General features: G+C 45.8%; 5 protein-coding genes, 2 long non-coding RNA genes and 2 pseudogenes across 17 annotated transcripts; 4 read left to right on the top strand and 5 right to left on the bottom strand.

The window, feature by feature from the left end:
- The first annotated feature begins 7,002 nt into the window (after positions 1 to 7,002).
- On the top strand, positions 7,003 to 10,445 carry Pcsk1n (proprotein convertase subtilisin/kexin type 1 inhibitor). Its single transcript, NM_019279.1, is given in 3 exon segments — positions 7,003 to 7,137; positions 9,234 to 9,706; positions 10,113 to 10,445. Coding segments are annotated over 3 exon segments (783 nt in total). The 5' UTR covers positions 7,003 to 7,023; the 3' UTR covers positions 10,309 to 10,445.
- A 1,661-nt stretch (positions 10,446 to 12,106) lies between these two features.
- On the bottom strand, positions 12,107 to 16,493 carry Eras (ES cell expressed Ras). Of its 2 annotated transcripts, none has more exons than NM_001109375.1 (2): positions 16,355 to 16,493; positions 12,107 to 13,033 (listed from the first exon to the last, which is right to left on the bottom strand). In NM_001109375.1, exon 2 carries the CDS (start codon positions 12,993 to 12,995, stop codon positions 12,312 to 12,314), a length of 684 nt encoding a protein of 227 aa, NP_001102845.1. In that variant the 5' UTR covers positions 12,996 to 13,033; positions 16,355 to 16,493; the 3' UTR covers positions 12,107 to 12,311. The 2 variants fall into 2 exon arrangements, with proteins under 2 accessions (NP_001102845.1, XP_017457644.1); XM_017602155.3 differs by having other exon boundaries at positions 12,114 to 13,067; positions 16,355 to 16,487.
- A 1,541-nt stretch (positions 16,494 to 18,034) lies between these two features.
- Positions 18,035 to 39,870, bottom strand: Hdac6 (histone deacetylase 6). 6 transcript variants are annotated; one of them, NM_001427029.1, is made up of 29 exons: positions 38,988 to 39,233; positions 38,537 to 38,656; positions 38,318 to 38,446; positions 38,108 to 38,196; positions 36,041 to 36,125; positions 35,907 to 35,947; positions 34,983 to 35,079; positions 34,732 to 34,829; positions 33,438 to 33,542; positions 33,258 to 33,326; positions 27,691 to 27,817; positions 27,532 to 27,597; positions 27,380 to 27,439; positions 27,213 to 27,302; positions 25,992 to 26,098; positions 25,835 to 25,902; positions 25,473 to 25,641; positions 25,257 to 25,385; positions 24,926 to 25,094; positions 24,578 to 24,711; positions 23,939 to 24,007; positions 23,631 to 23,823; positions 21,883 to 22,032; positions 19,975 to 20,149; positions 19,373 to 19,875; positions 19,187 to 19,288; positions 18,922 to 19,068; positions 18,698 to 18,826; positions 18,035 to 18,443 (listed from the first exon to the last, which is right to left on the bottom strand). In NM_001427029.1, the coding sequence occupies exons 2-29, from the start codon at positions 38,624 to 38,626 to the stop codon at positions 18,375 to 18,377; spliced, it is 3,459 nt and encodes a 1,152-aa protein (NP_001413958.1). In that variant the 5' UTR covers positions 38,627 to 38,656; positions 38,988 to 39,233; the 3' UTR covers positions 18,035 to 18,374. The 6 variants fall into 6 exon arrangements, with proteins under 6 accessions (NP_001413958.1, NP_001413957.1, XP_038956396.1 ...); NM_001427028.1 differs by having other exon boundaries at positions 39,063 to 39,233; XM_039100468.2 differs by lacking the exon at positions 38,988 to 39,233 and adding an exon at positions 39,724 to 39,870 and having other exon boundaries at positions 18,041 to 18,443.
- Positions 38,693 to 39,894, top strand: LOC134484178 (uncharacterized). The gene is made up of 2 exons (XR_010061646.1): positions 38,693 to 38,900; positions 39,484 to 39,894. It is a non-coding gene; the product is annotated as an uncharacterized LOC134484178 (long non-coding RNA).
- Positions 39,895 to 52,230: 12,336 nt separating this feature from the next.
- Positions 52,231 to 52,432, top strand: LOC120099530 (U2 spliceosomal RNA; annotated as a pseudogene).
- A 513-nt stretch (positions 52,433 to 52,945) lies between these two features.
- Gata1 (GATA binding protein 1) lies at positions 52,946 to 69,117 on the bottom strand. 2 transcript variants are annotated; one of them, XM_063279819.1, is made up of 6 exons: positions 68,931 to 69,117; positions 56,513 to 56,751; positions 55,672 to 56,049; positions 55,429 to 55,574; positions 54,271 to 54,396; positions 52,946 to 53,826 (listed from the first exon to the last, which is right to left on the bottom strand). In XM_063279819.1, exons 2-6 carry the CDS (start codon positions 56,730 to 56,732, stop codon positions 53,455 to 53,457), a joined length of 1,242 nt encoding a protein of 413 aa, XP_063135889.1. In that variant the 5' UTR covers positions 56,733 to 56,751; positions 68,931 to 69,117; the 3' UTR covers positions 52,946 to 53,454. The 2 variants fall into 2 exon arrangements, with proteins under 2 accessions (XP_063135889.1, NP_036896.1); NM_012764.2 differs by lacking the exon at positions 68,931 to 69,117 and adding an exon at positions 60,679 to 60,771 and having other exon boundaries at positions 52,949 to 53,826.
- On the top strand, positions 58,057 to 74,833 carry LOC102554502 (uncharacterized). Of its 2 annotated transcripts, XR_005498388.2 has the most exons (4): positions 58,057 to 59,500; positions 66,883 to 66,951; positions 73,592 to 73,731; positions 74,232 to 74,833. It is a non-coding gene; the product is annotated as an uncharacterized LOC102554502 (long non-coding RNA). The 2 variants fall into 2 exon arrangements; XR_362382.5 differs by having other exon boundaries at positions 73,592 to 74,833.
- A 4,500-nt stretch (positions 74,834 to 79,333) lies between these two features.
- Anxa7-ps3 (Annexin A7, pseudogene 3) lies at positions 79,334 to 83,754 on the bottom strand (annotated as a pseudogene).
- Positions 83,755 to 101,674: 17,920 nt separating this feature from the next.
- Positions 101,675 to 116,472, bottom strand: Glod5 (glyoxalase domain containing 5). 3 transcript variants are annotated; one of them, XM_039099630.2, is made up of 4 exons: positions 115,937 to 116,167; positions 113,753 to 113,890; positions 104,129 to 104,284; positions 101,675 to 102,104 (listed from the first exon to the last, which is right to left on the bottom strand). In XM_039099630.2, the coding sequence occupies exons 1-4, from the start codon at positions 115,958 to 115,960 to the stop codon at positions 101,979 to 101,981; spliced, it is 444 nt and encodes a 147-aa protein (XP_038955558.1). In that variant the 5' UTR covers positions 115,961 to 116,167; the 3' UTR covers positions 101,675 to 101,978. The 3 variants fall into 3 exon arrangements, with proteins under 3 accessions (XP_038955558.1, XP_006256768.2, NP_001100427.1); NM_001106957.1 differs by lacking the exon at positions 115,937 to 116,167 and adding an exon at positions 116,384 to 116,472 and having other exon boundaries at positions 101,789 to 102,104; XM_006256706.4 differs by lacking the exons at positions 113,753 to 113,890; positions 115,937 to 116,167 and adding an exon at positions 104,543 to 105,772.
- Between the last annotated feature and the right edge of the window lie 10,785 nt (positions 116,473 to 127,257).

Genomic DNA, 127,257 nt, shown 5'->3' with positions numbered 1-127,257 from the left:
ATTCTGGGAAACAGAGACCAAGACCAAAAATATATTTTACAAAATCACAACCATAGAGTGTGATTTTAAAGCCTAGAGTTGAGCTAAAGTTCACACTGTTAAAAGCAACCAACACCACCATTGCCCGGTGTGTACGGTTCAAAACAGACCTCCTGTAGTGCAGGCTGACCTCTCCCTCTATGCAGCTGTTGATGATCCTCCTGCCTCTACCTCCTGGGGATCACAACACACCCCCCTCGGGAGCCATTTGTGTGGTACGACTGCAGAAGAGTTCCGGAGTGTTGGGCAAGCAGTCTATCAACTGCGCTATATCCCAAGCCCCCGAAACTTATTTTAAATCATTTTTGTTGCAGTGTTGGAGCCCAGGGCCTTAAGAGTACTACACAAGCTCTACCTCTAAGTTAAATCCCCAAACTTAATTTTATCTACTTTAAGTCTGAACCTTATCTACCCATGGACATACTTCCTTTCGTGAGCTATTTATAATGCTAATATGAATAGTCAAGTATATTTTATAAGAATTCATACATTAATTATACATTTATTGATTTTTTTTTCTTAAAATATTCAGCTAGTGGTTTGGAGGTGTAACTCAGTGGTAGGGTGCTTATCTTACAGGCATGAGACCCCAGGTTTGGATTCCCACAATAAAAAAAATAACCAACTGATCTTTGGGACTGTATTCTAATTGTATAACAGTGCTGAGGTCTTGCCTAGTAAATGTGAGGCCTAGGTTGGATCCCCTAGCACCCCAAAATAATGTGTATCAGTTTGGAAAGGAAGCAGCAGTTTCCTAGCCCGGGTTGGCCTGGAACTCTGTTGCCCTGGCCGGCCTACTAAAGAAAGGCACTTTCTGCCTCTATTTCTCAAGTTCCAGAATCACAGGTGTGAATCACTATTTCAGGCTGAGGATATAAAACGAGACACAGCTCAGTGATAGAGTGCTTCTTTAATATCCTCAAGAATATGAGTCTGATCCCAGGGTGCTTACTCTTACATGCACAAACTTAGTATTGTGGTCTGGTCTGGTGTGTTGCTAACTTAGAGTTCCAACTCTTTAGGCTCAGAAGGAGCACTCCTCGAGTTTGGTAATTTAAGGCCAACCTGGGCAGAATAGCAAGAACACTTTTCATTATTTAAGGGATTTAAAAATGTTTTATTCGGGGAAGTAGCTGGAGAGACAGAGCAGTGTTTTATGTTTGTTTTATTAACTTTACATCCCACTCACTGCCCCCCTCCTGGTCAGCTCACTGCCCACCTTGGGTCACCCCCTGCTACAATCCTCCCCTTCTCCTCTGAGTGGGTGGAGGCTCCCCTGGGTATCCTCACACCTGGCTCATTAAGTCTCTGGGAGACTAGGTACATCCTCCCACACCGAGGCCCAGACAAGTCAGCCCAGCTAGAACACGTCCCACATGCAGGCAACAGCTTTTGGGATAGCCCTCTCTCCAGTTGTTCAGGACCCACATGAAGACCAAGCTGCACATTTGCTACATATGAGCAGGGAAGCCTAGGTCCAGCCTGTGTGTGTTCTTTGGTTGGTGGTTCACACTCTGAGAGCCCCAACAGTCCAGGTTACTTGACTCTGTTGGTCTTCCTGTGGAGTTCTTATCCCCTTGGGGTCTGCAATCCTTCCTCCCATAAGAGTTCCCACTGCTTGGCTGTGGCTGTCTGTATCTGAATCAGCTGCTGGGTAGAGCCTCTCAGAGGACGGCCATGATAAAGCATAACAGTATCATTAATAGTGTCAGGGATTGGTGTAGGGCTAACATAGTGAAAATGGCCATTTTATCAAAAGCAATCTACAGATTCAATGTAATCCCATCAAAATTGCAGCACAATTTTTATAGACCTTGAAAGAGCAATTGTCAATTTCATATGGAAAAACAAAAAACCCAGAACACCCCAAACAGTCCTGAACAATAAAAGAACTTTGAGAGGAATCCATCCCTGACCTCAAGCTGTACTACGGAGCAGTAGTGATAAAAACTGCATGGTATTGGTACAGAAACAGACACATTGATCAATGGAATAGAAGTGAAGACCCAGAAATAATCTCAATTTAAAAATGGAGTACAGAACTAAACAGAATTCTCAACAGAGGACACTCAACCTACAGACACTTGGTTTTGATAAACCAAAAACCATACAATAAAAAAAGAGAAAGCATCTTCAATAAGCTGAAAAGCTTCTGTAAGGCAAAGAACACTGTCAATAGGTAAACAGCAGCCTACAGATTGGGAAAGGATGTTTATCAACCCTATATCTGACAGAGGGCTAATATCCAAAATTTATAAACAACTCAAGAAGTTAGATACCAATAACCCAATTTTAAAAATGGGGTACAGAGCTAAACAGAATTCTCAACAGAGGAATCTCAAATGGTTGAGAAGCACTTAAAGAATGTTCAAAGTCCTCAGTCCTCAGGGAAATGCCAATCAAAACAACCCTGAGATTCCATACACCGCTCAGAATGGGATCAGTGTTTACGAGTCCTTGTTCTTGCAGAGGACCTGGTTTCTGTTCCCAGCACCCACATGGATACCTCACAACTTCCTGTCTCTGCAGTTCCAGAGGATCTGACCCTCTTTTGACTTTTGCAAGCACTAGGCACGACTGTGGCACCCAGACAGACTACATGAACACTCAGACATACTTTTAAAATATTTTGTAGGGGCTGGGGATTTAGCTCAGTGGTAGAGCGCTTACCTAGGAAGCGCAAGGCCCTGGGTTCCGTCCCCAGCTCCAAAAAAAAAGAACCAAAAAAAAATATTTTGTAGTGTGTGGGGGAGGTGTATGTCTACAGAGGCCAGAAGAGGACGTTGAATTTCTTGGAGCTGGAGTTACAGGCTGTCATTGAGAGCCTCCTGGCATAGGAACTGAGCTTGGGTCCTGTGCACGAGCAGTGAGTGCTGCCAATCAGCCACTGCGCCATCTCTCCGGTTCCTTTGAAGAGATTTTATAAGCGTGTATTAGTTGTGGGAAGAGAAGAACTTATTCTGACATTTCCTTATTCAGTAACTTCCTAGTTCCACCTACTACTTCCTGTCCCACCCTCAATTCTTCCTTTACTCTCATCTACGTCTCCACATCCATAGTAGAATTCCTTTTTTGTAAGAACCCTTTCGAAACAATTTTCATAATATGTAATTGTTTCATCAAGTTTCAATGAAATGTCTGTGTTCAAAGCATTTTTAAATATTTCAATGAAGTAAAAAAAAAAAAAACTAGCCAACCAGAAATCCAGTCTATAGATTTCCTTTAGCCTAGACATTTTATATAAGTGCAATATGTCGATTTTAAAGATGCTCATTTTTATTTTATGTGTATGAGTGTTTTGCCTGCATGTATGTGTATATGTGTACAACATGCATTCAGCCCCTGTGGGGCCAGAAGAGGGCACCATCTTCCCTAGAATTGGAGAGACAAATGTCTGAGCCCCCATGTGAGTCCAGTACAAGAGCTGCACGAGCTCTTACTGGTGGAGTCATCTCTCTAGCTCCCATATGTAAATTTTGGGGGGTTTTGTTTTGCTTTGGTTTTTGAGACAAGGTTTGTAGTCCTGACTGTCCTGGAATTCCTTTTGTAGACCAGGTTGGCCTCTTAACTCGAGATCTGCCTGCCTCTGCCTCCTGAGTGCTTGGATTAAACGCCAGCACCACTAGTTTTCTATTACTACAAATCTCAAACTGTAGTCAGGTCAGAAGAAATCTTGAGTTCCAACCCCAACACTAAAAGTAAATGGACAGGTTTCTTTGGTCAGGAGTAAGGGCTTGGGGCTGGGATGGAAAATTGGGGCTCAATAGGGAAGCATTTGCTTAATTTGTGCGAAGCTTTGGCTCCCATTCCCATCCATCCAGCGAGGGTGGGGATAGGAAGAAAGAGAAGACAGGGCTGCTTTAGTTCTGTTTCCTACTAAGATTCTCTCAAAGGGAGGAAGTCAGTGTTCGCTGCAACTGCAGTGTCATCTGAGGCATGACCAGGGAAGGAGTTATTTCTAAGGTCTTTACAGTTATAAAACATAGAATGGAGAGCTCCAGTTTCCTACTGGATGCCCACTGAAGGGTACCTCTTAGCTCCTATAGTCCATCCAGTGAGCTTCTAACCTTTGCCGTTTAAACTACAAGTCGCCAGGCCTGTGATGCTACACGGTCCCAGCACAGGCAGAGGCAGGTGGATCTCTGACTTTGAGGCCAGCCTAGTCTACAGAGCAAGTTCCAGGACAGCCAGGGCTACACAGAGAAACCAGTCTCCAAAAAAAAAAAAAAGAACTATACGTTTTTGCATGTGATTTGAGGCAGAGTCTCCCTGTGCAGCTCTGATTGGCCTTGTTCTTATGGAGTCCTAACCAGCCATAGACTTGCAATAGCAGCAGTCCTCCTGCCTCCGGCCTTCCCAGTGCTGGGGTGACAGATGTGCACCACCAAGCCAGACTCGCAGAAAAGTAGCCAGGAAAGGATTTGCATTGTGCTGTCATGTGTGATCTTGGGAATGTACAAGTGGATTAGATATGCCCTCGGCCACAGAGGTGCGTCTTTCTTTTGCCCACTTTTTTTTCCTTTTAGACAGGATCTTGTACACATTCTAGGCTAGGCTGAAACTCACTATCCTCCAGCCTCAGCTTCCTAAGTGCTGGAATTATAGGAGTATACCAATGGGACTGGCTCTTTTAGTATTTTATTTGTTTTTAATTTTTTTGAGATAGGGTCTCTCTGACCTGAAACTCTCTATATAGACCAGGCTGGCTTTGAACTAACAGAACTCTTTCTGCTTCTGCCTCCCGAGTACTAGGATAAAAGGGTTTGCCACCATGCCTGGCTTTCCTTCACATTTGATCTATGTCATGTCATCATACTTTGTTTTAATTTCATTTTAATTTTTTCTTTTGTTTCAATTCTAAATGAGAATATAGAGTTTCCCTCTGATTATTGCAGCAGTGTGTATTAATTGTAACTTTACCAGACAATATGGCAGCCACTGGCTCTGTATCCAGAAAGAAGCAGTCGTCATTGCTTTCTCCCATTTCCCCCTGCTGGGAAACACATGCTGATTCTATCCGAATCTTCTGTGTTTTCTTCTTTTACGTGGTGCTGGTGTTCAAATCCAGCTGTAGACATGCCCCACCAGTGAGCCACATTCCCAGCCTCTGATGGGTCATTGCAGGGCTTGGTGGTTTTGTGGTTGTCCTTTAAGACGTAGTTTCTCTTTGTAACCTAGACTGCTTTGGAGCTCTCTGTGTAGACTAGATTGACCAGGAACGCAATAGGGATCTGCCCGCTTCTGCCTTCTGCGTGCTGGGGTTAAAGGTCTGTGATAGCATGCTGAGCTGTGATACATTTTTTTTCTTTTGTTTTTTCAGAGCTGGGGACCGAACCCAGGGCCTTGCGCTTGCTAGGCAAGCGCTCTACCACTGAGCCAAATCCCCAACCCCCGTGATACATTTTACTTCTTTGTTTTATTTTTGTTTCTCTGGTTACGGGGTGAACTCCAGGGCTCCAGGCATGAATGTGCTCTACAAGTTATCTATATACCTCTACTTCTCCTAATTTGTTTGAGACAATATCTAAGTGCTATATATCCTTGGCTGCCCTCAAACTCCCTGTGTGGCCCAAGCTGGCCTTAAACTCATGATCCTCCTGCCTCTGCCTTCCAGGTCCATGGATACAGGACTGTGCCAACCATACTTGGGTTGGGGACATTTTGTGTCTTTCCGTGGTGGTGGCATGGAACATTTGTTTGTGTTGTACAAGTTCCCCCTTCCCTCTTGTCACACTGGGGATGCACACTAGGCAAGAACCCTAGGACGGAGCTACATGCTCAAATCCCCCTTTTTCCTTTTTTATTTTTCTTTTTTCCTTTTTACTTTTCATTTTGAGATAGGATCTCATATTATACAGGCTGGCCTTAAACTACTTGTGTGTTTTTGCTGGTTTAGAACTTGCTTTGTGTGTGGCATAGTGTTCTATGCCTTTAATCCCAGCCCTCAGGAGGCAGAGACCTGCAAATCTCTGTGAGTTCGAGGCCAGCCTGAACTACATAGTAAGTTCCTGGACAGCCAGGGCTCTGTAGTGAAACCCTGTCAAAAGAAAAAAGAAAAGAAAATGAAAAAGGAAAGAAAAGAAGAAAGAAACCTACATCATAGATAAGGTTAGCACTGCCACACCCAGTTAATGGGGTGGCCAGAATCAAACCTAGGACTTTGCACATGCTAGGCAAAAACTGTACCAGGTGAGCTACATCCCTAGACTGTTGAACTAGATGTAGTCCAGACAGGCCTTGAACTTGAGATCCTTCTCCCTTAGCCTCCCAAGTGGTTGGGGATGGCTGACCTGAGCCACCAGGCCTGGTCCTCGCACCCTTTTGTTGCATCACTTTTTAAAAACACATTTACGTCTTTGTCGTATGTGAGTGGGGTACACAATTGCCAAGGCATAGCGGTGGCAAGCGAGCACACAGGGAGGGAATGGAACGGAGCATTTAGTGAACTATGGAGCAGCACGCCTATAGATCTGTGAGTATCGTCTCGAGGGTGCAGTCGCTAGTAATAGCTAATCGGCAATATGAACTGAGCTAGCTGTCCACGGCCATGTCATCTGGATTCATTTCTGTCTGTGAACACCGTGGTCCAAGGCCTGCAGCCTGTAATTGTTTATCCATCAAACAGAACATAGTCTGTTGTCTCCCCAAGGACAGAAACCAGAGCCTTATTTCAGCCCACTGAGTCAATTTCCCTTGTCTGTCTGGTAATTCAACAGCAAGGTCTATTTCCCTAGCAACTGCCCTTATTACTGCCATGGCAACCGCCAGTGCAGACTTCTGTTCTCCACTTTGCCCCTTGGACATCTCCATGGCGATGCGCAGAAGGCCAGAGCCCAAATTCTGCGCCTGCGTAGAGTAGGAAAACAGGAGGGGGCCAGTCTCCTTGATGTGCGCAGCCGCAGAGCGCCTTGGCTGTGCCTAATACCCATCGCTGCGCACTTGACAGCCAGTCCGCCCGTCCGGAGCCCGGCTCGTTGGGGCAGCATGGCGGGGTCGCCGCTGCTCTGCGGGCCGAGGGCCGGGGGCGTAGGCCTTTTGGTGCTGCTGCTCTTGGGTCTTCTGAGGCTGCCCCCCACCCTGTCAGCGAGGCCCGTGAAGGTGCGACCCCAGTCAGCAGGGGGTGGAGGTGGGGGTGGGGTGGAGTGGGGAGGAAGATGGGGAAAGTGTTGGTGAGGGATTTTTGCAGGTTTACATATAGAACTTGGTAAGGGTGGTCTGGGCTGCAGTTGAAAGCCCCCGCGCAGGTCAGGCACAGTTTCAGGGTGTGAGGATGATGTTGCTCAGGGCATGGCCAGCAGACGCACCCTGCCCATCCCTCAGCATCCGGGGCCTGGTCTGATGTCAATCTGCCGGTGGCCTGTGGAGCTGTCGGTGGCACAGGGGTATATTCAGAAAAGCTATCTAAGCCTGTGAAGTGACGACCGAGGTGTATAGACATTGTGTTCTTTCCGTGTGTCCTTTGCTTTGACTGCTCCCGAACGCCCTACAATACTGCAGATGCTTCTGTTTTACTTTTTGCGGGCCTGGTTGCTTTCTCAGTGGTACCATGTGTATATTTGTGAATTCTTATGGGTGATGACGTAGTATATGGGCGTATCTTTCTGTGTACTTATGTGTTTCTGTGTTCGTTTGTTTGCATTTTGGGAGGAGTGGTCCTTCTACCTTGGGGTACATATTTCATGGCGGCTTGGGTAGACTGAATGCTCGGGTTCTTCTATGTGCATCCACAGGACAGTTTCCTCTTTGCTTCTTTATGGAGCTGTGTCATTGCAGGGAAAGGAGCCATGATGTCTCTGCATTGTGTTTGTAAAGATGATGCGTGTCCTTGCACCTGGGTGGCTCAGAGTGTAACTGAAGATCATTTCACCAACGGGAACGAGTACACAGGCATGAAAAAGACCGTCTATGCCGTTCCTTGCAGCGGATATAGCAGTGTTGTGTGTGTGTGTGTGTGTGTGTGTGTGTGTGTGTGTGTGTGTTACTGGTGAGTGATTTCCCCTGGCACTGAGGGTGGTGGATACTGATCAAGGACACATGCAGCTTGCTTCTCTATGCAGCTTGCTTCTCTACCTCTTCAAAGCTGTCTAAAGCACAGAGGAGGATTTTAGCCTCACCCCCTCCATAGACATTACCTTCTATTTTCTGCCCACTGAGTCCAGACTTGTATTTGCAGCTTATCTTTAAACGATCCATTGTTTCATTCCTCCTGCTTTTGGAACATCCGAGAAATGAATTCAAGCTAGGCACCTGCTTTCTGGTGGTCACTAGGGGTCACTAAGAAGTCCTTGGCTTTGACAGATTTAGGCCATCTGCAGTGGGATTCTAGAATTTGCCTTTGTGTGTGTGTGTATGTGTGTGTGTGTGTTGGGGGTGCATGTGGTTTTGAATCGAGGCCTTTCTGCGTGTCAGTCTTTAGAACCTCCCTTGGTTTTGCTTCAGTGGGAGATTCGTTTATACTGAAGTGTATGGCTGTACGTTTATTTATTGGTACACAATAGCATCTCCTATGTGTGTGTATAAGTATCCTAGTATGTCATTGTTTATTTCCATGATGTTCTTTCCTTCATCCCCCTACTTTTATGCTATTATAAAATGCTGCTCTGATGGATGGTTCAGGGATTTACGTCCTACAGGCTGAGTGGAAAACCCTAGGAGTTGGTCATACAACCCATTCTTCTTTCGAGATACAGGCAATTTCCCTTTCAAAATGATTTTTGCAAAAAAAATTTTTGTTTTGTTTCTCGAGGTAGGATTTCTGTGTTGTCCAGGCTGTTCTAGAACTTGCTTTGTAGACTAGACTGGGATTAAGGGTGAAACACCCCCCCACACACACACCTGGTTTATTTTTGCAAGTTTAATATCCAACAGCGAAATGTTACAGTGTTATTCCAAACCTGGCATCCGCCCTACCCCCAAAAAAAGATGGAGAAAAGAAACTAACAACGTGACATCCAGAGGACTCAGGACAAATTCTGAGATTGTGTGAATCCTAGAGGTGTTCTAGCGTCTGAAGTGCCCTTGGAGATATTTAGGGTTTTCTCGGGACCTTAGACATGATAGGAGCTTTGAAGGGGTCCAGTGAATGAGGTGGTCATCCATGAGGTGAAAATCCTTGGAGCCCCACCCCTAGTTGAGCATCTCTGGCCAGAGGGACAATGACGATTATTTTTTTCCTCCATCTCATCTCCTCGCAGGAACCCCGCAGTCTGAGCGCAGCATCCGCGCCCTTGGCTGAGACGAGCACTCCCCTCCGCTTGCGTCGGGCCGTGCCCCGAGGAGAGGCGGCGGGTGCGGTGCAGGAGCTGGCGCGGGCGCTGGCGCACCTGCTGGAGGCCGAGAGACAGGAGCGCGAGCGTGCTGAGGCGCAGGAGGCGGAGGATCAGCAGGCACGGGTCCTGGCACAGCTGCTGCGCGCCTGGGGCTCCCCGCGTGCCTCGGACCCGCCCTTGGCCCCGGATGACGACCCGGACGCTCCCGCTGCACAGCTCGCCCGTGCTCTGCTCCGAGCTCGCCTAGACCCGGCCGCCCTGGCGGCTCAGCTTGTCCCCGCCCCTGCCCCTGCCGCTGCGCTGCGACCCCGGCCCCCAGTGTATGACGATGGCCCCACCGGCCCAGACGTCGAGGATGCCGCTGACGAGACTCCTGATGTGGACCCTGAGCTGCTGAGGTGCGGGGACCCAGGGGGAGGGGGGGACCCAGGGGGAGGGAGGGCAAGGGCGGAGGGCTGCAGGACCTGCTTCACGCACTGGGAGTAAGATAACCAAAACGCTGCGCTGGAGCCTGAGAAGTGAGGTCGTGGGTCCTGAGAACAGGGGACCCCCATGGACCCCTGACTGGTGGGACAATGCAGGAGTAGGGCTCCCCAGGTAGGTAGGTTTCTGCAGGGAGTGGTCGCTGTGGCAGGCAGTTTGTGGAATGGAAGGCCAGGGCTTCTGACTTCCTCGGAAAGTAGTGGTGAGATCCTCAGGCTCCAGTAAGGAAGAGTTGCAAGCCATCCGGGCTTACAAAGTCGCGTTGTCCGGCTTCTGTACCACAACGGTGACAACGCCTCCTCACTAGGCCTCTCTTTGCAGGTACTTGCTAGGGCGGATCCTCACCGGAAGTTCGGAGCCAGAGGCTGCTCCGGCCCCGCGCCGCCTCCGCCGAGCTGTGGACCAGGATTTGGGTCCCGAGGTGCCTCCTGAGAACGTACTGGGGGCTCTGCTACGCGTCAAACGTCTCGAGAACTCCTCGCCCCAGGCACCGGCACGCCGCCTCCTGCCTCCCTGAGCGCTACTACATTCTGCACGCCCTGGAACCCAGGAGCGCCCCAGCAACCCTGACTCCCTGCCAGCACGTCCACGGCTGCTTACCCCGGCAACCTCCCATCCCCTGAGCCCTCCCTCAATAAATGCAATCTGTAGCAACAGTTTGTCTGATCGGCGAGCACTAGGGGCCGGTGGACTGGGTTACAACGATAGTGGCTATCCTCGGAGCACAGTAGCTGTTTGGGTCCTGTACTGACAAGGAGCACAGGCCTGCCTATTCTGTGCAGGACTCACCAGGTGCCTGGGCTACCCTTCTAGGTTTCACTGAGGTGGGTTTCCTGGGAGGCTCTGAGGTCACTTTCAGCGTCTGCCGGGGGTCTAGGGCACCAAAAAGGCCAAGGGGCTATGAACTACACTTGTTCCCCACTAGGACCAGGCTTGTTGTGAGGGCGGATCACAGACAGCTTAGACCAGACATCCAGCACTGACTGCATCAGTAACTGCCAAGTACTTCTCACACAAGGCTTTGAATATTCACTCCAACCATGGGCTTTGCCCTGGCTACTTGTTCTGTCCTCAATGTGTGCACGTTTTTGCACAAATGTCACTTCAGTCTTAACCTTCCTGTCACTGTCTTCTGTCGCACAGGGATGGAGGTTGTTTTGTTTTTAGGTGTCTTCTTTTACACTCCATGTATCCAAAACGTGGTTGGGCAGTTTCTCAAGGTTTTTCTTTTCCTTTCTATTTTTTTAAAAAAAATTTTGATACCCAGTGTTACTATATAATCCTGGCTGTCCCTAAACTCACTCTGTAGACCAGGCTAGCCTCAAAATCAGAGATCCACCTGCCTGCTTCCCTGAGAGCTGAGATTAAAGGTGACTGCCACACCCGGTTCTTTCTTTTTAAAATATCCTTAACTGTTGCTGGGCGTGGTGGCACAGGCCTTGGGCCTTTTTAATCCCAGCACTAGGGGAGGCAGTGGCAAATGACTCTCTCTCTGCACTGAAGGCCAGACTGGTCTACAAGGTGAGTTCCAGGAGAGTTACACAGAGAAATCCTGTTTCAAAAAAACCCTAAGTGCCGAGGCTTCAACTTCGTTCTCCCTTTGGAGACAGTTTTCACTATGTAGCTCTGGTTATCCTGAGACTCACTCTATAGACCAGGCTGACACTGAACTCCTGTTTGATCTTCCGGTCTCCACCTCTCTGGTGCTGCTATTAAAGCTGTGTGCGGCTAATATGCTCAGCCCCCCCCCCCCAACTCCTGAAATGAAAGAATTCTCAAAACGTCCTCCCACCCACACAGCAATATGAAAGCTGTGTGTAGCGCACACACCTGTAGTATCAGGTAGACAGAGGCTCAATCAGGTAGGAGGAGTTCAGTGTCAGCCTGGGCTAAGGGAGAGCCTGTGTCAAAGCAAACCAAACTTGGCAGTGGCGGCACATGCTTTTTATTCCAGGACTTAGGAGACAGGGGCAGGCAGATCTCGACTTCCAGGCAGGGCTACATCAGTACCTAGTAAGAACCTGTCTCAAAAAAGGAATGGGGGCTGGAGAGATGGCCCAGCGGTTAAGAGCGCTGACTGCTCTTCCAGAGGTCCTGAGTTCAAATCCCAGCAACCACATGGTGGCTCACAACCATCTGTAATGGGATCTGACGCCCTCTTCTGGTGTGTCTGAAGACACTGACAGTGTACTTATATATAATAAATGAATAAATCTTAAAAAAAAAAAAAAGAGCTTGCCTAGCAAGCCCAAGGCCCCGGGTTTGGTCCCCAGCTCTGAAAAAAAAGAAAAAAAGAAAAAAGAAAGAAAGACTTACTATAGAGGAAGCTTTGAATCCTGAGAACATTTATTTAATTTTGCATAGAGTTTCACTGAACACAGCCAACAAGGGACACCCCATGTTACCACCTAACTCCTCACACCAAATGGCAATAAAAAGGTATTGGTCGGGGAGGGGAATCGTGACAAGAGAGAACTGTCACCTTGACATGAGACGGGTCAGTTTGCTAGACTAAGGTCTTCAGGCTACAGAGCAGCCACAGCTACACACGGCCTTGTGGTGTCGGGTCTTCTTGCTTGACTCAGCAACAGCCTCCTGGGCCCTCTGAATCTCATGGACGAGCAGAGCAAAAGCTTCCTCTACACCTTGCCGTGTCTTGGCGGAAGTCTTCACTAAGGGGGCTCCCAACTTGTGAGCAAGGACAGCTGCAGCGGTGTGGGCGTCTCCAGCACTGCTCACCAGGTCAGACTTGTTGCCCACGAGTACCAGAGGTTGCTTGTGGTGAGGGTTCCAGGTGGAGCATATCTGCTGCAGTTGGTCCAGAGACGACGGGTCATCAAGAGCAAAGACACCCAGCACACCATCACCAGCTGCCAAACACTGGTCACGCAGGGCCCGGTGACTATCCTGGCCAGCTGTATCTAGCACATTTAGAATGTAGCCTCCGTTGTCCAGGGCCACTTCCTTCCAGTAGGAATCCTGGATAGTGGGGTCATGGTCTTTCACAAAGCAGTGGTGGGTCATCTGGATCGTGAGAGCACTTTTACCCACACCGCTCGCACCCACCACCACTGCCTTGTACTCCGGTAGCTGCCTGCCAGCATCTTTGCATTGTGCCCAAGCCTCGTGGCTCTCCTCTGGCGATCTGCTGCACTGTGTGCCGGGGCTCAGGTCCAAGATGCTAGACTTTGTTGGCAAGGCCATTCCCAAGCAGCTCAAGGAAGAGGTGTGAACAGCAGGTGCTGAGTCAGCCGGATGGGGATCAGGTGTGACTGGCTGGAAGAAAGGAGACCCCAGGTGTCATTGAATCAACATGGTTAAGTAAATACGGTTTTGTCCTTATTTTGGTGTGGGGGAAGACAAGGTCTTAACCCATAGCTCTGGCTTGTTTGGAATTTGTCCTGCAGTTCAGGCTGACCTTAAAGTTTCAGCAATCCCCCTGCTCCTGCCTTCCCAATGCTAGAATTGCAGGTGTGTGCTACCCATGCCCCACTACCCTGTTCTTAGAGGGACAGAAGGCAGGGTTTTTCTTTTGACAAAAATCCACAGCCTCGATCACTAAGTTCCTCCTTCGACACCAAGCAGGGCTATTTTTTTTTCACGGATGCACACAATGTTTTAAATTACAAATAACTTTTAAATTGCATTTATTTTGCACATGGAAGGGTTAGATTTGGGTTGATGGAGGCACCTTAACCCTTCCAGGGGTGGGGCTGTGCATGTTTGCCATGGCATCTGTATGGAGGTCAAAGGACAGCCTATGGGAATAGGCTCTCTTCTACGGTAGTAAGAAAGCCAGGTTTGGTGGCAAGCACCTTTCTCTCTGAGCCGTCCTGCCTGTCCCGAGACTTTTCAAGTGTTCCTATTGGTATTAACATGTACCATGAAGTCCACCCCGTTAAAATGTGTGATTCAGTGGACTTTGGAATGTCCATAAATTGTGTAACCATCACTATAGTTGAGCTTGAGGAAGTTTTTAAAATTTTGAACATCTTTATCTCCTGGAAAAGGATTTCTATGTCCCTTTTTTTTTTCCGGAGCTGGGGACCGAACCCAGGGCCTTGTGCTTGCTAGGCAAGCGCTCTACCACTGAACTAAATCCCCAACCCCGATTTCTATGTCCCTTAACAGTCTCTCTCTCTCCACTGCACAAGGATGGTGGGATTTGGTTTTTGAACTCCAGCTTGGCACAGTAGTGCCTGTCTGATGATTGGCTGCCTGGAACGCTCCCGCCCAAGGGGTCCTAAATGACACAGCGGTGTAGCAAACTACTAGGTCAAGGCTGAAGATCTATAGCTCAATTGGTATCTTGCTTAGCATGCATGGAACCCCAAGTTCAGTCCTCGGCACCTCAGAAACATCGCATGGTTCACATCTATAGTTCCAGGAGTCAGGTGGGGGAGGAGAGATCAGAAGTTCAAGGTCACCCTTGGTTACATAAACAAGTCAGAAGCCAGAAACAGCAACCAAATCAGATGGTCTAGTAACCACCTATTACGAGGAGCGTGGAGAGACACCAAAGGTAAAGCAAAACTGGAGATGTGAAGCAGTAGGTAGAATGCTTCTCTAGCATGGGTGAAGTTTCGGTTTCAATACTCAGTACCATATAAAATCTGGCACAGGACCAGCAAGAGGGCTCAATGGGTAATAATGATAAATAAAAATAAATTAATTAAATATTAAATATAATAGTAATACATAACGATTATAAGAACCTGAGTTCTTTTGCTAGATTCCATGGTCATACACAGGTTTACTCCAGCACTTACGGAGCGGAGGTAGGCGAATCACTGCGAGTTGTAGGCTAACCAGGGCGACTATTGAGACCTTTACTCAAAACAAAACAAAACAAAACAAAACAAAAAAACCACCAAAACCAACAACAGCAACTAAAACCTCAAAAACAACCCCATCCCCAACAAAACCAATCTTATCTGCCCTGAATCGAACATCACTTTCTAAGTTTTATGGTCTACTCCACACTCTATAATCTCACACTGTTTGGTACCAGATAACAAGTTCTTAATGTTAGGAATTTTACTATTTAATCTTAGCTAACTTTCTTACAACTCTCCCAGTATGCCAAGCACTGTGATGTGGCTCAGAAGAAAACAGACTCAACTCCAGGGGCTTTCAAGAGACTCCGGCTGCAACCAGAGACAATAAATATGATAAGTAAGCAACTTATCTTGCATAGTAGAAGAGGGTTAGGCACACAGCAGGTGCTCAATTTGTGTTAGCTATTAATAGCAAGTCATTAAGTCACTGAATGCACCTCCATATCCTGTTTTCGCCAGAAACGGGAAGGAATGGCGGGAGGAGCCACAGCTCAGAGGCAGGTAGTGGGTCCCAGGGATCCTGAGGCGATTCTGCAGTTTTAGATAGTGAGAGGCGTGGTGGGGGTTGGGGGAAGGTCTCAGGTAGCGGGATCCTCGGGAAGAACCACAGAAAAGTGCTTGCCCACAAAGGGGTAAGGGGTGAGGAGAGAAGTGGGCAGAGAATATTACTTTGGAGTACCTCAGTGTTTGGCGACACAGAGAGGGAAAAGGCTGTGGAGGCCCGGTCAGAGAAAAGACCAAGATGACCTCAGGGAGGAGGCCTGGGGAGTGGAAGGATCCAGGGGTGGGTGGGGGATGGAAAGGAGAAAGAGGTCAGGTTCGGATAAACACTGAAAGTGGGACCGAACAGCTTCCTTTCAAGATAGAAAGAAGGACTCTTACATTTGGGACTGGAGCAGCTGCAAATCTTGGGGTACTATGATCGGAGATGGGAAAAAATATGAGGTCACCTCCCTAAGGTGCTGGCGGTTACAGTAGCCTGGGAGAGGCGGTTACAGTAGCCTGGGAGAGGCCGAGTAAGCCCTCAATATGGCCACGCTAAACCTCATCTTTGTAACACCCGAGGAAGGCTGGGGCTCTAGTCTGTCTCATGTCCTTTATTTCACAAGGAATAGAGAAAAGAGAGAGGAGACTGGTTCCGTGCGGGCTCGATACAGACACAAGACGGTACCTCAGCTTTCTGCTCAACTTCAAGAGCCCCTATGTGGAGTACAGCTGGAGCGACCCCAAAGAGCTCAGGGAACCTTGTGGTTTTGAGCGGCTTTTGGCTTGAATCAGTCTTCTGGACTTACATCTCCGACCCAGGAAGGCAGGAGCCCCAGGAAGGCAGGCAGAAACAGGCTGTGCATATAGGGTAGAAGAGAGAGGGAAGGGCCCGGAGTCTCTCCAAGTTAAGAGACCGGTAGCCTCCTTTTTGAGGTTAGTTTGGACAACTCACCTTGTCTCTGTGCTTTTCCGTGTCAGAGTCAGGTGAGGTGTAAAGCTCAGGATTGGAGAAGGGGAAAGGTAACCCTAATTTGTTCCCGTGTTCGGACTCAAGTGACATCGGTGGTCCGGGTGCTCCTTTCTCCTCTTCCCACCTCGTGAAAGTCTGCTTCTTACTCAGCGCTAGCACTCTACTACGTGTGAAGCTCACTCTCCGCCCAAGGCAAGGATGGGGAAGAAGGCCCTGGAATCCCACGCTGAGAAAGATGTCTGGCCTAGGAATGCCAGAGCCCTGCTTACCTGTGTTCCCGGAGTAGCAGTCGGCTGAGGGGCAGCAGGCGGATCTGACCGGACAGTTGGGGGTTAGGATGCTCCCTACCCCCAGCGGCAGCAAGGGGCGGAGATGTGGGCTTGCCCCCTCCCACCTGCCCGACCCCTGACCCCCAACCCCCACCCTCTCGCCTTTCCCCTCACCCATCTCACAATGTAAGGGCAAATGTGGGCGGGACCTCCACCTGCCCCTCTCTACACAGCACACCCTCCTCTGCCCCGCCCCTCCTTCCCCTGAACTGCTGTAGGGTTGGTTCAGTTTGGGCCATTTATATGTAAGGCATTGTGTCAGGATTTGACCTGGAAGACTCCAGTATGGAGTGTATAGTACTGTGTCAGGATTTGACCCGGAAGACCACATTTTGGAAACCATTTCGTGAGGGTTTTTTGATCCGAGGAGTTTATAAAACTTCAGCTGGGTTTCTGGGTATCTATGGGGTAGGCTGGGTTGGGTGCATCCTGAAGGAAAACAGTTGCAAAGGAAGGGCTACTTTATTAGGACAGAAAGTACTTATCTGAGACAGAAGAGCAAATTATAAGTCCCTGACTCTCTTGCAGCTATAACAATCACAGGCTAGAATTCTGAGCAATGACATGTAAGGTGGAGCATCTGTAATGATTCCCCAAAGGGACTGGACTGGGTTTAGACATTGGTAGTGCTTGCTAGGCCCACAGGCACTGCCTAAAATATATGAAGTAGCACCCTCCTGCAATCCCCGCAATAGGGAAGTGGATCAAAAGTGCAAGGTCAGGGATGGAGAGGAAAGATGGTCCAATGGTCAAGAGCACTTGCTTATTTATCCACAGGACCCAGGTTAGATTTCTACTCCAGTTCAAGAGATCTGTCATTCTCTTCTGGCCTCTGTGTCATTAGACATGTATATGGTGCAAATACATACATGCAGACAAAACACAAATTGTCTTGTGTAAAAAAAAAGAGGTACAAGGTCAGAGTTTGAGGTTGGCCTGATTTATATGAGACCATATCTAAAAGAGTGGGGGGGGGGGGGAGATGCCCTCCTTTTGATTAAGTGAGTCTGTGGGATGAGAAAGTGGTAATCAACAAAATCCCTAATCAGCCAAGGCAATTTTCATGATGTGGACTAAATTCCAGAAAAGCCCTCCAATTATCCAACTCTGGTTATTGGTACTTTCCCTCAGGATGCCACCCGTAACCACTATACCTTGAAGTTAAAATTGAACCCATCTTCCCCTCCCGAAACAAATCAACGAGGTCCATGGGGAAACAGGCCCAGGGAGCCCACTTCCTGACAGTTTTCATTTCTTGCCCAGTACTTCTGACTGGCCTAGAACTCTACTATGTAGACTAGGCCCGCTAGAACTCAAGAATTCTGATGGCCTTTGCCTTCCAAGTTTGGGGATAAAAGGCATGCACCACCCACCATGCCTAGTGAGACTCCTATTTCTTTGGTGGGCACTCCTTTTCCTCATTTTCTCACAAATTCTATTTAATCTCCAGCACAGCCAATCTGGCTGCTTGCTTCAATTTTAGTTAATTTTTTGTTGGGCGGGGGGAGAAGGCATGGATAGCCAGAGAGTTCAGTTGATGAAGACCTCTGCTTTCTTCTCTCCTGCCCTCCCTCCCCCAGTTGTGCTGGAATGACAGGGTTTTCAAAATAAAAGGCTTTCTTCAGGTTTTGTAACAACTTCAACTTTATTAAATATGCAGGCCTGCCACCACTGCCACTTGTCTCCTTCAACATCATCCTTGTGATCTCAGCTCCTTCCTAGGGCTACTAAGTTGTCCCTCTTCCCATCTGGGTAGAACGGTCATGCAGGCAGTGGGCAGGGGCACATCTAAAACCAAACATTAGAGTCCTCTGAAAAGGATTTGCACTTAAATAAGCACCTTGCAAAGGATATTCAAGACGGGTCAAAGTGAGGCCACCCCATCCAAGGTACAGACTGCAGTGAGCTAAGCTGCTCTGTGTGGGGCCTCAGAAGGTAAACAGGCAGCATGGTCTGGGATTTACTGCAAGTGCGGCATGCCCTCCCCAAACTTGTTCTGGTGGGCAGCGTTCTTCACATCTTGGAGATCCTGAGGGAAGAAGCAAGGACAAGGTAGGTCAAAGTGAGGATGGCTCTATTTCAGCCACAAAGAGGCTGTCACTATGGTGGTAGCAGTAGCTTTCTACTACTGCTTCTCCTAGACCACCCTATCCCCTCCTACAAATATCCACGGGGCAGCCGAGCAAAGGATTCTGTGTTCTCCTCTCACCAAATAATAGAAGGGATATGGACGGAGGAGGCCAGGCTCACTGTGCATGGCTTAAAAACCTGGCCCAGGCTCACCTCGTGGTGGACATAGGCCTGACAGAGGTAACACCAGGTAGACAGGTCAACACAGCTGAGGACCAGAGGGTGTTCAGAGGCTTCATGGTGGCAGACCATATGGGCATTGACATAGCGACTGCAGTACACCTGAGGTTGGAAAGGGATTGTCACAGGTTGCTTGGTACCAGCTGAAGTTTGCTGCTGGGCCAACCTCTACCCAATACCCTTCTTTTGTTCCATACCTGATAACAAGTCAGACACACCCAGTTCTCCTGAACCGATCCACAGGTCTTACAAGGTTGGGACACATCTAGGCCTGCTGCAGGAATGGGGCACACCGCCATCAAGTGGGGACACCAGGATAGTGGAGTCACGGCATAAAATACATCCTAGAGTAGGTAGGGAGATGAGTAAGGCAAGGAGTCTCCCTCCCCATTACATATATACTCACTCCTATGTGGAGGCATGAATGGACGAGCAGTAGTAGCAGGCTCTCCCTGAGCTCACCTGGGTATTAAAGTCCCCAAATCCTTGTGTCAGCATCAAGCTGTTCATGTCCTGACCTCCAGCTGCTTCTCCTAGTAGGCCCTCCTCGGATTCTTGGACTTCCTGGAAACACAGAAGGAAAAGATGTATCTGAGAAAGCTCAGTGCTCAGCCCTTCTAGCAGCTTCCCAGGTTTGGTGGGCTTTACCTGAGCTTCACTGCTTAGCTCCAAAGTGCTGGAAAGCCCAAGCTCGGGGGACTGCTGGGCTGCGGCTCCGTGCAGAGGTGAAGCTCCTGTGGTCTGCTTGCTGGCATTTGAGGATGGAGAAGTTCCGAATGACTCAGTTTCTCCTGAAGCCTCCTCCCCTGACGTGGTCTGGTTAGCTGAGTTTTCTGTAGCTGCTACTGAAGCACACTGGTCAGTTGTGGCACCTCCCACAGTGTCCTTTGAGGTGGCCAGATCCAGTGTAGTTCCCTTAGCAGCTTGTTCTGAGGACTGGCCCTGGGCGAGCAATGCCTTAGCTGTCTTTGCTTTAGCCTGGCCTAGAGTCGACTCTTTTGTAGGTAATGCCGCTGTGGGCTTCCTCATGCCTGCTTCGAGAACCTTTCCTTTTGGTGTGGTCATTCCCTTAGCGGACACAGGACTAGCTGACTGGGGCAGCTTCTTGATGACAAGCCTAGAACTAGAGCGTTCTTCCTTGTCTTCCATCTCTGAAACAATGGAGAGGACACATAAGTGTGGCTGCCACTCCCTTCTGACCGCTACTCTTCCCCTGCTCTTTGAGTTCCCTCGTTCTCAGGTCCACTTACTCATTAACCGCAAACTGCGCCAGTATTTGCGATGCACTTGGATGACCTCACTGATTGAAGCCAGGGCTCCTGACTGGGGAGGTCGGAGCGAAGTAAGCTGGGGTGGTGGGTCTCCAAGGAGGGAATGGGTGCAGGCAGCCATAGATTCAGAGATGGATGTCAAGTTGTAGCCACCCTTTGTAAAGTAGAGCAAAGGGTTCCATGATGGCTCATCAGGGAACTTGGAGGGTTAGATATCCTGACTCTTCAATTAGCTCTCTTCCTGTTTCTAGAATGTAGGCTAGTACCAGGAACACATGAGTGTAACGCATTTGTAGAAGGGCAGAATTTACTGTGTGAGGTGGCTTGCGGGGGATGTAAATGGTGGCTGTCATGTGCAAGATGACAATGAGATCAGAGTATTGATAGATAAGAGCTCACATTTATTGTTTGCTCTGAGCTAGACCCTATTTTAAGTCCTTTATGCATGGTAACCCAGTCCTCACAGTGCCGGTGATCAATGTGTGTGGCTGTCCTCCCATGTCCAAGAACTGCTGGCCTCACAGCATAGAAAGCACATAATTGACCCACACCAAAGCTAAGGGCAGATCTCAAAAAGGCCCTGTTGTGACCTGGGATAAAACAACTAATCTTCTCTCTTTATGATCCCCTATCTTGAATTTCTTTGTACTCATTAGAAACCTGTTTCTACTCATTTTACACGTAAGGAAATCAAGGCTCGGGCTGGAGAGATGGCTCAGCGGTTAAGAGCTCTGTGTTCTTCCCGAGGTCCTGAGTTCAACTCCCAGCAACCACATGGTGGCTCACAACCATCTGTAATGGGATCTGATGCCCTCTTCTGGTGTGTAAGTGTATATGCAGGCAGAACTCTATACATAATAAATAAAGAAATCTTTTTAAAAAAAAAAAAAGAAACCAAGGCTCAGTCAGAGAAGGGAGATGACTTGCATGAAGGTCACAACAGTTGAGGAAGCAGTGCTGGGCTGACAAAATAGTCCATGTTGTTGCTAGCATCACCATGGAACTGATCCTAGGCCCTTGGTACATGCCATACAAGTTCCACCACTGAATGACTGGTTCCTCACACTAGCTGAACTTCTCAACCACCACCTGAGCCTTTCATAAGCAGTCCTGGGCAAACTGGAAGTAGGACTTCTTGTAAGCCACTGAGCTGCTCTGTGACTTACTGTCCTCATCTATGAAAACAGCACCCAAGCTTGCTGAGTGTTAAGTTGATGTCTGAAAGATGTAACGGTGGAAGATAGGGCGTCTTTACAGGAATGGCGCCACCATTAGCTAGTGCCATCTGTAGGATCAGGAACCATGCATAAGGGGAGGGGTACCCGTCACAAAAGCTCACTGAATTTACTTGGTCTCTCTAACATGTTAGGAACAATTCGGATGATGGTGAAAACCAGAGCACCAGAGACAGATGTTCAAGTCTCAGCTCTGCCATTACAAATGGGTGACCTCAGGCTAGTTACTGATTTGTCTTGATGGGGAAGGCTTTTTGAAACAGGGTTTCATGTAGCCCAGGCTGATCTCAAACTTGATAGGTAGCTGAGGATGACCCTGATCCTCCTGCCTCTTCCTCTTCCTCTTCCTCCTCCCAAGTGCTGGAATGATAGGTATGTGTCACTGCAACCAGCTAGTTGATGATGAGAGGAAGAAGAGTTAAACAGACTTCACCTCGCAGTGCTGTTTTGTCAAGCACACTTGTAAGACACAAAGTCCAGAGAAGCCTACTTTGCATATAGGTGGATGCTCAGCCAAGTTCCTAATTAAAATCTCATTTGGGACAACCATCCCAGCTACATCTGTATTCAAAGGAGATGTTAAGAAACTGTCTGAGTGACAAACTCTTCCAAACTGCCCTCCCGCCATGGGAAGGGACCTCAAGAGAGTTACCTCCAGAATAAGAATAATACGGCCACCAGCAAGGCCCATCAGCAGGTGGGTGAGGTGGGCATAACCCTCAGGTGTCACTTGGCAGCCTCCCAGTGGGTCCCCTTGGGCAGCATCAAAGCCAGCTGATATCAGCACCAGCTCTGGGTTAAACTGCAGTAAGGAAAAAAGAGAAGATGGCCTGAAGGCTTGGGGAAGCAATAAGTGATGAGAACAAAGGCACATGACACATTGACACATCGGAATGCAAGACAAAACCCAGAGGGTTCGAGACCAGAGATCTGAAAAGCAGCTGCAGAAGACAAGGTCACAAGGAGAAACAGACATCGCCAGCCTGGGAAGAGACAAGAGTATACCTGCCAGAAACTCAAGACCCTGGGAGAGGCTGGAGAGATGGCTCGGTGGTTAAGAGCACTGGCTGGTCTTCCAGAGGTCCTGAGTTCAACTCCCAGCACCCACATGGTAGTTGACAACTGTCTTACTCCAGTCTCCAGGGGATCAGATGCCCTTTTCTGGCTTTTCTTTTTTTTTTTCCCGGAGCTAGGGACCGAACCCAGGGCCTTGCACTTGCTAGGCAAGCGCTCTACCACTGAGCTAAATCCCCAACCCCTTTTCTGGCTTTTCTGGCTTCCATAGGCATGAAGCACACATGTGATACAAATATATATGCAGGCAAAACATGCATACATATAACATAAATAAATGTTAAAATCTCTTGGGAGACACTATAAATTGACAGAAGAGGGCATGATACAGAATCATGAGATAGATATGGCTCACAGAGAGAAAGAGACATGGAGACTCAGAAGGCAGGAGATAGTGCCAAGAGAAACAGAGACAGAGACATAACCTCTCTCACATACAAGAGTAAATATGGGACACACATGCACATGATACAGGCTTTTATACACACAGACTATAGACTAATAAAAGTGTCGTATACCTCCACTCCCAACCACACAGTTCCATACTGACAGGGCTGCAAATCCCACCACTTACACATATGTGCACTTGGTTTCTCACGGGGACAATAATACACAGCCACCCCTGCACAGGGCAATGATACACTTACTATGACCACAGTGCCAATGGTTACAGACACGCTGTTCACACCCACAGGAGGGCATGCCCAATCACTTATAAGCAGTTACACTGACACAGAAAGGGTGGACAGAGTTGTGTCCTCACTGCAGTATCAGTCACACACATGCCATTGCCTTGTCCTCAGGTCACACCAGGTCACCCCTGAGTCAAAGCAGCCAGAGAGACCCATATACAGACATGCAGACCTGGTTAGACGGAGACAGATGAAGATGACACCTACTTCCCACATTCAGAGAATCTTTCTCAGGCTATCACAAGACAGATGCATTCAATGACAGAGAATATCACACACAGAAAGGAGATGACAGCAACTATGTAACATTGTACACGTGTATGTCTTTGACACGGTTCCACAAGGGCATCTTTTAGGGATACTCTTACAGCCATGCACTCAGGATAGCAGACAGATTCAGAAGGCACACACATGCATATATACACATAGCCAAGACAGTTGGTCACATATAAAATGTCAGAGAAAGGCCATTTACAAGCATGTGCATGGGCAGACATATACATAAGGCCATCACCCCTGTCCCCTGTCTCAACAGCCATCATATGATTAGTCACCTGGTAGTCAAACACAAATGTCAAGGAGGCAGATGTGTGCTGCCACTTACAGCCTTGTCATATAATGAGCCGAGCCTTACCTCATAGGCGATGGGAAGTACCAGCCGATGCCACGTAGCCAGGTAATCAGCATCCCCCATGCGGGGCCCATTCCAGGGCACATTGACAGTGAAGCCTGTACCTGCAGCTCGCCCTACTTGGCTACTGGCACCCTCATCCCCCATGGGGAAGAAAGTACCACGGTCATACCGGTGCAGGGACACGTATAATACACTGCCAGGGAGAGGGTGGGAGGAGAAAGGGGCCACAGCAGGTTAGGGCTATGAGCATGGTCGCAGGATGCCTCACCCTCTGGTACCATCCTCTTGCCCACAGCTCCATCACTCACCTGGGGTCTTCCTCAAATATGTGCTGAGTTCCATTCCCATGGTGAACATCCCAATCCACGATTAGGATCCTGGGGAGGGAGAGAGCTCTTTTAGCAGCTTGGGACACTTAGGCCTAGGAGTGGACCACTGCTGGCTAGGGTCCTCAGAAGCATTTGTTGCTGGGTAACAGGACCATGGAGATAATGAGAAAGCATTGCTATTATTGTAAGAATGAAGGTCCAACCTTGGTTTCCTGAACCTATGGGGCTGAACAAGAATTGAGGTTAGGCCCTAGATTTTTCTAGGGACTGAATAGGGAATAGGGTCCCAGGCCTGGTTGGCTAAGGGTCACATGGCAAATCCTAGGCCTTTTGGAGTAAGTACTAGGAGCCCAGGCCTGGGTTCTGTTGGGATAACCTGTTAGGGAACAGGAATGCTGGTGTGATAGCCTGGATCCCAGTTTATTAAGCACCTAGATGCCATGATTGATGCCTTAACACACCCATCCTGGCTCTTTTGTAGTCAAGCGCTGCTGAGTGGACCCTTGCTTGCTTCTGTCTAAGTTCCCAGGGGTGACCATAGGTCTACCAAGGAAGACTAAGGAGTAGCCAGGTCACTGTAAAGATCAGGTTTTAGGGTGTCTGGGGGGCGGGCCTTACCTCAGGGCACGTCCAGCAATGACTTGGGCATGGCGAGCAGCTACAGCTACAGAATTGAAAAAGCAGAAACCACAAGCAGCATCTGGCTCCGCATGGTGTCCTGGAGGGCGCACTATTGCAATGCCATTCAAAACCTGTAGAGAGGAGCAGGGAGACTGTATCTCTGGCCCTCACTCTCTTCTTCTCTTTCTCCTGACTACCAGTCACTAGGCCATTCACCCTCTCAGCAGACTCTCCTACTGCCTGTGCTCTCCTAAGTGGCAGCAGGTGGTCCCTCTTTCTATTGTCTCAGGACCTCATTTCCTCAACTAAACTGCACCGGCAGGCAGAGAAGACAGATGGACGCACCTCTCCTGAAAGCACGGCTTCCACCAGGCGGCAGGCAGCGCCTGTGGCAAGCTGTGCGCAGGCAAAGGTGCTGGGGCAGATGTAGATGGACTCAAAGTTGGCACCTTCACGGTGCAGATCCCGAGTTTTCATCTTTTCTGTGGCCCGAAGACGTTCCACATACTCCGCACTGAAGATAGAGGAACAAGAGTTACTGGCTCGTCCCCACAGAAGAACGGTGGGGACCCTGTTACCTAGGTAACAGGGTCTCCCATCTTGGAGAGTCCTAGGCTCTACTCCTAGCACTTCCCTCGAGTCCTACAGCTGGCCCGCTGCTAGCATGGGGTCTGACCTGTGGCACGTAAGGAGTTCAGAATCCAGGGCAGGCCGAGCAGGTAGGATGAGACAGCGTGCTGCAAGGCCCACCTCCTCCAGGTGACACATGATGCGTAGGATGCGCTGAGGTGTCTCAGGATGATGACTAGTAGTGGGAGAAAGCAGAACCAAGGGTTTAGGGACTGAGGAGAGCGAGTCAAGCACCACTTAACCCAGCCTTCTGAGCACATACTTGTCCCACAGGTTGCAGTGACTCATCATTCTTTCGTCATAGACCAGCCCAGTGCGGTTCTGGAGCAGTGGCCATGTATCCATTGGTAGAGCAGTGGCCTCCCAGTGGCCTTCCTCCTCTTCATCCTCTAGCATGTCTCCTTCCACTTCATCTTCATCCTGGGGCTCAACTATAAAGAGGGGACTCAGATCACCCTACTTCCTGAACCTGGATCCCGGCACCACACTCTGAGACAAAAAGTGGCCAGGACAAAAGCCCTGAAATTCACACAGCCCTTTCCAACAAGGCAACAAGAGGAGATCTGAAAGACAATACCCTCCAATAGCTCATTCTAATGGTGATCACGGCCATCCACCACTTACCTGATCTCTCAAGGACTTCCCAGAAGGGTTCAAGGGCTTCTAGAGTGCAGGAGATAGAAGTCTGGGCGCTGGGGATGAAGGAAGCAGAAATATGACTAAACTACCCCTCCCAGCAGGCAGAAAGGGCTTCCCTTTCCCCTGCTCCCCCGAGGCTCACCTTGCACAAGGTGCAACAGGGGACTCCAACATGGGGCAAGGATCTCCAAGAAGGGTGTGGAGTGAGCCACTGACGCCCTTAGCCAAGGCATGGAGGTTATAGCCACCCTAGGGAAGGAGTTGTTGGGGGAGGCAAGCAGAGGGCCAGATATTACCAGGGAGAGATACTGAGAATAGTAACAATATTTGGGTGCATCCTATGTCAATCAATAAGAAATTTAGAGAATGACTTCATTTAATTCATGATAAATGAATGGAAAGTGATTATTACTATTATCATGTTGCTGACTTGACATAAGGGGAGCAGAGGCACAAAGAGTTTATGAAGTGGTAAGGCTGAACCAAGAAATCAGTTTTAAAAAAAAAATCCCAGGCTGGAGCTGGAGAGATGGTTCAGTGGTTAAGAGCACTGACTGCTCTTCCAGAGGTCCTGAGTTCAATTCCCAGCAACCACATGGTGGCTCACAGCCATCTGTAATGAGATCTGATGCCCTCTTCTGATGTGTCTGAAGACAGTTATAGTGTACTCACATACATAAATAAATAAATCCTAAAAAAAAATCACGTTAATTATTTACTTTATGAAGTTTTTACCTCCATGTAATATATATGTATATGTGTATATATGTTTGAGCCTGAGGGATCTCCTGGCACTGGAGTTATGGGTAGCTGTGAGCCACCATGCTAGGAAACAAACCCAGGTCCTCTGCAAGAGCAAGTGCTGTCAACAAGTGAGCTATCTTTTCAGTCCTGAGGAACTCCTTACATACATGAAAGCTCTTGTTTTTAGTGGTCCCGAGAATGGAACCCTTATAATATAGTAGCTAAGTATTCTACCTTTTAACTCCATCCCCTAGGCCCCAAAGATCTGTTCTTAAGCCTTCATGTGGGGGTTGGGGATTTAGCTCAGCGGTAGAGCACTTGCCTAGCGAGCACAAGGCCCTGGGTTCGGTCCCCAGCTCCGGAAAAAAAAAAGCAAAAAAAAAAAAAAAAGCCTTCATGTGGGCCAGTGAGATGAATCAGAGGATCAGAGGGCTTGCCACCAAGCCTGAGTTCAATCCCCCAAAAGAATCTACATGGTAAAAGGAGAGAACCAACCCCTCCATGTTGTCTTCTGACCACACCAGAGTGTGCCCACGCACACATATATACAAGAAATAAACAAATACAAAAGCCCCAAGCTCTTTGGTATCTCGGGGTTAGATAAAGGTGAGTTACTCACCTCCAGAGACAGAATCAACTTGCCTCCTGCCAAACCCATAAGGAAATGGGTCAGGTGGGCAAATCCTGCTGGAGTGGCAGACATCTCTCCCTAAGGGGACATAAGAATGACATGAAGCTCAGTGTACCCCCCTTTGTCTGCCTAACACCCCAGAGAACCTGCCTTACCTTGGGGTCTCCATGGAGGGCATCAAATCCAGCGGCCACCAGGACCAGTTGAGGCTGAAACTGAGGAAGGGGTCAAACTAAGTGAGAACAGCTGCCTTCATGGATCAACCCTCAGTGTTACCCCTACCCCAAATCCCCCAAATCTCCCGGACCTCAAAGGCAACTGGCAGCAGGATGTGCAGGAAAGCAGCAATGTAGTCGGCATCCCGCATCCCCACCTGCAGACACAGAAACGCGATGTAATAGTCAGTCATCTCTCTGGAGCCTCTGGGAAAGCAGGCTAGGCTCAGTTTATGGGAGCAGAAACTTACTTGGTTCCAAGGTACATTGATGGTATATCCTTGGCCTTGGCCAAAGCCTGTAGTGGACCAGTTAGAAGCCTTAAGGTGGGGCCAGAACCGACCATGCTCATAGCGGTGGATGGAGAAATAGAGTACACTAGAGGCAGAGAAAAGAAACATTGAGGGATCAACTAGCTTGTGTTAACCCAATCCCCAGCACAGAAAAGAACATGAAAATTGAAGGGTCAAGTGTAGGACTCTTGACCTACAGCTGCAGGGACTGGTTCAACAAGTTGCTTTTACAGCTACTCAATTCATTCTCTTATAAGTTTTTCTTTTTTTAAAAGGAATTATTTATTTTATTTATATGAGTACACTGTAGCTGTCTTCAGACACACCAGAAGAGGGCATCAGATCCCATTACAGATGGTTGTGGTTGCCTGGAATTGAACTCAGGACCTCTGGAAGAGCAGTCAGTCTTCTTTTTTTTTTCTTTTTTTGGAGCTGGGGACCCAGGGCCTTGCGCTTGCTAGGCAAGCGCTCTACCACTGAGCTAAATCCCCAACCCCGCAGTCAGTCTTCTTAACCACTGAGCCATCTCTCCAGCCCCATCGCATACATTTTTTCTAATTCTCAATCTATACTCATAATTTTTCCATTAGTTTACCCTTCCATTCACTTACCAACTTCTTCATTTTCTCATTAATTCTCCCATTTTTTCTACATTTTCACTGATCTCCCACCAGAGCCCTTCTGTTAGTATCTACCCAATTTCAGACTCAAGTCTAAGGTCTCAAGAGCTACTGAGTCCACCCAAGGACTTGGGCAATGCTGACCTTGTGAAAAACTCTTAGGTAATGTCTTCTCATATCCACCCCCCAAGTGCTATTATCCCAGGGTAATAACAATATTGGCTCCTGGGCGTCCACAGAGGTCCTGGGAGAACGTAAATGCAGAAGCCAGTGAGAGCTGTAAGAGTCTCGAGGCCATGATAGGGAACCTAGTGATTCCACTGAAAGAAATGGACAGATGCAGAGGCTAGAAGTGAGGAAAGATAGGACTCAGTTTTGTGTGTGGTGCTAAAGGAAAGGATCTTGTCTAAGGCTGCTATGACTCAGTTATGACAGTCCTTCTTCCTTAATACGTCACAAAGCCACCTCTACTACTTCTATTTCATAGATGAGAAAATGTCCACAGCAGTGAGAGGGACCAACATACGAAACTGAAATTGAAATGACATAATGGGCAGGTTCTGGCAGGTTCAAACTGAGAGGAGATACACAGACACACAGACACACAGACACACAGACACACACACACACACACATCGTTCTGGGTAAAGAGTCATGATGAATAGGTCCTAGCTAAGAAGGCGTGGTCTTCATATTGAGTCTAAAAGGCAAGATGTACAGACTCCAACAGAAAGCACAGGAGAGGGGCTGGGGATTTAGCTCAGTGGTAGAGCGCTTACCTAGGAAGCACAAGGCCCTGGGTTCGGTCCCCAGCTCCGAAAAAAAGAACCAAAAAAAAAAAAAAAAAAAGAAAGCACAGGAGACAGTTTTGGGCAGTGGTAGGTAATTCTGTTTTGAGTGAAAAAAAATCTTTCACTTGTTTGTCCATCTATCTATCCAGTTAACATCTTGCTGATCAACTATACCCTGCTTGTTCCAATACTCTAAGGATCCCCTCTCCTTTCTGTGGGAAATGAAAAAGTAGTCGTAAGCAGAGACTCTAGACTAATTCAACAGAGACATCTTCATATATGTTGATAATATACCTGTGAAATTTAAAAGATACAAAAAAGATTCTTAAAAGTCTTGGAATTGGGGCTAGAGAGGTGGCTCAGTGGTTAAGAGCACTGACTGCTCTTCCAGAGGTCCTGAGTTCAAATCCCAGCAACCACATGGTGGCTCATAACCATCTGTAATGGGATCCGATGCCCTCTTCTGGTGTGTCTGAAGACAGCTACAGTGTACTTATATACATAAAATAAATATTAAAAGTCTTGGAATTGGGGAATGAAATTCCTGTACAAAGCTCGAGTCTTGAATGGATAAAGTCTGATTTTTCTGTTTTGGTTTTGATATGGGGTCTCTCTATTATGTAGCTCTGCCTGTTCTGGAACTTTCTATGTAGACTAGGCTGGCCTTGAACTCGTAAAGAACCACCATAGCCAGTCTGCAATTTTCTTGAGGGAATAACTAAGCAAAGACTTGAAGAAACCCAATCCCACAAGAGCTCTCAGTCAGAAACAGAAAAGCTAGCACTTTAATGGCATGCATTTGAGAGGCAGAGGCAGGTGGATGGATCTCTGTGAGTTTGAAGCCAGCTTGGTCTACAGAGCAAGTTCCAGGACAGCTTGGGCTACACAAAAACCCTTGTCTTAAAAACAAACAAACAAACAAACAAACAACAAACACCTAGCTCCCAAGGAAACTAGGTCTATAGAGCCCACAGAAGAGGATTTTACTTTTATTGATAATTTTTTGTAGTGCTATGTACTGAATTGAGGGCCTTACACAGATTAATAGATGTATAGGTATGCCCTAAGCATAGCCCTTCAGTTTGAGGTATAACCAGCCAAAGGAAGACATTTGAGGAAAAGCACCAGTATAAAATGAAGACCGAAGAAGACAATCAGCCTCAGAATGAAGAGACTTTAATGTGGAACTTTTTTTTCCCTAGACAGGGTTTCTTTGTGGAGACTTGGCTGTTCTAGAACTTACTGAGTAGAACAGGCTAGCCTTAAACTCAGAAAGATACACCTGTCTCTGCCTCCAGAGTGCTGCGATTAAAGGCTTGAATCATCGCCACCAGGATAAGGTGCTTCTAATTCTTACTCTATAAAAGCAAGGTCAGGAATGAGAGCGAATATAAAAACAAAAATGAAGATGCTTGTGCTGATAAAAAAAATAATGTCAGCTAGGGAAGGTGCCTAAGGGAAGAGGATCTCAAGTTAGAGGCGAACCTGGACTACAGAGAGGACTATCAGAGCCAGCTTACTCTATACCAGTAAGGCTGTATCTCAAACAAACAAACAAAAAATGTCAGAGTACAGAATTCAAACAGAATTATAGCCACCTCTCGGGAAACTGAGCACATGTAAAAACGTGATACAAAATATAAAATAAGCCACGGGCAGGTACCTGGAGAGATATCAACAGTTAAGAGGATAGTTTAGTTCTCCAGAGGACCTGAGTTTGATTCTCAGGACATACAGGACAGCTCGAAATTGTCTGTTAAGTCAAGTTCTAAGGAATCTGATGCCCGTTTTTGGTTCCCGAGGACACTAATCATGCACATGATGCAGACATATAGGCAAGCAAAATAGTATAGACTTTTTTTTTAAAATAAAGACTTATTTGTAAAAAGGCACGCAGGGGGTTGGGGATTTAGCTCAGTGGTACAGCGCTTGCCTAGCAAGCGCAAGGCCCTGGGTTCGGTCCCCAGCTCTGGAAAAAAAAAGTCATGCAGGGCTGGGGATGTAGCTCAGTTGGTAGAATGCATGTGGCCCTAGGTTTTATCTCTAGTGTCCTAAAAAGAAGGTCTGGTGACATGTGGGCTAATCCCAGAACATAGAAGGTAGAGTCAGTAGGAGCAGGAAGAAGTTCACAGTAAAAAACAAACAACCAGAAAACCTAGACCAGCCCTTTGGACTGAGGGTTTAGAGCAGAATGTCAGAACTGAAAAGAGAGAAGGGAAATAAAAATTAACTTAAAACTGTAAGAATAAAGTGGACTAGATGAGTGTTCACCTTACAAAATGTGTAGCAAAGAAACAAAAGGCCCATTTAGAGGAGGCAGACGTGGAAAAGCTCTTAGGCTCCCTGGCACCCAAGTGGGAGAGGCAGAGTTGAGACCCTATTGACTGAACCTCCAGCATGTAGACTCCATGGGCAGAAGGGAAGGAACTGTCATCCCAGACAGTTGTATACATTTCCTGGCCCTGGAGTGTCAAAGAGAAATACCTCCTGTCCCCCACTTAAAAACAATAGGTCACCAGAGTTAGAGGGTAGCCGGAGCCAGAGAGTCTCAAAAAAAAAAATCATAAAAGATCAACCTAGGAAGTGTAACATTTAACAGGAGTCCAAGAGAGCAGAGAAAATAACTATCAAAGCTCTAACATAAGGACTTCTGCAAAGACCGAAGAGAGGTATAAGGCAGCAGATATAAAATGTCACGCCACTGCTAAAGAGAAGCTAACCGAATCTAGAGTTGACATGGGATAGCAAATAGGAGAAAAAGAACTGACAGCCTTTCAGAGAGCAAGACAGACAACCCTGACACAAGGAGAAAAGACAAGTGTCATGTACCAAGGGCTGGAAAATACGGCCACAAGAGTGGAAAGATCTACTGGGGAAAAGGAGAGTCTACCTAATCAATTGGGTGAAAGGCCAAATACAACAACTACTCCTTATGACAGAAGGCCGCCTAGTGGCAAGGCCTCTTCTTCTGGAGGAAGGGTACACTGGTGCCCTTCTGGAGTAAAATTGGGCAGCATGTACCAGCCCTTATAGTATGTTGATCTGTCCGACTCAGCAAGCTCCGATTAGAAATTCATTGTAGATGCGGGCGGAGGTGGAACACGCTCTTAATCCCAGGACTCAAGAGGCAGAGGCAGGCAGAGCTCTGTGAGTTCTAGGTCAGCCTGGTCTACAGAGCAAATTCCAGTAGAGCCAAGGCTACATAGAGAAAACTCTTATCTCAGAAAAAAACAAATACAACAACAAAGAAATTCATTGCACAGACATAACCAGAGATGAAAATTATATATACTTACTTATATCAATATTTACAGTAGAATTGTCTATAATAGCAAAAACTAGGAGGTATCTTAAGTATTCCAGGAATAGTAATGAAATACTCTATAACCCTTTTTATTTGCTTGGTTTTTGAGATAGGGTTTCTCTGTGTAGCCTTGGCTGCCCCTGAACTCTCTCTGTAGCCCACGCTGGCCTCATCACAGGAATCCACCTGCCTCTGCCTCTCAAGTTCTGGGATGAAAGGTGTGTACCTCTCTTCACAGGGTTTACAAAGGATAAAATGCTTTTCTAGCACCAACGTAGTAACTGTGTCTCCAGTACACTGTTCTATGAGCTAGTTGCCAGTGAACATGTGAAAGAATATCCTATTGGTAGTATGTTATTAATAATAATAATGAGTATTTATATATGCATACCAACTGAGTCTATAACCTAAACTGTTGTTGGGGGTATGTTCATATGTCAATATGTATATTGACTAATTTTTAAGAATAGTTTGAAGTGTTGTCATAATTGAAAAAACAAAGCACTAATCTGAGGTCCCCTCCAGCTCAGGGGTAAATTGCTGAACAAGATATCCGAATATTAAGTCAAACCCCATGTCGTTCACTGCCTGACACTGTAACTTGTAAAGTTCAGTTTGACCATCTGTGAAATGGGAACACCACAGTTCCTGCTTCAGAGTGAAATTAATAGACAGCAGATGACAAGGAAATAGTACACTTCCAGGTTCCAGGACAACTGAGTATGAATGGCTTCCTAGCCCCTATGGCTGGGCCTGATGGTTAGCAGTACTTAAGAATCCAGTACTTAGGGTGGGACATGGGATATATACCTGGGGTCCTGGTCGAAGATGAACTGTGTTCCTTGACCATGGTGCACATCCCAGTCCACGATGAGAATCCTGTGAGCCGGCGAGAGGAGCAGGGGACTGAGTAAAATACAGAGGAACACCCTAACCCCAGCACCTCCCCATTCGATGCTACCCACATTCCATGTGTCGTTTGCTACTGACCTCTGAATGCGGTGCTTCTTTTGTGCATAGCGGGCAGCCACAGCCAGGTGGTTGAACATGCAATACCCATCCATAAGACTGCGCTGAGCATGGTGTCCAGGAGGCCTAGGCAGGAAACGGAAGGCTACAGACTCGGGAGGCTTCCTCCACAGAGACGGACTCTCCCATGTTCCCAATTCTTCTAGTAGAGAGTCTCTAAGACTGCTAGCAACTGAGTAACAACGCTCTCTCATCAAAGGAGAGCTAAACAGAACCACCAAAAGGTGCCTGCACACCCATTTGGCATTGTGACATATGCCTGTAATACTAACACTCAAAGAAAGAATTTGAAGTAGGAGGATCTATAGTTCAAGGCCTGCCTAGAATGTATAGCAAGCTCCAGTCTCAAAAATTAAAAAAAAAAAAAGAAGCTATCTGTGCATACTCTTTCATAGCCAGTCATTTTGCTACATAGGCTTAGCTGAGACCTATATAATAAAAAGTGCTATCCTTAGAAATGTGCCACTGGTATTTGCTATGGTATTTGAAGCAGCAAAGATAGAAGAAAACCAAACTCCCCACCAGCATGGGAGTGACTAACTTAAAAGTATGCACGATGGCATCTTACTCAGGTATAAGCCAAGTACTGTTAAGAGACAGCTTTCAAAGATGTCCAAATGGGTGTTTTTTTTTTTACTGCCCGTGGTGGTTAAAAAGGGACTGCAGGGGACAAAGGCTATCTTCTACGTTTTTATCAGTTCTAGGAAGTCAGCTGCAGCAAGATGTTCTGACCTTCCATGGGCAACAACGAAACAGAAAATGCCACCGGCTGAAGCTTCAGATGTCATGCAATGCTGGGTGCATCTGGATTTCAAGATGTTCCAGATATAGCCCCCTGAATCAATGAACTGTGGGACTTATTACTTACTAATTGAGTAAAACTACTGCTGAGAGGACACAGAAGTTACTGGTGACAATGGGCACCTTTCAGGAATCCACCAACACAGAGGAAAGAGAGTTTTATTGAACCCCCTTCGTGTCACTTGACTCTTCAACCACAGGAAGACACAGTACCCGAGTTAATACATTTTACATTTGGAAGACTTTTTTTTTAATATAGCCCAGGCTGGCCTCAAATTTATATAACTGACGCTAGCCCTGAACTCCCAAGCCTTCCTTTGACATCCACCTCCAAAATCCGGGTATTACAGATATGCACCTCTATATACCACTATGTGGAAATACTTTTTTTTTAATCCCTGCCCCGGATATACTTTTGAAAACATGTAAGAAGCCAAATGCTTAAGAGTCCTACCTGATGACGGCCATGCCATTCCGAATCTCAGCCCCCATAACTGCATCTACCAGCCTGAGGACAGAGCCTGTAGCTAGGCAGGCACATGAATATGAGTTCTGGAGACCATGGGAAACCAGAGAGAAAGAGTTAGAGAGAGGGAAAGCATTGCCCTATTCATTTAGCTTCTCATTCCCACAGTGAGGTTGGCATGGATACGGGAGATACCCCAGAGATGCTGCCACGCCCTGACCCCACAGTTCTCTCCATACCGGATGCAGATAAACGGAATCATAGGTGCCTGCAAGAACTCGAAGTTCTCCTTCATTCATGTACTGGGTTGTCTCCATCAGATCAATGTATTCCAGGCTGGAGACACAAGATAGAGGTTTTACAGCCCTGGTCCCTTTCCAGCCATACCTTCTACAACCAGAACTCTTGTCAAATCAGGCTTCCAGTCAGCCGAGGGGTTCAGCTGGGATTTAGGCTGCAGTCCCTGCTTCCTTTCTAGCCTCCCCCATCCCCAGTTATGTATTTAGTTCCCTGTTGAAAGACATCAACTTGTACTTCAAGGCCTCTGGCTATATAGTTACAGTTCTGTTGAATCTTCCTTTCCTCAGTCCTTCTCTTCCCTAGACTCACCCACTTTTTTGCCTCTTGGATCTCAGCTCATATATTCTCTCTGCCAAACTGGTTCTTCTGTGAGCCACACTGTACCAGGCTCCTTCCTTTGAGCTTCTTTAGTCCCCAGGACCCTCCTGGTCACTTTGACAAGTATCTAGCATCAGCCAATGAACCAGATTATAATGACACCAGCCCTTCACAGGTTTAAGATGCTGTCAGGTACCTGATACACACTGATCCCCCTGAAGGACTTAGATTTCTTTTCTTTAGGGGCTAGGAGGCTTTTTTTAGACAGGGTCTCATAAACCCAAGTTAAACCTGCTATGTAGCTGAGGCTATCTTGATTTCCTGATTCTCTTGTCTTCACATCCCAAGTGATGGATTGATTATAGGCATGTATCAACACACTTGGCTGGAACTTGGGTATTTTAGCCATGACGCAGATTCAGAGAGGCTCAGGGACTTGCTCAAGGCTGGCCACAGAGTCTATGGGATTCTCTCCTAAGCATTCAGTCTATCCAGGTTGGGCACGGGGATCCTCCTCCCTGTTCTATCAACTCCTATGTTTTCACCTGTGAACCAACATCAGTTCCTCCTTCTCGGCGAACCGGGCCTGGGGAGACACAAGGCAAACAGGCTAAAGTGCAGGCCATGCGTAGGTCCTGCCAGTTCCCCACCCACCCTTTGAAGGCTGTGGAGGAGTCACCTGAAAGGACACACAGCGGCCCAGGAGGCCCTCCAGGATCAGCTGCTCTTTGATGGCATGGAGCCGCTCAGGGTTTTCAGGGAAGCTGGGGAGGTGGAGAGGGGGATCACACAGATACACAGACAAAATGCTAGGGAGCACGTCTGCTCTTGTCCCATCTCCTACCCACCCTCCCATAGCTGCTCACCTCTTACCTGCAACATTAGCATTTCCTTACGTCTTCCACTACTTTCCTCCCTGCTAGCATTCATGCGGGTAGTGGGAAACTGCAGTCTGAGCTGTCTGCTCCATCACCTTTACCCGAACCGCCCCCTGCTTCTACACGGATTCCCCCAATAGCCCCTCCTTTACACTGCAGCCAGCCAGTGGTTAGGATTTTTACTCCTCAACACCCTTTTGTAGCTCTGACTCTGTTCCCAGTAAAGCCAAACTTTGCATCACACCTAGAAGGCCCTAAAAAATAAAGCTAGCCCCATCCCTATTCTGGTTCTTTCTAACCACACCCCTCCTCTTTCACCTTGTTTCCTGGGCTATGGTCCTTGGTCTGCAATTAAATCACATTCCCTTCAGCTAGACCTGAGGACTTCAACTGTCTTACATGTCTGGAATACTCTTTTCAGCGATGACTCATGGCTCAGTCCCTTAGCCTCCCCCCTCCGCCCCTTGTATCTTTACTCAAATGTTAGCACTACCTCCCCTAGCTATTGTATTCCAAAGGGAAGCACCCCTTCTACTCAAACTTTCCTCTCCCTCCCACCTGAATTCCTCTGCTCTAACACTGTAGAGGTCACCTCTTGACTACTTCTGAAGGCAACTTTGTTTACGGCTGTATCCTCAACAAATGTACCATAAAGAGAGCCTCTTGACATCGTGAGTTAGTTTCAGGTTAGGATAGGGGAGACGGCTACTATATTTGTAAATATCAGTGTAATGATTAACAAACGATGACGGAGGCTAGTAAAACAGCTAAGATCAGATGTGAGAAAGGTAGTGGCCAGTCAAAGGCTTCTGCGAGTCTCCATAGCTGTGAAAGTTGAAAGAGGAATCAGTCAAGGGTAAAGACCCAAGGCTAGAGGGCGCCTGGCATATTGAAAGAAGAGAAGGCGGCCAGTGTGAGTGAAGTGAACTGAAGCACACAAGGAAAGGCCTGGCTGAACAGGTCACAAAAGGTGACAGGGAGCCAAATCACGTGGAACCTTAGAGGCCAAGATAAAGAATTCCAATTTTACCTTAAGAGCAATGCTCTGGCCTTGAAGTATTTTAAGAAAGGAAATATCTCAAATGTATTTTTTTTTAGGTTTCAATGTGGAGGCTAGAAGCAGGGAACAAGTGGAAAGAAATCAGATAGTGAATATATTTTGAAGACAGAGCCAAAAAGAATAAATAGATTCTTTCGAGAAGTGTATTTCAGCATAAATGTCTCATTCTTTTTTTTTTTTTTGGTTTTTTTTTTTTTCGGAGCTGGGGACCGAACCCAGGGCCTTGCGCTTCCTAGGTAAGCGCTCTACCACTGAGCTAAATCCCCAGCCCCAAATGTCTCATTCTTAAAGAAGGCTCATGCTAGCTAGAGGCCAGGGCCCTCTAACAATCATTTCTAGCCAAGTGTAGTAGTTTATGCCTACAAATATCAGCACTCAAGTGGCTAAGACAGGAGGCTCATGGGAGGTTTGAGGCCGATGACTACATAATGAGTTCCAGGATAGCCCAGGGTACAGCGTCAGATTCTATCTCAAAGCAAAATTTTGCACGTGGATTTCCCAGTCATTTCGTCTTCATTGAACAGTTTATACCACTGTTGGGTGTTTAATGATCTCCCCTCATACTCACCAGTGAGCTGAGAAAGGTCTTTTCTATGTTGGTCACATATATCAGTAACTCTTGGCACACAGTATACACTCCGTTTATTGGCTTAAAAGAAAACCCTTTCCAGAATGATCCCCACTCCCTAAATCACCTGCTTCCAGACTACAGGCTCGAATAACAAAAGATTCACTCTTGTTTGTGGGAAGAAGGGGGCAATTGTGTAAATTTTATAGTTTGGGGACAATTTGGTGATCCCAGGCTCACCTGTCATCCCAAAGGCAGTGGAAGTCATTTAGCTGTTCATCAAATACCAATCCAGTACCAACTGGTACTCTTGTCTCAGAGTTCAGATCCTGCAGGGGAAAGAAATGAAACACAGATCCAATCAGAGGAAACACCTCACACCGTCCATGATGGGGAAAATCACTGTTTTGTTTGGTAAAGAAGGCCAAACTTCAGCCAGGCCTCGCTTACCAGCCCTTGAAGCCCAACGATTAGGTCTTCTTCAGCTGGTTGGCTGAGCTTCTTCATTTTGCCTTTCTTCTTTACCTCCGCTAGATTGGGGCTGGAGTGGGGTACAGCACCCTTCTTCCCACCACGCTTCTGCCAATCAGAGAGAAGAATCAGAAGACATGGATGGCTGGCTTCCCACCCCCCCTTCCACTCCCCAGCAGGGCTGGTCTGGGGCCTCACCAAGGTGGCGCTGGAGTCCTGAAGGGGCGATTGGGGATTGTGCCTACTCTTTCGCTGCCTGGTAGAAGAATCTTGGCCGGTGGAGGTCATGGCTGAAGAGCCTTTGCTCCTGGAACGGCTCTAGCAAAGGTGTCGTTGGTGGTGAGGCGGCTGCAGTGTCCAGAGGACCCCACATCACAGCTCCTTTCCAGGCCCCGCCCCCTATTCTAGAGCGCAGCCTTCACCCCGTTCCATTCCCGAGCCTTCTAAACCCCGCCCCCCCCAAGGCCATCTTCTCCTAGAGGAAACCTGGTCCGGTCCATTCCCCCTGGACCTCGCTGCTTTTACCCGATTCTTTCCTCATTTTGCCTATTCACTAAACGAGGTAAGCCCAGGCTCAGCCAGGCTCTTCTAAGGCCTGCCCTGTCCAGTCACCGCCCCCCACCCCTCCACTTCCCACATCCTTTCATACCTCTAATCTGCGCTCGGAACGCTTGGCTTCTGCAACCTGCCCGCTTCAGCCTAGCTCCCCAGATAAATCACCCACCTTTCTCGTCCGCCAGACCAGGCTGCCGCGGCCTCGGCAGCACCCTCAAAGACTCACTCAACTCCACCTCCTGTAGGGCCGAGCCCGCACCTTCCTCTCTCACAGATCTCGCCCCCAGCTTTCCCCTTTGCCCCGCTGCTCAGAGGACTGCCCCTTTCGAGCAGAATCCTTCAGACCCCACCCCCTTCCCAGACGCCTACCGTTTAACCAAGCTCCCTCAGCCGGTGGCAAGCCTCCGCCCAACTCCCGCCCAGCCATCCACGCCGGCCAATCGTTTTGTCCCTACTTACTGAGCACTGCCCCCTTTCCAAACTCCGCCCTTGACTCGCGCCGCCAAATTCCCGGCGACCTGTGTGGCCCCGGGCCCTCATCCCTTCTTTTCCATTGGGCTGAGCGTTTTAATTTACCCGCCCACCTCCAGCCCACAAAACTGATCTAGTCCGCCCACAACGCTTCGGGTGCAAACCACACCTCTCGCGAGCATGCCCGTGGAACCGGTCCTACTGCGCCTGCGTGGTGTTCTACTCCCAGGTTCGAGACCCGGATCTGCCCCTAGCGCTAACACGCTCCCCACTCCCCACCCCCGCATCCACCGCTGCTGTGGTTCGGATTGCTGCTGCCGCCATTCTCAATTCCAGGCTAGTCATCCTAGAAGACCTACGGATTCGCATCAGTTGTGTTGTGTGGAGCAAATCAAAGAAGCTAGGATGTTTGGAAGAGACGTCTGCTCCCAAGATTCCTGAGCTGCGTTTGGCGATGACGTAGCTCGCGCCAGCGGGTGACTAGTTCGAGATAAACGCTAATAATAGACTTTGGCTGGTGGCAACCCAAATGAGTGTGATGGTAAATGTTGATAATTTCCTGAGCTACTAGTCACTCCGATGGTATTCAAGAAGCAGCCCCAAATGTTAGCTATTAAGACTAGAAGGAGTCTCTGCGAGCTGGTGCAGGGGTGGGGCCTAAGTGGCTCAGTGTGTCAGAAAGCCTGACTTCTGTGAGGCAGTTTGCATTGTTAAGGCTGCTCTGTAGACAACACACAGAGGGACTTAGATTTAGATCTTGGCAGGTCACAGCTCTGTCCTCAGCTTCCTCTCCTGGAAAATTGAGATGCTAGTACCAAGATCAGAATGGATTTGCAAAGGACTGTTTCTCCTGAATGGGAGCTCAACCTACCTGTCCCCCTCTGAGTAATCAAACTAATAGCAAGTGGTAGACTGAGAAGGGAAAATTGTCCCTGTGACTCTTTGAGATGCCCATCCTGTGTCTAAGTATCTAAGTATCAGTCCCACAGGTGACCGAGTTGTCCTGATCTTCCCCCTCTTGAGGACACCATTTCCTAAGGAGCTTTCTGGCTGTGACCAGAAAGAAACCATCTGGGGTTCTGCATCACTGACTAGCAAGTAGAGTGACAGTCCCATAATCCAATAGCCAGACCCTTGGAACCTCTTGCAGATGCCAGTTTCAGCCCTCCACGTTCTCAGCACAACTTTTGTCTTAAGGGCAATCTAAATCTACACACACGAAAGAAAATAATACTACATAAAACATGCTGGGAGAGATTGAAGATCACTGTAGAACATGAAGTCCCATGTTCTTGTAGAGTCAGAAAAGGTCCCTGTACAACAGGGCCCAGTAAACTTTAAAAAAGCTCAGATTTCAAATAGTTTAGGCTTTGCAGCCACATTTAATCTTTGATACACTTCCTTTCTTTCTTAAAAAAAAAAAATCATGGGCTGGAGAGATGGCTCAGCGGTTAAGAGCAGTCTGCTCTTCCAGAGGTCCCAAGTTCAAATCCCAGCAACCACATGGTGGCTCACAACTGTCTGTAATGAGGTCTGATGCTCTCTTCTGGTGTGTCTGAAGACAGCTACAGTGTACTCATATGTAATAAATAAATAAATCTTTAAAAAAATCAAGCAACAACCATTTGTTCCAAAAATTATTTTTTGCTAAGTTTTTGAGACAGGGTCTCTCCATTAAGTCCCACCTGTCCTAGAACTCTGTAGACCAGGCTGGCCTCAAATTTAGAGATCCACCTGCCTCTGTCCCCTGAGTTCTGGATGAAAGACACGTGTCACCATGCAGAGCAGAGTTGACATATTATGCCTGTGTGTATATGTCAGAGCCTAAGGAGGCCAAGAAAGGACATGGGATCCTCCAGGAGGAGGAGTAAGAAGTGTTCATGAATCCTTTGATGTGAGTGCAAGGAATCTAGCACTGAGCCATTCTCTAGTCCAACAATTTAAAACAGTGCTTCTCAGCCTGTGGGTTGTGACCCCCTTGACAAACCTTTATCTCCAAAAATACTTACCTTACCATTCATAACAGTAGCAAAATTACAGTTATGAAGTAGCAACTAAAACAGTTTTATGGTGGGGGCTGGGGATTTAGCTCAGTGGTAGAGCGCTTGCCTCGGAAGCGCAAGGCCCTGGGTTCGGTCCCCAGCTCCGAAAAAAAGAACCAAAAAAAAAAAAAAACCAAAAAAAAAACAGTTTTATGGTGGGAGGGGTCGCCACACCATGAAGAACTGTATTAAAGGGTCACAGCATTAAGAAGGTTTGAGAACCTCTGCTTTAAAAACATAAGATTGCCAAGCGATACTGGCATTTGCCTTTAATCCCATCTCTCAGGAGGCAGAGGCAGTTGGGTCTCTGATTGGAGGCCAGCCTGGTCTACAGAATGGATTCCAGGACAGCCAGGGCTATATAGAGAAACCTTGTCTCTAAAATCCCAGAGAAAAGAAAATGCCTCTGTAAGGACAGGTCGTAGGCAGGCCTTTAAGGGCTTTCTCCCTCCCTAAATGGTTACATTTCTATTCTTAGATACCTTGAAGATGCTTATTTGTATCAATCTTTTTTCTTCTTCTCAGTTTTTTCTTCATCTCAATAGCAGTTTGCCCTCCCTTCACCCCTTCCCAATCCACTCTCCCCTAGGTCCACTTTTCCTCCATTTTCCCTTCAGAAAAAGAATAGGCCTTCCAGGGACATCTACCAAACCCGCACAAGATGCAATAGGACCAGGCACAGCCCTCACATCAAGGCTGGACAAGGCAACCTAGTAAGAGGAAAAGGATCCCTGAAGCAGGCAAAAATGTCAGCGACAGCCCCTACTCTAATTGTTAGAATTCCTACAAGAATACCAAGCTGGACAACCGTAACATATGTGCAGAGAACCTAGGGAAGTCCCATGCGGGCTCCCTGGTTGTTGGTTCAGTGACTTTGAGCCCCTATGAGCCCTGCTTAGTTGTTTTTGAGGGAAGTGTTCTCATGGTGTCTTTGACCCTTCCGGCTCCTGCAACCCTTCCTCCTCCTGCTTCCTTGGGATTTCCAGAACTGGCTAATTCTTGGCTGCAAGTCTCTATCTGCTTCCATCAGGTGCTAAATGAAGCCTCTGAGGATGGGATAGGCAATGATCTATTGTTTTGGCTAGTATTGCAGGTCGCCTCTCCTGAGGCATTTTCTTAATAAGTGATTGTTGAGGAGGGGCCCAGTGCATTGTGGGTGGTGCCACTCCTGGGCTGGCGGTCCTGGGTTCTATAAGAAAGGAAGCTGAACAAGGCAGCAATTAGCACCCTTCATGACCTCTACATCAGCACCTGCCTTCTGGGTCCTGCCCTGTGAATTCCTGTTCTCACTGCTTTTGATAAGCTATTATGTGGAACTGTGAGCGAAATAAACCCTTTTTTCCCCAAGTTCCTTTTGGTCATGGTGTTTCATAACAGCAATAGTAACCCTGAGACAAGTTGGTCTTAGGGGCATTGCTGCGGCAACCCTGACAATGTCGTTTGGGGGAGGGTGTTCATCAGTGTTTGATGAGCCATTGTGTAAAAGGTTGGAAGATGAGACTTTTGAGGGCAATGTGGATGATAGAGGTCTGGCTTGTGAAGTGACAGAAGTTTAAAGACACAACTGGGGCCATTTGTTATTTTGAATTAATATTCTATGGTTCTGGTCAGTTGGGGCTGAAGATTTAACAAGATAGCAGAACTGCTTAAGCAAGCCCTTTGCCTTGCTGGGATTTCCAGTGCTGCTCAGGTGGAGATGAGAAATTAATGGTGATTAAGAGGAGATCAGGGCTGGAGAGATGGCTCAGCGGTTAAGAGCACTGACTGCTCCTCCAGAGGTCCTGAGTTCAAATCCCAGCAACCACATGGTGGCTCACAAACATCTGTAAAGGGATCTGATGCCCTCTTCTGGTGTGTCTGAGGGGAGCAACAGTGTACTTATGTATAATAAATAAATAAATCTTAAAATAAGAGACCAACAGACAAAATATAAAATGAATCTTAATGCCGGGTGGAAGTGGTACATACATTTAGATCTCTCTAGTTTGAGGCCAGCCTGACTCACAGAGTGAGTTCCAGGACAGCCAGGGAAAGAAAGAAAGAAAGAAAGAAAGAAAGAGAGAGAGAGAGAGAGAGAGAGAGAGAGAGAGAGGAAGGAAGGAAGGAAGGAAGAAAAGCTATGTTCCAGAGGCAGCTACATTTGTACCTTGTGCTATCAGCTGAACTTGGCAGTGTCAGAGTCACCCAGGTGGTACTGGTTTTGAAGACATGAAGGGGTCATGGAGAGCAGCTGAGGCTGGGCACTGGGAGAGGCCAGGAGAGGCCATTGTTGAAAGGGCAGCCTCAGTAGCAAATGAAGCCCTAAGATTGATGGGGTCATGGAGAGAAGTTGAGGCTTGGCACCATGAAGAGAGCCTGTGAGAGGCTATTGGTGACCGTGCAGCCCAGTTGTAGCAGAGACCCCTGCATTTTTGGAGACGCCGGGACCTCGGGATGACCACCAAGAACAGTGTGTGCTGCAGAGAGCAGAGCCAGAGGAGACCCAAGCCTCGGAGGGACCCAGGAGAACGTGAGTGAATGCCAGACAGTGGACATTGAATTCTTTATGGGATTTAGGTTTGTTTTGGTTTAATTGCAACTGTGCCCTGGTTCTTCCCTCTCGAAGTAAGAAAGTATTAATTTATTTTTGATTTTACAGGGATCCACAATTGAGAGACTTTGCATTTTAAAAGATGTTGGACTTTACGAGAGATTGGCTATTTTACACTTGATCTTAGCCAAAAGGCCGAGAAGCGATGCCTATTTTAAAGAGACTGAATTTGTAATGTGTTTGCATTTGTAAAGATTGTTGTTTTTCAAAAGTTCTTCATATTTTTACTGTGAGATCTTGGGGACGAGTGAGAAAGGAAAGGCTGTGAATAGTGATGTGCTTGCATGGTCAGTTGACAGATGGTCAATTGTGCTCGATAGTTTTATGTTAACTTGACACAAGCTAAAGTCCTCTGAGAGGAGGGAACTTCAATTAGGAAAACGCCTCCATAAGATCAGGTTGTAAGCCAGTGTGCTGGCACACGTATTTAATCCCAGCACTGGGGAGGCAGAGACAGGCAGATCTCTGAGTTCAAGGGCCAGCCTGCTCTACAAAGCAAGTTTCAGGGTAACTAGAGCTACACAGAGAATACCCTGTCTCCAAAAACTAAGAAACAAACAGACAAACAAACAAACCAAAAGAATCAAGCTGGAGAGACGGCTCAGAGGTTAAGAGCACTGACTGCTCTTCCAGAGGTCCTAAGTTCAGATCCCGACAACCACAGGGTGGCTCACAACCATCTGTAATGAGATCTGATGCCCTCTTCTGGCATGAGGGTATCATGCAGATAGAGCATGCACATACATAAATTAAATAAAAAACAAAAACAACAGAGGTTGTAGGCCAGCCTACCAGGTATTAACTATCATGCAGATAGAGCACTTATATACATAAACTAAATAAAAAAACAAAGCAGGTTGTAAGGAACCTTGTAAGGTATTTTCTTAATTAGTGATTGATGGGGAGGGACCAGGTCATTGTGGGTGGTGCCATCCATGGACTGGTGGTCCTTGGTACAACTTGAAAGCAGACTGAACAAGCTCTGATGAGCGGCAGCCCTCCATGATCTCTGCTTCTGTTTCCAGGTTCCTGCCCTGCTTGAGTTCTGCCCTCTCTGCTTTTGATGATGATATGGGGCTGTGAGTGAAATAATCCCTTTCCTCCCCAAGTTGCTTTTGGTCATAGTGTTTATCACAACAATAGAAACCCTAACTCAGACAGCAAAGGTCCCACTTCTCCTTGAGGACAAGTATTCCTTTTGTGAGGACAGGGGCTTATGGATAGGGTCACATCAAGCTGCTATTTTTTTTTTAAAGATTGATTTATTTTATATATGTGAGTACACTGTAGCTGACTTCGGACACACCAGAAGAGGGCATCAGATCCTATCACAGATGGTTGTGAGCCACCATGTGGTTGCTAGGAATTGAGCTCAGGACCTCTGGAAGAGTCAGTGCTCTTAACCACTAGGCCATCTCTCTATGGAGCCAAACATGCTCCTGGGAAGAGCAAAGTCAGGGGGTCTTCTTGTACTCTTGCTTCTGCAGAGAAGGACAAGTCCATGGTTTCTAGAATGTTCTAGACTATTGGTTCCTTTGAAAATTCAGAATGACGATTCATATGTGTGTCTGTGTATGCAAGTGGAGAAGGCCAGATGTCAACTTTAGATGCCTTCAATCAGTCTCTACCTTATTTTTTTCAAACTCCTTTTCTCTTTGTGTGTGTATCTCTGAGTGCGGTATGTTGGTGCACTGTATGCTCATGTGCAGAGGCCAGAGGAGGTTGTCAGATGTTTGTTATATGTCTCACAATCTACTCTATTCCTTTGAGATGGATTCTCCCTGAATATGGAAGTCATATGTATCTCTATCTATCTATCTATCTATCTATCTATCTATCTATCTATCTAATATACATATACATATATACACATATACATAGGCTAGGCTAACACCAGCAAGCCCCATCCCCTACCCCAGCACTCAAGTTACAGGCATCCATGAAACCAGAACCCCTTGTCATATGAGTGCTTGTATCTGAACCCAGGCCCCCTATGGTTTTGCAGCAAGTACTCTTAACCATGAAGCTGTCTCTCCAGTCCCCCATCCCCTCCACTTTATTTTTAAATCTTTTTTCTTTTCTCATCAAGGTAACTATGTAGCGCTGGCTGTCCCAGAACTCCTAGGTCTCTCTGTAGACCAGGCTGGCTTTGAACTCAGAGATCTGTTCTCATCTGCCTCCCAAGTGCTGAGATTAAAGCCGTGTGCCACCAGCCCCTGGTAAGATAGAGTCTGAACTTGAGCTTTCTAACTTATCTAGATTGCTGGCCAGCAGGCCCCAGAAATCCTTCTGTTTTTGCCTCTCTGGTATGGGGATTACAGGTGCATGCTATACTGACTTTTTTTTTCTTTTTTCCGGAGCTGGGGACCGAACCCAGGGCCTTGCGCTTGCTAGGCAAGCGCTCTACCACTGAGCTAAATCCCCAACCCAGTATACTGACTTTTAACATGGCATTTTAGTCATTTTTGTTATATATATATGTACCTTTATGAGTATGCCATGCTCCCTAGATCCTGGCTTTAAACAAACAAATGTTAAGTTCTGGGGATCCAACTCAAATTTTCATGCTTTCACCACAGGCATTTTAGTGCATCGTGAGCCATCTCTAGCTCCAGATTGCTAGAAAGAACTCAGGTGGTTACCCTATTACCCTAGTCTGTATACACTCCATGCTTATGTTCACAGAGACATTGGGCTGCGGGATGTGGCTCAGTTGATAGAGTGCTTGCCTAGCATTTTCAGAAGCCAGAGCTTTATATGCCTGGAATCCCTTGAGAGGTAGAGGCAAAAGGTTCAACATCAGCCTTGGCTACATGTAAGATCAAGGTTAGCTTGATCTTAAATAAGAGCGGGGTTCGTGCAATTCCTGATCAAGGATTGTTATTAATTGAGCTAAGTATTATGCTATGCTAATTGCTAAAAGAAACTCAGGGGCTTAACAAGTGTCTTAGTGTTTCTATTGCTGTGATGAAACACTATGACCAAAAAGCAAGCTGGGGAGGAAAGGATTTATTTGGCGTATATTGCCAAATCATACTTCATCATTGAAGGAAGTCAGGACGGGAACTCAAACAGGTCTGGAACCTGGAGGCCGGAGCTGATGCAGAGGCCATGGAGGGGTGCTGCTCACTGACTTGCTTCCCCTGGCTTGCTCAGCCTGCTTTTTTATAGAATCCAGGACACGAGCCCAGGGATGGCACTGCCCACAATGGGCTGGGTCCTTTCCCACTGATCACTAATTGAGAAAATGCCTTACAGCTGGATCACACAGGCATTTCCTCAACTGAAGCTCTTTTCTCTGTGATGTCTCTAGTTTGTGTCAAGTAGACACAAAACCAGGGGGAGGGCTAGGAGGAAAGGTGGGAGCTAGGGCTATGATTGGAATGTAATGTGATTAAAAAGAAATTATGGGGAAGAACAGTCAGTACAAGTAAATATTTCTTTCTCACCTAAAACCCAATCAGAATGTTGACTGTTGGTAATTCATGGACCCAGAAAAATTTCATTTTATGATAACTTTCATCACTGTTAAGTTGGTGGCAGAAGTTCGCATAAGAAGCTTTTGTGGCACAGACTTAGAAGTGGTAGGCGACACTCTGCACATAATTCAAAATAATTCTTGAAAAATAATTCTATTGATTTACAAATCACAGTGGCTGACATTTGTTTCCTTTTGCAGGGATAGGGATGGGACCCAGGGACTCAAGCATGCTAAACAAGTTCTCTGCCCCTAAGCTGCACCCGCAGCCCTGGGACAGGATTTTCTCTGTAGGTTCAAGTGTGTGTTTCCTGTCTGGTCTCAGGAGAATGACTATCTTAGCTGGTAAATTAGAGACATGCAGCACTCAGGCAGAGACCAGTTCGAATCCAGCCTGGTCTGTAGAGCGAATTCCAGAACAGCCAGGGCTGTTACATAGAAAAACCTGGTCTAGAAGAAAACAAAACAAACAAAAGATGTTTGAGGCATCGCGGAGGAAGAGGGAAGGATGTGAAGGAACTACTTTTCTATTTTTCTATACATATTAAGATATGTGATTATGGCCTGGAGGGATGTCTCAGTGGTTAAGAGCACTGACTGCTCTTTCAGAGGTCCTGAGTTCAAATCCCAGCAACCACATGGTGGCTCACAACCATCTGCAATGAGATCCGATGCCCTCTTCTGGTGTCACGAAGACAGCTACAGTGTATTCATATACGTAAAATAAATAAAAAAAAAAAAATAAAAATCCCAAGCTGGAGAGATGGTTCAGTGGGTAAGAGCACTGACTGTTCTTCCAGAGGTCCTGAGTTCAAATACCAGCAACCACATGGTGGCTCACAACCATCTGTAATGGGATCTGATGCCCTCTTCTGGTGTGTCTGAAGACAGCTACAGTGTACTTATATAGAATAAATAAATCTTTAAAGCCAGAACAGTGGCTTTCAGTGATTGGTTAAGCCAGAGGATTACAATATAATAAGCCAGGTGTCACGTATGACAACTTTAGCCCTGAAGGTGATGGACCAATGCCTTTTGCCACATGGATGTTCCTCATGTCTACTCTTTTAGGAGAATGAGATCTGCGCATGTTTCTGTTAATGTCTGTTCCCATTTTATTTATGCGTCCGTTTTTACAGGCGATGCTTCTAAAACCATAGTATTGCACACTGCCACTTGCTTCCGTGGACCATCATGGTGCCACAAGACAAGCAATGCTCTTGCTTTAACTCTTCTGCATTTAAAAACCTTGGTGCCCAACATAAAATAGTTCACAATATGGGCATTCCTTACAACCCACAGGAACCACCTAGTGTAAAAATATCCCAAAGATTCACCGATCTTTTTTCAAAAATCCTGGTGTTTCTGTATAGTATTGGAACAAAGTTCCCGGAAATAAACAGATTATGAAATCCTGTATGTGTCAAGTTGAAGGTTCTAATGCAAGTTCCAGACAAATGTCTATGGCAATTCAGATTGTGGCTTACGTGGCTTCTTTTCCTGGCATGCATGCATATGTGTCTGTGTACGTGTGTTACTGTGTGTAGAGGGGAATGTGCATGGGTGTAAAGCCCAGGGCATAACTTCAGGTATTGTTTGTCAGACACAGCACATTTTTATGATAGTCTCTCTCACTGGTTGGAACCCCCGCAAATAGGCTAAGTGAATTTACCAGGAAGCTCCAGGGGTTTGCCTGTTTCCATCAGTACTGGGATTATAAGTAGGCTCCCCCAGGATGACCTGATTTACCAGAGTTTTGGGGATCAAATTGAGGTCTTGGTCTTAGTGAAATCTCACCATGTTGTCCAGGCTAGCCCCAAATTCTCAGCCTCAGGGATCCTTCTGCCTCAGCCTTCTGAGTAGCTAGGGCATATACCAGGGATATAGCTTAGCATGTAATTTACTTAGCATATACTAGAAGGAAGAATGGGAGAGACGGAGGAAGGGATAGAGGGAGGGAGAGAAAACACAAGACATTTTACACCTGGGGATGTAGTTACTGCTAGTGTTTTACCTAGGACATGTGAGGCCCCAGGTCGCATCTCTGGTACTATAAACAATAACAACAAAACCCAGAAGCCAAGTGGTTTGGACTTCAAGTGTGTGCCCTCACGTCCAGATTGGAATCTGGATTACTTAACAAGAACAAGACAGTTTTGGTGTTTTCATATTGATTCACTCCTTAGGTCCATCTAAAAAGATTAATTGAAGGTTCCTATTGAGCTTAAAGGCAGAGTTTCTCTACAGCTCCGGGTGGAGCTTCTTGGAATCATACAGTCCTGTGAGGAGCTTGCACTGTGGTTACTTCCAAGACTGTTTCTCATTTCAGTTCAAAACAGTGGGCCCACAGGACTATAGCCGTGCTGCGTGCCTTCAATGCCAGCACCAGGAGGCGGAGGCAGACAGATTCTCTGAGTTTTGAGGCCAGCTTGGTCTACTGATAGAGTTCCAGGACACAGAGAAACCCTTTCAAAACACAAAATGAAACAATACAGTGGAATCTCATACAGATTAAAGCAAGCCTTCCAGGGTAAGGCCTGGCCAGGCTTGCTTCGGAGAACGCAAAGGTCCTGTTTCTGATCCTCTTGCTTCTTCTGTCTCCAAGTGCTGGAATTACAGGTATTTGCCACCGTGCCTTTCTGTGTTTGTATGTGCATGTGCGGTGCTGGGGGTTGAACTCAGGGCTTAAGCAAACGCCTTGTCAACAGAGATACATCCCCAGGCCTTTCAAAGGCTTCTTGCTTAAATGTCTATACTGTTGATTCTAGTAGTTAACGCTGCTAACCAGTCCCGTGGCTTTTCTTTTCTTTCTTTCTTTTTTTTTTTTTGGTTCTTTTTTTCGGAGCTGGGGACCAAACCCAGGGCCTTGCGCTTCCTAGGTAAGTGCTCTACCACTGAGCTAAATCCCCAGCCCCGGCTTTTCTTTACCACATAAGTGTAACCCATACATAGCCTTGCACATTCTTGGCAAGTGCTCTTTCAGTGAGCTGCATTCTCGATAGGAGACCATTTCTAGAGAGACTCAAGTTCCTAGAAAACGTGAGAGCTCACATTGCTGTAAAGAGACGAGTTTCTTTTGAAAAAAGAAAAAGTTTCTGTTGAGGTTCAGAAAAAGGATTTGCTACACAGTCTGGTCAGCTGTCCTGAGACAGCTTCTTGTAACGGCCAGGACAGGGAGCCTTGTGAGGTACCATCACAGGGCAGCTATGCAGTAAGCAGTGAAGCCACGGTTCTTTTTTTTTTTTTTTTTCTTTTTTGGAGCTGGGGACTGAACCCAGGGCCTTGCGCTTGTTAGGCAAGCGCTCTACCACTGGGCTAAATCCCCAACCCCGAAGCCACCGGTTCTTAATGAAGATTGGCAGGGCTCACAGGAGAGACTCAACACAGCTATCCCCGCTATTATTTCTGACAGGATCTTGCTATGTAGGCCAAGCTGGCTTTTTGCAAGCAACAGATTAATTCATTTTATCTACATGGTGTTTTGCCTGTCTGTATGTGCATGCCTGGTATTGAAGGAGAGGGCCTCAAATCCCCTAGAAATGGTGTTAAGGGTGCTTGTGAGTGCTGGGAATCCAACCTGGGTCTTCAGGAAGAGTAACCAGTGTTCTGAACTGCTGAGACATCTCTCCAACACCCTCTGCCGTTTCGTTTTGAGACAGGGTCTCAGTATGTAGCCCTAGCTGGCCCAGACCAGGCTGGCTTTGTATCCATAGACATCCACCTGCCTCTGCAGGAGACTGTGCTGGGATTACAGTCAAGTGTCACTATGCCCAGCTCAGAAAGGCCTTTTTTGAATAAGTTCTAAACAAAAGTCTGTGTTACAAGTTGAATCCTGGGTTCTGCAGTACTGGAAGGTGGGAAGTCTGCGTTGCTGTCCAGGTAGTGGTCTTATCACTGACAATGAAAGCAAAAACCTTTACACGTGACCAGAGTTCCTGGAGCAGCTGAGAATGGAAATTTCTATAGAGAAAAATCAGATCTGTAAAAGTCAGAAATCGGTTTATCACGAGTGAGCTGTATTTAAAATGCTTCATGGAGGGCAGAGAGGCAGTCCAGTGGTATGGAGGTCCAGACATAATCAGAGAGATTGAGGCTCGCTGGGGTCAGGACGGGCATCCCTTTCATGGGTGGGTGATATGGCGGATCAGCGATTACTGCCTGTGGTCAGAGATTCCTGAATGGGCAAAGGTAGGGACTGCTGCTCTTATCCAGATCAGGATAGGCTCCCTGTGAATTATTCGAGAAAGGGCCCCCTTCCAGGTGCAGTGGCTCATGCCTGAAGTCCCGGCATCTGCAAGGCTGAAGCAGGAGGATTGCCATGAGTTCAAGGCTAGAATTTGGGATACTTCCTGAGCAGAAAGACAACCTGGGTCACATACAGAGTTGAGACACTGACTCAGAAAAATCGAGAAAAACAAAACAACTAGACAGAAGCTTGAACTGCCAAGTTTGAGGCCAGCCTGGGCTGCATGAGACCACAGGAGAGGGAGATAAGGAAAAACTGGGAGATGGAGGGACACAGGGAAAGGAAGAGAGGAGACAGAGAGGGAATAAGGGAGGGGGGAGAGAGAGGGAGTTTACAGGGAGTGAAGAAGAGGTCTAGTTCCATAGGGTCTCAGAGCTAGCCTGTGCTTCCTTCACCAATCAGGGCAGCTGTTTCTATGAGGGTGTAAACCTGGGATCTCTTAGCAAAACAAGACCAGGAACCTATATGACAGCAGTTCTGAGTAGACTTGCTATTCTGATAAGGGATGTCATCGCTTCTCGGCCTTTTGGCTAAGATCAAGTGCAGATAAGGGGTATCTGCAAGGTGTGAGAGCTGAGCTTCTTTTGGGGCCAGGTATATATATGTATGTGTATGTGTGTGTGTGTGTGTGTATATATATATATATATATATATATATATATATATATATATATGGCTTTTATAGAGCCATAGCCATTCTAGATTATCTCTAAAAGGAATACAATTATTTTTATTTTTGAGATCAGATCTCTCCCTGCCTCACTTCCCCTCCCCTCTTCCACTATGTAGCCCTTGATGGCCTTGGATTCATGACAATCCTACCACTTGAGTTCTTGCTCAGTTTTTCAAAGGTGACAAGTCATCAGACTTTGTGTCTAGTATAAACGTTGTCACACTGTGTCCACGATGGCCCAGAGTCCTGTACAACCACACCTCTACAGCCTTACATGTCTCCTCACCTGTTAACTGCACAAACAGCTCCACATGCTGTTAACCTGCAGCTTGGTGACACCCTTGCCATCTCATATTACCTCACCCACAAGTAGCCAGTCATTCACCATCTTAGAATGACATATGGAGCCACCTGGATGCCAGCTACAAGACTTCAAATACACAGTTCTGTTTGTGCGTCCTGATTTTTGCTCATGAAGTATTATCCCTGCTATCTCATCCAGTAGTCATGTATGTCAGTTGGATGCTATCATCAAAGAACCATAGACACCGCTCTGGACACCACTTGACACTGACATTTATTTAGCCAAATACCAGCTCACAGTCTCCAGGTTCAGGTCTTTGGTGGTTTTATTTTACAAAATCTTTGAGGGTACAGGGCAAGGAGATGGTTGGGCTGTAAAGGCTGGTGGCTCTAAGAGGAGGGAGAAACAGGAGTGGTAGCAGATGCCTGTGATTCCAGCACTCGGGAACTGAGGCAGGAGAATCTCAAGTTTGAGGTTAGTCTGGACTACATAGGGAATTCAAAGCCAGCCTCGGCTGCATAGTGAAACCCTGTCTCAAAACAAAAACAAAACTGAAACAAAGGAAAATGTCAAGCATGGTGATATATGCCTTTAATCTCAGGAGGTAGAGGCAGGAGAATGGGAAATTTGGGGTCACCCTTAGCTACATAGTTCACAGGCAGCCTGAGCTACACAAGATCCTGTCTCCAAAAAATAAAGGTGGGGGAGGAGGGGAGCATCTCCTCTGCCACAAGGCCAAAGGCCATTTTGTGTACCTTCAAGAACTGAGTGGAGACACTACGCTAGTGCTGGTGGTGGTAGGCACAGGACCTGTGGGGAAGGAGGCCGTAGGCGATCCCAGCAGAGGTCCAGGGAAAGACATAAGATGGCTGACAGGCCCTGACAGCACCACAGGTCCCAGGCCCTGGTAGAGATGGGCAGTACCTGCAGTGCCCAGTGTCAAGCCTGGGGCCACCTCTCCGCAATTCCCACTACTGCTGCCACCAGCTACCACCATGAATCCACCAGCTGGTCCTTCAGCCGCTCCTGCTCCGGCCAGACTTGAGCCCCGCTTCTTTTTCCCTTTTCCAGATGCCTTGCGGTTCCTCGTCTGGATTCCATCTTTCCTCATGGTCAGTGGGCGGTTCACCTGTAGAAAGGGAGACGACAGGGTTACCAAATCCAACCCTTTGTGCTAATATATCTGGGCTAGGGACAGCCTCTTAACGCCACTTTTTAACAACAGGGAATTGGTTCAATGGCTAGAGTAACATCCCCAGTGTGGGATGGGGAAGTGAAACCTGGGGTTGTATGGCCCTGATCACAGCTCAGAATATCCTGCTGTACTGGTAAGAGGCTTAGAGCATGGGAGTGAAAGGTAGTGGAGGTGACAAGGAGAGAGAGGACAGATGGAAGGAAGCTTGAGGTGTCAGCCGTGGAAAGGGGGAGGAGAAGCAAACACAAGTTCTGAGAAGAGAAAAAGGAGCAAAGAGGGAGGAAGCAAAGGCAGAGGAAGATAGCTCAAGGTAGATGAGGGCTGGGTGAGGAGCTGGGAGTGCGCTGTGAGGGCGGAAGAGCACAAAGGCCAGCACACCTGGTGCAGCTTGTAGTAGAGGCCGCAGGCATTGCACACCGGGTCTCCACTGGCATTCCTCCGCCAGAGGGTCGTGGTTGTTGTTTGACAGTTAGTGCATTGGGTGCCTGCTCGCTTGCTGACAATCTGAGAGATAAAAACACAGGACATGAGTGCTTGGGGGAGGTAGAAGTCAGGGACAGGGCCTTACAGGGCCTGAGAAAAGAGTTGAAGGGGTGAGAGGCATATGGAAGGCAAGGGTTTCCATCTGGGATTAGAAATATATCCATCTGTTTATGTATCTATGTATGTATATATCTATGTATCTATCTGTTGAGACAGGGTTTTACTGTGTAGCCCTGGCTATCCTGGAACTTGCTCTGTAGACCAGGCTGGCCTTAAGCTCATAAGGGATCCACCAACCTCTGCCTCCTAAATGCTGGCATTAAAGGCGTGCACCAGCACTGCCCAGCAGGGCGTTTATTTTATAATCTATGTGAGATTTCTTCTATCTCTAGTTTTCGACTTTGACTACATATCTTGGAAGAAGACAGAGGTGTAACCCTGGCACTCAAGAGACAGGAGGACCATAACAAATTAAAACCCAGTGGAGTATACATAGCAACCAGACCACCCAGGACTATATAGCAAGGCCCCATTTCAAACAAAAACCAAACCAACCAACCAACAAACAAACAAATAAATCAGAAAAAAACCCCACCAAAACAAAAACACAAGAATCTTTTGAGAAGCTATAAAAATTCCTGGAGCTGGGGGTATAACACTGCAGTAGAGTGCCTGCCTAGCAGTGCATGAGGCCTTGGGCTCCATCCCTAACACAAAAATGAACTCCTGTTGCCCAGTTCAATGAAGTAATCACTTCTGGAAGAAGGGACCCTGGGAGTTTACAATATGAACCCTAAGTAAACACCCCTCTGTTAAGAGTGAAGGTGAAGGCTTCCAGGCAAGTTGAGGACAGGGTTTCTGTTTGAAGCCTCAGATGGGGGCTCCAGTTCTAGGTAGGTAGCAGGGTTCCTGCACAGGAAAGGGATGCATGGTCCCCTATGGCGAAAGGCTGAGGGCAAGTATGCTATGTGTGGAGACAAGTATGAGTTGGATGGGGTTCTTATCTTGGGCAAGAACAAGTCTCCTGTCCTATCAGGCAACCTGTAGTCTTACCATTCGCTTCTTGGGCCGGATGAGAGGCCGGTTCTGACCATTCATCTTGTGATACAAGCCACAAGCATTGCACAGGTAGTGACCTGTCCTGTCCCTCCGCCACAGTGGAGTAGCCGTTGCTCCACAGTTCACACACTCTCTGGCCTCTGGTAGATGGAGAGAAAAGGAAGCAAGGCTCAGCTTAGCTTCGTTGTGAGTCACCTAGCCCAACTCAACCTCCTGGTCCCTTTTTGAGAGCCTTACCACAAGGAGCCAATGGTAGGCTTCCATGAAACTTGGGGGAAGAATAGGCTGCTGAGCTGAGAGGGCTCCCAGTGGGAGAGAAGAAAGGACTGGGAAAGTCAGCTCCCCCATAAGCACTGCTGGTGACAGGGAGTGATGTAGGCAGTGCAGTCCCCAGGGTCAGGAGGTCTGGACTCAGCCGCTCCGTCTTCAAGGTTTCCAAGAATGTATTGTTGTTCTTCCCATCTGGGTCTTCCAGGGTCTGGGAAGGGGCATCCTCATGACTGGGACATACAGTTGAGGCAGGGTAGAGCGCCGTCTTGCTATAGGCCCAGCTAGCATAAGGTGAGCTCCCTGGGATTCCCTCCATACTGTTGAGCAGCGGGTACACCTGAAAGACTGTTGAAAGGGTACAGATAGGGAAAGAAAAGAACAGCAATAAACCTATAGGCAATCCTACTCTTACAGTGAAATGGTGGTGTTCATCAGTCCCAACATGGCGGCTAGTTTTTCCGGTCTTCCTACAACAGTCTCTTCTCTGGGTGACTCCTGAGTTCTATGTCCCTCTGGTCACTTTAGCAAGGACAATCCCCTCCATCCCTTTTTGATCTATTGAGAGTGGGAGGCTGCAGGTCAAGTGACAAAGAAGGCAGCTTCGTACACAGTTTCAGCCTGGCTTCTCAGTGTGCTCACTCCAGTATGGTGGACCGAGAGGGAGGACTGGTGTTCCCAGACAAACAGGGGCAGTACATCCATCCACAGAGCTAACTTCTGAGGATGACCTCCTCAAAGAACTGTGACCAGCTAATCTTCTCCATGGCAACCCTGACAGCTTTTGCCAAGACAGCCACCCAGCAGTTACCTGGGGAGTGTCTGTAGGCCTCAGCTTCTCTGTAGTAGGCCAGTGCCGTGGCTGCTGCCGTGGCTGCATTTGGAGAAGTGGAGGAAGATGCTGTATCCAAACTCTCAGGCCCAGAGGAAAAGAAACCCGCTGAGTCTGATGTCGAGGACACCAGGGCAGAATCCACAAACTGGGGCAAGGGTTCTGAGGTTCCCAGGGCCCCTAGACCAGGAAAATCCATGTGGACACTGGGGTTTAACCTGTGAGGACAGGAAGGGTTGTGAGACACAAAAATCCTCTCTTCCCTCCTTTCTTTCTCTTCCTCCAAGTCTGTCACCTGAAACTTTATGTCTCCTTTCTGGATCTCAGATTCTTTTCCTGTCTTCCCTTTGCTCCCTCCCTAGGCTGCCATCTCTCCTGTCTCTTTCCCCATTGTCCTTTTCTACCTCTCTTCCTGTGGGCTCTTCCCCATCCTCTCATTGCCTCACTCATCTGTCCCTTCCCTCCACCCTCAACTATTCCCTCAGCTGGCTGCCAGAGTCCATCCTCTTCCTCAAGTTCTATCCCGCCTCCCGTCCCCCTCATCCCCATGTCTTCCTTCCTTCTTCCCTCCTTTTTCCTTCCCCCTTTCCTCTTTCCGCTGTCTTGTGTCCTCTTCCTTTCTCTGTTCTTCCCTTCCCTCGCGCCCCTTTCCTCCTGTCCCTCCTTTTCATGTACCACATTTCTCTTCCTCTTTCTGTGTCTCTTTCCTTCCTCCTTTCCTTTCCTTCTAACCTTCCTCTTTCTCCTCCTACTGTGAGCCTTCAACTCTCTTTCTCCCATTCTTCAAGGCCACCTCCTCTATTTCCTCTTCTTTTCTCTCTTCCCCTTCCTTTCTCGCCTATAGAGGCAGACTGCAGGACCAAGATGGCTTGGAGCCCTTGACAGCTCCCTTAGGAGGTTGGGGTTCACCCTTCTGTGCTCCCCAACTTCATCCCTATCTGTTGTATCTTGCCATCTGACTTTCTCAGAAACCCCATGGTTTCCGGCTTTCTCCCCTCCCCCACCTCAGTTGTGTCTGCAGACAGAAGGCCCCATTAGTTCCTCCCTGCTCTATGGGGGGGGTCAGTACTCCTGCCCCCACAGCTTATCTCTGCCATCCCCGCCCAACTTTTGAAATCACCCCAAAGCTACTGGCTTCCTCTGAGAAGAGTGACAGGTGGGTGGGGAGAAGGGTCTGTTTTCAGGAACCTTCAAGTCTCACCACTCCCAGACCTCAGTTTCCCCACCTGCTATATTGGAGGTGATACCTGAAGCATGGAGTGCTGATCCTTTCCCCTTTCCCTCTGTCTATATTGCATGGCTGTTTCTTTAGCTCTGTCTGCCTGGGTCAGTTGTCAGTTGGTCTCTCTCTCTCTCTCTCTCTCTCTCTCTCTCTCTCTCTGTTTCCTTTCAGGGCTGACTTTGTGTGCTTATACAGCTCTCTCTCTCTCTCTCTCCCTCTCTCTCCCTCTCTCTCTCTCTCTCTCTCCCTCTCCCTCTCTCTCCCTCCCTCCCCCCCTCATATGACAGAGGACAAACATGGGTGTTGGTTCTCACCGTCCACCTCCTTTTTTAGAGGGTCTCCTCTATTTCCACTGTGTGTACCAGAATAAGCCTGTAAGCTTCCCGTGATTCTCTTCTATGTCCCTTTTCCCAAAACTATGCTGAAACCACAGACGTGCGTGCTACTGTGCCAATATAGGAGCTGGACATCAGGATCTTAGTCAGCAAGCAATTTAGCCTCGGAAGCCCCTCCCACACTTCTCGGGTATATCTTGCCCTCTTTCTATGCTTTTATGAATTTGTGTCATGCCCTCCCCTCTTCTTTGGCCATCCATGTCTATCTTTCTCTAATATCTTTCCATCTTTATTCATATTTGTTTGTCTCTTGTGTCTTTCTCAGCTTGCCTTCTGTGTTGTTTCTCTTGCTTCCTCCTAGACTATGTATTCCTGAACGTCTCTCAATCTTTCCAAGCCTGTAGCTCTTTCTGCCTCCCAGTGCCTCTTCCAATTTCTTTTTCTGAACCATGAATTCTTACTATTCTTATATCCATCAATGTGCCTTACTACACACAGTTTGCGGCACAGGAAAAGGAGTCAAAGCCTGTGCCTCTGCCCTGACAGATTGATGGCCTTGTAGGGAGCGGTGGAAGTAGAATGCCATCTTTCCTACCTATGCGTAGATTGGAAAGGTCTGGGCCCAGGGTGGGGGACAGTGCTGGGGATAAGACAGCTCCTGATTGTGTCTGTGTCCACCATCAGCTCAGAGTCCCCACCTATTTGGGCAGTGGCTGCTCTCTCTCTCTCTCTCTCTCTCTCTCTCTCTCTCTCTCTCTCTCTCTCTCTCTCCTCAGTTCACCTACCTTCCCCCCTTTCCTCTCTCTAATTCTTTGTCTCTGTTTTCCCATGATTCATTCTCCCTCTGTCTAGTTTTCCTTCTTGCCTTTCTGTCTCTGCCTCCTCCTTGTTTTCTGTCCATGGCTCTCCTCCTTCTCATGTGATCATTCTGTTCTCTCTCTCTCTCTCTCTCTCTCTCTCTCTCTCTTTCTTTCTCTCTTTCTTTTTCTCCCCCTATCTCTCTGTCTCTGAGTCTGTTTTATCTTCTTGTGTTTTATGCCTCTTACTTTCTCTCTCAGTGTCTCTGTCTCCTGCTCCCCAGTTCTCTTTTTGTACCTCTTCTCTCTCTGTCTCGTGTTGGCTTCCTGTCACCAATTCCTCATCTCCTCACTCACCCTCAGATTATCCATCCAGCCCCATGGCCTGCCCCTGGACTTCTCACCTTTGGTGGGTGCACAGTTGCCCACCCCTCCTGAAGCAAAGGCCCACCCTCGACCTCAGTTATCACTCCCCCGACAGAGATAAAGTTTATCTCAAGGCTGGGGGATATGAAAGCTGCTTATCAGCTGCCTCAGTAGAGAAAGTGCTGCCCTAACAGGAGGCACAGCAGCTGCACCTACAACTCTCCCTGGGCCCAGCCCCTCACCCCAGGTAACAGCCCTACCCAGCTCTCTACAAGGCACCCATGGGGACAAAGGGGCAGAAGCAGGACCCGGGGAGCAGATGTGGTACTCAGGGGGTTAGTTTGAGGTAGAGTTTGAGATTCAGAAGTTTGGGTATATGCTATGGAGTTTAAGGGAAGGAAATAATTGCATTTAAGAAGTAAGGAAACAATTGAGTTTAGAAGTTCCTTGAGTTCAGAAATGGGTTAGGAAACCAGAGGTGCAGTTTGCCAGCTGCCAACTTAAAGACGGAGTTTAAAGGTTAGAAGTGGATTCTGGTGGTCATGGGAAAATTTGGGAGAGAAGTTTTGTTCTTTTTCCTGGGCAGTAATTGGGTGTAGGAGCAAAATGGACCTGGGTAGTCAAGACCGTGCCTGTTATCTAGACACAAATTCTGGGAAGACAGGAAGAGTGGCAAGAGTCAAGCCAAGAGTTGGGGTAGAGAAAGTGTGGAAAGAATGGGCTCCAGTGGGCAGTCAGCCCTAGGGAAGACGGGCACAGGGCGGAGGAGGCATTGTGACAGAATAGTTGTGGGGAGCAAACTTAGTGTTTAAAGTAACGAACACATTTTGGCCAATAGATAGGGGGAAGGAGACAGTTTGGGGAGGTCAGAGGGACGATGCAGGGAACAAGCATGAGGTCTGACAGGCCACAATGGGAACGGGGATTAAAGTTAGGGTTTGACACATTGGAGACAGGTGTGGTCAGCAAGAAAGAATGGGGTAGAAACAGAGGTAATCACTTGGGAGCAGGAATACAAGTCTTGTGGAATTGAAAGTTTTTTTTTCTTGTTTGGGAGAACAGAGAGGTAGAGACATGTTTCAATTAGTAGAATTCCGATTTGATGAGATAGGAATGTTGGGGATGAAGGCATAGGGTTTCTAAGCAGTGGTATATAAAGGCCTGCGAGGATGAAGAGAGAGCTAAGGGGTCAGAAGGCATAGATATCTTAGAAGAAATGGAAGAACAGGAAGAAGTTGGGGCAGATAAAAGTCGAAGTTTTGGCAAGGAGAGATGGAGGTTGGAAACAGAAGTCTGGGGAGCTGTGGAAGAATTGGGGGATGACCTAGGTTTTAGGGGCAAGCTGTGGGTCAGAGAGGCTGGAGCAGGCTTGGGGAGCAGGCTGGGTGTTGCCTTGCTGGAGGGTCTTTGGGAATTGAGACTGACCTGCGCTTGTTGATGCAGAAGGTTCAGCACCTTAGTGGTGTGGTGAGGTCAATGTGATCCCAAGGGGAGTCCTCGCTGGCCTTGGCCTTTGAGTCTCCCTTCCTCCCTCCCTCTTGCCAGCCCGCCCTCCCTCCCTCCCTCCCACCCACCTTCTCCCTCCTCTTTCCTCCCCAGGGAGTGGCTGGTGCCCCAGTGGGTGGGGCAGCACAGGGGAGGGGGTGTGCCGCCTCCTTGTGGAGGACCTCTTAGGTACTAGTCCCTCTTTCCCTCCTCTCTATCCTGTACATTGTTGGATCCCCCTTGCCTTTTGCTTCTGTGGAGTCCAGTGTCCAGTCAAGTCTATGAGCTCTTCATCAAGATATATTTCATGCTCTATTAGGTTTTTCAGTGAGGAAAACCCCTACTGTGTACCAGGCTATGTATGGGCTAGACCTGTATATGTATGATCCCTTCCTGAATGTTGGGAGAAGTGGGGGTGGGAGTAGGGGGGTGGATATAGCTGTACCCATTTTGCAGGTGAGAAAAATGAGGCTGAGAGTTTTGGGAGCATTTCAACCAGAGCCTGTGGGCCACCTCTATGATCCAGTCTGGGGTACTAGGCCAGGACTGGTGGAATAAGGGTACATACACTTGTTTAGTGCTTGGGCTTGTGCCTGGGGCTTACGCCAGCTCTGGCCTGCTCTGGGGCAGCAGATAAGTCTTATCAGATGGAGGCGACTGTGGCTGTTGGTGCCGCAGTAACAGGCTGTCTTGGGGTTAGGGGGCAGGGTGGGGGATGCACACAGGGACAGTGCCTCAACTCCTTGCCCGCCATACGTTAGAGGCGGGAAATTGAGGTGACACCCAGAGTGGACTCCCCTGTGAGTCCCAGAGGATTGGGGTAAGATGGAAAACAAGGATGGTTAAGTAAACGAAAGAGGCAGGGACAGGGGTTGGGGATTTAGCTCAGTGGTAGAGCGCTTGCCTAGCAAGCGCAAGGCCCTGGGTTCGGTCCCCAGCTCCGGAAAAAAGAAAAAAAAAGAAAAAAAAAGAAAAAAAAAGAGGCAGGGACAAAGATAGACAAACCGAGATAGAGGTGAGGAGGCAGACACAGAGAAGTAGGAGGAGGCAGAAGGAGGACACCTGGGAGGGAGAGACAGGGAGGGAGGGAGGAGAGAAGGAGAGAGGGAGAAGAGAGAGCCCGAGATGATAAGATGAGCATAGAAAAGTAAAAGACACAATAGAAGCAGAGATGGACAGAAGGTGAAGGAAAAAACTAGAAATTACAAAGGGCTAGGGCACAGGTGGAGGCATGAAGACAGAAACGATGGAGACAGGGAGAGCGATTCAGAGCCAGAGTCTGAGACAGTGAGCTGTGTGTGTGTGTGTGTGTGTGTGTGTGTGTGTGTGTGTGTGTGTGTGTGCGCGCGCGTGTGTGTGCACGCATCTCTGTGTGTGCGTGTGTGTGTGCGCGCGCGCATCTATGTGTGTGTGCACGCGCGCATCTCTGTGTGTGTGAGAAGTTGGCGCCATTGGTATGAGGATGTGGCCGTTGTGATCTGCATAGCTCTGCTGTCAGCCATGTTGAAGTGATACCCCAACCCTAGTAACTGCATGCTTACAACCCATCCCTACTTTTGTCTCTTGGCCCACTGGTGCCTCACTCTGACGAACAAACCCTCAGCAGTAGATTTTGAGCACTGCTCCTGCCTAAAATGATCGAACACACACACACACAGGCACACATATATACACACAGGCACACACACACACATAGGCACACATATATACATACAGACACACACGCACACACAGACATACGCACACACAGAGACAGACAGACAGACACACACACGGCACTGAACTTGGATCCTCACAAGACTTTCTGTCAATAACCCTGGAAATCCCTCAGATAAGCCTCATTATTCATCTATCCGTTCTACAGCTGGGGAGACTGAGAGCCACTTGGGGAGAGGCAGGGAGGAAGTTCTGAGTCAGTATGGTCCGTCAGCCTGCCTCCCAGCCCATTCCAGAGGAGTTCATCTTCTCATCGTGGTTCCTTCAGAACCATTGTCCCCACGGGCTTGAAAAATGGGAGGCTTTGTCCACTTACTGAAAACAGAGGCAAGAACCAGCAACCACATCAGACTGGACTTTTAGCTTCCTGATTGTGAAACTTTTAGCCTCTAGCTATTTCTTACTTATTAATAGCTAATTCATTCTATCCTCTCTTTCGACCTCATTAAAGTCCATAGCATCCCATTCGTTTCTGTAGCATAAAGATTTCCTAACCTCCATGGGATGAATTTAAAACTTCACACCTGTGATTGCAGTCCCCTTCATAGTGGCCTCCTTACTAAACTGTAGAGAGCACATGAGCACTGCTGAGGGGACACGAGAGCCTCACGAGCGATGCACGAGAGCCGTGGGCATGTTTCTACCCTCTCCTCTATCAGAAAGCCAGTTGCCAACATCAGATACACGCTGTAATGTAGTTGCCAATTCTTCGATGAAACAAACGAGGAGCCACAGTGAGTACAGGAGAATAAGAATGGGAGGCTTGTTTAAACTGTGTGAGAGTGGCTCTATGGTGTCTTCCTTTGTAAGGACACAGATTCAAGATCTGCAGCAAGCCAGCGAGCCATCCAGATATAGTGGGGAGACCTAGATGGAGTCATGTATGAGTTACCATTCTCCCTCCTGTAATGGGGTAACAAGGACAACTACTTCTGTATTGGGGACAATGCACGAATTTGAATCCATGTTAAGTGGTCTGACTGAGTGAATCTGAGTTCTCGATATATCAAATATTCTGTTGTTTTTTTTTATTTGAGTACTCATGGGAAGCTGAGAGCCAAGTATTCTGATTTGTCTACTGGGTGCTTATTGCATGTGTTAGTCGCTCTTCCCTCCCAAGTAGCATGGCTATGGATGAATTCGAGCTGGAAAGCTAACAATGGGCACCCACCAATAGCCATGCTAATATTAACTCTAAGCTGATGTGAACGTTAATGCTGATTCCAACACTAATAGCTAACACTATCTGAATTCTAGTCTAAGACTACTATTATTTTTGTAGTGCTAGGAATGGAACCTAGTGCTTCTTGCATGCTGGCCAAGAGCTTTACTAGTAAGCTACGTCCACACCCTTTTTTTTTTCCTTTTCTTTTTTTCCGGAGCTGGGGACCGAACCCAGGGCCTTGTGCTTGCTAGACAAGCGCTCTACCACTGAACTAAATCCCCAACCCCTACGTCCACACCCTTAATGCTAATTCTTCTTCCTTCTAACTCAGAGCAACAACCTCCAATTCTCGTCCTTGCCCCACACTAGGAATGAACTCAGGGCCTTGCATACATCCAGTAGGCGTGTGCTTTGCCAACCACCCTACACTCCCAGCTCCTGATCCAGCCAGAGGTTTGACCTGCAGGAACTAATGGAGTACCAAGAGAAGCGGTATTAGTTGGCAGGACCCAGGTGCTATGCTAAGTCCTTTTTTTCCAGGCGTGGTTTTACTACATTCTCATCAGGTCTTTGTAGTCTATCACCACTCTCCCTGTCAGACTAGAGTCGGGCCACAGAAATGAGACTCTCCAAGGCCTCAGCAACTCCCTTCAACTCAGTGATTGACTGCCTAATTTCTGGGCAAGCAAGTCATCCACTGTGCTTCAGTTGCTGGCTTAGAAAATGGTTATAATCATAGACCGTCCTTACCCAGATGTAGCTAATCTCCACAGTGCCTTGCTGGGCACATCATAAATGTTATGCTATGTAAACAATGGTTCTCATCACTATTTCATACTCTTAGTGGCAGAAGTGGTGAGTCTGGGGGTGAAGTATGGGGACAGCCTCATTGGGAGGGGAAGGCTAGAGGCATGTCCAATAAAATGGTGCAGTGCTAGACTCACATCCCATTTCTTCATTCCCGGAGGTGACAAAGGGCTCAGTAAAGGAAATGAAGGGTGGGGAGTAGGGTGCCTCTGAGGCCAGGCCTCACCCCATTCCCTCCCCCATCCCTGTGGAGGGGGTACAAGGCCCAGAAGTCTGTGGCCACAGTTGAGCCAGCAGGGAGGCAGCTGGGAAGACATAGATAAGGGAATCAGCGGGGACCAGGCTAGGCTTGGGGGAGCCCAGAGCCAGCGGGGGTGGGGTGTCCGGCTTGAAGCATCTTCTCTGTCAGGCTTCCATTTGAGACCTATGCTAATGTCCTCTCTTACTCAGATCCTTCCTTGACTGTTCTTCTCAACCTCTTTTTGAGGTTCAGGAGCCTCTATTTGATTCAAGCCACAGCACTAGGTTATCTATCTAGGTGTCTTTGAGACCAGAGTTCATCAGAGTGGGCTAGAATAAGACTCACTTCAGTAGCACTATACAGAAAGCAGCAGCAACCAAAACCTGACCAGGGAGTCATGTGTCTGACTTTGGAGTACAAAGTGTTGCTTATTATCTCAAGAATTACTTTTAATCAAGACGTAGCAATACTACGTTTATGGCATAGCTCGATCATGTGATGCGTGCACACAATACATAATGGTTAGATTGGAGTAATTAGCAGACCCACTTCCGTAAATGCCAAACATTTCTTAGAAATGGAAAAGTTGGTCACATAAAGGCAGACTAGGGGGGTTGGGGATTTGGCTCAGTGGTAGAGCGCTTGCCTAGCAAGCGCAAGGCCCTGGGTTCGGTCCCCAGCTCTGAAAAAAAAAAAAAGAAAGAAAAAAAAGAAGGCAGACTAGGATAGTAGTCATTAGAGGCTGGGAAGGGAAGTCAAATGTGTTCTAGTGCCTTATAGCCCAGTAGGGTAACTAGTTTGTAACACCCAGCCAAATGTGATATTTGTTATTACTTAATGATGAAAGAAAATAACACACAATGGACATGGTAAAATCTCAATCCTGGAGATGGAGGCAGGAGGATGGACTATTTCAATGTCATCCTTAAGTTATATAGTGAGTTTGAGACCAACCTTGTTTTGAGACCTTGTTTGAAAAAAAAATAAAAGTGGGGATGTGGTTTAATTCCCAGTACTCACATAGGGGCTCACAAACATCTATAACTCCAGTTCTCAGAGAGCGAATGCCCTACCTCACCTTCATGGGCACCCACAAGGTCCATATACATTCACGTAGGCAAAACATTCATATACGTGGAAAAGAAACTTTAAATTAAAGCAGCAATAACAACGAATAAAGTAACTAATAAAGTGAGTTCCCAGTGGTCTATACTGTTTGCTCTAGTCCTTTCTAATATTTCTTTCAGATCCAAGTCATCCAACCCCATAAAGCCACCAGTGCTTCTCATAGCTCTTAGAATTCTTCCTTTTGCTAATTTTCTGCTTTCTTTTGTTTTTGAAACAAGGTTTTCACTGTGTGGCTCTAGCAGACCTTGAACTTAATTATGTGACCAAGGCTGGCCTTGAACTCACAGAAATCCGCCTTCCCCTGCTTCACCTACTGCTAGGATTAAAGACATGAGCCACCTTGCTTGGCTCTTCTTCATCTTCTTAAAGGGCTATTTTAGGTTTATTTTATGTCTGGTATCTACAAAGGTCATAAAAAGACATTGGGTCCCCCTCAAACTGGAGTTGCAGATGGTTGTGAGCCATCATGTGGATGCTGGGAATTGAACTCGGGACCTCTGGAAGAGCAGTCAGTGCTCTTAACCTCTGAGCCCTCTCTCTTAACTCTAAACTTTTCCATTTTTGAGCTCATTTTACATTTAGAATCTAAATTACAAAAATATGTAATTTTTTAAGGAAAAAAACAAAATGAAACTAGGTGGCTACAAATAGTAGGTAAAGGGTGTTAAACTCTTTAGAGTTTAACAAATTAATTAAGAATAAACTTGCACACAGAACTGAAGGACTAGGGGTGCAGCTCAGGAATAGAGCTGTTGCTTAGAATTTGTGAGGATCAAGCCTCAAAACACACACACACACACACACACACACACACACACACACACACACAGACAGCAACTTTAATTCTGCGCAGTAATCAATTTTTGTTCCCTTTGGTTTTGTGTGGCTTTTATTTCGGTAAGAAGCAAACAATAACGAAGAGAAGCCATTATGATTATTGCTATTATTACTTTGAGACAAGATCTCAGTGGACTCCACTTGGCCTCAAACACAACATTTTCCTGCCACTGACCGCCAAGTGCTGGGCCCACAGGTCTGCCCACCACGCCCAGCTCTCACTGTAACTGTCCCTTTCTTCTACCACCAGGCTATTGAGAGACCTGAGTGAAAGAAACTGGAATCTTCCCAGGCTTCTCACCCCAGGAGAAGGGAAAAGGTAGGATTCCAATGCCAAGGGGAAGAGTTTCACATAATTCTGAAAGTTTATCAGACCACCAAAGAGATCAGAGCCCAGAGCCTATAGTCATATGTCAAAGATGGCAGTCCCGCACCTTTGACCAGAACTGCTTAGTTATGGGTAATCTTTTTTTTTTCTTTTTTTCAGAGCTGGGGACCGAACCCAGGGCCTTGTGCTTGCTAGGCAAGCGCTCTACCACTGAGCTAAATCCCCAACCCAGTTTTGGGTAATCTTGCACTCTCTTTAAACCCAAACCTCTTGCAGGACCCTAGAAGACAGACGAACCATTTCTTCAGCCTCAGATTTTTATTTTTAATACGTATTTTTGTATCATGGGCCTGTTCTATTCTCTTATTATTTATTTATTTTTGGTTTTTTTTTTTAATCTTATGTATGTGAGTACACTGTCGCTGTCTTCAGACACACCAGAAGAGGGCATCAGATCCCATTACAGATGGTTGTGAGCCACCATGTGGTTGCTGGGAATTGAACTCAGGACCTCTGGAAGAGCAGTCAGTGCTCTTAACCACTGAGCCATCTCTCCAGCCCTATTTTTGGTTTTTCAAGATAGGGTTTCTCTGTGTAGCCCTGGCTGTTCCAGAACTCACTCTGTAAACCAGGCTGAGCTTGAACTAACAGAGATCTACCTGCCTCTACTATTTCCCCTGGGATTAAGGTGTGCAGCACCACGGTCCGGCTTACCCCTTACCTTCAGCTTTTGATGTTGCTTTCTGAATTGCCAAGCGCAGTACAGAATATAATACTAATGGTGCTTGACCCTCAACAACCCCAATCCTGCCCCAATCTCAACATGTTAAGACCTCCAGTGTCACAATTCAAGTACCAATGACCGTGTCTGGCTCTTAATCAGGTGAGCAGACAATTGAGAAAGATATTCAAATCAGGAATATGTAAATTTATGCCTTTCTGTCAAAGCTTCTTAGCTAGAAATAGCTTTGGGAACCAAAGTTCTTCATCCTTAAACTGAAGCATGTTCACGGGGAGCTTCAAACTGCCATTAAGGTTCGAGAAATCAGTAAGGCTAAAAATAAACAGACTTTTTCGTATTATCGTAGTCTGTCCTGCAATTTAGATGTTCCTTTTAAGAGTGTCTCTTCTAACACAGACAGGCCAAGTGGTGCTTCTGTCTGCCCCTCCCTGCTAGAAGTACAACCACCATACCTGACACAAGTCACCTTTTATAGCCAGACAGTACAGCAACTCATTTTCCAAAACATGTGCTATACTAGAGGAGTTCAAAAATCTAGTAAAGTAGCTGTTATTAGGCATGGGGGTAGGGAGTAGGGGCTCTTCCAACTTAATGACAATGAAATCAAGCCACAAAAGGGGACACTTTAAGCAAATCCGAATCGAACAAGGAGGTGGAATGGGTTGGGGGAAGCATGAATGGAGAGCAGTTCTGAATTCGACACACGACTAGGTCTGTAAATAGAGAGGTCTCACTGTAGCTCAAGTAAAGGTGAAACTCACTCCATGGGCCACACTAGCTGTGAACTCAATCCTGCCTCATCCTGCAAGTCCTAAGATCAGATCGACAGGATCAGCGCATATGCCACCCTTGGGGGTTCGGGAGACTATCTGCATACACAGTACAGGCTGGTCCTGATCTTGAGTTTTTTTATTTTTTTTTTCTTTTTTTCAGAGCTGGGGACCGAACCCAGGGCCTTGCGGTTGCTAGGCAAGCGCTCTACCACTGAGCTAAATCCCCAACCCCCTGCTGGTCCTGATCTTAAAAATCTTCCCACCACACTCATTAGAGTTTTAGCCCGTGTCACCACACCAGACACCCTTTTTTTCTCATTCAGAAGAAAGGTTACAATCTACGTTTTTTTATTAGCTACAGGCCCCTGTTTTTCCTTCCTTCCTTCCTATCTACTTCCCCGGCCCCCCTTTCAGAAAAGGTCTTGACATGTAGCCCTGACTAGCATGGAACTTACCTTAGATACCAGGCTGATGTATCGCAAGGAGAACTTGCAGTGATCCTCCTGCCTCTGCCTTCTGAGCACACGAATTGCGGTTGTGCTTCACTACACCCAGCCTCTGCAGTTTTTTCTGCAGAAGCATTTTGAGCTGGGAGGAGTGGACTATTTTCCCAGGAGTTGTTGGCATTCCTGATTGAACATGCTGACCTTGAGATAAGGGTGGCCCCAGATAACTTTTTTAAAATGCATGAAAAAGGATGGTCTAGAACATGCTTTAAAAAAATGACAAATTCAAAGAGCCCGGTTTGTGGTGGGAAAGGAATGCGTGATATTTTCAGACAAACTAGGAGTCCAGGTTGCCTTCAAATCTGCTTTGTAGCTCACGTTGGATTCTAGATCCTTGTCGGCTTTCGGAGAGCTGGGATTGTAGTCTTACACCATCGTGGTCAGTTTTTATGCAATTTCAAGTGTTGACACTAGCCCCCATAGTGTATAAAAAGTAGAAACTTTTTACATCTTTTTTTTTTTTTGGTGGTGGGGGGTGTGGTAGAGACAGGTTCTCTCTATGTACTCCTGGCCATCCTGGAATTCACTCTGTAAACCAAGTTGGCCTTGAGCTCAGATCTGTCTCCTTCTGCTTCCCTGGGATTAAGGCGTGTGGCACCACCACCCAGCCAAGTATAAACTTTTAAATTTTTTATTTCCTCTGTGTTGTATATGGTGTTAGTATGGAGATTAGAGGACACCTTTCAGAGGTTGGTTCTGCCAAGTCGATCCTACGCATTGAGCTCAAATACTCAGACTCTACTCACCAGCCTTCCTTATTAAAACATATTGGAGAGGTGGCTCAGCGGTTAAGGACACCTACTGTTCTTGCAGAGAAGTTTGGTTTGGTTCCCAGATAGCACATGGTGGCTCACAACCATTGGGAACCCCAGATCCGGGGTATCCTGCCCCTTCTTCTGATCTCCATAGACACTGGTCAAGCACCGACCAAACAGATGTACATGCGGGTGAAACACCCCCAGACATAAAATACATTTAAAGTTTTTCTTCTAGGGGGAGCCCAGACAGGGTTTCTCAGTGTAAATAGCTCTGGCTGTCCCAGACTCGCTTCATAGAGCAGGCTGGCCACAAACTCAGAGATCTACCTGTCTTTGCCTCCCAAATGTCAAGAAGGGCAGGTTTCTTGGGCTGGTTCCTCTCCCCCTCCCGCAACCCCTTTTTCTTCCATTAAGTGCTAAAGGCAAGGTTGAAAACCCAGGAGAAGGCAAAGACCAGGAAAAGGAAGACGAAGCGGCATCTGGGGTCTCCTACCCACCGAGCCACTTCTTGGTCCCATTCTTTGCTTTTTGAGAAGGGTTTCCCTCCAGGAGTGTGGGTGCCGCGTACTTTCTCTCTAGCTGTTCTCCGTAGTGTGCCTCACAGAAGCCATTAAAGTCAAACGTGGTGCGAAGGTCTCCAGGAGAGGTCTGATATCCATCGTCCAGAGCAAAATGGAGGAAAGAAGGGAGGAGCATCCAGAAGGCACTCTACGCATGTCCTGGTTGCTGAGCAGACCTTGGTCATTCTGTCGCGTTCATACGTCTTTATACTTGCGACTGATGATGGCACTTCTCAGAACCAAATAAGCTCAGAAGAAACTTCCGGGTAGCACACACCTCCGGTAGCAGTGTATTGGAAATGGGGCAGTCAGATTGTTGTACGTTCCAGGCATAAAACTTATTCTCAGCATCACCTGATTTTAAACAGTGAGTTGAAGATCAGCCTGGGTTACGTGATATTCTGTCTTAAAGAAAGGGATGAAAGGGGAAAAGAAAAAAGAAGCACAATATACCATAGAAACACAATAGGGAAATTCTCAGAATTACACACCAAGAGGAAACGAGGTCCTTTTGTAACAGTTAAATTTCCCAGCATTGTGTCCATGGGTCATTTATTTGGGATCATATATGACTAGGCCTTATTAGGTAGATTTAAATACCATTTGCCTTTCTTAATTATGGCCAGTTGGGCTGAGGCACCAAGGGTCTATTAGAGTTCGGCTTTATAGACGACGTGACAAGTCAGGGGCAGGAGAGAGGGCTCCGAGTTAAGAGCCTTCATACTCATCTTGCAGAGGACCTGAATCTGGTTGCCAGCATCTTAATCTTTAGTTTACTCGTATGAGAGCGCTTGGCCTACATATGCGTATGTATATACTGTGTTCAATACCTGTCTGGTGCCCTCAAAAGCAGAAGTCCCTGGATGCCTTAGAACTGGAGCTACAGACGGTTGTGAGTCCCTATATGAGTAGTGGGTCCTTTGTAAGAACAATAAATGCACTTAACTTGTCATCTCTTATTCCCCCCTAAATAAAATAAATCTTAAAAAAAAAAAAAAAAAGCACACACGAGTCACTAATCCAGGCTTCAAGCAGTCAAGGGTTGATTACTGGGCGGCAGATTCTGCTTTTTTATTATTCTTTTTAGTCTCTTGTCTCTAAAAGAGTGGCTCCCCTGAGTTGCCTGGTCCTTTTAGAAGGGCCGCTGATATCCTCTGGACTCTAGCTGAGCATGAAGAGTGGCTGTCTTTGCAGCCCTTTTATCTTTTCTGGTTTTGGCCCTTAAGGCTTGGCTGTGGGACGCTGAGAGCAATCCCAGTATCCTTTTTTTTTTTTAAAGATTTATTTATTTAATGTATATGAGTACACTGTCGCTGTCTTCAGACACACCAGAAGAGGGCATCAGATCTCATTACAGATGGTTGTGAGCCACCATGTGGCTGCTGGGATTTGAACTCAGGACCTCTGGAAGAACAGTCAGTGCTCTTAACCGCTGAGCCATCTCTCCAGTCCCAATTCCACTATTCTTGAAGTGAGAGAATTGGGGCTAACTTTGTCATTTCTTTGTGTCAGGGATACTTTGACCTAGAAAGACCCATTTTCTATACCATAGCTCTCATTAGAAAACACTTATTTTGGGGTTGGGGATTTAGCTCAGTGGTAGAGCGCTTGCCTAGTAAGCGCAAGGCCCTGGGTTCGGTTCTCAGCTCCGGAAAAAAGAAAAAAAAAAGAAAAAGAAAAGAAAAAAAAAGAAAACACTTATTTTAGTACAAAAAAATGTATTCTTTTTTTTTTCTTTTTTTTGGAGCTGGGGACCGAACCCAGGGCCTTGCGCTTGCTAGGCAAGCGCTCTACCACTGAGCTAAACCCCCAACCCCCCCAAAAATGTATTCTTTTGAGCAGAATTTATAGGTGGACATAATTTTAGATTGATTAGTGGCTCATCCTAACAGGGAGCGAGAAAGGAGATAGATGGGAGGAGCCTTCTCGAAGGTGAGTTTTGGACATTTGACAAATCTTAGCTGTATGTTATTTTGTTGTGTTTCTGGGCACTGAACCGGTAATGCAGGACTCTGGCAGAGACGAAGCTATGCTCCAGACATTGTGTCTTTTAGTCTGATGATCAGGCTGTTGAAACAATGGGCCCCCTAAAATGATGATCTCCCCCAGAAATCTCATTTAGAAGGACACCAAACATAAGGGGACCTTGTCTCCTGTCTCCCAGAGAGATTTGCCATAGTTCTAACAAGTGATCAGGATAATGCTCGCTGGGTGGGACACAGCCTTGACCCAGACTGCTTTAGATGTACACAGCCATGGCCTTCATTTAAACATTCAGGACTCCAAAGACAGAGCTGAGGAATTTGTTAGATGACTTTGACCCTCTTCCCAGTGTGGTCACATTGAATAAATCTCCCTTTTTTGCTTTCCACTTTGGGGGGGGGCGGGATTGCTGTTGAAATAAGGTCTACGTGTAAGTCCAGGTTGGCCTGGAATTTGGTATGTAGATCAGGCTGGCCTTGAACTCACAGAGATCCTCCTGCCCCTGTCTCCCAAGTGTTGACACCATCCCTGGCCTATGTTCAACTTTTTTTTCCTGAGATGATGTTTTTCAGTGTAACCAGCCCTGACTGTCTTGGACTTGCTTTGTAGACCAGGCTGACCTTGGACTCAGAGAACCACCTGTCCCTGGAATGCATACACCACTATCCTGCTTGTTTTCAACTTCTTTAAATTTATTCATTTATTTTAATCCATATGAGTACTCTGTCCCTGTCTTCAGACACACCAGAAGAAGGCATCGGATCCCATTAGAGATGGTTGTGAGTCACCATGTGGTTGCTGGGAATTGAACTCAGGACCTGTGGAAGAGCAGTCAGTGCTCTTAACCACTGAGCCATCTCTCCAGCCCTTTGCTTTCAACTTTTAATTTGGCTCTTTGAATTGGTTTTTGAAGATGAGTGGCTGGATCCGACTTGGGGCACAGATTGTGAAACCCAAGTTTGGTAACAAAATGGCATTCGTGGATGAAGACACATTTTGGGGGTGTCTACTAATATTGTCATGACCCCAGGGAGAGAAGAAAGGAAAAATGGAAGTTTCCAGATGTACTGAAGTCCTTTACTCCAAGGACATTTTTCTCCTTCTACCTCGGCAACATCAGCTGCTTCCTACCCCTACCCAGTGAAGCAGGCAAATGAGTTTGGACTTAGTCTTAGATTCTCCCCCAAATCTGACTCTTGGAAAGTCTCTCCTTGGAAAGCTCTTCCTGTTTGCCTTTGGGATCCTTGGAGAAGTTTGGAGTTCTTTTCATTCATTCTGTGCTGCCATTTGGTGACTGACTTTGTTTTAGATGCTCTTCTGTTGAAGACCGTTGGGTTATTGTTATAACACAGAGAATGGTGGCAGAACAGAGAGCTCTCAAATGCAATGGAGACCTGAGCAGAATTCAAAGTCAAGGCACAAATTCCTGTGACCGGAATCTTCTCAGAGGTACATTATGTTTCCTCTCTGTCAACTGGAGGAGAGAAGGGGGCTTGACTTTTTAGAGTTATGAGTGTCTTAAAGAGAGAGGCCCAAAAAGTTGAACTATCTGGGGGCATTTGTCAGGTAACAGGAAAGATTGGGGTGATCTTGAGCCACTGGGGTTCAGTGGAACCATTGGGAATGGATAGATATGAATATCATGGCTTATATAACCATGAAAATATTATCTGTACTACTTTGGTAGCCTAGAGAGAATCAAAACTGACTGGTTTTTTTATAAACAATTCCTAAGACAGCGATGGGGTGGAGGGACAACAATCTCTGCCCCTGGAGCTTCTGAAGAAAACCCTGGCCACTTCGGTTTTGCTTTTTTGTTTTAAACTCACTGTGCCTGGATAATCATGGTTGGCGTGCCTTCCAAAAGTTTGAATATTTGTTCATGTGAATGTGTTTAGGGTCATTTTATACGTCATAAAAGCAACTGATTCTGGCTCTATTTCTTAAAGCTAAACTCCAAGGATTCAGAAAACACAAAGAAGGTCTGGAGAAATGGCTCAGTGGTTAAGAGCACTGGCTGCTCTTCCAGAGGACCTGGGTTCAATTCCCAGCACCCACATTGCAGCTCACAACTGTCTATAATGCCTGTTCCAGGGGATCTGACACACAGACATACATACAGGCAAAACACCAGTGTATATAAATAAATCTTTTAAAAAAACATAAAGAAAAGGGAGTTCATTTCTAGACTTTACCTGGGCAATCATAATAAAATATTATTGTTTTGGTTTGGGCTTGGATTTGAGACAGAGCTGACTTAGAACTTGCTATGTAGACCAGATTAGCCTTGAAATTACAAAGATCCACCCATTTTGGCCTCTGAAGTACTGGCATCAAAGATGTGTGCCACTACATCTGGCAGAAACATTAATTTTTTAAAAAATTAATTTATTTAATTTATATGAGTACACTGCTGCTGTCTTCAGACACACAAGAAGAGGACATCAGATTCCATTACAAGTGATTGTGAGCCACCATGTGGTTGCTGGGAATTGAACTCAGGACCTCTGGAAGAGCAGTCAGTGCTCTTAACCTCTGAGCCATCTCTCCAGCCCCAGAAACATTAATTTTAAGCTTTCATTATAAAATGATTTGGGCCTGGTGCTTTCAATTATTAATTATGAGGTTGAGAAAAAATCTGATTATGACATTTATGAAAGAGAGCTAAACATACTTTTATTGGATATTGAACATATCTGAAGAGCGTTTACTAGAGAAACTTAAAAGTGTACAGTGAAAAGATCGATTTCAGGGTTGACCTGTACCCAGAGATGCTTTGCCTCCATTTGTTTCAAATGTATTGACAATGTCTAGGGGGCTAACTTTCACTTTGAAAGAATTACTAAGAGATAATAAACTAATAAACGTGTTGTAAATAATGTGCTTTAGTATGTAAATGTGTTGTTAAGTGTTCTGTATCCCTGGTTCTTTTTTTTTTTTTTTTTTGGTTCTTTTTTTCGGAGCTGGGGACCGAACCCAGGGCCTTGCGCTTCCTAGGTAAGCGCTCTACCACTGAGCTAAATCCCCAGCCCGTATCCCTGGTTCTTAATCTCTCTGGTGGGGGGATATGACGACAAGGCTCAGAAGAAACTCTGAGGACCAATTAGTTTGAAAAAAAAAAGAAAGGTGGAGTGTTCCAAAGCAGGGTTCTTATTGGTCCCTGCAGGAGATGGGCTTATTGAATCCTGGCTTGGGAAAATGAAGTAGAAACCATATGCAGCCCCTTTTGATAATCTCATGGGTTTTTATGGCAAGAATAGATGGGGAACGCTCCATGTTTCGATGAGTTCTTCTTTCTCCAATGACAGCTCCTCCAAGGATGGTCTTACTACAAAACAAGAAAGGCTCTCCTCAGTTAATGCAGCCACCAAGCAGAGTGCTCCCCTCATTAAGGTTACAGGAAGGTGTGTTTAGAAAAATCAGCAAATGGGAGACCATCTGTGGTTCTTACCATCTTCCTTTGTAGCATTTCTGAGGGGGAGAGAGCCCTACAGGTGAGCAAAGGTGAACATGGTCTAACAGCCTAGTTTAAATTGATCGCAAGCTTTCTGGTAAAATCCAGTTTCTGCAAAAGCTTTTTCTGTGCGTCATACCGTCTACTTCTAATCGCTCTTCCCTCAGAACTAACCTTGCAATATTTTAATTAAGTACTGCTTTAAAAACTGATTTAGAACCAGTTAATTGGTTTTAAAATGTGGACCGTGTCTGCCATCTTGAGCACACATTGAGATGTGTGTGTGATTTTGGAGACCACAGTCAAGCTATGTTGAAAGTTATCATTTTTCCAAACTCTGAAATTTCATCTAATTCTTGCTAGGAGAGCACCTCCTTTACCATTAGTTATTTAGCCCTTAGATGATAGCGGATAGATGAATGTGGTTGCTTTGCAAAGACTCTGTGATTTGTGTGGTGTTTATCTATTGGAGACAATAAATACATCCTGTACACGGCTGCTGCCACCTTCTGAAAGGATTTGTTTTGTTCTATGTAGTAAACATAAAACAAGATTTTATTTTTTGTTAAGAAACATTTTTCTTTATATTTTTAATTAATTAATTAATTAATTTTATACTCCAGATTTTATTCCCCTCCCTGTCCACCCCCCACAGGGTTCCACATCCCATACCTCTGCTCCAATCCCACCCCCCACCCCCCCACCCCCCCCCACCCCCCCCCCGTCTCCACAAGGATGTCCCCATTAAAAAACATTTTTTTTTGGTTCTTTTTTTTCGGAGCTGGGGACCGAACCCAGGGCCTTGCGCTTCCTAGGCAAGCGCTCTACCACTGAGCTAAATCCCCAACCCCTAAAAAACATTTTTAAAAAATATTTTCTGCGGTTTGTGTTTCAAATCTATGGTTGCTTGGGAAACTGTCTTTTTTTTTTTTTTTTTTTTTGGTTCTTTTTTTTGGAGCTGGGGACCGAACCCAGGGCCTTGCGCTTCCTAGGTAAGCGCTCTACCACTGAGCTAAATCCCCAGCCCTGGGAAACTGTCTTAAAGTACAGCTTCATTTAAGAATCCGTTTGTGTTATGGTCTTCGAATGATGGCTTTGAAGTCAACTGTTTTGAGTTGAGCCTTATGGATCTGACTGGACACATGTAGAGATGTGTATCTAAACTGTATATATTATGCACAATGACCAGCAATTGCTATTGTTCAGCACAAAGAGGGACTTTGGCCAGCCAGGGCCAGCCTGAGCAATGGGTCCAGCAGCCCAGAACATGCCGTGCTTCCCTTTGACCCTGTGTCAGGCTGAATAGCTAACTGCACAGGAGACAAAAAGATGCACTTGTATGAGAAAGGGAGCCAACTCCTGGAGATCATGGATTATGGAGTCCTAGCAAGGAGAGTCCTCCCAGAGCTGGAGAGATGGCTCAGTGGTTAAGAGCACTGACTGCTCTTCCAGAGGTCCTGAGTTCAGTTCCCAGCAACCACATGGTGACCACAACTATCTGTAGTGAGATCTGATGCCCTCTTCTGGTGTGTCTGAAGACAGCTACAGTGTACTCACATACATGAAATAAATAAATAAATCTTTTAAAAGAGAGAGAGTCCTCCCATTCACACAGCTAGAGGGAACTCTGTCCCCCTTTAAATGAGCAACTAATACAAACCAATGGCATTTTTCACGCGGTATTGAACCTTGGATAATTTTTTACTTTAGTTCCTCTAGTAATTGGCTTCTGAAATCAGTTGCACTTTGCTTAAGATGGGTTAGAATGCCCTCTGGATAATGTTCTAGCATCTTAAAAATTCTCCCCCACCCAACTCTATGTAAAATGATTTGTCTTACAGACTTGAAAAATGGCATTCAAAAATCTACATTCTTGTTTATCCTACTAAACCAACAGTTTTAAATATCACTTTAGAAGAGGTGATCACGGCCCATTCCTTTAATCCTAGCGCTCAGGAGGCAGAGGCAGGTGCATGTCTTGAGTTCAAGGCCAGCCTGGTCTACAGAGCAAATTCAAGAATAGCCAAGGAGACACAGAGAATCCTTGTCTCAAAACTAAACCAAACCAAAACAACATCAAAGGAATAACTTCTATATAGTTCTTTTGTGCTACAATGCTAACTGTTGCTGGTTCTGCACATAAATGCCTCTCTAGGCCAGCCCTCTAAAACTTGACAGGTATTAGGGATTTATAAATTTGTTTATGGTTTGATTGCTTAAATTTCAAAGTAGCTTTACTACTGTTTTAGGTTAGTTAGTTAGTTAGTTAGTTAGTTAGTTAGTTTGTTTGTTTGTTTTTGATGCCTGCCTGGTGCCCTTGGAAATCCGAAGGACTGGATGCCCAGGCGGTGACTGGAACTACCTATGGGTGTGATCGGCATGTAGGTGCTAGAAACCGAACCTGGGTCCTCTAATGATTGACTCCTGAAGCCAAGTGCACTTGGCTTAAAGTGGATGCGAATGTCCAGCCAGTGCTTTTAAGCCCCGAGCCAGCTCTCCAGTGCCTGCTGGCGTTTTTTGTACAGCATTATAGTTACCTGTTGCATAATGCTGCTCACTGGGCTTTGTCAAGCGTTAGAAGTGAACTGTCTGTTAACGTTCTACAGAAGCACAGCTTTTGACAAGCGAACCGGAACAGCATTTTTGAGACACTAGGACATTACCCACAGGACAAGTGAATGGACGTCAGACATATCTGACCTAAGATCCGAGCCTTCCATGTACCTCAGCTGTTTAAGCCAGGCCTGAAAGGCTCCTTGACATCTGTCATTGACCCTCCCAAGGTGGATCAAATCAGACCAACCAGAGGGAATCTGCCTGGCATCATGGGACTATGGAGAGCTAACCACCAGATGGTCAATTAGCCATGTCTTTAGACAATATTTGTTCAGAGATGGGGGTGGGGAGATGGTCAGACTGAAAATCAAGTCACAGGAGGCCTGGTAGCTAGGAAGCTGACACAAGAGGATCCCAAGTTTGAGGCCAACATAGGCCTCATGTCTCAAACCAGGGAGATGGAGTTGTTTGTGCCACCCCTCCCAAAAGTAACTAAGAGCTATGGAAAATGATTCTTAGGTGTGGTAACCCACACTATATTGTAGCCTCCATCCCTTGGCTCAATGTATTCAGCCTTTTGTTTCAGACATAGACATGTGCCAGCTCGAACTTGTGCTGTTAAAATAGAACATGGAACTTGGGACCAGTCTGGCAGAAATGAAGATATTCTAAGGAGACACTCGTATTGGGGTGTTTGTCCCTCCTCCCAGTGTGGTCTGATTGACTAAATCACTTTTTTCCCCTAGAGATTGCTGTGACTTTTATTTAATTTGAAATCTGGATTAAAATAAAAGCAGTGGATGTGAAGCTTTACAAATATTACATTACTATGTCATTGATATGGCTTTTACACTGATTGGATAGAGAAAGAAAAAAAACTAACATTAGAATTAATGCAGTAACAACATGTGCAAACACAGCACACGCCCTGACAGGCCTCAGTGGAAAACCACTCTGGTCAGTTGCTGTCTGACGTGGCTGCATGCAGGTCTCATTGCTCGGAAGGAGCTTCATTCCTTAAAGGGAAAAAAAAAATCCCTCTCACTGGCCAACAATGGCCAGGAGCAGCTTCCTGTAATCTCCACTCGTGTCACTTGTGATCATTGTGCTTAGGGTCTTCTGATACATCTGAGTGAACATCTGTTTTCTCTGAATAAGGTCAATGTCCCTTCGAGTGACCACAATCCTGACCAGGGTGGAGTCATCCATTCCAGCGCCTTTCGTGGAGTAGTAGAGTCGCTCAGTGAAGAAGGCAGGGTGGTTGAGGGCACACACAAGATGGTCTTCAAACCACTTTCAACATATCCAGAAAATTCTCGGCTTCCACTGCTGAGCAAATCTCCATTAGCCAGCTTGGAATTAGCCTTCAGGTGGCTTTCATCTGAGGGTGAGGATCGTGTTGAAACAGGATCCATCTGTCCCTAGCCTCCCCTCCGAAGCCTGACAGAGACGCTGAGCAGCTTCTGAGCTATCTGTGGTTTACATTCTACCTCTCCTAAATATCCCGAGGTATCCGACCTAGTGTCCTTCTCAAGCTCTCGTCCAGATTCTAATTGATAACATCTAACAATGTCTCGGATTTCTTGATTTGTTCTTGTGCACAAAATCTCTTTCAATACACATTCTTGAGTTCCTGCTCCCTGCATTGCCTTCCGTAAACTCCAGGCATCGTAGTATATAGAAGGCATGAACAAGGCTGGGATTAATTCTTCCATATTTCCACTCAACTCTGACTCGAGATCTTGAATTAAATCCTTGTCATACATGGTCTTAAAAGCTGCTTTAATTTGTTGCCTCTGGTCAATGTTAGACACATGTTAGACACAACATGCACAATTGCTTGCTTGCTCGTCTGTCCCAAACCCCTTCATTGCTTTGCAGAGAATTTTGGCATCTCTCATAGCATCAAAGTTGGAGGCTGGGCGGATTGTTCCTTCGGTGCCCTGGGTCATTGCAGCGGGCTGGCCAGGGTAGGGAGCTTGTCCTCCAGGATACTGAGACAGCATCTGTCCTCCAGGAAAGCTATCTGGGACTGGAACCTGTGCTGGTCCACCACCATAAGACATGCAGGTGGCTGTGGATTGCCAGAAAAGCCTGCTCCACCAGGTGGGGCCCCAAAGCCTTGGCCTCCAGGATAGGCTGGAGCATCCCCTGGATCTAAGGTTCCAGGATAGCCTCCAGGGGCTAGATAACCTCCAGGTGTGGGGTAGCCTCCAGCTACTGGATAGCCACAACTTGGTGCTGGTGGGTAAGCACCTCCTCCCATTGGTGGAAAGCCACTAGGGTATGGATACTGACCCTCAGTGAGGAAAGATAACTCCTGACCTGCAGGAGGATATCCAGGGAAAGGTGGGTAGCCTGGGTATGACATTCTGAACAAGAAAGTAGCATCACACCCCAGCCCACTTTTCTGCCACGCTTTCCACTTTTAATTTGCCTCTTATTGAGGACAGATGGCCAGACCTGAGTTGGGGCACATGTTGTGACCCCCCCCCCAAGTTCGGCCTTGCACAAGCCAGGCACAAGCGATCTACCAACTGAGCTGTCTATACCCCCAGCCCAAAGCTTCTTACACTTTATTTATTCCTTTTCTCCTCCTTTTTCTCTCTCTCTCTCTTTTTTTTTTCGGAGCTGGGGACCGAACCCAGGGCCTTGCGCTTGCTAGGCAAGTGCTCTACCACTGAGCTAAATCCCCAACCCCTCCTTTTTCTCTTTTGAGACAGAGTCATACACTACAGTGCACTCCAAGCTGGCCTGAAACTCACCGTATAGTCCAAGCTGGCCCCCAGCTCCTGGTGATCCTCTTGTGTCAGCCTTGGGGGTACATGCGCTAGAGTAATAGATGTCAACTACCACATCTTGCTGTGGGCCAGATTTTAAGGATGAGAAGTATACAAATGGCACAAAGAAAACCATATGACTGGGGCATGATGATATACTGGAGGTAGAGGCAGAAGAGCCGGAAATTCAAGGCCAGCTTTTGCTATGTGGTGAATTTTAGTCAAGCATGATCTATATAGCAAGTTCTAGATCAGCCAGTACTATGTAACACGACCCTGTCTCATAAAACAAAACAAGGAGCTGGAGAGATGGCTTAGCTGAGGGATCTGGCTTCCAAGATACCTGTACTCATATACACAATGCTCGTACACAGGTACATACATCTCTCTCTCTCTCTCTCTCTCTCTCTCTCTCTCTCTCTCTCTGTGTGTGTGTGTGTGTGTGTGTGTGTGTGTGTGTGTGTATCTCCGAAATGCCAGGTGATTTAGTAATTATGTTTAAGATTTTGACAATGCATTATGTATAAAGGAGAATATTATGAACTGCCTTATATGTATTAAACCTACATAACTTTTAACACATGAACTTTTGCCTACCACTTGGAAAAACTTAGACACATAATTTAGCTTCAAGATGTGTGTGTTTGTGTGTGTGTGTGTGTGGCAACAGATATATAGAATTTCAAATATACCAGAGTACCCTAAGATAATAGTTGCTTCTTTAACTACAGTTGTAAAGGAATTGCTCTCAAAACTTTAAAAAAAATTGTGTACTTAAATAAATGTTTTACTTTGGTTTTATGATTTATTTTTTAATTAACTTTTTGGAGACAGGGGCTGTCCTGGAGCTTACCGGACTGGCCTCAAAGTCACAGATTCTCCTACCTCTGCCTCTCAAGCCCTGGGATTAAAGGCACGTGCAACTGATTTTGGTTTTTAAAAAGATCCATTTTTTATTTGTGCATCTGTGTGTCTGTGTGTCTGTGTGTCTGTGTGTCTGCGTGTGTAGGCCAGAAGAAAGAACTAGATTCCCTTGAACTAGGATTACAGAGGCATCGTGAGCTGCCTGAAGTGGGATTTAAAGTGTGTACCACAACACCCCATAACCTAGACTTTCATAAGATTCCATTCCCTAGTCATCAAGAGCAGAGTGGTGCAGACATATTGGCCACCTATCATGCCAGCAGTAGAAGGATGGGAACACAATCCTTGGAACAAGATGGCTGGCTAGACTAGTCTGAATGGACAGGCTCCAGGTTCCCTGAGAAACTTCCTCAGTAAAGTGGAGAATGATTGGAGAAGACATCTGACGTCAGTTTTGGCCTTCCCTGTGAACACACTCACGCGTTCTTGTAAATGCACACAGAAAGCAGCAGAAACCTGGGCATACCACTCATGCCTGTTATCCTAGTATTTGGGAAGCTGAGACAAGACAGGATTACCTTGAGTTCAAGGCCAGGCTGTAGAGGGAAGCTCTCAAAACAAGGTCAGGAGGTGAGGGTGCATGCTTTTAATTCCAGCACCTTTAATTCCAGGCAGAGGCAGAGGTGGAAGCCGAGGCGGAGCAAGCAAATCTATGAGTTCAAGGCCAAGCCCCATCTACAGAGTGAGTTCCACCATAGCCAGGGCTGCACAGAGAAATCTTGTCTCAAAAAACAAAAACAAATCAAAACCACCACAGCATAAGCAATTATCTTAACAAAGCACAAAATCATTTTAATTTTTTGAGACGGGGTTTCCAATGTACCCTAGACTGACCTCAACAGTGCAGCCTCCCTACCTTGGCCTCCGAGTACTGAGATTAAGATTGTAGGGGTTGGGACTGGAGAGATGGCCCAGCGGTTAAGAGCACCAACTGCTCTTCCAGAGGTCCTGAGTTCAAATCCGAGCAACCACATGGTGGCTCACAACCATCTGTAATGGAATCCGACGCCCTCTTCTGGTGTGTCTGAAGACAGCGACAGTGTACTCATATAAATAAAATAAATAAATCTTTAAAAAAAAAAGATTGTAGGGGTTGGGGATTTAGTTCAGTGGTAGAGCGCTTGCCTAGCAAGCGCAAGGCCCTGGGTTCAGTCCCCAGCTCCGAAAAGAAAGAAAAAGAAAAAGAAAAAGAAAAAAAGATTGTAGCTATCCAGCACTGCACCCAGCTAAGCTAAAAATCTTGTATATATACTTTTTAAATTTTTAATTTTTTTTTTCGGAGCTGGGGACCGAACCCAGGGCCTTGCGCTTCCTAGGTAAGCACTCTACCACTGAGCTAAATCCCCAGCCCCTTTTTAATTTTTTTGAGACAGAGTATCTCTGTGTAGCCCTGGCTGTCCTGAAATTTGCTCTGTAGACCAGGCTGACCTTGAACTCAGAGATGCGCCTGCCTCTGCACATTGGAGTATTGGAATTAAAGGAATGGGCCATCATGCCTGGCTTGAATCTTTGTTTGTTTCAAGCAAGGCTTTTGTAAATGTTCCTAAAAGTGGATCAAATTTTTTTTAAAAACAACCTGAATGTCTTGAACATAAGGAATTTGATTTTTATCTAGTTGCATGATAGTTTGTTACGCTACTGAGTTAGAGGGAAACACTGAATTAAAATCTAACAAAAAGTTGTTATATGTGAAATGTAGAAAGCATTGAATATTGTGGGGCTGGGAGGTGGTTCGGCAGTTAAGAGCACTGACTGCTCTTCCATCAGAACCGGGTTCAATTCCCAGCACCCACATGGCAACTCATAACCATCTGTAACTCCTGTTCCAGTGGCTCTCACACGCATGCAGGCAAAACACCAATGCACATAAAAAGAACGTATTAAATATTGTAACTTAAACATCTAAGGAATTAGCCAGTGAGGACGGTTCAGTAAGTAAAGACTCTTGCTCCCAGGTCTGATAACCTGACTTCTAGCCTCAAAATTCATATAAAAGGGCTGGAGAGATGGCTCAGTGGTTAAGAGCACCCGACTACTCTTCCAGAGGTCCTGAGTTCAATTCCCAGCAACCACATGGTGGCTCACAACCATCTGTAAAGAGATCTGATGCCCTCTTCTGGTGTATCTGAAGACAGCTACAGTGTACTTATATATATATATAATAAATGAATAAATCTTTTTTAAAAAAAAGAGCACTGGCTGCTTTTCCAGAGGTCCTGAGTTCAAATCCCAGCAACCACATGATGGCTCACAACCATTTGTAATGGGATCAGATTGCCCTCTTCTGGTGTGTCTGAAGACAGCAACAGTACAGTGTACTCACATGCATGAAATAAATAAGTAAATATAATTTGGCAAATATTTATTTAGACTGGGTTTAATGGATCATGCCTGTAATCCAGCATGTGACGGGCCAAGGCAGAGTTGTCATGAGTTCTAGGCCAGTAAGAGCTATAGAATGAGACCCTGTCTCTAAAAATCTTTAAAAAACCAAACCAAACAATAAAACAACTTAAGTCTTGCAAACTGAAAGGCAACTGGAGATGGTGGTGCACTCCTGGAATCCCAGCACTTGGGAAGTAGAGGCAGAAGGATCAGGAGTTCAAGGCTGGGAGATGGATTAGTGGGTGAGAGTACTTGCTGTGCAAGCATGAGGACCTGAGTTCAAATCCCCACACCCACAAGCACAAGGCTGGATGGAAACAGGTGGATCCTAGGAGTTTGTTCAATCAACCAGCCAAGCCTAAATGTCAGGGAGAGACCCTGCCTCAAGGCAAGAAGGCAATTCCAACATCTATGTCCATGCATACAGATTCATACATTTGCATGCCCCTATGTATACAGCACACAAACATACAGTACCCATACACACTTAAAGAACTTCAAAAACTTACTACTATCTAGCATGAATTACAAAGGTATATTTACAGAATTATGCTGTAAATTTTATGTAACTTGTGGTGTTCCTACTAGCAGCTTGGCTTTAAAATGACCTCCGCCCCCCTTGAGTGATGACTAAAAATTAACTTGCAATAGCACAGAGAATCACTTGGAGTATATGGAATTTTTGTTCATTTGCTTTTTTAAAAATTGGTTTGTTTGTTTTGATTTTTCAAGACACGGTTTCTGTCTGTTGCTCTGGCTGTCCTGGAACACCCTTGTTAGACCAGGCTGGCCTTGAACACGAGATCAGCCTGCCTCTGACTCCAGCGTGCTAGGATTAAACCCATACACCACCATGCTGGCTTGGGTTTTTTGTTATTGTTCTTTGATTTGGTTTGGTTTTTCTTTTTTCTATTTTTCGGAGCTGGGGACCGAACCCAGGGCCTTGCGTTTGCTAGGCAAGCGCTCTACCACTGAGCTAAATCCCCAGCCCTGGTTTGGTTTTTTTTTTTTTTTTGGTTCTTTTTTTTCGGAGCTGGGGACCGAACCCAGGGCCTTGCGCTTCCTAGGCAAGCGCTCTACCACTGAGCTAAATCCCCAACCCCTTGGTTTGGTTTTTAACGAAAGAGAAAAGTGACAATTCTAGAGGGAGAAAGCCTCTCTATTCATCCCCTGTTTAAAAGAATTACCTTTTTCCATGTTGCGTTTAGGATGAGCAAGGCTCTTTATATGTGATGTCAACTTCAATTCCTGGGACCGTGTGATGCTCTGGCCCCTTTATTCCAATGCAGAACGTCTCTCCATGTGGCCCTGAGGGGCCTTTGGTTCAGGTTGCCCTGGGGTTGCACCTGACTGGAAAGGTCAGGGCATTCCCATTGCTAATAACCCTCCCTGGAACAAAAGGTCCACTGATTGGGCTTCAGGGACTGTAGGCAATTTCTAAGCTTTAGTGAAGGCTTTTGGGTAGGTTAACTTAGAGGGGCACATAGATTAAGGAAGATAAAGCCGGGAATGTTTTAGCCAACCTTTTCTCTTGATTAGCTTCCTCTGTCTTGCCTTTATTAGTAAATACTCTTAAAGAGTTCATTAACCAGACTTGCTGTAGGAGTTTAACGCCCTGGCCTAATTTGTAATTTTCTTCTGATGTCGGCGGCCTGTTGTTAGGCAGTGGACTGCACAGTAACGGGGGCTTTCTTCTCTGCTGAGTTAGGGGCTGTGTCGGTGTGTTTCTAAAACTTCATCAGTATGTCTAAAATATGAGTGTATTGCACCCTTCCCTTTCTGAGTGATTTCTTGGGCTTTGCCATAATTCTTTGGGACATTTCCAGGGCCTCACATGTTCAGGGTCTCTGTAAATTTGGTAGTCTACAATTCATGGCCGTCCAGAAGAGTGACATAAAGTCCAGGAATAAGCATTCCATGAATATGAAATCTCTCGTTTCATGTAATCATACAGAGAATCTGCCAGGACAGGTTGTGAGTAGCTAAGGGATGGGCCTTAGGGAGCTAATTCGAGGTCTGAGTTGTGAGAAATCCCGCTCCTAACACAGCAAAGTGTGTCTTAGAAGAACAAGGGAGAGACCTTAAGTGGGGAGAATGGGGACAACTGCAGAAGCAGCAAGGGGAGCAAGCAGAGGTCATTCCCAGAGGCTACCCGAGAAGGGGGTCAGAGGAAAGAGAACAGAGGGTACATAATGAGGCACAACCAACCAGGCAACTTCTAAAAACCCCTTCCACATGGCATGATGTGTGAATCACTTGTTTGCCATGATTTTCACCCAGGATGGCCTGGCCTCCAGAGGACCTTCTGGGCCTCTCAACTTGACCGTGTTGTAGCTATGGAGACTTCATGGTCTATTTGTTACCCAGATTGCAAAGAGGGTCAAAGTCCTGTTCCCTGATGTGAACTATCAGTAAAGGATAGTTAGAAGAGAGAGCGAGAGAGGCAGAGGGGAGAGGACAGGAAGGGAAGGGAGAGGACGGGTGACAACTCAGTCCTCAGTAGAAGAAAAAGCTCTGGCAGCTGGCAGTGGACAGCATCTCAACTCTTTAGTTCAAAATGCACCACGAGTTTATCCTGAGTGCTCTGCCCAGCTGGCTACATATTACTTTGCACTTCGGATCTTCCAACTTAAAGATAATAGAAATTAAATAAAGCCAGACAGGAAGAAGGGGCAAGCAGAGAGCACATGGACTGCAGGGAGGGAGGTGGGTTCAGGGAGACAGGAGTGAGGAGTGGTGCTGACACCAGACCGGTGTCACACAGGATGATTAGTACCGTGCTTTTGTTTTTGGAGATTTATTATTATTGGTTTTTTTATTTGTTTTGTTTTGTTTTGTTTTCAAGGCAGGGTTACTCTGTACAACACCCCTGGCCGTCCTGGAACCTGCTGTGTAGACCAGGCTGGCCTCGAACTCAGAGTTCCTCTTGCCTCTACCTCCTAAGTGCCGGGGTTAAAAGCCTGCTCCATCACCACCCAACTCTTTTTTTTTTTAATGTGTATGAGTGCTTTGGCTGGGTGCCATGGAGGTCAGAAGAGGGGGTCAGATCACTGGAACTGGAGTTAAGGATGGTTGTGGGCCACTATGTAGGTGCTGGGAACTGAACCAGAGTCTTCCGAACAAATAATGCTCTTAACTGCTGAGCGAGCTTGCTCCTCCCTCCATCCCTTTACTGAATGTGCTGGCCTCAAGATATAGGTGGCTCATAGTAGCTGTTAGGGAAATGCATGCAGGCTGTGCACACATGATGGTACCAGACTTTAATCTTAGAACTCTACATGCAGACACGGGCAGCTATCTTCAAGTTACAGACAAGACTTGGCTCTGTCCATGGTTAGTTCCAGACCAGCCAGGGCCACATAGTGAGACCCTGTGTTTAAAACATGAAACTAGGGGTTGGGGATTTAGCTCAGTGGTAGAGCGCTTGCCTAGGAAGCGCAAGGCCCTGGGTTCGGTCCCCAGCTCCGAAAAAAAAAAAAAAAAGAACAAAAAAAAAACAAAAAAACATGAAACTAAGGTTTGAGTGGAGGGTGTGAACGCTTGAGAGAAAGACTCTTGAGAGAAGACTCAGCCATTAAGAGGCACTTTCTGGGGCTGGAGAGATGGCTCAGCGGTTAAGAGCACCCGACTACTCTTCCAGAGGTCCTGAGTTCAATTCCCAGCAACCACATGGTGGCTCACAACCATCTGTAAAGAGATCCGATGCCCTTTTCTGGTGTGTCTGAACACAGTTACAGTGTACTTATATGTAATAAATGAATAAAAAATCTTTAAAAAAATATTAAAGAAAAAAGAGGCACTTTCTGTTCTTACAGAGGACCTGGGTTTAGTTCCTAGCACCGACATAAGGCGGCACACAACTGCATGTTATTCCAGTTCCAGGGAATCGATGTCTCTCTTTTCGGGCCTCAGTGGACACTGCTGAGGCGCGCGCGCCACAGACACACACACACACACACACACACACACACACACACACACACAGACAGAGAGAGAGAGAGATATCTTTATATTCTGTGGACCAGAATATAAAGGTGTCAGATACTGCTCCAACTCCTGTCTTCCTTCTGCTATGCCACTCACCACAATAACAACGGACTCAGCCTCGGAAACTATAAGCAAACCCCCAATTAAATACTTTCCTTTATAAGAATTGTCTTGGTCATGTCTTAGTTAGGGTTTTGCTGCTGTGAACAGACACCATGACCAAGGCAACTCTTTTTTTTTCAGGCAACTTTTATAAGGACAACATTTAATTGGGGCTGGCTTACCGGTTCAGAGGTTTAGTCCATTATCATCAAGGCAGGAGCATGGCAGCATCTAGGCAGGCACGGTGCAAGAGGAGCTGAGAGTTCTACATCTTCATCTGAAGGCTGCTAGCAGAATACTGGCTTCCAGGCAGCTAGGGTGAGGGTCTTAAAGCCCATACACGGGTTGGAGAAATGGCTCAGTGGTTAAGAGCACTGACTGCTCTTCCAGAGGTCATGAGTTCAATTTCCAACAACCACATGGTGGCTCACAACCATCTGTAATGAGATCTGGTGCCCTCTTCTGGCCTGCAGTCACATATGCAGGCAGAATGCTGTACATAAAATAAATAAATAAATCTTAAAAAAAAAAACACACACACACACACACAGTGACACACCTACTCCAACAGGGCCACACCTTCTGCTACTGTTACTACTATTAGGGCCAAGCATATATAAACCGTCACATTCCACTCCCTGGCTCCCATAGGCTTGTTCAAACACATGAGTCTATGGGGGCCATACCTAACCATAGCATAATAAAAAAGTACATTTAGTCCAACTTCTAAAATCCCTATAGCCTATAGCAGTCTCAACAGTGTTAGAAGTTCAAAGATCAAAGTCTCTTCTGAGATTCATCAAATCACTTAACTGTAATCCCCAAAGCAAGACAGGAAAGCAGCTGGGCAACTCCAAACTCTGATCTCCATGGCTGATGTCAAAGCGATCTTCAGATCCCCAATGCCTTTTTCATTCTTGGTGACTACAACAAACTTCTTTCTCCTGGGCTGGTTCCATTCACTGTTAGCAGCTTTCCTCAGCAGATATCCCACAGCTCTGGCACCTCAAACACCTTGGGGTCTCTAAGGCTTGTTTAAATGTCTGGGATCCACATATTATCTTCTGGGCTCCTCTAAAGGGCTGGTGTCACTTCTCCAGCTTTGCCCTCTGTAGCACTCTAAGCTCAGGTTGATCCAGTCCACTGCTGCTGCTGCTCTTGGTGATCATCCCATGACACTGGCATCTTCACTGGGGTCTTCACACTGCAACTAGGCTTCGCCAATTGCCTCTCATAGGCTCTCTTCATGGTGCCAAGCCTCAACTTCAGTCCTAGGCCACAGCTGAGGCTACACCTTCACCAATGGCCTTCCATGGCCTCTCACAGTGCCAAGCCTCAGCTGGTCTCCATGTCCCCTTCATGTCTTCAAAACCAGGACCACCTGGGTGACTCTGACACATTACCAAGTGCAGCTGCAGCATGAGGCACAACCTTGGCAATCTCTGAACACAGCTTCTTTGTACTCTCAGAAAATACTTCTCAGCAGAAGACTTCACCTCAGTGATGCTGGTCTCTTTTTTTTTTTTTTTTTTTTGGTTCTTTTTTTTATAGCTGGGGACCGAACCCAGGGCCTTGCGCTTCCTAGGCAAGTGCTCTACCACTGAGCTAAATCCCCAACCCTGATGCTGGTCTCTTCTTAAACACTGCTAATTTCTTAGCTCCAGCTGGCCAGCATCAATTGTCCCGGTAGTCCCTTCTATTTTGGACTCTAAAGTCAAAGCCACATGGCCGAAGCTGCCAAATTCTGCTGCTTGCAGGATCTGGAACACAGCACCCTTTTCTAGTACTTTATCACCAGCTTTCTGTTTTCTGACTCCTTCAGTGTCTAAGCTTGGCTGTCCTGGAACCTTGCTCTCTAGACTGACTTTGAACTCAGAGATCTCTATGCCTGTATCATAGCGATGGGATTAAAGGATTTAAATTTTTCTCTACTTAGAACTTGCTCTGTAACAGGCTGGCCTTGAATTTAGAGATCTGCTTGCTTTAGCCTCTTGGAATTAAAGGATTGTACTACCTTGCCTGGACCTAAAATTAGCTGGGTGGTATCTTGCTCAAAGGTTACCACTCCCTTAATTTAATTAATATCCTTGAACACAGAATTCAGCTCCATTTCATTTCCTGGTGGCCCTATAATACCCAAACCATATATTTTATTTATTTTTTTCTTTCTAAGCTTGCTATGCTTTTTCAAAATGCTTGTCATGAGACTTAACCAGAGAACAAAGTCTCTGCTGGGCTTTTTTGAGACTTCCTTTGTCAATGCAATTAATATTAATCTCTTTACCTTAGCCTCAGGTAGACTCTTCAGACAAGGGCATAAAGCAGCCACATTCATCAGCAAAATACCACAGAAACAGTCTCTAGGCCACATACTGACATTATTCTCCATTAAAACCTCTTGGGCCATGTCTGTACAGTTAAAGTCACTCTCAGCAACAAAGCCTTCCATATTCCTACAAGGATAGCCCATTAAGCTCTGTTTAATCCAAATCCAAAACCCCAAATTCACATTCTTCCAAACAAAAGCATGGTCAGGCCTATCACAGCAATACCCCAGCCCCTTGTACCAACTTCGTAGTTAGGGTTTTATTGCTGTGAACGGACACCATGACCAAGGCAACTCTTATAAGGGACAACATTTAATTGGAGCTGGTTTACAGGTTCAGAGGTTCAGACCATTATTATTAATGCAGGAGCATGGCAGCGTTCAAGCAGACATGGTGCTGAAGGAGCTGAGAGTTCCACCTCTTCATCTGAAGGCCACTAGAAGACTGACTTCCAGGCACCTATGACAAGGGTCTTAAAGCCTACTCCCACAGTGACACATCTAGTCCAGCAAGGCTATACCTCCTAATAATGCCACTCCTTGGACCAAGCATATTCTCTGTCTGTCTGTCTCTGTGTGTAGTTTGTGGTAAGTTTGTATATTTTCATGTGAGTTTGGGCACATATGTGCTGTATAGTACGTATTAGAAGTCAAAAAACAGCCCCTATGCAGCGAGTCCTTTGCCTTCTACCTTGGTCAAGACAGGTTGTTGTGTATGCTAGGTTGGACTGTGCATAAGTTTCTTGGAGTTCTCCTGGGTCTACTTACCATTTTGCTGTAGGAACACTGGGATTGCAGATTCCTGCTACCATGCTCGGCTTTATGTGTTCTCTTGGGATCTGAACATGGGTCCTCATACTTGTGCAGCAAGTGTTTTAACCTTTGAGCTATCTCCCTAGCCGCTGTTTGTAGGAGTTCTTATAGTTTTTTTCCTGTCCCTTCTTTTAGTTTTGCAAATTAAAAATCTTTTGGTGGGGGGGCGGGTAGAGAGAGAACTCAGCAGTTAAAAGCATTATCTGTTCTTCCAAGGACCTAAGTTCAATTTCCCAGCACCCACATGGCACCTTACAATTGTCCGGTTCTAGGGCTTCTGACGCCCCCCTCACACAGATGTACAAGCAGGCAAAATACCAATGCACATAAAATAAAAATAAATTATATATTTAAAAAAAACATCTGTTGGGGTTGGGGATTTAGCTCAGTGGTAGAGCGCTTACCTAGGAAGCGCAAGGCCCTGGGTTCGGTCCCCAGCTCCAGAAAAAAAGAACCAAAAAAAAAAAAAGCATCTGTTGTCTGTTGTTTTGTTGGTCTTTCTATCCTGACTGGAGAAAGATGAAATTGAAAAATTATTTTGATTTGCATTTTCTTTATTTACTAGAGATGATGAACTTTTTTTTTCTTTTCTTTTTTTCGGAGCTGGGGACTGAACCCAGGCCTTGTGCTTGCTAGGCAAGCGCTCTACCACTGAGCTAAATCCCCAACCCCGATGATGAACATTTTTTGAGATGTTTCTTAGACATTTTTAATTCCTTTGAGAATTTTGTGTGGTTTTTTTGCTTTTGTTTTTGACTCCTTGTTTTTTATTTTGTTGGGTTTTTTAGTTCTTTATACATTCTTCTTTTAGATGGATAGATAGGAAAGATTCTCTCCCATTCTGTGGGCTTCCTCTTTACCTGGTTATTCTTTAGCTATACAGACGTTTTTGAGGTCCCAACTGTCAGTTGTCCATAATTCTTGGGCAAATAGCATCCTGTTCAGAAGGTCCTTTCCTATACCTGTATCATAGAAAGTTTAGCAGGTGGACTACTATTGTCTTCTAGCAGTCTCGGTGTTCCAGGTTTTACATGTAGGTTTTTGAGTTACATGGAATTAGTTTTTTTTCCAGAATGATATAGGCTCTAATTTCATTCTTCTACCTATGGACATCCCATATTTTTGTCCCAGCATTATTTGATGAAGATGCTGTCTTTGTTCCAATATATGTTTTTTTATATATTTATCAAATATTAAATGGTTGCAATTATACATAATCATTTTTGTATCTATTATGTTCCACTGGTCTATATGTCTGGTTTGTGCCAGTGCCATATTGTTTTTATTTCTGTGGCTCTATTAATATGACTTGATGTGACGTCGTAACTGCCAGCACATGTCTCTTTGCTCAGGATTATTGACTATTTGAAGTCTTCTGGTTCCATATGAATTTTAGTGGTTCTTTCCTATTTCTGTGAAGAATGAAATGAAGATTCAGGTTGGGATTGTAATAAATCTATAAACGGTTTTGATAGGATGGTTATTTTCACACTATTAATTCTACCAACCCATGAGCATGGGATGCCGTTCCATCGTCTAATGTCTGTCTTTATCTCTATTTTCTGGGATATGTTTTTACAGTAGAGGTCCTTCAGCTCCTTGTTTAGATTTCGTTCTACATACCTTATTTTCGTTGAGACTGTTATAAATGGGATCTTTTTCTCTGTATGTTTGTTGTTAATATGTAGAAAGCTATGGATTTGTGTAAGCTGATGTTGTACTCTGCTAATTGCTGAAATTGTTGATTGTTTCTAGAAGTTTCTGTTAGGATTTTTGAGTTCTCTTATATATGATACTGTGTCAGTAGTACATTTTTCCTTATTTGTATCCCTTTGATTTTTCCCCTTGCCTTATTTCAAGCACAATACTAAAAAGAATGTAGAGAATTTGAAAGTGCTTCTTTCCCTCTCCCTCTCCCTCTCCCTCTCCCTCTCCCTCTCCCTCTCCCCCTCCCCCTCTCCCTCTTCCTCTCTCCCTCTCCCTCTCCCTCTCCCTCTCCTTCTCCCTCTCCCTCTCCCTCTCCCTTTCATTTTCCCTCTCCCTCTCCCTCTCCTTCCCCTCCCTCTTTTCTTTCCCTTTCCTCTTCCCCTTCTTTTTCTTTTCTTTTTTTTTTCCGGGGCTGGGGATCGAACCCAGGACCTTGTGCTTCCTAGGCAAGCGCTCTACCACTGAGCCAAATCCCCAACCCCACTGAGCCAAATCCCCAACCCCTTCTTTTTCTTTTTGAATAGTTTAAGGATGGGCTGTAGATCTTTTGAAACTCTTACTAAAATACTATTGTGTTTCCAGCTGGATCTAGACTTACATTTTGTTGAAAGGCTTTTTATTACTATTTACTATTTCTTTTTATTATTATTATTATTATTATTATTATTATTATTATTATTATTATTATTATATATGAGTACACTGTAGCTGTCTTCAGACACACCAGAAGAGGGCATCAGATCCCATTACAGATGGTTGTGAGCCACCATGTGGTTGCTGGGAATTGAACTCAGAACCTCCGGAAGAGCAGTCAGTGCTCTTAACCACTGAGCCATCTCTCCAGCCCCCTTTATTACTATTTAAATACACGCATTTGTTGTACATCTGTTTAGGCTCTTGATCATGTCATCTGTGATTTTGGTAGTTTGGTAGAATCTAGAAATTTGTCCATTTCTTTTAGATTAGCTTAATGGGAGCACAGGTTTTTAAAGTGTTATTTTATAATATTCTGAATTTCTTTACTGTCTATTATAGTAAGGGTTCCTTGTTCATTTGTGATTCTGTTCATTTGAGTCCTCTCATTCTTTATTTTGGTGAGGTGGGCCAAGGATCTGTCAATTTTTTTATCTTCTCAAAGAGCCAGACTTTAGATTCATTTTATTTTTCTATGTTTCTTTTTTTTTTAATTTATTTATTTATTGTATATAAATTACACTATAGCTGTCATCAGCTATAGGGCGTCAGATGCCATTACAGATGGTTGTGAGCCACCGTGTGGTTGCTGGGAATTGAACTCATGACCTCTGGAAGAGCAGCCAGTGCTCTTTTTTTTTTTTCTTTTTTTCGGAGCTGGGGACCGAACCCAGGGCCTTGTGCTTGCTAGGCAAGCGCTCTACCGCTGAGCTAAATCCCCAACCCCGCAGCCAGTGCTCTTAACCACTGAACCATCTCTCCAGACCTATGCTCTGATTTTTATTATTTCTTGCCATCTAATAAGTTTGGATTTGGTTTGGTCTTGTTTTCTTAAATTTTTGAGTTCATCATGAAGTCATTTAGTTTTGCTCTTTTTTGTTCGTTTGTTTGTTTGTTTGTTTGAGATAGGGTTTCTCGGTGTAGCCCTGGATGTCCTGAAACTAGCTACATAGACCAGGCTGACCTTGAACTCAGAGATCTGTTTTCCTCTATGCTCTCACACCCTGGTCTTTCTTGTATTTTAATGTAGGCACTTGGAGCATAGTTTTTCATGTGTATCAAAATCATCAACTACTAATGAACATCTTAGTTACTTTTCTATTGCTGTCATAAAACACCATGACCATACTAACTGCTAAAAGAAAGCATTTAGTTTGGCTTACAGAAGGTTAGAGTTCATGGTGGTGGGGCAAAGAAACAGCTGAGGTCTTCATCCAAAACTATGAGGCAGAGAAAGAGCACTGGGAATTATGTGAGTCTTTTGAAACTTCAAAACCCACTCTCAGTGACACACCTCCCCCAATAAGACCACACCTCCTAATCCTTGCCAGTCAGTCCCATCACCTGGGGACCAAGTATTCAAATATATGAGCCAATGTGGGCTGTTCTCATTCGAACATCCATGGTAGGTTGATGTTGTATTGTGTCTTTGATTCCACTAATACAATTTTTATGAAATTGGGTGTAACAGAATTTGGTGTTTATATGTATAGTGTAGCAATGTCTTCTTGGTTAATTTCTCCATTATTAGAATGCAGTGTCTTTTAAAAAAAAACTTATCTTTTGATTAGTTTTAGTTTGAGGTCTATTTTGTTAGATTTTACTATAGTAAAACCTACGTGCTCTCTGGTTCCATTTGAGTACTTTTGCCCATCCATTCACTCATTCACTAAAGCAAAGATATGTTTCTTTTTTTTTTCTGGAGCTGGGGACCGAACCCAGGGCCTTGTGCTTGCTAGGCAAGCGCTCTACCACTGAGCTAAATCCCCAACCCCCAAAGATATGTTTCTTATAGAAACAGATAGATGGATTTTGTTTCTTGATTCATTCCCGGAGTCCCTTGTTTTGACTGAAGAATCAAAGCCATTGATATTTAAAGTTATTATTGAAATGTGTATGTTGGTTGCAGTTATCATGTTGTTGATTTTTGGTGGTGTTTGTTTTCTCAATGATATTTTGTGCTTTAGTAATTATGTTTTTGTATTACTTTTATAATCCCTCTGCTAAGCTCACTCCTCCTTTTGGCTCAAAATAATGCTTCCCATATTTTTCTTGGATTTGGTTTGTGGAATATGAATGCTTTTAGGCTATTTATTTATTTATTTATTTATTTGGTTCTTTTTTTCGGAGCTGGGGACCGAACCCAGGGCCTTGCGCTTCCTAGGTAAGCGCTCTACCACTGAGCTAAATCCCCAGCCCTCGTTCAGCTTTCAATATGCTTTGTTCTGTATACTCAATGTTTTAACTATGATATCCCCTAGAGATTTCCTTTTTCTGGCTTTGTGTATTTGGTGTTCTGTGTGCTTTTTTAAAATTTGTGTGGGTTTTTCCTAAGTTAGGATAGTTTTCTTCTATGATCTTGCTGCTCTGGTCAATGAGAAGAAGACTTGCCCTTCTCCCTCCTGGATGCCTGTAATTTGAAGGTTTGGCTTTATTATGGTGTCCCGCTTTTCCTCTTATGTTCCTTTCCTGAGGTTTTCTTTTTCTCATATTCTTTGCATATCTAGAACCTCTACTTTGTCCTAAAGTCCTGCTAATCTCTTTTCTGCCAGGTTCATTCTACTCATAAGGCTTTTCCTGAAGTTTTCAAGTTGGGTTATCGAGTTTTTCATTTCCATCTTCAGTTCAGCTCCAATCTTCTTCAGTGTTTCTTTATTGAATTCCATTTGAAATCCTGTAATATCTACACCATTACCATTGGCCTACGCTGTGCTTTCTTGAGCATCAAGCAGATGTTTATTCTCTTTCAATTCATTCTCTTTAAGTTCATTGAGCTGTTTCTTTGTTGTTTTCCTTAAACTTTCTTTGAACAATCTGTTTTCCTTAAACTTATCATTGTTCTTTTTAAACCCTGTGTCCTGGTGTTCCTGTAGGTAATTCTTTTTTTTTCAGGAGCTGAGGACTGAACCCAGGGCCTTGCGCTTCCTAGGCAATCGCTCTACCACTGAGCTAAATCCCCAACCCCTCGTGTAGATAATTCTTATTGAAGAAGAGTTGTACAAACTGGGTGGATTGGTGTTAGGGGTGGATACTGCCTTGATCCTTCATGTTGGTGGTATTTTTGCTGTGAGGACTTCTTTTGTTAGTTCTGTCTGATATGGACAGATTAAGTTGGGGCAGAACAAAGAATGTGTGGTTCAGGTTGGGCCTAAACAATGAATGTGGCTTAGGTAGGATAAAATTGGGTGAACAAAGGAGAGTAGGTTAGTGTGCAGGATGTGCATCCTGGTCTAACCTGGGTGTTTGGTGGGAGAGGATAGGCTCACAACCAAAAACACAAGAAATGCATGATGGGAAAATAGTTCTTGGGGTTGGGGTGGAGGAAGGCGAGTGGGTCTAGGAATAATGAAATAAGCAGGGACTGAAACCACTTTCCCAGTATCCTTTGTTTTGAATATTCTCTGTGCCCCTTTTTTAAAAAAGATTTATTCATTTATTATATACAAGTACACTGTAGCTGTCTTCAGACACACCAGAAGAGGGCATCGATCAGACGGTTGTGAGCCACCATGTGGTTGCTGGAAATTGAACTCAGTACCTCTGGAAGAGTAGTCGGGTGCTCTTAACCACTGAGCCATCTCTCCAGCCCCTTTTCTGTGCCCTTTAAGGGATCTTTTCCTTTGCAAACTGCAGTCTTTCATTGAAAGATTTTATCATGTAAAAACATCCGTAGGTTAATAAATTTAGCAGAAAATGGCATTTGGTCCAAAAGAAAAAAAGAAAAATCAGATTTTAGGGCGTTTTTCCCCCTGTAATTAAGCATAAATGGTAAAATGCAAGGTGAAGACCTTTTTTGCTGTAATCGTTCATTTTAGAGACTTTGTTAGTGTGCACAGACGGAGTCCGTTTTCCTGCTCTGTCCTCGAGTGTTTTCTACTTTTATCGTAAGTTCTGTTTTAATCAACTGTAGGTTCTTTAAAATAAATAAACCCCTACAACTGAACAGAAAAAAAGTTTCTTGAGCCTTGCTTTCCCAATCCCATACCCCAACCCCTTAACCAAATTATATTGGGAACAGGTAACATGGGCAAGGTAGGGTCTGAAGATTAACCAGTGTTCTAGGAGACTGCCAAACACCTTTTGCTGTTTAACCAGCTTAAGCTGTTTTGGAATTCTCTCCGTAACCTTGTCAGATATCATGTGCCTCTTACCAGACCATAAGACTCTTAAGTTTAATAACATATGAGCTGTCCTTTCTCCACAGAGGGGTACAGGTCACCATGGATTTGTAGATCAAACTCAGGCCTGCATGCTGTACTGGCTGATTTTGTGTCAACTTGACACAAGCTAGAGTCATCAGAGAGAAAGGAGTGTTAAGTGAGAAAATGCCTTCATCGGATCTGGCTGTAAAGCATTTACTTTCTTTCTTCCTTTCTTCCTTCCTTTCTTTCTTTCTTTCTTTCTTTCTTTTTTTTTATTAACTTGAGTATTTCTTATTTACATTTCGAATGTTATTCCCTTTCCCTGTTTCCAGGCCAACATCCCCCTAACACCTCCCCCTCCCCGTCTCTATGGGTGTTCCCCTCCCCATCCTCCCCCCATTACCGCCCTGCCCCCAACAATCACGTTCACTGGGGGTTCAGTAGGCATTTACTTTCTTAATTAGTGGTTGGCGTGGGAGGGCCCAGCCTATTGTGGCCTGGTGGTCCTGGGTCATATAAGCGGACCTCTGCATCAGCTCCTGGCTCCAGGTTCCTGTCCTGTTTGAGTCCTGCTCTGAGTTTTTGGTGATGGATAGCAATGTGGAAATGTAAGAAGACTTGTGAGTGCTCTTCCCTCTGGGCCCCCTTTTCCAGCCCGGGAGGGGTTTCTCAATGCATTTTACTTTGTGCTCTAATGCCAGCTGTAAGAAATCACAAACTAGGGCCGGAGAGATGGCTCAGTGGTTAAGAGCACCGACTGCTCTTCCAAAGGTCCTGAGTTCAAATCCCAGCAACCACATGGTGGCTTACAGCCATCTGTAATAAGATCTGATGCCCTCTTCTGGTATGTCTGAAGATTGCTACAATGTATATAATAAATAAATAAACCTTTAAAAAATTAAAAAAAAAAAAAGAAATCACAAACTAACCCCTCTATTTCATTATCCTCCCCCCATTTTCCTCCCAAATTAGGGATGGGTATGTAGGATGGCATCCTAGAATCCTCTTCCCAAAGCTCTTCCTCCTCACTCAGGTAGGTTTCCAGAAAGACAGCTCCACTCTCGTCTTGTCCCACATCTTCCTCACACTCTCAGGGATTGTAGTGTAAGGCTCTTTCCAGGTCATCAGCATCCTTATGTGTCAGGCCACATTGACCAGGGAGATACACTATCTCCTCCTCCCTGAGGAAGATGGTCACCCAAGGCTCTCTGTGGATGGCCCGCACATCTTTGCTTCAGTTATGTCCCTTGCTTGGTCACAGTTTGTGTCATTTCTGGAGAGAATGTAAAATAAATGGCTATGTACCCCAAGTAGGGAAGGAACTGATAGACCAAAGATTCTGTCAAGTCCAGCTTGGTGACTAAGTAGGAACAAAGATGGTGTGTGGGGCAGCTATGCCACTAAAGGGCCCACCACATAAGTCACTTTTTACCTCTTACATACATTAGCTTTTCTAAGAGTGCTTGTACCTGGGGCTAGGGAAGAAAGTAGATCTTGGAATCCCTGGGGAGGATCTTATGAACACCTTGTGACCCTCCCTCTCCCTCTCCCTCTCTCTGCAAGAAGGAATAGTTACCTGTGGTGTAGTCCTGTTTATTTCATTGAGCAGGATCTCCTGTGCGTTACCATATTAGCTACTCAGCTTCATAATGGCCATGGTTATGTCAAGCCCAGTAGAAGCAGCTACGTTACTTGTCTCTGTTCTAATCTTATTCATTTTCTATCTCTTACTTGAGTAGCACCTCCCTATACATAGTTAGGATTTTGTTTTGTCGTGAGACAGGGTCTCACTATATAGCCCTAACTGGCCTGGAACTTGCTATGTAGACCAGACTGGCTTAGAACACGGGGCGCTCCAACTTCTCCATCCCAAGTGCTGGGATTACAAAAGTACCACCATGCCTGGCTAGATGGGCTCATCTGTTCAGCACTGTCCACCTCTGCCTGGAACTGGGCCTAGCACATACTGTGGGCTTAAGATATGCTTTTTGTCAGTCAGATGAGTAGATGGAGGAGTAATGATGAAAGCAAGAACCAGAAGAAACTTGCCAGGTGTGGTGGCTCATATACATAAAGAGGCTGAGACAGGAGGGTTGCCTTGAGTTTAAAGCCAACATGACTCATATATCCCTGTCTAGAAGGAAGAAAACAAAAATAAGTAGTGGGTAGAAAAAGGGGGAGAGGGACAGAAGGAGGGAGAGAGAAGCAGAAGAGTGAGGCAGGCTAGTTTACTTTGTTCTATTTTGGGAGCTGGGCTTCAGGTGAGATCTAAAGATACGCTGGTTGGAGATATGGCTCAGCGGTTAAGAGCACTGGCTGCTCTTCCAGAGGTCCTGAGTTCAATTCCCAGCAACCACATGGTGGCTCACAACCATCTGTAATGGGATCTGATGCCCTCTTCTGGTGTGTCTGAGGACAGCTACAGTGTACTTATATATAATAAATCAATCTTTTTTTTCTTTTCTTTTTTTTGGAGCTGGGGACCGAACCCAGGGCCTTGTGCATGCTAGGCAAGCGCTCTACCACTGAGCTAAATCCCCAACCTAATAAATCAATCTAAAAAAAAAAAAAAGAGTGGTAGAGCGCTTGCCTAGGAAGCGCAAGGCCCTGGGTTCGGTCCCCAGCTCCGAAAAAAAAAAAAAAAGCATTGGCTGCTCTTCCAGAGGGCCTAGATTCAATTCCCAGCACCCACACAGAAGCTCACAACGGTCTGTAACTCCAGTTCCAGAGGCTCCAACACCCACACACAGACATGCATGGAGGTAAAACACCAATGCACATGAAATTTAAATTTTTTTTAAATTAAAAGAAAATCTAAAGAGAAGCCAATACATAGCAAGTTCCAGGACAGCCATGGATATACAGAGAAACCCTGGTTTAAAAAGAATCTAGAGAGAAAGTGCTGGATACTCTGAAGTGATTCCAGAGAAAGGGCTCCTGAAGGAGGTGGTGTTGTTTGGTACGAACATGGATATTCTGATAGGAACTGTAGAGATCCCAAGTTTCAGTGACATACTGGCTGGTTTTATGTCAACTTGACACAAGCTAGAGTTATCACAGAAAAGGAGCCTCCCTTGAGGAAATGCCTCCATGAGACTCAGCTGTAAGGTGTTTTCTCAATTAGTGATCAAGGGAAGAGGGCCCCGCCCATTGTGGGTGGTGCCGTCCCTGGGCTGGTGGTCCTGGGTTCTATAAGAGAGCAAGCTGAGCAAGCCAGGGGAAGCAAGCCAGTAAGAAACATCCCTCCATGGCCTCTGCATCAGCTCCTGCTTCCTGACCTGCTTGAGTTCCAGTCCTGACTTCCTTTGGTGATGAACAGCAATGTGGAAGTGTAAGCTGAATAAACCCTTCCCTCCCCAACTTGCTTCTTGGTCATGGTGTTTGTGCAGGAATAGAAACCCTGAGTAACACAAGTGACATCCGTGGGGTGAAGGAAGCATCAGAAAGCAGCTACAAAAATGGATGGGTTGAAAGTGGGAAGAGGAATGAGGGATCGTTGGCAAGGAAAAATCTTTCAAGGGCCTTGAATTTCAAAAGGATGGCCCCCAATTTAATCTCTAGAGACACCAAACTCTAGCCCAGACCTCCAAAAGTCTCAGAGAACTCATGCCCTAGACAAGTCCCCAGACACTGAACTGAGACAAGAGAGATTTGTCATGTATTGGAGTAGCTTGAATGGAGGATCTCCAGACACAAAAGTTTGCACATAAACCTGTCTTAGGTCCCCTTTGTCCAAGTTCTCAGTTTTTAGAAGTCTCTGGGGATATGTAAGAAATTAGGAGTAAGATGACATTTTGTAGAACAGAATGGAGGGAGGCCAGTCTCAATCATGCGGTGACATAGTTAGACACCTCAATGAGATTTCTGTCAGGATCTCGGAAGTAGATGGACAGAATAGGCCCCTTTGCTCCTGTTCTGGAGACTGGGCCCTCTTCAATGGGGACATCAAAAGCCTGAATGAAGTGAACAGAAAAGACAAAAGTCATTGTCACAGATACTCAAAAGCAAAACTTAATTCTTTAAAATTTCCTTCTTGCTTCTTTCCTTCCCCCGGGTTCTAAGGTTTGAACTCAGGGCCTCACACATGCTACAACCACAGCCAAAATCTCATTCCTAGTAGTGACCTCATTCTACTCCAGATGGCAGGCCTTGGGAAGAAGGTGTAATTGCCATGAACCTCAGTTTCCTCATCTGTAAAATGGGGGCAACAGTAGTGCTAATGAGAAAGCATTTACACACAGGGCTTGGGGCAAAGTTTACATTCTTTGTTTCCCCTTAATAGTGCTGGGGATTGAACCCACAGCTTCCTGTTGGCCCAGCAAGCATTCTACCAGTGAGCTACATTCCAGCCCGAAGCTAGATCAAAAGGGTCTTTCAAATATTTGGTGGAAATCTCATTCCCTCTTCATACAAAAAGAGATCAAAGAAGTCATATATAATATTCTTTATTATTCGGCATGTATATGTGTCTATAGTATGCACTTGGATGGTGTGTATATGTGTTTATGGTGCAGGGGTGTGTATGGTGTGGGAGTATGTATATGGTCTGTATGTGTGTGGTGTGTGTGTGTGTGTGTGTGTGTGTGTGTGTAGAGGTCTGAGGGCAATATTCCAGAGTCAATTTTATCCTTCCTTTTATGTGGATTCCAGTGATAACGCAGGCTGTCAACTTGTGTGGTAAGTGCTTCTGCCTACTACTGACCCATCTTGTCAGCCCACATAAGTTTTGGTTGTTTTGTTTTTTGTTTTTGTTTTTGTTCGTTTGTTTGTTTGTTTTTTGAGACAGGATCTTCCTATATAGCTCTGGCTGTCCTGGAACTCACTCTGTAGACCAGGCTGATCTCTTATTCACAGAGATCTGCCTGCCTCTGCCTTCTGAGTGCTGGGATTAAAGGTGTGTGCCACCACACCAAGCTTCAGACATAATTTCTTATAAGGATGAGAATGATAGATTTTTGTTAGTTCTGAGGTATGAAACCTGGGGCTTGTGCATGCTGGGTAAGAACTCTGCCACTGAGCTATTCCACCGAGTGTTTTCTTTTCCCCTCAGTATTCAAGGATGACTGTATTTTCTTGTTTCCTCCTTGGCATTTTTTTCTTCCCACATTTTTACATAGCAAAGCAATATTGATTTTGTGTGTGTGTGCGTGTGTGCGTGTGTGCATGTGTGTGTGTGTGTGTGTGTGTGTGTGTGTTTTACCTTTGCCTCCAGAGTGCTAGGATTAAAGGCATGCACCACCTCACTGTTTAGCTCTGATCATATTTTAATATATCTTGTCTCAGATATTAACATGACAAAAGATTGAGTATGTCAGAACATTATTTACAAATACTCTTAATTTATTATATTAGAAGAACTGCAAATAAATTAAATTTCAAGCACCCAAATTAACCAGACCCTACTGTATTTCTTTTTTTTTTTTTTTTTTTTGGTTCTTTTTTTTTCGGAGCTGGGGACCGAACCCAGGGCCTTCGCTTCCTAGGTAAGCGCTCTACCACTGAACTAAATCCCCAGCCCCTCCTACTGTATTTCTACTTCTTTTTTTTTTTTTTTGGTTCTTTTTTTTCCGGAGCTGGGGACCGAACCCAGGGCCTTGCGCTTCCTAGGTAAGCGCTCTACCACTGAGCTAAATCCCCAGCCCCTGTATTTCTACTTCTAAGTATGTATTGGATTTTCTTGTTGTTGTTTTAGTTTTGGTGGTAGGTAAGTGTATAAAATATATTCAGTACTGATTTATTATTATTTATGTGTAAAATTCTAACTGTATGGGTGTTCACTGAGTTGTGTTTCCTTTTAAAATCTAGTCAGTTACATGAAAGTGACATCAATCAAAGGGACAAGTAGATAGTTGTGTGCAGGCAGGATGTGGATGTGATAGGATCTGTCAGGTCTGAGGTTTGAGGAAGACCTGGTTCTCTGGGTCTGTACTCCTATCCCCAGAGTATTTGCTCTCAATAAGCAGGGCACTGCGCTCACCTTAAGGCGCTTCATCACCTCCTCCAGGGGCGTCTCTGTGATCAAACAAACGTCCAAGGAGCCTGGAATGGGGTGGGCTGCTTTGGGATCAAATTCCTTTCCCACCTCGTGCAGGTTAAATTTTTGGTCTCCGAAACACAGTGCTTTCCGGTCCCCCTGTTTAGGAGAGAGAAAGCAACCGGGAGCTGAGCTGCCAAAATGAGTTTGAACTAAAGCGCCTCTACCCACTGCAAAAAAGGACGAAGGACTGCTACGCCATAGCCCTTGCTCCACCTAGCAGACCGCGGTTTTAAAAAAAAACTTATTAGCTTATGTTGGTCTGTGCGTGCCTGTGTGCACATGCAGAGGCCAAAGGAAGGCATCCAATTCCTCCGGACTGCAGTTTACTGTGTTTGTGAATGCCTGACTTCTTACCTGAGTACTAGGGTCTGAACTCCATCCAATCTTCATAATTGAGCAGTAAGTGCTTTCAAAGTCTAAGCCATCTCTCTTGTAGATGTCTATGAAGAGAGAGTTCCAGGTCATCTAGGACCACATAGTGTGACTGTGTTTCAAAAAAATTTTTTTACAGTTATTTGTGTTAGGGTGGATGCTGTGTGCCATGCATACATGCAGAAGCTAGAGGACCTCTTTCAGGATCCATTTTCTCCTCCCACCATGTGAGTTCCAGGGATGTAATTCAGGGAAGTAGGTAGCCAGGCTTGCTGCTGAATGCCTTACCCACCATCAACAACACCATGTGCTCAGAGAAGTCTGCTGGGATTCCAGCTAACCTTAAACTCACTGTGTATCAGAGACTGGCCTTAAAGTCCTGCTCTTCTTGCTTCCAATCTCCATATACTAAGATCACAGAAATCTATGTCATGCCTGTTAGTGTACAGGCAATTCCACTGGTCTGCTCTTGGGGACCTACTACCAACTGCTTATGTCACCACTGCTGCCAATATGCTGGGGATTAAAACCACCTCAGCCCTCTCCTGCCCCCTCTTTCTGCCCTCATAGCATGGCTCTCTCTGTTCCCTGTCCATCTGTCTGTCTACATGTCCAATTGTCTGCCTCTGTCCCTTCCCTAGGTCCCCACTTCGTTTCCTTTCCCAATAAACCTTTTTTATAGCAGATCTGTTGCATGGCATAATTTCTTAGGGGTACACCTTGGCACAGGCCCACCAACGGTACCCTCCCCTTGCTGTATTATGTTCCATGACAACGTTCAGGTTCATTTTTTTTTTTTGGTTCATTTTTTTCTTTTTTGGTTCTTTTTTTCGGAGCTGGGGACCGAACCCAGGGCCTTGCACTTCCTAGGCAAGCGCTCTACCACTGAGCTAAATCCCCAACCCCTCAGGTTCATTTTTTAATGTTGTTTAAGATTTACTTAGTGCATATATCTGATTGTATGCACATGCCTACATGTGTGCAGAGCTCATAGAAGCCAGAAAACGAGATCAAATACCTCCTAGAACTGGGAGATAGATGCTCCTAATGTGGGAGCTGACGGCAGTGGTGGTACATGTGTTTAACCCCAACACTCTCGAAGCAGGTGGATCTTTGTGAGTTTGAAGCCAGCCTGGTCTACACAAGGAGTGCCAGGACAATCAGGGCTATACAGAGAAACCCTGTCTTGGAAAAAAACAAAACAAAACAAGGGCTGGAGAGATGGCTCAGCAGCTAAGAGCACTGACTGCTCTTCTGGAGGTCCTGAGTTCAATTCCCAGCAACCACATGGTGGCTCACAACCATCTGTAATGAGACCTGGTGCCCTCTTCTGGTGTGTCTGAGGACAGCTACAGTGTACTCATACACATTAAATAAATAAATCTTTTTTAAAAAAGAAAAAACAAATATATGTGTGTATGTATGTATGTATGTATGTATATTAAGCTGGCCATTGTGGTGCACACCTTTAACCCCAGCAGTTGGGAGTCAGAGGCAAGGCAGATCTGTGAGTTTGAGGACAGCCAGGGCTACACAGAGAAACCATGTCTTGGAAACAAACAAACAACGTGGTGGGTGGAGATTGGAATTTGGGTCCTCTGGAAAAACAGCAAGTTCCTAACTACAGTAGCAACTCTTTACCACCCCATTGTCTTTATCTTGTCTTTTTCTCTTTTTTCCTTTTCCTGAGACATCATCTCACTATGCAGTCCCAGGCTGGTCTCAAACCCTCAAACTTATTACTTTTCTGCTTAGGTTCCTGAGCACTGGTATTAGCAGTGTGTGTCAATTACCATGCTCATTCGAGACATCTGGGGGCGGGGGCAGTGGGTGTTTGCTTCTTATTAGAGTGTCCATATCATGAAATGATTAAAACCTACCCGTGGCAGAGAAAGCAATTTGTCTGCCCAATATATACCTTTCTTCCTTCCTTCCTCCTTCCTTCCCTCTTTCCTTTCTCTTTTTTTTTTTTTTTTTTTGGAGCTGGGGACCAAACCCAGGGCCTTGCGCTTGCTAGCAAGCGCTCTACCACTGAGCTAAATCCCCAACCCGTCTCTTTCCTTTCTTTGGGATTGCCTAGACTCTCCCCAACTCTTGGCTTCAAGTGATGTGCCTCAACCCACTACATGCCTTCTCTCACCATTTTCTTTTCTTTTCTTGTGAGAATAACTCAAAATTCTGGCCAGCCAAAGGTATGTCCCCAGCTGTCTAAAAGGTTCATCTCAAGCCAGGGTGGGGACACACTTAGAACTTCAGCATTGAGGACGCTGAGTCATGACGATAGGAAGTTTGACTTCACCTTGGGCTCCACAGAAAGACCCTCTCCCCAAAACAAAACAAAATCAAACCAAATCAAACAAAGAAAACACACTCCTTACATCCTTGTCACCCTACCCCCATTCCCCCCCAGGAGGCCATTGTGTAAGAGAGATCTTATTAGTGGCCCTCAGCAGAAAGGTGGTTGCTGGTGGGGCTTCTAGGAATCTCCCTGCCCCCACTGAGCTAGGACTTTGTGCCTATTCATTTTCTCCCAATGACACACTCATCTGACTGCTTCTTCAATTGAGAGAAGAAGACCTCGGTCTCCTTTAACCCCAAGGTAGTTCTCTCCTCAGCTTGCGCAGGCTCTGACTGACTCACCACTATTTCTTCTAGTTTAAAAGATGGGTTTTTTTTTTTTGTGTTATGTGTGGGGGTGTTTTTTTTTTAAGATTTATTCATTTATTATATATGAGTACACTGTAGCTGTCTTCAGACACACCAGAAGAGGGCATCAGATCCCATTGCAGATGGTTGTGAGCCACCATGTGGTTGCTGGGATTTGAACTCAGGACCTCTGGAAGAGCAGTCAGTGCTCTTAACCGCTGAGCCATCTCTCCAGCCCCCGTGTGAGGGTGTTTTGTCTACACGGATGTGTGTGGACTGCATGTGTGCCTGGTACTCATGGAGGTCAGAAGAGGATGTTGAGTTCATGGAACTAGAGTTAACGACCGTGAGCTACCATGGAGGTGCCTGAAACTGAACCAGGTCCTGTGGCAGAACTGCTCTTCCATGCCGAGCCATTGCTCCAGCCGTCTCTTCATTCACCACTGCCGTGTACTTCTGTCCTCTTTCTGCCAAGACAGAGGACAGTTTCGCTCAGTAGTACTACTACCACCGCCCATAGTACCAGTCTCTCTTAATTTTAGTTCCTGTTAGCTTCTTTATAATTTTTTAAAATTATATGATATATCAATTTAATATTTTATTTATTTATTATATATTATGATTACACTGTCACTATCTTCAGACACACCAGAAGAGGGCATCGGATCCCATTACAGATGGTTGTGAGCCACCATGTGGTTGCTGGGATTTGAACTCAGGACCTCTGGAAGAGCAGTCAGTGCTCTTAACTGCTGAGCCATCTCTCCAGCCCTTCTTTATAATTTTTAAATAACTTGATTCCATGTGTGTTTTTAGGGTGCTAGGGAATAATATAAGGCTTAGTTTTCTAGATAAACCCTGTCACCTGTGTTCTTATGTCCCTTCCTCCTTCTTCCCTCCTAGCATTTTTATAAGTTCACCATGTCTTTCTCCGTTCCTAAAGTGGGCACCACATCCAGTCCAGACAGTCAGTAAAAGACTTCATTGTCCTTTAACACCCGAAGGACAGTTTGGCCCAGTGGACAGTTCTGTCAAGGCCGTTGCTCTTCAATCTCTGCTTCAAAACTAGGGGTGTTTCCCAGCGCTGTAGATCTGCCTAGCATACATGATGCCCTGTGTTCTAGTCCCAAGACCATCAGAAAGAAAGAAGGAAATAGCTTGTTCATTATCTTCCGTGAATCTGGTGTTGCTCGATGAGAAATCTGATGTGGGAGGACTAAAGAGTTGGCTCAGGAGTTAAGAGCACTCGTTGCTTTTGCAGAGGACCTAAGTTCAGTTCTCAGCACCCACACGGTAGCTCATAACCATCCTAACTCCAGTTCTAAGGGAACTGATGACTTCTTCTGACCTCTGTGGGCAGTGTACACACGTGTATATATGCATACATGCAGGGAAACACTCATATACATAAAATAAAAATAAACCTTTATTTGTATGAAAAAATATATAAAAGGTATGGTGGCACATGCCTTTAATCCCAGTCCTCAGGAGGCAGAGGGAGGTGGGTCTCTGTGAGTTGGGTGCTAGCCTGGTCTATAGAGTGAGTTCCAGGACAGCCAGAGCTACATAGTAAGACTGGGTCTCAATCCCCCTGCCAAATAAATTAAATAAATCATTTAAAACAAAAGAAATGGGGGTTGGGGATTTAGCTCAGTGGTAGAGCGCTTGCCTATGAAGCGCAAGGCCCTGGGTTCGGTCCCCAGCTCTGAAAAAAAGAACCAAAAAACAAAAAACAAAACAAAAAAAAAAAAACAAAAGAAATGTTAGTTTTCATAGTTTTTGTTTATATATTATATTGTGTGTGTGTGTGCACGCACATGTACACACAGGTATGTATACAGGGGCGGAGGAGGTCAGCTGGTCTGCACTAGCAATCGCTCTCCAGCTTATGCCCTTAAGACAGAGTCTCTCTTGGAACTCAGAGCCAGGCTGGTGGCCAGCAAACCCTAGCAGTCCTCCTGTCTCTACACACAATGCTCCATAGCGCTGGGGTTATACATGTGTGCTTGGCTTCTCCTGTGTGTGCTGGGGATTTGAACTCTGGCCTTCATGCTTACCCAGCAAGTATCTTACCTGCCGAGCTGTCTTTCCCAGCCATTTGCTTTTATGGTCTAGTATTGGTACCACAGCTGCCTTTCATTCTATAAACTAGAATTTCCCTTGGCCTTAGATGCTCTAAAGGTTCACTTCAGCATGTCTAAGTGCAGGGAACGGTGACATGTTACTTATCATGGACCCATGCAAACCCAATCTTGTTTAACTGATTGATGCATTTATTCTTTTTCCCTATTCTCTCCATTCCTATCTCCACCCTAGATGCCGTTATACTTTTTTTCCCTCACTGAAGCACTGACTGGGTCTGTATTCTAATAGGCTGCCTGTATTTGCTCTTTTTTGGAGTAAACCAGATTTTAATAGCGTATGCTGCAAGCCATAATGTATTTTGTGTGCAGCTTCTTGGTCGTGAAATGTCTGTGATTATGGGGTAATGTAAGTGTATCATGGTGTACTTTTTAGGTTTTTCTTTTCCTTCCTTCCTTCCTTCCTTCCTTCCTTCCTTCCTTCCTTCCTTTCTTCCCTCTCTTTCTTTCTTTCTTTCTTTCTTTCTTTCTTTCTTTCTTTCTTTCTTTCTTTCTTTCTTTCTTTCTTTTCTAACTCCATGTTATCCTTTTAGGACCTGATTTACATCCAACCTGTTCTTGTGTGATGCTCCTTCTTTCTGAATAGTGTCCTCTCTAGATTTTAAATTTTTATAGTCTGCCACTTTGTGACCCTTTTCAATTTATATGCTAATTTTTAGAGCCGGTTTACATTCCCGGCAAAACAGAAGAAGGTACAGAGATTTCCCCCGTGTTCCCACATGCCGGGATTTACACAGAGGTCCCTGTTAGCACCTTCCGAGCAGTGAGATACATATGTTGCGATTCCTGTAACCACCTCTGATATATCACCCACCACTCCGTTGTTTTGATCATGGTTCACCCCTGAGAAGGTGGCGGACCTTCCATGTGCTTGCACGGTTCTGTAAGGACACGTAGTCACCACTACTCTCACAGAATAATGTCAAGGTCAGAAAATTCCTCAGTCTTCCCTCTGTTCATTCCCCTCTCCCTTCAAGGGCTGGTCACCACCTATCATTTTGTTGTTTTTATATTTTTGTCTTTTCTTGCATATATTATGGCAATATGCAGCTTTTTTTTTACACTGGTTCATTCACTTACTGATCTATGTAAGATTTTTTTCCATTTCTTATAGCTTGGTTTTCTCCCTCCTCTGCTTTTGTCTGTGTGTCTCTCTTTTCTTCCTTTGTCTCTGTGTCTCTATCTGTATAATCTGTTTCTCCAGCTCTCTGTCTGTCTGTCTCTCTGTGTGTGTGTGTGTGTGTGTGTGTGTGTGTGTGTGTGTGCCTGTGTATGTGTGTCCTGTCCCTGCAAGAAGTAGCATAGATGTTTTATTTAAAGCAGAATGGGTAATATACGTTGTCAAGAGTGCCGGTGGGCCTACCCCAGTGGAAGAGCAGTCAGACCTTGTTTCTGTTTAAAACTGTAATCCACGATATGGCCATACCAAACTTTATCTGTTACCTGCTTCCGGACATCTTTTTTTTTCTTTTTTCTTTTCTTTTCTTTTCTTTTTTTTTTTTTTTCCGGAGCTGGGGACAGAACCCAGGGCCTTGCGCTTGCTAGGAAGTGCTCTACCACTGAGCTAACTCCCCAACCCTGCTTCCGGACATCTTTATAAGATTTTTTCCCTCTGCATTTACTACTTCTGAGGCTGTTCCACATTCTCAAGACAGCGTTAAATCTGGGACACCTCCTCTTTTCCCTCTGCTTTTCCCTGGGACCTTTCCTTAGCCCATGCTTAGTTGACACTACATAGATAGCTGGGATTTTCTTCTTGGGAACCACTCCATTGCAACGAGTGTATTTCTTGTTCCCAGCTATCTTAAGAATTATTAGGATGGGCACGGCAGAGGAAAACATCAGCTGTTGCTCCCTACTTCCTATTTATTCAATGTTGTGTGTGTGCACATATGCGCACACACATGCATATGCCTACATGCATGTGCATGTGCCATGGCACATGTGTGGAGGTCAGAAGACAAGTCTTGGGAGTTGCCTTTCTCCTTTGGCCTGGGTCAACCCAGGGCCTCAGATGGGCCACCTTGACAGCCTTCATGACTTGTTTTTCTCTGTTTATCTTGAATCCGGCAATGAAAGCTCCATTCTCTTGCTTGCTCTACTACTACTAAGCTACACCTCCCACTCTTCAGAGCACAATTTTATGCATTATTCCCAACTTACCTTGGATTTGCAGTTCAATTGGACATAGAATTTTAGGTTGATTCCGCCCCCCCCCCGAATTATTTTTCAATTTGTTTTTAGACAATTTCCATTTTACAATGCATACCAGCCACTCTCACCCCCACCTCCCTGCCACCCCTGAATACCTCCTCGTCTTCACAAATCTCTCTCTCACTTTCATGACTACTTTGTTTAGTGCCCCACTGAGATTAACCAGGGGTGTCTCTATAATCACCGGTTTAGAGCTATCCATTTGGGGCCTGGTGGGCCCAGTCGGGGGTACACAATTAAAGACAATGGCCCCTTCCCCCCAGAGTCTATCGGTAGCCAATAGCTCAGCGGTACCATGAACCCTTCCCCCTTCATTGATTTCCGGTTGGCAGTGCCAGTCTCCTAAGGGCCCCGTCCAGGTAGCTTCAACTGAGAATTAATACTAGCAGTAATTGCATAGCGTCTAGAGAGTGGTACCTCACAGCCCTTCAGACGCTTGCAAATTCCCATCCCCTTTCCCACAATGTTCCCAAGCCTGCCTCGTGGGGATGGAGTGGGGGAGCAGGAATGTCTTGTGCAGGGCTTGGCCCAGCACCGCTGTTATTCTCTGCATCTTAGGGAGCCTGAGTGTATTCATCGCCTTTCTTTGTAGGGAGGCTTCTCTGATTAAGGCTGGGAAACTGCTTTTGTTCTGGGAGTAGGGACCACATGGAGAGATGCTGAAGCAGAACTGGAGGCGGGGCGGGAGTGCTTTCCCAGAATCTTAAAAGTATGGTCCCATTGTTTCCCAGCCTCAAGAACCCTAACATTTGCATCTTTCTTTTTCTTTTGCAGATGAGCCACTTTTTAATCTCTTAGCAAACTCGGTAGATTCAATTTTTCAGTGCGCAGTTCTCCAGTTCCCGCGGGGCATGTCTGAGTGCTGATATGCTGACTACATGTTAACTCTTTGTGTGTTAAGTTCTCTTGTACTTTTTTTTTTTTTTTTGAGAGCAGGGACCTTGAACTAACAAGGCCTCTCTCTTGCTTTAGTTCTCCGGTGCTTTGCTCCTTCCATTTTCTCGACCCTCTCTCCGAATGTCTCCTTGTTTGTATTTTGGAATCTCTTCCATTGATCCTTTTACTCTTTCTCTCATATTTCCTGTGTCTGAGGGCTTGAAGTTATAAATAAAACGTTTTGGGCCAGGCTTAGGATTTGATGCATGCTAGGCAAATATCAATCACAAATATGCAATACAGCACCTATGTTTTTTTTTTTTTTTAAAAAAGGGGGGGGTTGGGGATTTAGCTCAGAGGTAGGGTAGAGCGCTTGCCTAGGAAGCGCAAGGCGCTGGGTTCGGTCCCCAGCTCCGGAAAAAAAAAAAAGAAAGAAAGAAAGAAAGAAAGAAAGAAAGAAAGAAAGAAAGAAAAGAAAAGTCCCCTCAGAGCTTGGCAGTGGTGCAGCCAAAAAAAGATTCTTCCCACTTAGGAGACATAAGCTAGCAAATCTCTGAGTTCGAGACCAGACTAGTCTAATACAAAGCGAGTTCTAGGACAGCCAGGCCTATGCACAAAGAAACTGTCACACACACAAAAATACCCACAGCCCTTAAATTACATTTATAGTATTTATTATGAATTAATAATTAATTAACAATTAATTTATTAATCCCAGCATTAGGAGGTCGAGACAGGAGGTCTCACAATTCAAGAACAACCAGGGCTGTCCAGGAAAAAAACCTGTCTCAAAAACCAATCAAGTAAACAAAGAAATAGCCTTGCATGCATACCAGGCTGGGCTTGATCTTGCTAAGTAGCCGAGGATGATCTTGGACCTTTCATTGTCCTGTGTCCATCTCTCCAGTTAGGAGTACCTGCATACTTGGCTTACAGGGTACTAGGGATTGAACCAAGGGCTTTGTGTGTATAAGGCTGTCTACTGACAGAGTGATACGCTCTGTCATAAAATGTTATCGGATTTTAGCGGAGGAAGCTGGGGAGATGGCTAAGTTGGTAAAATGCTTGCTACACAGGCAAGAGGACCTGAGTTCAGATCCCCAGCACCCGTGTAAAAAGGTTAGGCACATAGATTCCTAGTGCAGGGAAGGCTGAAACAGGAGTTTTCCTGGGGCTTGCTAGCCATTTAATCTAGTTAAATCAGAGCGCTGGCCTATACACACATATGCAGCAGATACCCAGCTACACATATGTACACACAACACGCACAGACCCTTTAATGCACTCGAAGTTTTGAATATGGGGACATGGTTACCTTGAAAGTAGTGACCTCCATGCCCAGGATCTTGGAATAGAACATGGTGGTGTCTTCAATGTTCTTTACGGTCATCACAATGTGGTCAAGTCTACAGATAAGACACGGGGAAGGGGTCTGGCTGCTGGTCCTCCATAACTAAAAAGTAAACAAAAACGAACACCAAAACTCAGAAAAAAAGCCAAATAGCCACCAGCCGTTTCCAAGTGCTGTTCTCTTTTCCATCACCTCCCCAAGCACCATGATCTTCCTCACCCCAATTTCTTTTTTTTTTCTTTTCTTTTCTTTTTTTCGGAGCTGGGGACCGAACCCAGGGCCTTGTGCTTGCTAGGCAAGCGCTCTACCACTGAGCTAAATCCCCAATCCCCTCACCCCTATTTCAAGGGTGAGTCCTTCAAGAAAATCTCTGTGAAGCCATTGCTCTTGTATGGATTCCTCCAAGAGGCAAATATGGTTGCCATGCCAACCCTTGGCGTTTCCTTCCTTTTCCATCTACTAGAGAGACCAAGGAGAAGACCAGGAAAGTGGGACTTCTGTCTGTTTGAAGATAGAACAAGACTCAGAGCAGGCCCATTTCCCCCCAGCTCCCTGCTTTTCTGATCTGCAGCTCTAAGGGCGGGAGCTGGGAAAGGAGGACCTTGGACAGTGTAGGGCTCGGGAGCTGAGGCAGTGGTGAGAGGAATGGCTGCTCTTGCAAAGGACTGGGGTTCAATTTCCCAGTGCCTGTGTGGGGGCAGTTCCAGGGAATGCGGTGCACAGACACACACGCAGGCAAAATACCCATACACACGTCACAAGAAAAGGAAGAGCATCCGAGATGAAAAAAAAAAATTGAAGCCAACTGTGCTCCTGTGCCTGGACACTTGGGAAGCTGAGGCAGGAGAATGACAAGTTCAAGATCAACTAAGCACTGCGGTGAGATCTTTTCTCTTGTGTCTTTGGTTGTGAGCCTAGCCTTTAATGGCTGAGCCATCTTTCCAGTCAGACATTTTTTGAAAAACAAAGTAAAGCAACAGAAAGGAGTTAAGGATCTATTGCTGGACCTGGGTTCAGTTTCCCACACCCACGTGGTGGTCCACAGCTGTAACTGTGCTACCCACTATAGTCACTGCATACATGTGGCACGCATGTAGGCATGCAGACAAGATACTCCTACACATAGCATAAAAAATTAGGTTTTTGTTTGTCCCGTTTTTGAGCCAGGGTTTCTCAGTGTAACTCTGGCTGTCCAGGATCTGACTGTGGAGATCCGCCCTGCCTCTGCCTCCCAAGTGCTGAGATTAAAGGCATGTGTCACCACTGCCCAGCCTAAAATTATTATTTTTAAATATTTATTTATTATATATAAGTACACTGTAGCTGTCTTCAGACACACCAGAAGAGGGCATCAGATCCCATTACAGATGGTTGGGAGCCACCATGTGGTTGCTGGGAATTGAACTCAGGACCTCTGGAAGAGCAGTCAGTGCTCTTAACCACTGAGTCATCTCTCCAGCCCATAAAATTATTTTTTTAAAGGAAAAATATCTGAGCATGTGAACCATTCAGAAACTGTCTCAAAACTGGAAACCAACCAACTAACCATAGAAGTAAATCACTGGCATTCAGGCCTCATGGAAAAGAAAGGTTCAATGTTTTAGTTTTCCAATCCTATTTGGGGCTTGAGATGCTTATTGCTCGTCCAAAGGACCAGAATTTGATTCCTAGTACTCATGCTGGGCAGCTTACAAAGGCTTAGAACCCCCGACTCCACGGGACTTGGTGCCCTCTTCTGGCCCCTATAGGTACCTGCACTAACATACCCTGTTGAACCTTTTAATGCTTGTTGAATCTGTATGAGCACCATGTTTTGTTCCTGATATAACTAATTTGTTTTTCTCCTCGTGTCTATGATGTAAAGAGAAATTACTAGTATTTTCTGAATTGGTTGACGAACCACCCTTGAACATAGCCGATCTTTTTTGCACGTTTGTATTCTATTTCTGTCTCTGTTCTCATCTTTTTCCCTCCTATTTTTTTTTAATGGTTAAAGAAAAACTGGCCACTTCCCAACTCCAGTCATTGACTTTCCGTTTTTTTGCTATTGCAATCTATGCATTTCTATCTGGATGGTACCCCTGAAATGTGACCTTCAGGGCACCCCTAATACTGAGGGTCTAGAAAATAAGTTCACCCATTCCTCACAGTAGTCAGTGCCCAGAACACCATGTCTTCCTCCTTTGGTCTGCTCCAGAGTCCTCTTAAAAGTTCTCTTCAGGCTCTCAGGGCCTCTGACTCTTCGGACAAGCTTCAAGGTCATTGTTTCTCAGGGCCCTTCTGTCACGAGAGTCTCATGGGCATTCCCCAGGAGCTACCTTTGGGTCTCTCCACAAGTCTGAAGCTTAACTGACTCCCCAGTAAACAGAGGAAGCAGCAAACTCTTAAACCTGGGCACTGCACAAGCCCAAGCAGGACTTCTGCTGCCCTCTGGTTAGCTTTAAGAGAAGGCCCAGGGAAGGGGATTAAGGGAAGTTAAAGCCACAAGGGTGTCCCTGAGAAGGAAAGCAAGACAGCAGATCCAGGTTGAGTGCATCCACCCTGGTCAACGCCCATGTCCCAAAGCCTCCAGCTCCCCTCCCTTGCCCCCCTTACCGGACTCTCAGATGTTGGACCCCACATCCTGACTGCTAGACTGGAAGGCAGATAATGCTACATGGCGGGTAGCTGGGGCTGGCTCTGTGCCTGGAGATCAAGGGGCAGGAATGGGAGGAGCCAGCTGAGGACACTGGGTGGGGACAGAAGCAGGAGGTGAAAAGCAGGAAGACTTTAACCGAAGCTTGGGGTGTGGATCCTCAGTAGAACAGTGCTCAAGAAACCCTGGATTCTACCCCTAGCAGTGCAAAACCAAGCCAACCCCTGATGGCCTTGAAAATAAAAGTACAATGAGGGCTTCCTCTTTTGAGGAGAGGGTCTTGATAGGTTGTTGACACTGGTCCCTAATGGTCCTTCTCTGCCAACCATGAGATGTGTCAAGTCCTGCTAAGCATTCATTCATAATCATACAGAACATCAGAAAAGTGCCCATCCCAAGTGTTGAGAGTAGCATCACCATGTGAGAGAGCTCAGCTCTTCCTCACAGTCTGTGACTAGGATGTGAAGTGCTTTAGTGTCTGAGTTAGAGAATTGCTCATGGGCCTGCTTCTGAGCGAAGGTTTGTTTTTTTTTTTTTTTTTTTTTTTGGTTCTTTTTTTCGGAGCTGGGGACCGAACCCAGGGCCTTGCGCTTCCTAAGCAAGCGCTCTACCACTGAGCTAAATCCCCAACCGCGAAGGTTTGTTTTAAATGCCGTGTCTGTATACCACATCCCTGCTTCCCATTCCCAGAGGACAGAAGATGGCATTGGTTGCCCTGGAATGGAGTTAACAGACCGCAGGGTTGCAAGCTATCTACCACATGCATACTGGGAGTTGACTCTAGGTTCTCCGGAAGAGCAGCGAATGCTTTCAACTGCTGACCTAGTCCTCTCTAGTCCTGAGCTAGGATTTCTTTGAAAGGGTCTCGCTGTATTAGGAGTCTCACAATTCCTACCACTCTTGGTCTCCCCACCCCACCACTATTTGTCTCGCTTTCAACAAGTACTCTTCTCTCTTGTGGGTTACCTATCAGGACCAGGGTTAGTTGAGTCTGAGTTTTTTGCTTCTGTGCACACACCTGGTTACCCCAAACATAAATACTGTGTGCTCTGGGTATTGTTAAACATATTGTTTTCCTTTAAAAATTGTTGCCAGATAGGTCTGGTCACAGAGGCTTATAATTCTACCTACTTAAAAAGGCTGGGGCTGGAGAGGTGGCTCAGCGGTTAAGAGCACTGACTGCTCTTCCAGAGGTCCTGAGTTCAAATCCCAACAACCACATGGTGGCTCACAACCATCTGTAAAGAGATCCGATGCCCTCTTCTGGTGTGTCTGAAGACAGCTACGGTGTACTTATATATTATAAATGAATAAATCTTTTTTTTTTCCGGAGCTGGGGACCGAACCAGGGCCTTGCGCTTGCTAGGCAAGCGCTCTACCACTGAGCTAAATCCCCAACCCCTATGAATAAATCTTAAAAAAAAAAAGGCTGGAACCAAAGGACCAACAGTTTTAGGCCAGGGTTAAGTTTTAGGCTTAGTGGTTAAGAAGAATGGCTACTCTTACAGAGGACTACAGTTCAATCTTCAGCACCAACATAGTGACTCACAACTGTCTAAGATTCTAGTCCCCAGGGATCTAACACTCTCTTCAGGCATCCTGGGACGTCATGCACACAAGTGGTGCAAAGACATACATGCTAGCAAATCATGCATACCCATAAAATGTTTTAAAATTGTTTAAGACAACCTGGACAGATTGTCAAGATCATCTCTAAAAATAAAAAATGCTAGCATGTTGGTCTGGCTTCAGGTTCAGCTGCCAACATAACAAAAAAAGAGGTTTGTAGAGCCAGGCCGCTGGTACAGATCTGTAATCCCAGCCTCCAGGAAGCCAAGGCAGAGGAAGTCTGTGAATCCCAGACCAGCCTGGGCTACAGAGTAAATTCTATAGTGAAATCCTATCTCCAAAAGACAGCTGGGGATATAGCGCAATGACTCGGGGGTAGACTGCCCTAGCAGTGCCAGACTCTGGGCTTGATCCCCAGCATTGAAAAATAAAAGATGCAGGTGAATGCCATGTATTCACATATGGACTACACAGGCCATCCCTGCCCTACAAAATGACCAATGACCATTGTTTAAGCGGCTGGAGAGATGGCTCAGTGGTTAAGGGTACTGACTGCTCTTCCAGAGGTCCTGAGTTCAAATCCCAGCTACCACATGCTGACTCACAACCGTCTGTAGTATGATCTGGTGCCCTCTTCTGGCATGCAGGTGTACATGCAGATGGAGCATACAAATACATAAAATAAATAAATCTTTTTAAAAATGACCATCATTGGAGTCCATTCGAGCTGTTTCATTTTAGATGCTTCTCTGTGGTTCATGAGTGTGTGCAAGCATGCACTCTGGGTTACCACAACTGGCTCTGCTTTGCTTGTCTGGTAAAGGGCGCCTCACTCTGCAAGTAGATGCACAGAGCCATGTATTTTGCATTGTACTTAGTGGATGCTCGGTGTCCAATAGGAACCCAACACTATCCATAACACTTAGCAACACTCATTGGCTATGAATGGCCATTTTTTTAAAAATGTATTTATTGTTTATAAGTTATAGACATTTAATATAACAAAGGGTAAGAGTCGTTATGACCCAGCTAAGCACACTGAAGATTAGGGCACACTTACTACATGTCAAAAGTTGCTGTTTATAAGTTATAGACATTTTTAAAAAATGTATTTATTGATGTGAGTGCACTGTAGCTGTCTTCAGACACACCAGAAGAGGGCATCAGATCTCATTACAGATGGTTGGGAGCCACCATGTGGTTGTTGGGATTTGAACTCAGGACCTCTGGAAGAGCAGTCAGTGCTCTTAACCACTGAGCCATCTCTCCAGCCCCTAAAGCTATTGTTTTGTTTTGTTTTGTTTTACCACTATTGCCCTTTTAAAATTAAAAAAAAAACAAACAAACAGATTTTTCAGAATCTTTAATCTATGGTAAGAAACAATTCTAAAAATTTCTTTCTTGACCGCAAGCACTTTTTTTTTTTTTTCCGGAGCTGGGGACCGAACCCAGGGCCTTGCGCTTCCTAGGTAAGCGCTCTACCACTGAGCTAAATCCCCAGCTAAAAATTTCTTTCTTAAGATCATCTTTTCTGTTTTTTGTTTGTTTTGCTTTGTTTTGTTTTTCAAGAGGAGGGTTCTCTGTGTAGCTCTGACTGTCCTAGAACTCACTATGTAGACCAAGCTGCCTCGAACTCACAGAGATCTGCCTTCCTCTGTCACCCAAGTACCAGAGTCAAGGGTATGTGCTGCCACTGCCCAGCTAAACTTCTGACTTCTAGCAGGTCTGATCTTTGTTTCTCATCAATTATTACCACTTGGTACCCAATAAGACAATCTGGTTAAAAGAAATATTATATTGTTATCTAATGTCTTCCACATTGTGGCTTTCCACTTTTGCAAGCCAAATCTTATATAATGTCAAAATAATAAAAGAGAGCCAAGCTGGTATCCACATATAAAAGCTACGGTGACGTGGATACTGAGGACCAACTTTTCCTAGAATTAGAGCCAGCCACTCCACTGAGGTTATAGTTAAGGAACCAAGCTGGCCAAAAGAAAAACTTAAGATGTATTTAAGTATTCCAAATATAAGTAAGACAGTTCAGAGAATACAAGTAACTAGAAGATGGGGCAAGCACATAGTCAAAATATATAAAAAAATTTTAAACATATATAATTTAAACACACACACACACACACACACACACACACACACACACACACACATTGCCTTCTAGTCTCTCTAGTGATAGTCCTTGCCACTCATTGGCTCCTAGGACCAGCCTGTCCTTTCGTGGTTAGCTCCATACTGCCTGTAAGCCATGGCCTCCCAGATTGGTCAGACTTATTCCAGGAAAAGTAGAAGCCACTTTGACCTCCTGGTCAACTTGCACTTTGTCGCCTCCTACACCCACCTCAATCTGGGCTCTGGAGAACACTTCTTCCAGCAACGAACCAAGAAGCATAAAGGTCCTAAGCTACGGAGTGGAGTATTCTTCTAGGACGTGCAGAAGCCATCTCAGGAGGAGTAGGATAAAATTCAGGAACCCATGGAAGTTGCCTTGGTCTTAGAGAAGAACCCAAGCTAGGCCCTTCTTGAACATTCATGCTCTGGGTTCTGCCTGCATGGTTTCTCATCTCTATGACTTTCTTTTAAAAAAGATTTATTTATTTATTATATGTAAGTACGCTGTAGCTGTCTTCAGACACACCGGAAGAGGACATCAGATCCCATTACAGATGGTTGTGAGCCACCATGTGGTTGCTGGGAATTGAACTCAGGACCTCCAGAAGAGCAGTCAGTGCTCTGAACCACTGAGCCATCTCTCCAGCCCCTCTATGACTTTCTAGAGTCACTTCCTGAATGAGCAGAAGCTTATTAAGAAAATGGGCAAGCATCTGACCAACTTTCTCAGGCTGGAGGGGCCACAGCCACTGCAGATTGGAGTACCCCAGCTATCTCAGGGTGTCTCCTCAAGTTGCTCGCCCTCAGACAGATTACAGGGTCTTCTAGCTTCCCAGGTGGCTCCTGCCTCTGCTGTGCAGAGCCTCAGAAATGAGCCTCTCCAGCCACTAGGCAGCTTTGTGGCCACCTCAAAGCCCATACAAAGCATTGGACCAAAAATAAAGCCCTTTGAAAGGAAAAAAGTATATAAATTTTGGTCAGGTATGCTATCCCACACTTATAATTCTAGCACTTGGGAGGCAGAGGCAGGCAGATTCTGTGAGTTCCTGGCCAGTCTGGTTGACAGAGTGCGTTCCAGATGAGCTAGGACTACACAGTGAATTCTTGTCTCAGACAAATAAGAAGGGAAAAAAGGTATACGTTTTAGTTGTCTCAAATGCTTGTCTCCTTCACTCCATTAGGAATGTTCTCGGGCTGGGGATTTAGCTCAGTGGTAGAGCGCTTGCCTAGGAAGTGCAAGGCCCTGGGTTCGGTCCCCAGCTCCGAAAAAAAGAACCAAAAAAAAAAAAAAAAGGAATGTTCTTGATACTATTTCAAACACAGATACTTAAACAATTCAGAGGGCTGAAAGAGATGGCTCAGTGCTTAAGAACACTGGCTGCTCTTTCAGAAGTCCTGAGTTCAAATCCCAGCAACCACGTGAAGGCTCCCAGCCTTCTATAATGGGATCTGATGCCCTCTTCTGATATGTCTGAGGGGAGCAACAGTGTACTCACATAAAATAAATAAACAAATCTTTAAAATAATGAAACAAGCTGGAGAGATGACTCAGCGGTTAAGAGCACTGACTGCTCTTCCAGAGGTCCTGAGTTTAATTTCCAGCAACCACATGGTGGCTCACAACCATCTGTAATGGGATCGGATACCCTCTTCTGCTGTGTGTCTGAAGACAGCTACAATGTACTTATATAATAAATAAATAAATCTTGAAAAAGAGAAGAGGTTGGTCCTCTTTTGTAAAACAAAACAAAATTCACCCTCAAATGCCCTTGCTACAAAGCTGATTAACTGATTAGAATTTCAACTACTGTTGTAAGGGTCAAATATTCTAAGTCCAGAGCTGAATTACAACTTATCTTGGTCATTTTTAGCCCCCTAAATAGCCACTTCTTGCCCACCTCTCTGTGTCTAACCTAACCTAACATCTAGTGACTAACATATAAAACCATTTTTTTTTTTGGTTCTTTTTTTCGGAGCTGGGGACCGAACCCAGGGCCTTGCGGTTCCTAGGCAAGCGCTCTACCACTGAGCTAAATCCCCAACCCCTAAAACCATTTTTGCATGGATTAATTTTTGAGATATTTTTTAATTTATGTGTATAGGTGTTTTGCCTGCGTGTATGTCTGTGCACCACATGCATGCATGGGGACTGCAGAGGCCAGAAGAGCAGGACATAGATTCCCCTGGAACTGGAGTTGCATATAGTTGTGAAGCACTGTGTTGGAACTTGAACCCTGATCATGTTCTACAAGAGCAAGAAATGCTCTCAACACTGTCTTCTCCACCCGGGAAAGTTTGATTAAATGCAGAACTCCAGGCAAGGTGTGGTAATGCTTGCTTTTAATCCCAACACTCAGGAGGAAATACCTTGTTTGTTATCTTCCCTGAATCTGGTGTTGTTTGATAAGAAATCTGATGTGGGGGGGTTGGGGATTTAGCTCAGCGGTAGAGTGCTTGCCTAGCAAGCGCAAGGCCCTGGGTTCAGTCCCCAGCTCTGGAGAAAAAAAAAAGAAATCTGATATGGGGAGAGTAGAATGTTTGCTCAGGAGTTAAGAGCACTTGTTGCTCTTGTAAAGGATCCAGGTTAATTCAGTTCCCAGGACCCACATGGTAGCCCACAACCATACTCACTCCAGTTCTAAGGGATGCTTCTGACCTCTGTGGGATGCTTCTGACCTCTAGGATATATATGGCGTGGTGGTGCATGCATTTAATCCCAGCCCTCAGGAGGCAGAGGCAGGTGGATCTCTGTGAGTTTAGTGCCAGTCTACTCTACACAGTGAGTTCCAGGACTACACAGTGAGACACTGTCTTCTTAAAAAAAAAGAGTGTAAGGATTTGCTTTTCTAGGTCTGGGTTAACTCACTCAGGATGATCTTTTCTAGTTCCATCCATTTGCCTGCAAACTTCATGTCTTTGTTTTAACAGCTGAGTAATATTCACTTTTTAGTGGACATTAGCTGTTAAGTAAATGATAATCATACTAAAATCCACAGACTGTGAGAGGCTAAATAACAAGGAGGGCTCAAGAGGTGGGGGATGCATGGATCTCCTTGGGAAGAAGAAACAGATGGACCAGGGACAGGCGAAGGTGGAACAGGAGGGACTGGGTGCGGGGAAGATGGCGGGAGAAAATGCTGGCAGAGGCAACTGGAGTTAGCGGGCATTTGGGGAGGAATGCAGAAAGCTAGTGTTAATGCAACCAACCTCCCTGGAATTGACAAGTGAACCTAGGGAAGTCTCTTAGTAAGGAGGGATACGGAGGCCAGACTGGCCATGTTCTATAACCAGGCAAGGCTCCTAGCAGTGGGGTTGCTATATTAACCCAGCCATACAACTTTCAACCTACAATCTATCCTGCCTGCAGGATGTGCTGGGGTAATTGTGGGTGTGGCCAACCAATGACTGATCCAACATAAGGCCCACACCATAAGAGGGAGAAAATGCCTGCCACTGCCTGGATGTAGAGGCTAGATAGCCCAGAGACCCAGGGTAGAATCAAACATGACTGGCAAAAAAGTTGGTGAAATGATTCCTAATGACTCATAGCTCAGTGCCTAACCCAACTGTTACCAGAGGGGCACCATCCGGCAACTGATGGGAACAGATGCAGAGACCCACATTCAAACAGTAGGCAGACTCAGGGGAATCCCACAGAAGAGGGGGGAGGAAGGATTGTAGGAGTCAGAGGGGCTCACACAATCAGCTAATCAGGGCCCACAGTGGCTCACAGACACAATCAGGGAGCCTGTATGGGTCTGAGCTAGCTTCTCTGCATATATGTTATGGTCATGTAGCTTGGTGTTCTTGCGGGACTCCTAACAATGGGCATGAAGAGTATCTCTTTTTTTAACTCTCAAAATACTTTTTATTGATTCTTTGGGAATTTCACATCATGTACCCCAATCACACTTCCCAGTCCTTCCATATCCACCCCCCACCCTTGTGATTTGTATGTCCGTGTATCACATATATGCGTGGAGACCAGAAGAGTGTGCTGGATCCCCTGGAGCTGGAGTGATAGAGGGCTGGCGAGCCTCCATGTGGGTGCTGGGAACTGAACCTGGGCCCTCTGGAAGAACAAGTAGAGCCATAGCTCTGGCTCCGAAGACATAGAGTTTGAAGATATTTCCCAGACTGTTATATATACCCTGAAATGACTTTTCACATTAATACCATATAGGTGTACAGGAATAGACTTTGTTTTCTCTGCCAATTACAGAATTAAAAGACAGGAAAGAAGTATTACTAGAAATCTTAGAGACTCCCAGCAGAACATCTTAGGATGCCAACAGATAATACAAGGGAAGTCAGGGTCCTCTTGTGGACTTCTCAATTTCATTAATAAAATAATTTTAAGGGGCTGGAGAGATGGTTCAGCGGTTAAGAGCCCCAACTGCTCTTCCAGAGGTCCTGAGTTCAATTCTCAGCAACCACATGGTGGCTCACAACCATCTGTAAAGAGATCTGATGCCCTCTTCTGGTGTGTCTGAAGACAGCTACAGTGTACTTATATATAATAAATGAATAAATCTTTTAAAATAATAAAATAATAAAATAATTTTAAAAGGACTTGGGGTTGGAGAGGTGGCTCAGCAGTTAGAAGATTTAGCTGCTCTTTCAGGGGACCCAGGTTCAATTCCTCACACCTACATGGTGCCTAACAATTATCTGTAACTCCAGTTCGAGGATCTGAAACCTTCTTCTGGCCCCTTCGAGCATAGCAGGTACACATGTGGTACAGTCGCACATACATACTTGGCTGGGAAAGGAGCTTTAGAAAAAGAGCAAGGGTCAAGTGCAGTGGCACACACCTGTAACCCCAGCACACAGGAGGTAGAGGCAGGAGGATCTCTGTGAGTCTGAGCCCAGCCTGGCCTTCAGAACAAGTTCCAAGACAGCCAGGGATCTGTTACAAAGAGAAACCCTGTGTTAAAAAAAAAAACATGGGGTTGGGGATTTAGCTCAGTGGTAGAGCACTTGCCTAGCAAGCACAAGGCCCTGGGTTCGGTCCTCAGCTCCGGAAAAAAAAAAAAAAACATTTTTAAAGGGATGAGGGGAGAGGAGCAAAAGCCAAAAGCATAAATGAAGGGAGCTTAAAAACAAATTTGGGTTGCGGCCAACATCCAAAAGAAAAAGAAATAGATAATGGCAAAGGCAGGCAGATCCATCTGAACCTCATGGTGGATCACTGGGACTGAATTAAGGGTGGGAATTCTGGGAAGGAAAAGTATAATCCTAACGTGAACCTCCTCCCTAGGGGTGGTAACCTTACCAAGGTCCTCTGACCTGTCTGTCCCACTAGATCAACTAATCCTTAAGAGAGGACACAATGGCTCATCTCCACCTAGAGGTAGAACCTGTCCTTCACAATGTCCTCAATACAATTCTCTAGGTTACACTCACAGTGCAATAATAACCTTATGAGTTGACTTGACCACTACTTTCCTCCTAGCCAAACATCCTACACTCAAAATTTGATCATTAAAAATACAATCTTGGGGGGTTGGGGATTTAGCTCAGTGGTAGAGCGCTTGCCTAGCAACCACAAGGCCCTGGGTTCGGTCCCCAGCTCCGAAAAAAAAAAAAAAAAAACCAATCTTGGGCTGGAGAGATGGCTCAGAAGTTAAGAGATGTGACTGCTCTTCCAGAGTACCTGGGTTCAATTCCTAGTACCCATATGGTGGCTCACAACCACTTGTAACTCCAGCCCCAGGTGATCCAATGCCCTCTCTTGTTGGCTTCCAAGGGTACCAGGCAAGCTTCAGTCAAAATTATGAGCACACATAAAATAAGTAGATAATTTTAAAAGTGTAATTTTGGACAAGTGAGATAAAGATGCTTGTCATGCAAGCTGGATAACTTCAGTCTGATCCCCAGAATTCTCAGTGACAGAAACCAACCATAGTTGCTCTTTGATCTCCACAAGAGTGCACACACACACACACACACACACACACACACACACACACACACACACACTTTTTTAAAAAAGATAGTAGGGCTGGAGAGATGGCTCAGCGGTTAAGAGCACTGACTGCTCTTCCAGAGGTCCTGAGTTCAAATCCCAGCAATCACATGGCAGCTCACAACCATCTGTAATGGGATCTGATGCCCTCTTCTGGTGTGTCTGAAGAAAGTGACAGTGTACTCACATACATGAAATAAATCTTTAAAAAAACATAGTCTCGGCTGGGGATTTAGCTCAGTGGTTAGAGCGCTTACCTAGGGAGCGCTTACCTAGGAAGCGCAAGGCCCTGGGTTCGGTCCCCAGCTCCGAAAAAAAGAACCAAAAAAAAAAAAAAACATAGTCTCCTAGCAAATCTGTAATTCCAGAATTTGGTAATGGAAGCAGGAGAGTATAAATCATTATCTTTCCCTACCCCTCACAGTTTCTGAGACAGGCCTCAAACTCAGAGACCCCCCTGCCTCTGCCTCCCAAGTATTGGAACTAAAAATGTCAGCCATCATATGTCCTCCCCATGGCTTGCTCAGCCTGCTTTTGTTTATTTTGTTTGTTTTGTTTTGTTTTGTTTTAGAGACAAAGTTTCTCTGTGTAGCCTTGGCTGTCCTGGAATTCACTCTGTAGACCAAGCTGGTCTGGAACTCACAGAAATCCACCTGCCTCTGACTCCCAAGTGCTGGGTTTAAAGGCAGGCACTCCCACTGCCCTGCAAGAGTTTCTTTCTTTTTTTTTTTTTTTTGGTTCTTTTTTTTTTTTTTTTCCGGAGCTGGGGACCGAACCCAGGGCCTTGCGCTTCCTAGGCAAGCGCTCTACCACTGAGCTAAATCCCCAGCCCCAAGAGTTTCTTAATACTGCTGAGACGGGTGTGTCTGAAATACAATGCCCATGATTTAAAATGAAAGGGTACAGAGAGAGACTGAAAAGGGTTGTCTGATGCACAGTGTACCAAATCTTGAATACAAGTCAGTAACGTCAGCTTCTTTACCAAGTCTGCAACTTGGACTTGCTAGGCAAGATTCAAATAGCTACGAGAAAGTACTGCCTTGGAAACACTGCCAACCTTAGAGCCAGTGTGCAGGTGCAGAACCAGCAGCCTATAGGAATCTGGAAGGTCTTGGTGCAGTTTAAAGTGCAGGAAAAACCTCGGTACCTGGGAAGAGCTTTGGGTAGGCA

The sequence above is a fragment of the Rattus norvegicus genome, chromosome X (genome assembly GCF_036323735.1).
Source record: "Rattus norvegicus strain BN/NHsdMcwi chromosome X, GRCr8, whole genome shotgun sequence".
Taxonomy (NCBI): Eukaryota; Metazoa; Chordata; class Mammalia; order Rodentia; family Muridae; genus Rattus; species Rattus norvegicus.
This window is presented reverse-complemented; position numbering and strand designations above follow the sequence as displayed.

Excerpts from the sequence above, each read along its gene's own strand:
- Eras (NM_001109375.1), bottom strand. The coding sequence starts at position 12,995 with ATGGCCTTGCCAACAAAGTCTAGCATCTTGGACCTGAGCCCCGGCACA.
- Hdac6 (XM_063279726.1), bottom strand. The coding sequence starts at position 38,626 with ATGACCTCCACCGGCCAAGATTCTTCTACCAGGCAGCGAAAGAGTAGG. Across the intron at positions 35,948-36,040 it reads GCCGCTGTGTGTCCTTTCAG|GCCCGGTTCGCCGAGAAGGA; the intron begins GTGACTCCTCCA and ends GTGTCTCCCCAG. Across the intron at positions 27,440-27,531 it reads TGCTGCCAGTTGCCTTTGAG|TTTCAGCCTCAACTGGTCCT; the intron begins GTCCGGGAGATT and ends CCCCTTCCTCAG.
- Gata1 (XM_063279819.1), bottom strand. The coding sequence starts at position 56,732 with ATGGATTTTCCTGGTCTAGGGGCCCTGGGAACCTCAGAACCCTTGCCC. Across the intron at positions 56,050-56,512 it reads GGCCTACAGACACTCCCCAG|TCTTTCAGGTGTACCCGCTG; the intron begins GTAACTGCTGGG and ends CCCTTTCAACAG. Across the intron at positions 55,575-55,671 it reads CCTACCATTGGCTCCTTGTG|AGGCCAGAGAGTGTGTGAAC; the intron begins GTAAGGCTCTCA and ends TCCATCTACCAG.
- Glod5 (NM_001106957.1), bottom strand. The coding sequence starts at position 116,410 with ATGTGGGGTCCAACATCTGAGAGTCCG. Across the intron at positions 104,285-113,752 it reads TGGAGGTCACTACTTTCAAG|GGGGACCGGAAAGCACTGTG; the intron begins GTAACCATGTCC and ends TCTCCTAAACAG. Across the intron at positions 102,105-104,128 it reads AGGTGATGAAGCGCCTTAAG|GCTTTTGATGTCCCCATTGA; the intron begins GTGAGCGCAGTG and ends CACTTCATTCAG.